The sequence below is a fragment of the Spermophilus citellus genome (genome assembly GCF_964194105.1).
Source record: "Spermophilus citellus genome assembly, chromosome: X".
NCBI lineage: Eukaryota > Metazoa > Chordata > Mammalia > Rodentia > Sciuridae > Spermophilus > Spermophilus citellus.
The window spans coordinates 28,028,771-28,172,949 of NC_138190.1; positions in this window are offsets into that span (position 1 = coordinate 28,028,771).

Below are 144,179 nucleotides of genomic sequence, written 5' to 3' on the forward strand. Positions count from 1 at the left end.
GAGGACTCAATCCTTTGTTCCCTCCATCCCCCACAGGACCTCACATTTCCTGGTCTCTCAGATTCATTCTTTAATCTCAGTCACTCCCACCCCCACCCTTTCAAATACCTGGTTGGGAACTTCCTTCCTAGTCAGTCCTGCAAGCTGCTGGACTCAAGGGCTAGAGGGGAGCCAGATCGGTCTCCACAACCCATATTCCTCTGTGTAAACCCTCTCTGCATCTGATTTTTTTTCTCCACTTAGGCACACTCTATATTGTGCAGTGTGAATTTGCCAGGCCTGTATTTTGGGCCCAGCACAGGTTTGTCTGGAATTAGATCCCTAGCTGCAGGACTCTGCAGCATGGCTGCAAAATGACTCCTTCCTCTGCCCTCTGTGGGAAGCCTGGAAAGATATGCCTTTTTTCCTGCCCAAGAAAATTGGGCACACATTTCTGCTTAGTCTTGCAGTGTCTTTGACCTCTGATCTGTCCATACCCAGACAGCCTCAGGCCTCCTAAAAATGCAGGTTCTTTTAATTCCTTTATCCCTCCAATTTGCTTGTTTGGGAGACCATTCCAGCTGGCTCCAGCTGGTGCAGGCAGTAGTGGTGGTGTGGGGCCTTTTTATATCCAATCTCCTGAGTCCCTAATCTGCTTTGAATGCCCAGTATTAATTCCCAGTAAAGTACCATTTTTTTTCCACCCACCTTACTGAGAATTTGCCTATATGCTTTCCTGGTTTCACACCTAGGAGCAACCAGGAAAGTGACTCCTCTATTCTGTCATCTTCCCATTTCTCTGGTGGTCACTCTTTAGAGGAAATTTAGTGCCAGTCTGGGGGCTGGGTGTCTGAGTCTTCTTTGGTGTGAAGGTTGATGAGAAATCTTGCTGGATTTTTTTGTCTGCCCAGGTTTTTTTTGTTTGTTTGTTTTGTTTTTTTGCCATATGTGACTGCCAGGAAAAAAGCCTGAAGCCATGTAATTCAAATGGATTTTAAGACTAAAGGACTATATCAATTACAGTTTGGTGATTTGGGCTGTGGAGCCCTAGGGATTGTATACAACTAAGCATGTTCTGCTATAGTTTGTCAAATCATTTCAATCATGGAAAATGGGCAAAAATAAGCCCTACTGACAAATGGTAGATATGGGTGGGATCTAGGGGGATTTATGGCACAAGTGTTTTTGTTAGGACTCATGTTTGTTTATCTTTGTGTTGTGGCCAGGGCTTCTACACTGTGATCAGAATCTGCCAAAGACTAGCATTTGTGCAGCAGCACAGACAAGTGGAACCTTCAAGGAGAAATCTTTAGGAGCTCCACTGATAGTAAATCCAGCCTCATACATTTATACATTTCAGACAGGTGCAAGCAGGTGCCACAAAATGGGTAGGTAATTGATGAATGGGCAATAATAAGCAAAGTTGCAAATCTTTTGAAATACTTGAAAAAGGGATCTTGTAAAGGTTAGATATTCTGCTAAATAGACCTTTAAGCAATTGGCCAATTTATTTTAGGTATTTGATATTAATATGACCTTATTTGGAAGTCAGATTTGTTGAGGAATATCCTGTGTTTTAGATTTCTCATCCTGTACTATAGGTCTTTGTCTTATTCTTCTACAAGCCTCATGGTTATAAACCAATCTTAGGAATGTTTAAGAGTGCTCACTCTGGTTCCTGACAGCTTAGATTCTTATCTTGTCTTTTTTTTAACAAAGTATGGTTTTCTGTTTTAGAATCTGAGTATAAAGTAGGAAGCATAATAGTATCTGAAAAATAGTCCTGTTAGATTTAATTGAAATATTAGGGATAATACATTTGGTCTCCTGATAAGTAATAAATTATCAGTTACTGTGATCACTTGTATTATTTTTTATATTGTCCACAATGATAATATAATGTTTTATATATTATATGTATTTAATAAGTATTTGTTTTGAGGAGGACTGTATTCTGATGACATCAATCTGAGACAGATATATGTATGATTTACTAGCTCTAGGGAAGGAATGAATTCTGAAAGAATTCTTTTTAAACTCAAATTCTTTTTATTCTATGAAGAATTTTTCTGGAAATATTTGAGACAACATGATAGAAGAATATATATTAGATGAAAATGCTGATATTTGTAGCTAAAATGCATAAAGCACCTTCAAAATATTCTAAAAATTTATTGTCCTATACATTTAGAACTAAGCTGACCAGCAAGCTGAGACAATATATTTATATGTACTTCCAATATAGGCTCCCCTTGCACCTGAAGCAGATTTTCTTTCTTTCTTTCTTTCTTTCTTTCTTTCTTTCTTTCTTTCTTTCTTTCTTTCTTTCTTTCTGCTCTTAGTCTTTGATAGTTTGAAGGGAAAAGAAAATAACTCTGCAGTGCCATTTTATAGTTTTATTGCTTAGGTATTTCATTCGACTTCTTCAGGCTCAGCTTTCAAAGATTCATTCATCTAAATCAGCCTTAGGCTTCAGTTATCTCTAATCCCCCCAAATCATGTTCAGACCGATGGCATAAAGCAGTGATCTCACTTTAAATTTACTTAACCTTACATTTCAGAAGTTACAATGTGATTTTTTTATTCTGCTCAAGCAATCACAAATTTTAAGTTTCTTTGAGTTTGTTCTTTAGTTGAAGCCTTCAGGATGCACTTAAAAAATCCATTAGGAATAAGAATGGCAAGCAAATAGGACACATTTCCCCAGTGTTCATGTGTTGAGATCCTGGGGCTCACCTGCCTTGCTGAGCCACTCGACATTCAAATTTTTAAAACTTACTCATCACCTGGAATGTGACTCCCATTCACATTTAACATACATTTTCTCTTTTAAATGTGACTATATGACTCATGAATTTTTATCAACTCACATCAATTTTAATTTTTCCATTTATTATAAACTTCTCAATCAGAATTTAGCTGATTAATGATTCAAAGAAATTTCTTTAAATGATTTTATTATTGAATGCTTATTTTGTGAAAATATAAATACTATATAAAGCATTAAGCCATATGCAGCAGAAATTATTTCTTAACAGTACAATGTGGACTTCTATATTTTGTGTTTATATGAAAAGATATTCAAATGCTTATAAGGTCAAAAATGTGACTGAAAAGTCAGATGACACATAATATATGCAGATTCCTTATAAATTATAAATTGCTATAAAATATAAGGCTTTATTTACTTTGCATAGGGGTTTTCCCAGTACTAATCTTTCTTAATTGTCAACTTTGTAAGCTCAGGCAAATAATTAGGCATTTTAAATATGATTTACACTTTCTGACTTTTCTGTAAATACCTAAAATAGGATCCCCATCTTTCAGTTAGCTTCCTTCAAACACCTTGTGGACTAGGCTATATAACTTGCTTTGGCAAATATTATGTGAGTCAGCAAGACAATATCATGAACTTAAAACATTCTTTTTCATTTGTCTTGCCTTCTTGATCTGCCATTGCCTTAATAAAGGTCTAGCTCCCTAGCCCCATAGCCTGCTGGTTTGAGAAGAATTATAGGTATGTCATGCAAACTTCAACCCAATCGGAACCCTGCACGTAAATACAGATGAAACCAGCTTAAATCGCTTAATGCCAAACAATTCACTAATGTGAGTGTGAGAAATAAATACTTGTTATTATAAGGTACCATATGGGATGGCCTGTTGAACACAATTATGGTGAATATAGCTTACTCAAATAGGAATTCATTCTTAAGGAAGCATAGTGCCATAACAGAAACTTAAAATTTGTTTTTGAACCAGGTAGTAAGGAAAAAGAAACCCATTTGGAAGGCTGAAGTACAGGTAACTCATATTATTTACAGGCAATAAATAAGGTAACTGTTATGACATAAGATATAAGATTGGAAATGGACTGAATGACCATTTACACTAAGTGAAGAAATTTCCAGGCAAATATCTGAAAGCATAAACTGACTACAACTACTAGAATATAATAAGACACTACAGCAGAGATGATTTGGGGAAAAACTGGTTGATTTACAAACAAAAAATGTTACAATAAAACACAGCTTCAGGGAACAGATCAAATTCAGAGCAATGCCTTTAAGACATAACACTAAGGTAAAATTTTATGGACTTAAGTTACTTATAATTAAATCTCAAAAGAGACGTAGGTATAGCTTTAGAACACGGCAACCCCATGTTTAAGTGAATATATAGAAAATAAAAATGAGGCACATTCAAAGAGATTTAAAAAAGATCATTGACCATATAAATTTCTACTGGCAGGAGACAGAGAAAAAAATCTTATGTCAAACAGGGCATCTTATTCAATGCCCTCTTTAGAGCAGAGCAAGAAAGATGATAGAAGCAGGCAAATATAGGTGAAGCAAAGAGACACAGACTAAGCCACTCTCTAGAGTAAAACTGGTGCCTAATGAATTAAAGTTGCCTATCCTAAATGGAATGATTTAGCAACATTTGCTCAACAAGATTTCAGAACTCTTATAGACCAGCTATCGTTATATGTCTCCCATTCTTCCCCTTTTGAATGTGAGCTTATCCATGTTTGCCAATCATTTTGTATGGTTTTCTTTTTAGTTTATAGATATTTAGATCAAGACAAAAATGTGTGGAATAGGTCTTAATATTTCTGGAGGCCTAGAACCAAGTATAATCAAGCCCAGCATAGACCAGATGATGTCAAACTGCAAATTTAGGAGTAAGATATAATTTATTCTTAATATCCACTGAGTTTTGTGTTAGTTTCCCTTATGGCAATATTAAAGAAATATTTGCCTGACAGAAGCTTCACAACTAAACCAGATTTTTATAAATCTAAAAAAAGCTGATGGATTTAAAATTATTAGCTCATTAAATGAATTTAAAAATATGTCCACAGTAACAACATATATATCATATGCCAATATGAATCTTGTACCTAAATTATGAGTCAAAAGAATAGGATTCCAGAACACTTTTTAATTGGGCTTTTTTAGTTCCAACTAGTGTCGTATTAGTTTTTATCCTTTCAGTGAAAAAAATATTTTTGGTAATATGAAGTACTGTGTTCTGAACTAATAAAGAAAAAGACATAATAGAGCTATAATTATTGTGTTGAAGGTTTTCCTAGGAAAAAAACAAAATTATTAATTGAAATTCCTACATAATAAGTAGTATCTATTACATGCGGTTAATGGGCTGACATAAAATAGGCATTATAATTATTGAACTAGGTAATTCAAAAATACTTGACTACTATAAGCCCAACTATGATTTTAAGAATGGAGAGATTTTTCAAAGAACTTAAAAATAAATGTAAGTAAAAGAATTATGTTTTTCTTTAGGATATGAAATTAATATAAAAGAAATATTAAAATACTTATTCATAGCCATAAAATCTAGATATTATTTATTTATAAATTTATATTTATTTATATTTATTTATAAATTTTCTTGGCATTAACACTAAGACTGAAGCAAAATAATATTAGTAGCAGCTAAAATTTCATAAATTAATCAAAACATATTAGTTGACTCTTTTAATTTGATTAACAGCAAAGTTAGGAAATTAAATTAGGTAACAAAAGGAATCTCAATTTTTTTCTGTTCAAATTATGACATTATAAACATTTCTATTTGTCTATACTTATTTTTCAAATGTTAATTAAAATAAAATCAATATACTAGACATATTCTCTAAAATTTCATAAGCAAATATATTTTTGCTCATATGGAAAAATAGTAGCTTCTGACTAATTTCAAAATCTCAATCAAATTGCAAATCATGTATTGATATACTTACAAAAAAATAAATAAAAATGAAATATCTCTGCATTCAAGAAATTCCTGCTCTACATTTACTGAAAGATAGATTATATTCATAGCCCCACCAAACATTTTCTGAAATTCAATAGCACACTATATACACATATGGCTAAAAAATTATAATTTAAAATAATATTAATAATAAAAATGCATGTGGCCATTAATCATTTATAGCCAATTTGAGAGAACACTGCTGAGCAAAACTTGGCACAAAGTTGGCTAACTTTGTAAGGTATCCAAAAATGTTATCTCAGGAATCAGTAAGAAGTTGTTTTTTTGAGTTTTTTGTTTTGTTTTGTTTTCTGTTGTTTGTTTGTTTTTGCACTAGAGAGTATCTTGCTATTTTGGCTATTACACAAGCTGATCTTCAACTTGCAGTTCTCCTGCCTCAGCTTTCCAAGTAGTGGGACTATAGGTAAGTGCCACCACACTCAGCCTATTAAAAAAAAAAAACATTTTCAGTTTAAAAAGGATCAGTTTGAATATAAATAAGGAAGTTTATAATGATATTAAGGAATTTAATATGTTATATTACTTTTGTCCAATTATTGACTGTTCATTAGGATACAAATATAATTACAAACAAAATTTTTATTTCTCATCCTTGAACTCCTCAAAGTCCTTTCTAATAAATTATATGATTAGACTTAGTAAATTTTCACTGATGATAATTATCTGTCCATACCCCTGGAGCTGAACTCTAACACCATTGGAGGGATGTAAATGGATCACATCTACATCTAAGACCTGTCTAGACATGAAGAGCAGTAGGGGGTTTCCAGACACATAAAAAGCAGTAGGGGGTTTGCAGACATCACTTCATATGAAAGTTACAGCAACAGGCATCAATCGATGCACTGTGTCATTGAAATGAAGTTTGTTTAACTAAATCACAAGTTATGAAAAAGCTGAAAGAAATAGAATGAATTTTTTTCCTACTTTTTTCTTCTTTTTGTTTTAAAATATTTGATCAAAATTGTATGTGTTTAGGATATAGAGCATGATGATTTCATATGCATACACATAGTGAACTGACTATTACAGTGAAGCTAACTAATGTATCCATATCATCTCATATTTCCATTTTGTGGTACAGTGAGAATAGTTATGATCATACTCTATTAGTAAAACTTTCCCCAAGATGTACAGATGGCCAGTAGGTATATGGAAAGCTGTCTGTCATAATTAAACATTAGGAAATGCAAATGAAAACCACAATAAGATATCACTTAACTCTTAATAGATTGGCCATTATTAAAAAGTCTAAAGATGCTGTTGGTAAGGATATGTAGAAAGGAACACTTGTATACATACTGGTAGGAATGTAAATTGGAATAGTATCCAGAAAAAAACATTCTGGAACTGCCTCAAAAAATTTAGATTGGACTACCAAGATTATAATTTCACACTGATGCTTATCAGTGAAAAATATATAATACATTTATTATATATTCCAATAAGAAGCATTGCTTTATTTTATAAAGAAAAATAAATAATTTATTTAGTTACATGTTCTTTCTAACACATTAGATCTAATAACCTGCTAATAAGAAAACTTGAAATATTAATTTTTGCCCCATTTTTTCTGCTTTTCCAGAAATGAGAATTCCCTTCCTACTAAGAAAATTAAGATCTCAACAAAAATTTTCAACTTTTGCCTTCCAAAATAAACCTAGATTACAGATGACAGTTTTGCAAGCCAAAACTTACATTTTTAACATGGGGTTTGTTTAGATCAAAGATACTTAACAATCAAAAGCCTTTATATAAAAAATAGCACATGACACTTTAGAAAACTAGAGAGATAAACAAAAGCTCAAACTAATTATTCTGGAAGAGATTGGAGAGGAATACTAAGTTGGAAAATAGAGGAGCAAGCAAGGCTAAATAGGACTGCAGAAACTGGCAAGGAAGGAATCATATCTGGTGGAAAAGGGATGGCATAGGAAATTTAGCACAGAAACACTACTGAGCAGTCTTGTTTATAGCACCATAAAATCACACATATGCGCAGTGGAACTTGTAGACAGGTGTGGTAAAATGTGTCTACAAAAATTCATATGTTAAAACTTAACCACCAATGTGACAGTGTAAAAAGATGGTAACTTTAGGACTAGCCATGAGGACAGAATGGAACAACCTAATCCCTTTTTGCCTTTTTCCCCTCTTTCACCTTGTGAGGATATAGTGTTTTTTACCTTTGAATGATTAAATAACATAGTGCCATTTTGGAAGCATGAAGTAAGCCATTAACAGACACAAAATCTGCTAGTGCTTGATCTTGTACCTCCTGTCATCTACAACTATGTGAAACAAATTTTTATTATTTGCAAATTACCCAGCCTGTGGTAATTTGTTATAATAGCATGATTAGAGTAAGACAAAGGCCACATATAATCATGGGACTTTGAGTGAGGCTCATGTATAGTCATACTCAACTGTTGAGAGTCAATTATGACTTCTTTCCTTAAATATGTTCCAGCTGAAATCAGAATCACCTGTGATTGATTTGTTTATTCTATTTCATCTGCCTAGATGACAAATCTCTTTAAGTAACATAAAGTTTTGAAGTTCCCAAAATAGAGGGTGGAATCCTGGATATCCAGGCTAGGAATTATGTTGATGTTTATTACTGTTTAGAAAGGAAAGCACTTCAAAATTTCCCAGTTCCCATTGGGCATGGTGGCACATGCTGCTAATCCCAGTGACTCAAGAGGCTGAGACAGGAGGATCAGAAGGTTGAGGCCAGCTTTAGCAACTTAGTTTGGTCTTAAGCAACTTAGTGAGACCCTGTCTCAAAATAACAAAAATAAAAAGGGTCGGGGATGTAACTCAGTGGTAAATGCCCCTGGATTCAATTCCTAGTAACAAGAAAAAATTCAATCCCCAGCACCCCTCCGCCCAAAAAAAACCTTCCCAGTTTCCATACTTGTTATGAATCCAAAGCATTAAGTCACAATATATTACCTCTCCAATTGCAGTTGTTTGTTTATGTGTTACCATACAAGTGAACAAACAATTCATATCATAATCTGACAGTGTTATAATAAGAATAGACACTCATCTGTGATAATCAGAATGTTTTAAGGTAAAGTCATGAGAACTGAAAGATGAGTAATGATTTCCATTCTTGGGCCAAGATATTGGCATGATTGCGTCCATCTAGCATATTTCTATCTATGCTTAAAGCATAAGCATACTGGAAAATGTAAGAAGTAATTATATATGAATTTAAGAGATTAATGTTAAGGGCTTGCAGAAGGAAGACTTGAGAAATAGGAGCTATCTACATCATCAAGGACCTTGTGTCATATGAAATCTATTAGATTTTATTCTGTAGACCAAGGAATGTCACTGAGGAATTTTAAAGAGCTGAGTGAAATGATAAGATTTGTGTTTTAGAAAGATCACTCTATGTCAGGATCAAGAATGTTTAGACAGAAGACAGACCTTTGAAATATTATAGCACTTGAGCCTTGCTTGAATCATAAGTAGAACTGAGATACATGATCCTTTTAAGTGTACTTGCAAGGAATTATAATTCCTGTAATCAATATTTTAAATATTTTATAATAATTTGTTTTCTATATTTTATTTTTATATGTATCATTTTTTCATTATGGATTTTTTGGTCTCCTTTTAATTCTTGTGAACTGCAAAGTCATATTTTATTTTTAATATATACTGAGCCATAGTGCTGACAGGCAAAGGAAGAAGATAGTATTTATTGACCATTCTCTACTTAATAAATACTATTCACCATAGTGCTCACAGGAAAAAGAAGAATATAGTATTTATTGACCACTGTCTACTTAATAAACACTCTGCTAGGTTCTTTTAATATATAGCTGCCTAAATAATTTAGGTAAGAAATAGTTAAACTGAAACAAAAGTTCAGCTGCTATAGTTAGGCATAGTTACTGGTTTTGTGTGGTGGTGTTTGCTTTTCAACCTAAAGGAATTATATAACTCATGTTGGACAGCAATCAGGAAATAATCTTTTTTTTTTAAAGAGAGAGTGAGAGAGGGGAGAGAGAGAGAGAGAGAGAGAGAGAGAGAGAGAGAGAATTTTTAATATTTATTTTTTAGTTCTCGGTGGACACAACATCTTTGTTGGTATGTGGTGCTGAGGATCGAACCCGGGCCGCACGCATGCCAGTCGAGCGCGCTACCACTTGAGCCACATCCCCAGCCCAGGAAATAATCTTTACCACTAGTTTTCTTTTATGTTCCTTCAGATGGCACAGCACATGAATAATGTTTTTTTTTTTTTCCTAGTGAGCTAGCAAATACAGCACATGTACATAACACACAAAGTTTATTTGTTTATTTTTCTATACCGGGAATTGATCCCAGAGCATGATCTCCTATCTCAGCCTATGGAACTGCTGGGATTACAGGCTTGCACCACCAAGGCTGGCCACACAAAATTTTTAAACTAGTAAAGAAAAACATTTATAGGGGAAAAAGTCACATCAGCACAATAGCACACAGAACAAGAACATCATTGGAGTAGAGTCATCAACAGAATATGCTTTAAAATGTCAAGAAACTTCATGTATACCTATAGAGCACCAATTATAAAAATATAAATCTTATTTTCCAGAAAGTATGGCATCTAAAATATTTGTAGAAGAACCTTGTTACAACTGATTTGAATGTTTATATTTTCCTTTGACTTTGATATTGGCTTGTGATGTCTCTTTCCATCATGTAATATTAGTGGAATATGCAATTTCCCCCAAATCATAAGAATTTATCAATGATTAGTTGTCTGGAGCATTACATAAAATGTTGGATTGGATTTAGCTGGGTGTGGAACTTTTTGGATATCAAGAATTTAAAAGACTATAGATATCTTCCAGAAAACAGGCTAGAATCCTATTCAAGTGCATATTCGTTGTCACAAAGTAAACTAAAATTGGCTGCTATATTTTATATGATTGTTTCTGCAAAAGCCCACTTTTGGATACTATTATTGAACATGGTTAATTCTTATTAATTTGTTGGACTTCTTTATTGTTAATATGCAAATAAATATTTTTTTTAATATTCTACAAGTTACATTTCACTATTAATGGTTTGAAATGTGTGATAAACAAACGAATTTGAAATAAAATATGAACATGTTCCATTGTGTTATAACACTATATACTTTCTTGACAGCTAAAAAAAACTTTGTAACATGTACTGTATATGTTTATAGTATATGTAGTAAATAAAAATATGGTCAAATGTTTGGCTTGGTGATCTTTTGTGGAAAAAAAAAGAACAAGAAATAGAAAGGCCAGTACAGAAGATGAAGGCGAACAGCAGGAGGGAAAAGTGGAGGGAAAGGGAACATATTGGGGATTGAAATGGAGCAAATTATATCCCACTCATATATTATGATGATGATGTCAAAATGATCCTCAGTATTGTGTATAAATGTAGTACACTAATAAAAGCATAAAAAGAATCTCCACTTTTGGTAATATTTAGGTGAAAGATTTTTAATTGCTCCTAAGTGAAGGATAACAGTATACTTCAATGAAAGCTTGACAGTAAGGTGTTCACTCTTGCTATTTATAACTAAGGCTAATTTGAGCTATTAATCATTATTAGAGGTTCTTTTTATCCAAATAATTTCTTTTGTCTTTATAAATCTATTTTTAAACAAACATCCAAATATTGTTTCAAACAGATAACTGGAATGAATGGTCCTTTTAAAGAAGATTTTGAAACCCAGAAGGAAGCCAGGGAAACCGTATTCCTCATGGAGTTTTTTGAATTGAAGAAAGCTAACATAATTCGCTTTATTTACATAGTCAATCTATAAAACAGATTTTTTAACCAAATTTTAAGAACAAAAAATAAGTTCAGAAATAATTTTGCATCTTGAGCAAAGCCACATGTCCTGTAAGTAGTAGAGATAGGACACAAGCATTAAAGTGGTTAATTTATAAATCACACCTCTTTCTGCACTAATTTTATATTGATATGTGTCTGAAAATGTTACTTTACACTCCTTAATGAATTACAAAGTGGTATTTACATGTGAAATGGATATATAAAAAAAGAGATATTAATCATTTAATTTATTCATTCAATGAATAGGTATTTAGTATTAATTGTATGCCAGGTTCAGTTTGAGATTGTTCTGGAGATCATGGACATTTTTTCTGTGTAATAGAGTTGGGGTCTGCCAAAAAGTATAGCAGGGAACATTAAGTGTGTGGAATGGAAGCCTATAGATGAGAATGAGATGTAATGCTTAAAGAGATGTATCTCAGTACATTGGTCTCCTAGAAATTAAATTTGACATATTTGATGGCATAACAAAATGTAATCTTTTGTACATTTCCATTAATGAATATGTTCTCCCTCAGAGAAGTGAAAATAGAGTCCAAAGACTTGAAATATCAACATTTCCCAGATCTGGGTTAGTATATGGTAATATATTCTCAGAGTAATCTTCTTGAGTATTTTTTGTATCAAATAAATTACTCTCAATTAAAAATTCAATACCTACCTAAGAAGACATCATTAAAAAAAAGACATTCCCTGAGCTAATGAAAAAGCATACTTAACAAGCTTGCCATGATTCTTTTATTTTTTCAACATTTTAATAATATATTCTGAGATTTCTAAGCATATAATGGAAGATTTCAGTCATATAGAAAAACCTGAAATGACCTTATGGTTAACCTCTATGTAACTGTCCACCTACAATCTATAATTATATTTTTTCTACATTGTTTAATATATGCCTTTCCATGGTCCCATTCAATATATCAATTTATCTTATTTTTCTGATTGGATTGCAAGGAAGTCTTGGAACATTTTCCCCTAAAATCTTTAACATAAATATTAATTTGAGACACCATTGATAATTTTTACTACCAATTTATTGAAACACACTTCATGTACATATATGACAAAGTGCATTATTTGATGAATCTTCACATAAGTATAGCTACAGCAATCTAACATTACTATCAAGATACTAAAAATTCTCTTCAACACAAAAACTTTTTCATGTCACTTTGAAATCAATCACTCCATTTAGTCCCTAGACAACTATTGATATGTTTTTTGGTCAGAATTTGTTATTTTGCATTTTCTAGAATTTAATGTAAATGGAATCAGTAAATACCATTTTTTCTATCTACTTTTGCTCAGCACAATCCTTTTGAGATTCATCCATTTTGTTATTTTAGTGTTTTTTTTTCATTTTTATTCATGAGTAGTACTTCATTGTACAAGTATACTACAGTTTGTTTATCCATACTCCTCTTGTATGCAATGGAACCATTTCTGGTTTTGAGGCTAAAATTAATAAAGCTACTGTTCTTTTTTGGTACTGGGGATTGAATCCAGAGGGACTTTACCACTGAACTACATCCCTAGCAGGCTCTCGCTAAGTTGCTGAGGCTGGTGTCAAACCTGCTATCTTCCTACCTCAGCCTCCCGAGTCGCTGGGATTCCAAGTACACACACCTAGCAAAGTTACAGTTCTTTATAACCATTCTTGGAATCACTTTTGTAGTAATGTTTTCATTTCCTAGTGGGTCACATAAAGGTGTCCATTTAAATACTTTATGTCTACAAGTAACTCTATTACTATAAAATTTAACTTTATAAACATAAATCATAATGACATGTGCATAAATTTAACTTTACAAACATTAAAACATAAAGCTTTATTAACATAAAGCATAATGAAACAAAACAATATAAAAAGTAACAAAAATTCAGAACATATATCAAAATAGTAATTAATAGTGATAAGTTGCTATTCAAAGTAAATGGACAGGTTCTTATATTTGTCGGATGAGCCAATTAATGAAGAGAAATGGATTATATGAATTATAATGAAGTATAATTTAATTTCTTGCTAATTTGTTTGAAAATACTGACATCAAGAAAAGATCACATAGCCTCAGCATTTTAGCAAGGTGCTAAGCAACTCAGTGAGACCCTGTCTCTATTAAATTCAAATAGGGCTGGGGATGTGGTTCAGTGGTCGAGAGTCTCTGAGTTCAATCCCTGGTACCAAAAGAGAGAGAGAGAGAGAGAGAGAGAGAGAGAGAGAGAGAGAGAGAGAGAGAGAGAGAGATCGATCACATAGGACATAGGCCACCGGAGTGATATAGTGGCAGCAAATTGAGTAATGAGCAACTGTTATTTGAAAGACTATTTAAGATCACTTGTGAAACAGGAAAACATAAAATACTTTGAAATTTCATAGTTCACTTGAAAGAGTTTCCCCAAATTTGTCAAAACCCTAGACATATAAATACTATTTTTAGTATTAGTGGTAAAGCTGAAAAAAAAAACCTCTACATTTATAGCATCCATTAAAAAGCACATCTCACTATGCTAGAGGAAAGACTGAATCCTTAAGTTATTGTCTCTATAAAGTATTAAAAACCCCTGCCTTATAAAGTAGGGTCAGAATATGCAGTAAAAATGATAGGCAAAAGGTATCTCAAGTAATGAATCAAAAAATATAGTTTCTAGAATTTTTTTTTTGGAAATGAATGTCAGGTTTTTCAAATTTGTCATGATTTTTTTCAAATTATAAATAAGCATTCTCTGTATATTTTTGTTCTTTCAACTGATTCATGAAAACACAAATATTGTACATATTAATGGGATACAATGTAATATTCAATACATGTATATATTGTATAATGTTTAAATCAGATTAGACATATTTATCTCCTCAAACATGTATCATTTGTTTGTCGTGAAAACTTTCAAAATCCTTATTTCTAGCTTTTATTTTTTTGCAGCACAAGTTTTCATTTCTCTGGTTGTACACCATGTAACATCACACCATATGTACAATCATACATGTACCTAGGGTAATGATGTCCACTTCATTACACACCATCTCTTCTAGCTTTTTGAAATATATATTACATAATTACTTTCTATAGTCACCATACCTTGCAATAGTACCCCAGACATTCTTGCTTCTAACTATATTTTAGTAACCATCTATCAGTCTTTCCCCATCCCTCCTAGCTAGTGTTAACCACCTATGATCACTACCATTCTTCTCTTAAATTCTATAAGATCAACTTTTTATTGGTTCTTTTTAGTTATACATAATAATAGGATTCATTTTGACATAATTATAAAATCATGGAATATAATTTGTTCTAATTTAGACCCAGTACTTTCCTCTTTCTCTTCCCTCTTCCCTCCCCCTGTTCCTTTCCCTCTCTTATACCAGTGAGATCATGTGGTACTTGTCTTCCTGTGCCTGGCTTCTTTCATTGAACATAATGATCTCCACATTGTCAAATGTGGTAAGGTTTCATTTTCTCTATGACTAAATAGCATTCCATTGTTATGGTTCAATCTGGAATGTCCTCCAAAGTCTCACAGCAAAGTTCAGGGGTACTGCTTTTGGGAAGTGATCATATCAGATTTACTTTTCTAGTCCTGTGAAGAATGCCATTGGTTTTTCTTTTTCTCTTTCCTTACGTTTTTTAGTGCTGTGGATTGGACCTACAGGTACTTTACCATTGAGCTACCTCCCCATCCATTTTTAGTTTTGAATTTTTTATTTTGAGACAGGATATTGCAAAGTTGTTGAGGGTCTTGCTACGTTGCCCAGGCTATCCTAGAACTTAAGATCCTACTGCCTCTATCTCCCGAACTGCTGGGATTACAAGTGTGTACCACCAAGCCCATTTTGCCATTGTATTAATACAGATTGCCCTAAATCTGTAAATCCCTTTGGTTTATAAGGACATTTTAATAATATTGATTCTTTCAATCTGTGAATGCAGTATGTTTTGCCACTTTTCTGCATCCTTTTCAATTTCTTTCATCAGGGTTTTGTGTAATTTTTTTTTTTTTTAGTTGTAGACAGACGTAATATATTTATTTATTTATTTTTATGTGGTGCTGAGGATTGAACCCAGTGTCTCACATGTGTGAGGTAAGCACTCTACCACTGAGCTACATCCCCAGCCCCTCATCAGTGTTTTATATTTTTCTTTGTAAAGATCTTTTACCTGTTTGATTAAATTTTTAAATTTATTCCTAGTTTTGTTGTTATTGTTGTTGTTTTACCAAGGATTGATCCCAGAGGCACTTAATGATTGAGTGACATCCCCTGCCATTTTTATTTTTTTAAATTTTGAAATAGGGTCTTGCTAAGTTATGTAGAGCCTCACTATGTTGATAAGATTGGCTTTGAACTTGAGTCACTGAAATTATAGGCATGTTTCACTATGTCTGGCCCAAGTTTTTTTTTTATCTATTATTAATAGGATTACTTTCTTGATTTCTATTTCAGACAATTCACTGTTGGTATATAGCAACACTACTGATGTTTGTATATTATTTGTATTCTGCAACTGTGATGAATATATTTTTTAGTCCTAATAAGATTTTTGGTGTAATTTTTGAGGTTTTCCACATAGAAGACTATGTCATTTACAAACAGTAACAATTTAATTTATTTTCCAATTTGGATGTCCTTTATTTCTTTCTCTTGCCTAAATATTCTGGATAGGACTTCCAACTCTAGGCATCCTTTTCTTGATCCATATCTTAGAAGGATTTTAGCCTTTCCCCAAGTAAACTGTTGGTTGTTGGCTTATTATAAATGGCCTTTATTATTTCACACATATCCTTTTTATACCTAATTTGTACAGCATTTTAATTGTAAAATGATGTTTAATTTTATCAATGCCTTTTTCATGAAAATTGAAATAACCACATGATTTTGGTACTTTGTTCTGTTACTATAGTATATCAGTTTTTTTTCCATACTAGGGATTGAACCCAAGGGTACTTAACCATTGAGCCACACATCCTTAGTGCTTTTTATTTATTTATTTATTTTAATTTTAGAGACAGGGTCTCGCTAAGTTGCTTAGAGCCTCAACAAGTTGCTGAGGCCAGCTTTGAAACTATCATTCTCTTGCCTCAGCCTCTTAATCTGCGGGGATATATCAGTTTTTTTATTTGCATATATTGAACCATCCTTGCAATCCTGGGATGAATCACACTTAATCATGTGGAATAAGCTTTTTAATTTGATGTTGGATTCAATTTATTAGTATTTTGTTGAGAATTTTTTTCAATCTATGTTCATCATGTGTATTGACTTATAGTTTCCTTCTTTTGTTGTATCCTTGTCTGGTTTTGGTACCAGTATAATGCTGACCTCATAGGAGGTATAATCTCGTATTTGTATCTCACAGCCTTCAAAATTTTATCCTTATTCTGTATGCTCCCTTCACTCCAGTCTGTCCAATCCAAAGTACCTCTATTCTCTGCCCCCCTTATTGTGAATTAACATCTACATTACAGAGAAAACACTTGGCCTTTGGTTCTTTGGGATGGACTTATTTTGCTTAGCATGATATTCTCTAGTTCCATCTATTTACCTGCAAATGCCATAAATTCATATTCCTGTGTGTGTATGTGTGTGTGTGTATCACATTTTCTTTACCCATTCATCTGTTGAAGGGCATCTAGGTTGGTTCTATATCTTGGCTGTTGAGAATTGAGCTGCTATAAATGTTGATGTGGCCATGTTGCTGTAGTATTCTGATTTTAAGTCCTTTGGGTATAAACCAAGGAGTGGGATAGCTGTGTCAAATGGTGGTTTCTTTCCAAGGTTTCTGAGGAATCCCCATACTGCTTTCCATATTGTACCAATTTTCAGTCCCACCAGCAATGTATGAGTCTACTACCTTTCTCTCCACATCCTCACCAACATTTGTTGTTGCTTGTATTCTTGATAAATGCCATTCTGATGGGAGTGAGATGAAATCTTAGAGTAGTTTTGATTTGCATTTCTCTGATTGCTACAGATGTTGAACATGTTTCTTATATTTGTTGATGGATTGTATTTCTTCTTCTGTGAAGTGTCTTTTCATTTTCTTATCCCATTTATTGATTGGGTTATTTGTTATTTTTTTAAGAGTTGATTTTTTTGAGTTTTTATACATCCTGGGGATTAATGCTTTATCTAATGTGATAAAGATTTTCTTCAATTTGGTAGGCTCTCTCTTCACATTATTCATTGTTTTCTTTGCTGTGAAGAGGCTTTTAAGTTTGAATCCATCCCATTTATTTATTCTTGATTTTATTTCTTGCACTTTAGGAGTCTATTGTCAAGGAAGTCAGTTCCTAAGTGTTTTTGTTACTATAGCTCTATAGTATAGTTTAAGTTCTGCTATTTTGATGCCTCCTCCTTCACTTTTCTTGCTAAGGATTGTTTTGGATACTCTAGGTCTCTTATTTTTCCAAATGAACTTCATGATTCCTTTTTCTATTTCTATGAAGAATGTCATTGGGATTTTAATAGGAATTGCATTAAATGCTTTTGGTAATATGGCTACTTTGACAATGTTAATTCTGCCTATCCAAGAACATGGGAGATCTTTCCATATTCTAAGGACTTCTTCAATTTGTTTCTATAGTGTTCTGTACCTTTCATTGTAGAGGTCTTTGACCTCTTTTGTTAGATTGATTCCCAAGTATTTTATTGTTTTCAGTGCTATTGTGAATGGGGTAGTTTTCCTAATTTCTTTTTCAGTGGATTCATCACTGATGTATAGAAATGCATTTCATTTATGGGTATTGATTTTATATCCTGCTACTTTGCTGAATTTATTTATTTGTTCTAAAAGTTTTCTGGTGGAATTTTTCAGGTCTTCTAAATATAGAATTATATCATCAGCAAATAGTGATAGTTTGAGTTCTTCTTTTCCATGTCCATTTAATTTCTTGTTTTGTCTAATTGCTCTGGCTAGAAATTCCAAGACTATCTTAAATAGAAGTGGTGATAGAGGGCATCCTTGTCTTGTTCCAGTTTTTAGAGGGAATGCTTTCATTTTTTTTTCCATTTAGAATGGTGTTTGCCTTTAGTTTATAATAGACATGAACAAGACATAATGATTGTAAATATTTATGCCCCAAACAATGGAGCAGCTATGTACATCAAACAAACCCTTCTCAATTTCAAGAATCAAAGAGACCACACACAATAATACTGGGTGACTTTAACATCTCTCTCTCACTACTGGATAGATCTTCCAAACAAAACCGAAACAACAACAACAACAAAAAAAAAAAAACCCATATAACTAAATAATACAAACAATAGAGTTTGGAGTTAATAGACATATGTAGAATATTTCATCCACTAATGAACAAATACATTTTCTTCTCATTGATCTTATGTATTTGCTATTTTAGTGTCTATTGCACTTGACTTCAGTCTGTATTATTTCTCTCCCTTCTACTAATTTTAGATTTAGTTTATTCTTGTTTTTCTAGTTCCTTGAGATGTAGTGATAGGTTATTTATCTGAGATTTTTCAACATTTTATTTTGGGGAAGGTACTGGAAATTGAATGCAGAGGTTCTTAACCACTGAGCAACATCCTCAGCCCTGTTTTATATTTTATTAGAGACTGGATCTCACTGAGTTGTTAGATGCCTCACTAAGTTGCTGTTATTGGCTTTGAACTGGTGATCCTCCTGCCCCAGCCTCCGAAGCCTTTGAGATAAGAGGCATTTGCTACCACAACTGGCTTGACATTTTTGACGTGGAAATTGATCTCTATTTACTTCTCTCAATAATGCTTTTGTTGTGTCTCTTTTCATTTGTTCAAGAATTGTTTTAATTTCCTTCTTGTTTTCTACCTTGATTTATTGTTTCTTCAAAACTAAGTTGTTTAATTTCAATGTATTTTATCTAGTTTTCAAAGCTTTTTTGTTATTGATTTATAGCTTTATTGCATTGTGATCAGAAAAAAATTTGATGTGATTTAATTTTTTAAAAATATTTTAAGACTGGTTTTGTGGCCTACCATATGATTGATTTATCCTGGAGAATGTTGCAAGAACTGGTAAGCAAAAATATGCATTACTATGGCGGTTGGATGGAATGTTCTGTACATATATTTTAGGTTGATCTGGTCTAGAGTGCAAATTAACTCTGGTATTTCTTTGTTGATTTTCTGTGTAGATGCTCTCTGCGTTGCTGAAAGTGAGGTGTTAAAGTCCCCAACAGTTAATGCATTTGAGTGTGTTTCTCCATTTAGATCTATTAGTACTTGCTTTATATATTTGAATGTTTTAATATTAGGTACATATATATTTATAACTGCTTTTCCCTTGCTTTTTTGACAAATTTTCTCATTATATAACTATGTTCTTTGTCTATTTTTACTGTTTTTAATTTAAAGACTATTGCATCTAATATTAATATGGCTATTTCTGCATTTTTTGGCTTCCATTTTTATGGAATATCTCATTCCATCTGTTCATATTCAATCTGCATGTCCTGAGAAGTGAAGTGAGTTTTTGAAAGCAACATAATTGGGTCTTGCTGTTTTTTTTAATCCATTCAATCATCTTATGTTTTTCAATTTTTTTCACAATACCTTTATTCTGTTTATTTTCATTTTCTTTTTATGTGGTGCTGAGGATTGAACCCAGGACCTCACACATGCTAGGCAAACAGTATACCACTGAACTCCAGCCCCAGCTCTTATTTTATGTTTTCTAATTGAAGAATATATCTCATTTACATTCAAGGTAATTATTTATAGGTAAAGTCTTACTATAGTCATTACAAAACTACTTTATAGTTTTGTTGTAGTTCTTTTTTTCCCCACACTTCTCATCTTTCTTGGTGGTTAAGTGAATTACTCTACTAGTGTGCTTTGATTTCCTGCTTATTAGTCTTGGTATGTGTACTATAGATTTTTGCTTTGTGGTTAACATGAGGCTTACAAAAAATCTTTTTCTTAGAACAATCTATTTTGAAAAGACAGCAACTTAACACTATAAGAATAGAAACAAACAAATGAACAAAAGCACAAGAGAAAATATAATCACAAGAAAACTCTACAATTGTGTTCCATTTCTCCCCACATTTAATAAGCAGGCTGAGCCTATAGTAACTTCTGCTATTATAGCACTAGATGGTACTCAGGCCATTTTCCAGGAATCTGCTGTTGATATGTTGTCACTGTTTCCTTACTAGAGGGCAATCCCTATACAGTTTTGTCCCAAATATTCTTTTGGTGAACTTTTCTGAAAGAAATAGGAGAGTGCCTAGAAAGAGTGTTGTCTTTCCCCTTAGCCTCTCTCTGGTGCCTATGTAGGCCCAGATACCTTGTCTAGTTTCTAGCACGTGGTCAGAAAGAGCAGGATTCTGCCTGATTCTGTGAGTCACTAAGGATAACTTTGGCTCCTATGCAAACCCTTTGGCTACCAAAGTCATCAAGCTATGTCATACCTTAAGCCCATATTCCACCAAGACCAGAAAAATATTAGGTTAGGAATAAGGCCCACAATTCTCTGGGCTGCCTATTGCTGAGGTGAGGCCCAAGTTTGCTGGAATCAGCCACAGCTTGTGATAGAATAGAAGTTTGGAAGATTGTGACTCCATGTCATCCCCCTAGCACTGTAGCTGTTCTGGAGCCTGGAGGCTCCATCTACAGGCAGCCCTGGGATGGGAACCATTAGGATCTGCCCAGTGTTAGGTTTCACAAACCCAGCACGAAGTTCTAGAGCAAAGTCTTCTGTTTAATACTTTGTCTTATCTAGGTTATGTTCCACACTGCTGCCTAACATTGGGATAGTGTTGGTGAAGGCAGACCTTTGTAATGATGCTAAGCTGGGTCATGCATGAGTCTCATAGTTACAAAGACATGCACAGTCTCAAGGGTACACCAGGTCACACTGCAACTGGCACAGTATAGATTTTTTTCTGATCCTATGGAAGCCCTGTTTGTGATAACTGGTCTGGAGATAGATGTACTACCCAAGGTTTGGGGATGTATGGTGAAGATAGTCTGTTGACTACCAAGGCAGATGCTAAGCTGGGTTGCACCTGTGTCTCCCAGCTTTCAGTAGGAGGGCATGTGTTCCCCAGGCTCACTCCAAGGCTGCAACTAATGTGGCTTGAACTCAAGTCTGTCCCACTGGTGCACAAATGTCCACCTGTCCTTGATCTGGGCTAGAGGCTCTATCTGTGAGCCCTGGCCAGAACATGGGGGCTTCTGGTTTCTAGTAGTTGCTTATTCTTACTATGATAGGTCAGGCACTGGGCTCTTAAACAAAGCCTTGCTCTAACTTCATTATCCTGCTTCCCAGCAGGCAGAATCCAGCTCTTTACTCTGCCACCTGAGGTTGGAAAACCACCTAACCTAACATAGATCTAGGGCTCAGTCTGCAGTAATTGGCCTAGCATTAGGTTCGTTGTGGCTGTCCTGATACTGGGTTTCAAGTCTTAATTCTCTCTCCCTCCCCCAAGTAGGAGGTACCTCTCTGCATTGTGGTGCTTAGAGTTGGGGAAGAGTTGGGCAATTCTTTCTTTCCTGAGTTTTTCAAAGCTCTTTTCATTTTGTTATTCCAAAAGCAGACACTATGGAAACTCTCATGGTTTCCTTAGCTCTTGTGCTGGTAATTTGGTGCAAGAAAAGCTGTTTGACTTGGTTTGTCTGTGGGGTGAGATTGTCAGAGAATCCCAGCTGTCATCTTGCTCCACCCTCAGTGTCTGTTGAAGTTTGATAAGAAAATATCATAACTTTTCCCAAAGAAGTAACATAACATAACATAACATAACATCATGTGAAGTTCTGGTTGCTTCACATCCTCACCATAATTTGGCACTGCTAGAATTTTTAGTCCCCTTGATACATCAGAAATATCTAATTTTAATTTAATTCACAATTCCCTAATGTCCAATGATATTGAACACCTTTTAGAATGAATATTGTTTATTCATATACCTCCCCATTTTGTGAAGTATCAGTTCAAATCTCTTGTTCATATTGTAATTTGATTGTTTGCATTTCTATTGATTTATATGGATTCTATATATATTCGGGCTATCAGCACTTTAACAATGACATTTTCCATCAGTTTGAATTGCGTATTCATTTCCTTAACAGTCTTTCAATGAGAAGAAGTTTAATTTTTAAAAGTTTCTAATTTGTAACTGGGTGCAGGGGCCCATGCCGCTAATCCCAGCAGCTCTGGAGGGCTGGGCCCTCTAGCCTCAGCAATTTAGTGAGCCCTAAAATCAACTTCTGGAGACCCTGTCTCTAAATAAAATATAAAAATAAAGCTTGGGATATGGCTCAGTGGTTAGGTGTTCCTGGTACCAAAAATAAAATAAAACAAAATTTCTAATTTGTTAATGTTTTCATTTTATGGTTGTTTCTTTCTATGTTCTGCCCAAGAACCTAGTATTTATCCTTACATTATTAAGATATTGTCTTAGGTTTTCTTTCTCTTTTTTTCTTTCTGTTTGATACCAGGGATCGAACCCAGGGGCACTTAAATACTGAGCCACGTCCTCAGTTTTTTAAATTTTTTTAAATTTTGAGACAGGGTCTCACCAAGTTGCTTAGGGCCTAACTAAATTGCTGAGGCTGGCCTTCAACTTGTGATCTTCCAATCTCAGTTTCACAAGTTGCTGGGATTACAGGTGTGCACTATCATTCCTGACTCTTAAATATTTTTTAGTTTTAACTTACATTGAGGTCCTTGAGCCATTCCAAATTTATTGGGTAAGTGTATAAAGGAGGATCCAAGGTTAATGTTTTTTTACATAATAATATCCTGATGTTCCAGCAAGAGTTCTCTAATTTTTTTTTTCAATATGACATTGCTTTGGCACTTTTTCTTCAGGGAAAACAAGAAATCTTTACATGTGTACCTTTTCCAGTACTTGACTGGTTTTATCCATACACTTTATTCTGAGACTAGTAATTACTTTATTTTGATAAAAGTTTTGAAGTCATTTAATATAAGTTCAACAAATACTTTCAAGATTGCTTTGAATAATATCGTTAGCTGTTCAAAATTTAACCTTCATCATGCAAAACCTTTTATTATAAGTGTTTAGTAACTGACATTTAAATTTTTAAAAAAGTATTGTCTTTATAAGTTATATTTTAAGTCTTAAAACCAAACAACTTCAGAGAATCATCCCTTGATAAGTCCAAGAGGTTTTGTTTTTCTAATAAAGTTCATTTCTGTTTCTTTGTAGTTGGGAAAGGAAACAAAGAATTCGAGGTTGGAACAATAGTCAAAGAATAGTTGAAAGGACAGGAAGGAATGGGTCTATCTCACACTAAGACCCAAGGGATACTTTTTCCCTTCTTTGAAAAGAGATTACAGAAATAAATCTCCAGAATTTACTTTGGATTCTTTAGGATACAATCAAAGCTACTTTAGAGTCAGAAGGAAAATGTTCTCTCTCCATCTTTATTAAGATAATATTTTGTCCAATAGAAAGGCAAATTTTTTGCTTTATTTTTTATTTTTTAAATAACTACACATGACAGTACAATTATCTTGACATATCTAGAAAGGCACATTTTTTAATGAAAAGTGTAAGTGTCATAAATGTGGGGAAATACTGTTGGGCAGATGGTATATTAATGAGTCATTTGGGGAAGACAACTTAGATGAATGTTACAATTTTTTAAGATACATTTTAGTTGACCCAGTAATTCTTATTCAAAGGCTCTATCTAAAGAAATATGCATACATCATTTATGTACACAAAGAAATACAAGTGTTTTCATTGTGTTCATGTGTATAATAGCATAAAAATAAGGAATGAGAGGGAAAGAAAAACACTCTCATGGATTGAATTAGGTCCCCCCAAAAAGGTATGTGGAAGCCCTAGCCTCTGTACTTCAAAAAAGACTTACTGCAAATTAGTTAAAATAAGTTAAAATAATTGTTTAAAATAACTTTACTTGTGTAAAATGGCTCCTGAAACCAATAAGACTTCTCTCCTTTTAGGAAGAGAAAACACCATGTGAGCACAGCCTTGAAAAGTGGGGAGAAGATGTTAATATATACTTGGAAAAGATAACCATGACTAGAATGATACATCTACAAGCCAAAGAGTATTAATAACTATCCACCAACAAAGAGGCAGAAGGATTCTCCCCCAGAGCCATCCGAGATTGTGGTCCAACTAATAGCTTGATTTTTACACTACCATCCTCCAGACTTTGACACAAAAATTTCTGTTAAAATTTTTTGAAAGGAATAATTTGTGCTTTTATTTATTATAATTAATGTGAATGTTCACAGGTGTCATTTCTGACATTCTTGGACATTACTTTCCTATTTATATTTTTCCATTTCTTTTTTTTTTCTTTCCTGAACCTGTTTGCCTAATCCTGATGGAAATTTCACCCTTACTCTTAAATTCATTATCTAGTAATGTCATTGCTCTAACTAGAACTTATTTATTCTTTTTGTGGGGGGAGGGGTGCAGGAGATTGAACTCAGGGGCATTTGACCACTCAGCCACATCCCCAGCCCCTATGTTGTATTTTTAGAGACAGGGTCTCACTGACTTGCTTTTGCTGAGACTGGCTTTAAACTCATAATCCTCCTGCCTCACCTCAGCCTCCCAAGCTGCTGGGATTACAGGTATGCGCCAATGTGCCTGGCCATATTTATTCTTGATGAGAATTATATTTGTTTATTGTCTATCAGCATTTTTGTTCTCAACCTTAATTCTTCCATTTAACCATTATATAGTTGTATTTCCTTTTTATAAGTCATTTCAGCCTGGGCCTTTTGTGCATTACAATATCAGTTAATTTATTTGGGCTTCTTATCTGTTGTTGTCCAAGGACTGTAAACACAAAACATAAAACATACTTTGGAATACTTGGGAAATAGTACATGAAGATATAATAGCTAAAGATGGCATTGATCTTATGGAAACCTGATGAAATCCTTAATCACTCAAGTTTTCTATGAGACTGTCCTATCTCTGCAATTTTTTCTTTACATTATAGATTATTTACTCTCTTTAGTAGTGAGAATTGAAGAACAATGAACAAATTTAATGGCTTATTTCATCCCTCCAAAACATGATTTATGGGATGAATTTTAAAATATTCATTCCTTGAAATTATCCTCACTGTTAATTACTCAATTTCATTCAGATTTATTAAACTTTAAAATTGTTTTCAGTGTTTGTTATACAATAGATTTATTGCAAAGATCCTCTCTTACAAACCCCATACACATCTCCTCCATAATACATACATGCACATGCAGAGAAAAATATCATTGTCCTGAGTTAGGCCAACCCCATCTCTAAAATCATAGACACACATAGCAAAATAAAGCAGTACCTCAGTGCAGCCTCTCTTGACTTCTAGAATCCCTGTAAAAGGAATTTGATTGTGTGGGATGATGTCCTCCAGGATTTATGCCTTATATAAATTGAGTAGCTATTTCCTGCTGTATCATTCAGAAATAAATGAAGAAAATATCCTTAATATGAAATATTAACAGACTTTGGGGACCTGGGACCTTTTTGTTCTCCAGCCAAATTTTGCATCAGCAAGGCTACATTCCCTTGGAAGTGAGAAGAAAGCAAAATGTCCAGATGTACAGTAATAATGCCCAGCAAAATGTCAGGTGATATTGTATAGAAGTTTCCAAACAGTAAATCTCCAGGATTCCAATATTCCCAGGAAGACAGTGCCATCACTAAATATTCAATGATAAAATAATGTAACAGGATATTTCTTTATTGATCTTGGAGATTCATCAAAATATGACATCATATCCTCTTATAAGAGCAGATCTGTGAACGCATATTTATATTATGCATTACAATAAATAAAAGAAGGCACTACATCCAATAGCAAAAATTCATATGAAAAAACTTGAGAACTGTTTTGTTAAAAAAATCATTCATTGCTTCAACTTTGATTATGCAAGTAAAAGCAGTAAAATTTAAATATTATCTCTCTTGAAAATGTATATTTTGGTGGTTTAAAGCGCATCATCATTCTGGAATTCCCTTCTTCAAAAGGTAGAGTTTAATCCCCTTCTTCTTGACTGCAGACTTACCTAGCTACTCAGGATTCTAATGATAAGAAATCCTCAGAAATAATTGCATGTCACTTGCAAGTTCAGCCTTTCAAAGGAACAAGACTTGCATCTGGGGCTCTGTTTCTCTTCTTTTCTCTCTTTCTTATCTATCTTCCCTGGGGAATAGGCTACCACTTATGACTAACATGATAGAAGGGCCACGTAGTAAGAAACTGAGGCCTCTAGGCAACTGCCATTGAAGAACTGAGGCCTGCTAGCATCTAAATAAGTGAGCTTGAAATTTGACTGTACACACATATTGAACCTTGAAATGGTAACAGCCTAGTAAACAACTTGACTAAATCTAAATGCTAAACAAGAAACACCCAGCAAAATCATTCCAAGCTTTATAATCATCAGAAGCTGCATGAAATAATAAGTACTTTTTAATTGATAAATTTGGGGATAAATTGTTATGTAACCATAACTAATGTGTGTGTGTGTGTGTGTGTGTGTGTGTGTGTGTAGGGGGAGTGAGAAAGGGAGAAACACAATGATAGTGAAGATTTCTTTTTTAGCAAGCAAAACTTTTACATGAATGAAAAGAAAGATTGTTTTTATTATATCAATTCTAAAATACACTATATAGTAATAACTGCATCTATTTTATTGCAGTAGATCAGAGATCATTGTGAAAACAAATAGTGCACCTATTACATAAATATCCCTAATAATATACTCACAATTTTATAATAAAATTATTCTATATGGCAACTTCTGAAGGATGTCTTATAGCTGAAATAGCCAGAGAGAAAATGAAATTCACAAAATTATAATACATCCAGCCTTAGAAAGTATATAGTTCAATTTCAGTATTTTAATTTGGTGAATTAACTAAGAGGAATTTATAGTTTCCCATCTAAGCAAATTCACTGCTTACCTAGGCTTGTGCTGGATAACAACTCTCTCATGCACATTCAAAATATAATTTAGTCTATTTTTAGGTTAATGTGTATATAGATGCCAAGGACATTTTCATTCTAAATAAATACTGACCAATATCTTGAATGTAAGATACACTAAAATATACTGTCACTTAATATTGTATAATTTTAACAAAGCCAGATGTATATCATAAACTAAATGACAGAATTTTGCCTAGGTAGAACAAAATTCACATTGAAAACATTTATTATTATTTCATCAGAATAAGTATGGATTGTATAACAAAGTAATAAATTTCAATAAAATCACAATTGGAAAATAAACACTCTGTAAAAGCCAAATTTTTTCTGTTGCCATACCCTTTAAAATGTTTGTAAGGAGTCAGATTCATGTTATTTCTCTGCTTTTGCAGCTCTACCTTGTAAAGACTAGGAACTCTCCTGTTATCACAATTAGATACTCTCAAGTGTCTACCAACAGAAAGACAGAAGACCAGGTGTATATAATTACACTCAAATGTATGTTATGAATCTAAATTACTGAGGATTTCAAATTCCCTTTGTTTAAAAAAAAAAAAACATGTCGGAAATTTCATGGGCTGCTAACTACCTAATTATTGCCAAGACTATTTTACATGGCTGAAGTTGGAGCTCCTTAAATAAACAAATGAATTATTCGGTCAATAATCCAGATAATATTGTTTGGAACATAGCATTGAAAGACTGCTATTACAGATAAGGAAAAATGATACAATTTGCTGATAAAAGTTTTAATACTGTCACAATAACACATCCCATTGCAAATTAGGAATCATCTGTTTTATCAATAGAATTTTTATTCATTGAAGTCTATTTGATAATTAAATTATAAGATTTTAAAGGATGAAATACATACTAGAATATCCTGTCACTTTTAATTCATTTCAAAGTTTTTATGCATGTATGATTAAGGAGTTAATAAACAGATAATCTTTATTTCCATAGAGAAACAAGTGTTATCATCATGGCTCATGGTTTCAATTGACTGTTGCCATTTATTTTGCAACTCATATATTTGATGGACACTAATTTTTCTTAAATAGACTTTATGTCTATCATGTCATTGGGAGTTCAAAATGTTTCTTCAAATGAACTAGATTTCCTGAGAAAAAGCTCATTAATTACATGTGCTGATGACAATGAATCAAAGCATGTATTTGATACTAGTAACTATACAGAATTACAACGGAGACCTAGCAACTTATAAACAAGAAAAATTTTGTTAGTATATTTACTCAAAATATATTTGCCACATTGAAGTAGTGTAGTGTCATTTCATTTGACTAAAAGACAAAATAATGAACTGTTTCAAATATCTGGAAATTCATAAATATGAGGAAACTTTGTTTCTTTAATTTTTTCTTTAATTTGTGTTTATCATTTCATGAATAACTTACTTGAATGTGCCATTTCTCCTACAAGAGGACTTCAGTTACTCTGTCTTTTACCACTAGGTGTACAGGCATCTTATAAAAGGTATTTGTGGTTCTTTCCTGAGATATGTGATAGTCTTCAAAAACAGACTCACATTGTCAAATACCTCTCCCATTTCCATCTTATTGGATTAGCCTAATTTCTATAGATTGCCTTTTAATCTTAATGTTGATATCATAAATGGACTTTCTGCCTGAATTTCCATCATAAGTTGTGTTCCTTAATATTTTTTTGCTCATTCACTCATTCTTTTTTTTTTCAAGATCCCATTATTATTTTCACTCTGTTAATGCTGTGGTTTAAATGTGTCTCCCAACAATCACATATTGGAAAATTAAACTCAGTCCAACATATTGGAAAGTAGGGCTCAGTAGGAATTGTTTAGGCTCCACCCTCATAAAAGAATTATTGCTAATTTAAAAAGTTCTTTGGAACTGCAAGTTTGGTTACTTGTTCTCTCTTGCATTTACTCTTTCTCACCCCTTGATACTGTCATTTGATAAGGCAGCAACAATATTTTGTCAGGTGCAACTCCTTCAACCTTGATCTTTCCAGTCTCTGGAACTAAAATAAATAAATCTTTATTCTTTAAAAATAACAGTCTCAGATAATCTGTTTTAGTGGCACCAAACAGATTAGGACAGTTAACATCTGTTTATTGATTTTCTCATGATGTATCAAATGCAATATAAGCCAAGAAGATAAACATAAATGAATAGAGAAGAAACAATCATTACTTTCATGGCACTTCAGCAAGAAAAAAAATCATCATTATAAGACAGATTCTTTAATCACATTTATACTGTGGGCTATGAAGAAAAACGTCAGAGAAAAATACTATTATAACATGAGAATTATCGTAGTTTACAAGAGCAGAAAATTCTTCACCATATTAGGTTGTGGCTCAGTGGTAGAGTGCTTGCCTAGCATGTGTGAGGCACTGAGTTCAATCCTCATCACCACATAAAAATAAATAAAATAAAGGCATGCTGTCCATCTACAACTAAAAAGTATTTTTAAAAAATCATATCACAGGCAAAGATCATTATAAGTAGTATGAATTAGCTACACGTGGGAATTAAAAAAAAATTTAACCATACTGCTTCACAGTTACTGTTACTTTTCATTTTCTGGGTACTATCAGTGAGTAAGGTAAACTGAAACTGTTGCTCCTGATGCCTGTATATTGCTAAGTTGGGGTGCTAGACTTCTGCTACAGGACAGGTTATTAATTATTAAATGTCCTTCCCTAAAAGTAATATCTATCCCAGAGATGGTAGAAGAAATATTCCAATTTCATAGTGATTATCCTGGGAACTGGCTCCTAATTTTAAATATACAAGTTGAGTATTAGGAAGCTTAGTAGACAGATCAAGTTCAGCAGAGCTTAATTCCTGCTTGCTTTAAGTTTTCTTCAGTATGAATAGATATTACCAAGTGACACTTATTGCTTAAAGGACCTCTGATCCCCAAATCCAATCCTAGAAAGCTTGTAAACAGGCATATGTGAAAACACTGGGGTTTTTTTTACTATTATCTATTGTTAATATTATTTATAATCTGGTTGAAACCCCATGATACCTCTGTGCATAAAAAATTCTGAGCCAGTGACTAAAAACGTCACTTGTGATCTAAGCTTACTCAAACTCCACCTGTTTCTACAAGATTGAAACTAATAATTTTAGTATGGCCATGTTTGTCACCCTGTGATGTTTGGCTGATGTGACAGTGCTATTGCCTGAGCTATACAACGCCTACTTGGATTTACTTTAAGCTATTTGGGAGCTGTCTGTTACCAAGGGCAATTTTGAAGATTAAAAACATTTTTGTGCTTTGTGTATTATAGACTACCCCTAAATTACAATGGTTTAATTTACATTTTTTAACTTTATAGTTGTGTGAAAGATATATTAATTCAGTAGAAACTACTTGAAATTTTGGATTTTTGATCTCCTACTGGGCTACTGATATTTTCTACAATATACTCTGGTGATTTTGAGTAGTGGCAGCAAGCTACAGCTCCCAGTCAGCCATGTGATCATTTATGTTCTACACTATACTATTTTGCTAAGCTATGATGTTAAGTAAGTTAGGTATGTTAAATGTAATTTCAGCTTATGACATTTTCAATTCATGATGGGTTTATCATAACAATGTATGTCAAAGGGCATGAATATATGTACTATATATTATATTATCATATCCTAAGGAAAACTATGGTAAACCTAGAATCTCATTTATATCAGATAAGAGAGACCAAATTCTTTGATAAATTGAGCTTGACAGTGTTCTCTCTGCTGGAGAGTAGATCTAGTATTTGTTTAGCCACTCCATTAAGTGGAAATCTTTACAATTCCCAGTCTATCTTGTCAAATTTAAAAAACTGTATGATAAACTATGTTCATAGTGTAAGGAGCCATGATAAGTCTGGCTGACCTCTTAGCAGAGTCCTTAACCTGATATTATATGAACTTTGGTCTGAATGTTCTTGACCAGGTACTAATAAATGTCCTCTTTAGATAAGCATCTTTAAGAAATAAACATTCACAATAAGTAAGCATCTTTTAAGTCCTAAGGTAGTGATCTTAGGTAAGCTTCAGTTCAGTCAAGATATTTATAAATGAATCAACAATTCTGAATGGAAATGTTCTTGGTAAAATAAAGATCTTCAAAATCTCCTGGTGTTTTCCCACACGCTACAATTGTTATATCCCATTCTTCTTTCAGAAACTTCCTGTTTACCCCAGATATTTAATTTTCTGAATATATACACTTTCCTGGACTTTGTGGCTTGCAAGGAAAGACTTGCCTGGTTAGAAGCCATCTCTCCTCTTCAATATGTGTCTCTCTTCACTTACCCAAGATAAGAGAGAGAAAGGCATTTTTCATGATTTAGCTATTAAATTCTTTATCTCTGCCCATTACCAAGATTGTCAGTGTTATCAAAATATTTAAACATAAGCAGAACTGCAGGAAATCAATAATTCATTTCAATTATTAAGAGTAATTCTTTGCCAAATGACCTATTATCTTTTGTTGATAATGAGAAGTCAACAAATTTAAGGAATGATTAATCTATCTGATTATAAATGTAAATATTTATTCAAATTGCTGAGATTTATCTTTTGTCAGGATTACAAAGCAAGACTGACTTTATAATAGCCTACTATTTTATTAGCATATAAAGTTAGCTTGTTAAACAAAATAGGCTTAAGGGTTTATTTATTTATTTTATTTTTTATATACTGAAATTTGACAACTCTAATGGATGCTTCAAGGGAACATTCTATTCTTGCATAATTTTTTAGCGTATTTCATCAGTTGACACATAGCTCAACGTTGTGTGAAGAGCACTATATGTGGGTGATCTTGGTGCAATTTAAGGCCACAAGAAATCAGTTTATTCTTCTTTTACAAATATATTTAAGAGACAGTACTAAACATTGTATTTGGGTGATTTAAATAAAAGTAAACTGGCTTTAATGATAGCATCAATATTTAAAAAAAAAAACTCACTCAGTCATCTGTGATCTTGATCATCTCTTTTGACCTTAAGTGAGCATAATAAAGAGAATTAAGTTGCTTAATGTATTACAAATAAACAGTTTGGGGGCTTCTATGTATTTTTAAATAACTTATGTATGTAACTTTGCAATGTTGGAGATCAAACCGAGGGCCTTTTGCCTGCTAGGCAAGTGCTCTACCACTGAGATATATCCCAAGCCCAACTTTGAATAAAATTTGAGTTGAAGATGAATTTTTAAGTGCAAAATGTCTCTTAAAGTCATTCAGAAAAAAATTATATGCTATGTATTTATTTGGAAGTTGATTTTTTGATTGTTGTTATTGGAATTATAATGTGATTCCTTAGAACAATGTTATGCAAAACACTTTCAATTTCTTCAAGACCCATAGTGCTTACTACGCACTAGTAGACATAAAATAACTAATGAACTGGAAAAGTCAATACATTGACTTAGAAAAAGAAACAAAAACAAAAGAAAGCAAAACTACTGATACTGAAAACAGTATTAATACCGTGTACTACAGGACTGGGTATATCATCCTATATACCTTGTGATTTTTTTTTTTGAGAGAGAGAGAGAGAGAGAGAGAGAGAGAGAGAGAGAGAATTTTAATCTTTATTTATTTTTTAGTTTTCGACGGACACAACATCTTTGTTTGTATGTGGTGCTGAGGATCGAACCGGAGCCGCATGCATGCCAGGCGAGCGCGCTACCGCTTGAGCCACATCCCCAGCCCCTACCTTGTGATTTTTGAAAGACAATGATAACATAAAGGATATACATATTTTCTAGATTTTAAATCAAGGAAAAATAAGGTATTTTCTTTTCTTTGGTACTGTCATTTTTGTTTTTGTTTTGCACGTTTCAATGTCTTATTTGACAGCAGTACAAGTAATCTGAATAATACAGTTTGCAATACCTAATTGAAAATGTGATTTTATCCATGTTAACATGGTAAAATATTCATTCAATTCAGGAAATTCTTGGGTCTGTTGATCACAAAATATGGAAACACAGGATCATAATTATGTAATTAAACATCATAAAAGGCATCTGGTTTTGATCTCTAGCTTATAAAGTGATTCAATTTGTTAGTTGAAGAGTTGTATTTCTTATTGTTTTGGAGATATCTCATTTAAAAAATTAAAGATAAATAACAAATCCTCTTTGTATAAGCAATCAATTACTTTATTAATAAAACTTTGTAAAAGTAATCCATTCTTTTCTAAATAATTAAAATAAATGAAAATAAAACACTGCTTTAAAAGATCCTCTGTGAAATTCCATTTTTTGATAAATGAAATTTTTCTGGATGTCATATACTATAAGTATATTTGACCATATTAAATTTTTGGAAAGAAATGATTCATTTCACAATCATTATGTATAACATAATTCTTTCAATGTTCTTAAAATAACAATAGAAATTATATTAAAATCTGTTTTTGTATTTTTATACAAAAAATAGAATTAATCCAAAGAGGTCATTTAGAAAATTCATATCACGAATGAAAGAGAAAAGAAAGAAAACAGATTAAATCAACAAAAAGCAATTACATTTTCTTTGATTTTTTTTCATACTGGAGTCTCAGAAAGTATAATCTTAAAGACATTTATGTATTATATGGAACTTTTCTATAAATTTAAATTAATTCGAAAATAATTATTTATTAAAAAAGACATGAGACATTTTTACAAATTACTTTAAAAATGGAATGATTGTTAAAACATGTGCAAAGTTCCACAAAATGATCATTTTAATTCTTAAATATAAAGTTTTGATACATTTAAGAAATAAATTATCTGGGGTTGAATTGTGGCTTGGTGATAGAGCATTTGCCTAGCACATGTGAGGCTCTGGGTTGATTCTCAACATGGCTTAAAAATAAATAAGATAAAAAGGTGTGTCCATCTACAGCTAAAGAAATATATTTTTAATTAAAAAATAAACAAATTATCATTTCAGTTCCATTTCAATTAATTTGACATTGATTATTATTTCACATAAAAAATACAATTTTTTACAATTCATTTTGAGTAGCTTTTAAAGAGGATTTTAGAATTTTTTAAGTAATTAAACAGGATCAGTCTATTTAAATATTTTACTATCTATGATGGCATTCAACATACCATGTTTAAATATAAACTCTTAAGGAACAATCTAAAAATATTTTAGTAATTTTATACTAATGTATAATATTCTACTTTAAGAGTTCAGTGGATTTTATTATGAGGTGATAGCATCCTCCCAGTGCTGCTTCTCCTTAATGGCTGAAGTGGAGTTCAGACATGATGAATCTACATGATGAATCAATTGATAATGTGAGAAATGGTAGTTGTTTTCTGGTAACTCAGGCTTCCTCATCCTTCCCTTACTCTTGAGTTCTCTGCAGCTATAAGACTTTCAGCCCTTACTCTATTTGCTTTATCACAGAGAGTAGCTGAAGAGCAAATAACAATTCACAATCCAAAAACAATGAGACTCATTTGGGAATAAAATTACAAACCAATGAACTGTAAAATGTGTACAGGTCTTCCAAAATTTTTAAATAAGCAAGAAAAAAATGTATTAAAAGAAAACGTAAATATATTAGCAATATAAGATAATAAGAAATTACAGTAAAAGAATGAAGAAAAATATTAATATGAAAACAATACAGTAAATTATATCAGAACTGGGATAGTTAAATACTCAGCTGAAGAAATATTTGTCGGCTTAAAAACCACACCAAGAAATTCCTACAGAAGAAAAGTATAAAAGAATAAAAATTATATATGAAAAGTTAAAAACATGACAATGAAAGAAGTAGAAATTCTAAAAGTCAAATAACAAAAATCCAGAAAAAAAACAAATACAAAGAAGTAGAAATATTTAAAGAAATCCTAGATATATAGTCCATGGAATATAATTCTCAAATAAATGTACAGGCAAAAAGAAAAATAATAAAAAATATTGAGTACCAGAATATATTAAGAAAAATAAAATTTTAGTAATATTTAAGAATATCCAAAGCAAAGAAAATGGTATAAAGATCTCTCAGTGAGAAAGAACAGATCTCTTACCAACATTAGACTTTACGTATACAAAAGAGGCAAAACTTTGTGATTTGAAGGAAAAGGAAGCATATTTCTGATGGTTTGAAGGATAGGAAATTTGAATTTGAAATTTCATTTTCAATGAAAATATCACTGACATTTGGGAGCAAAATCAGTACATTAAGTCCAACATCTTCAAATCTGCAAACATAATAATTAACTCAAAGATATCATAGTGGTATAATTATCGTTAAATTTAAATTATTGCAAATGTTTCACCTCTGGGGCAATGGAAAAATAGGCTAAAATATTTTTAGGAATTTAAATTTTGGAATTTTTAGGAATTTAGGCCACAGAAGATATGGCACATAAAATCCATGCAATGCAAAACAAAACAGAATTTTTGAGTAAATTATTCAAATAAGATGAGAAAAAAAAAATATTTCCAGGTGATACTGTAAGACTTGGGGCAATGGTTTTGAACAAATATGTTGATGAAGTTGCTATTAAAAAATATATACTGGGGCTGGTGTTGTGGCTCAGCGGTAGAGCGCTCACCTAGCACACATGAGGCGCTGGATTCAATCCTCAGCACCATGTGAATGTAAAATGAAGATATTGTGTACACTTAGAACTATAAAATAAATACTTAAAAAAAAATATATATATATATATACTGATGTACATATGTACATATCTAAGCAAAAAAGAAAAGCAAAGCATATATTAATAAGAATCAAGCCTTAACATCAAAAAAATAATATAGTACTACTATAAGTGGTGAGTGACACTAGGACATGAATGTGAAAGTAAAGAAAATTCTGAGTTTTTGAGTAGGATGATATAAGCCACTTTAAAAAGATGTTGTTTAAAAGAGAAAAGCCAAGAGATTGGAATGTTTGAATGTCTAGGGTTTGAATACAGATATAACTCAAAAATTTTGTTTCAGTAGGCTGACTTATTAAAACTAAAACTTGAAGGAAAATATATTGCAGTGGATGTGGGGTTCTGCCACCAGTTCCTTCACTTTCAATAATGAAACGATCATTATCTCCAGCTGCTAGGGATATTAAGAGCTAACAGCTTGCAGGTAAGTCCCACTAATTAGAGTCTTCAACAGACATTTTGCCTAGTCTGAAGCTACACCACATCCAATGACTGGACAATACAAAAGTATAAAGGCATAGCTTTCTTGTTCTACATGGAGTATACTCTGCAGGATTTATCCTGGCTTCAGAACTTCTCCTGAGATTGACTGAGGCCTTACTTGTGACTGCATCACAGCCTATATTTTCCCTGTGCTTCAATCCTCTGCAAGTGAAGATATTGAAAAGTATTCCTGAATGCAAATCTCAGTCTCAAAGTTTCTACTGCAAAGGTAGGTGCCTGGATTGCTGCTTGAAACTCGATGCTAAAATGGTACTTCTCTCCCCTTCCCGCTTTTTCTCTGTTTCATGCCCATCCTAATGGTACTCAGTGGTACCTATTTATTGTTTTGATTTGCTGTTCCCTGAATATGAATTACATTGAGCATGCTTTCCTGGTCATTCGCATATGTTTGGAGAAAGGTCTCTTCAAGTTCTTGTTCATTTTAAAATTGGTTTTTATCATTTGTGGTTGAGTTATAGGAGTTCTTAATATATTCTGGATATCAAATTAGTATCACATATATAATTTGCAAACATTTTCTCCCATTCTTTGTTCTGTTTCTTCATAGTTTCTTCTGATGCATAAATCAAATTTAATGAAGCCCAATTTATATGTTTACTTTTTCCCTTTTGTTTCTTATGTTTTGATATTTAAGAAAGCGTTGCCAAATACATGGTCATAAATAGTTGCTTCTATTTTCAGCTAAGTTTTATAGTTTTATTCTTTGACCCTTTTGTTTTTGATCTTTTTAGTGTGATGGATCAAACCCAGGTCCTCTCAATTTGAGTTAACTTGTTTACATATTGAAAGGGTCCAACTTTTGCATATGGGTGTCTAGCTTCCACAGAACCACATGTTGAATAGATTATTTTTTCCCATTCACACTCTTAGAATATTTGCTTCTGAAGGTATAGAATTCTATGTTAACATTTTCCTCTAACAATTTCCTAATATAATTCTAAATTAATAACGTACTATTTTCATCCATTTTGTGGCTAAGAAGTTTTCTAACTCGTTCATTTGGTAGTAATCTTTCCCTTAAGCTATTCTTCAAGAACTTATCTATGGTTTTTCTCTAGGTTATGTACAATTTTGCTTGAGATTCTTTCCTGTTCTGACGACTAGCATGATTTGCTATTTCTGGAAAATTGTTCAGTGGCATCCCTGAATATTTCTTTTCTTCCATTTTACTTTCTTCCTTTAGAACTTGGGTAGGAGTTCTAATCCCAGTTACTTGGGAGGCTGAGGCAGTAGTATCACACATTTGAGGCCAGCCTCAGTAACCTTGCTATTACTCTGTCTCTAAATAAATAAATAAATAAATAAATAAATAAATAGGGTTGGGAATGTAACTGAGTGGTAGAGCACCTCTGGATTCCATTCCTAGGATGTGTGTGTGTGTGTGTGTGTTACCAGGGATCAAATCCAGGGGCTCTTTCCCACTAAGCTACATCTCCAGTCCTTTTTATTTTAATTTTTTTTGAGACAGCATTTTACCAAGTTACTTAGGGTCTTACTATGTTGCTGAGGCTGGCTTTGTGCTCTTCTTGCCTCAGCCTCCAGAGTGGCTGGAATCACAGGCATGAGCCACCACACCTGGCTGCATCACAGTATCTTCAAACACAAAAACAAAAACACTATCTGATAGAAATAAAATGGTTCTTTGTTGTTCATCAAACAATAAGAACTACATTGATGGTAGTACATGGAGCCCTGAGAGCACCTGGCATATTGTGACATACCAATGGTGAAAGCTTTAACCTATAGTAAACTATGATTTTTGTACCATGGAAGTGCATGAACTTGCTAGGGAAATACATCAGACATAGGATAAATCCAGGAGGGGACAAATATATACAAATATCTCTATCTATCTATATAGATATCGATATCGATATAGATATAGATATAAAATGGATTAGTTGGCTGTTACTGGGGGAAATTGATGTTTCAAGGAGAAACGATGAAAGGCTGAGACTGATTAATCACAATTAAACTGAAAGTTTGGGTTACTGCTCAAGGAAAGTTTACTTTCTTCCTTTATGAAAATATACTTCCTTTCTGACACTTTTTCCCCAAGAACAAGGAAAGCATGAGCAAAATTTTAATGGAAATTTCCTTAAACAAATATTTCATCTATTGTTGTAAGTTATTTCTGTTTAGTGACTCAAGATCTGAGTTAAAGGGAGAAATTGGATAGCAATAATTGATCTTGCCTTGCATTAGCTATGATACCAGCATCTCTGTTACTCTTTTTGGGACTCAGGTGCGCAAGGTAAATTATCCTCAAAATTGTTGCATCTGCTTCTGCCCTAAAGTGCCATTTCACATATGATAAGAATTTGCATCTAAAGAAAATTAAATTGGAAAATTAACATAACCTTTTAATATATGACATTCCTTCCTATCAATCTATAGTGCATCTGATACCCCAAGTCTAAAATATCATGTATTATGCACTGAAATGTTTATTAAGAACTCTGTGCATGTTAACTTAAATTTGATTTCCATGCATCCATTCACAATGAGTTAAAGCAAACATTTATAATTGCTTGTATTTTGTGGAGAGCCAAGTGTCACTCTTTCCCAGCTGTTAACCTCAGGCCAGACCAATATAATTAGTTTTGGTAATTACTTGTGGTTCTTCAGGAACAATTGAAATTATTACATCCTTACTTCAGTCTAGAATTAAATTGATGGGTTCTTCTTATTTGAGAACTTATAACCTGTAAGTCTACCTACTCACAATGTATTAAGTAACTAATTAAATATATTTTTTCAATTCTTCCTTCTGTATAGAAGAAAATAATAATCAAAATGCTCTGGAGCAAACTTAAATCAAAGACTCAAGTGTATTATTTACATTAAAGCCATTAGTTTTAAATATGTCTGTTTTTTTCCTGTTTTTACTTGTCAACTGGGATAATTTCTCTCTACACATGTGAACGTTGGTAAAAGAAATGCAGAGATACTGATGTATGTCCTGAGAGCCTCAAGTTTTGTCAAGGTCTCCCCATGTCAGTAAACACGTGCTCATACAAACAACTGAATTTTCAGTTTCAACTTGATATACTCTCTCAAATAAGTATGTGTGATATCAACAATTATCTATATAGATTTATTAGAATTGTTTTTCTCTCATTTTTATAATTGTATACAAAAGTATTTAATAATATTGACTTTGGTGTCAGACATAACTGAGAATTTTGTTTGTTTCCCACTTATTAGCTGAATTGCTTTAGGCTTGTTGCTTAATCTTGAATCTTCTGATTTTTCATTTGCATAATTGAGATAATGCCTCATTATTGTTTATTGATTAAAGAGGATTCTAAATAAAACTTCATAAGCTAAATATTAAAAGCATCCCCAAAAAACACAAAAGAATTAAAAACAATTATGAATACCTCTTACAGAAAATGACGTGCTATAATAATTGATTGCTTTATTGTTCAGTGCTTGGAAATGGAATTAGAGAGAGAATTTTCAGGTTGGTGATCATATTGAAACAATCTATGTGAGGCAGAAAAGTTGCCAGATCCTAAGAGACAATGATTTTAATGTAACAAAGGTCTGAATGTATCAGGTATGAGTTTCCTTCAATTATCTTTCTTTTTCTACATAATTGTACTCTTAAATGATTAACTCGTGTGTGTGTGTGTGTGTGTGTGTGTGTGTGTGTGTGTGTGTGTGAGAGAGAGAGAGAGAGAGAGAGAGAGAGAGATGCTTTGAAGTTATCACTAACTATCAGAAGGATAGGAAAACTAGGCTCAAATAACTAAGAGTACAGCACTTCTTGTTAATTTGAAAAGTTAAACTGAATAATCTCCAAGCAAGCCATAACTTAGTTATTTGAACTGTAAAAAACCCTTCAAATAATTCATGTACAGTTGTTTTTTCCTACTACTACTACCATTTATGAAGTAGAAATGGAAGACCAGTCTATTATATATCATAGAAAGCTTACATGAAAATTAAAGGTGCTTATTAAATGGAACTATTTTGTCATCTTCATTCTGACATAGCTCAACATTATAAGATGGCCAATTCCTTCCAAGTTAACCTCTACATTTAATGTAATTTCATATATTATTTTTAAATCTTAAAAGAAGGTTTGTAGAACTTGGTGAATTCTAAACTTCATATGGGTAAAATAAATTTTGAAGAATAGACAAGACCTATTCATTAAAATAGAATAAGAAATGAGATTATCCTAGTGTTAGAGTTATTAAAATTTTTCAGTAATTAAAGCGGTGTGTCATTGAAACATGGATTGAAATACTCAGTCAACAGAACAAAAAGATCCTGGAAGCACATCCAACAGCAATGTAGGAACTCAGAAGATGATAAAATTTACATGGAAATCACTGGGAAGAAAATGATCATGACAAAATTGACTTCGTGCATTAAAAAGGAATAAAATTTTACCTGTGAAAATAAATTCCAAAAGTGTTAATGATTTAAATGGGGAAAAATAAAATTTAAAAGTATCAAAAGGTATGCATGGGGCTGGGATGTAGCTCAGCAGCAAAGCATTTGCCTCGAATTCACAAAGCCCTGGGTTCAATCCCCAATTCCAAAATATAAACAAAAGAAAAGGGTATGCAAGAATAGAAACCAAGCTGGGTGAAGTCGTAGATACCTGTAATCCCAGTGGCTCGGAAGGCTGAGAAAGGAAGATCGAATCCAGCCTTAGCAAAAGTGAAGCACTAAGCAACTCAGTGAGACCCAATCTCTAAATAAAATACAAAAGACTGGGGATGTGGCTCAGTGGTTGAATGCTCCTGAGTTCAATCCCTGGTGCACCCAACCCCCAAAATTAAAGAATAGAAACTAAGAAATGTGGGCTAACTTTACCTTGGCAGTTAGTAAATGTGAAATCTTAACAAAGTTTACAACTTATTGAGGCTTGTTTCATCAATGATAAAATATTTACTTAATTTGTCTAGAATTTCAATAGAACATGAACTGTATAATTATATTTGTGAGTTGAAAAATTATAAGCATGTAGTTGTTAATATAGTGAAAGAGATAGTTTATATTTTACAGCCTTAGTCCATTTGTTTTTATTTAGAAAAGTATAACCTGTATCCCAGATGACCAGCACATGTACTCATAGACTAAAGGGCAGAGTTTTCTGCACCTCACTGCAATAGAAAGATCAACTCAAATGGTCAAAAGGAAGGCACAAGTTTTTAGAGTGCAGTGTGTGAAGACAATGTGTCAACAATTACCTATCCCTCAGAATGTTTTAAACTGGTCTTAAGACACCTTTTGTAAAGTGTAGGAATCTTTCTTTAGAATAGTGGTTTCAGTGTTTGCAAATTCCTTTAGATAATAGTTTAACTATGACTGGATCTTGATTTATAAAGTGGATTTAGAATGATAGTCTGTGGGACAATCATGTCTTGAGGTATCATGAGGAAAAGATAGGAAGCCTGTTTCTGCTGTCACAGTCAGTGTCAAATCTTATTACAAAATTTTTCTCCAAGTTTCTTCATGATTATCAGGAGCCTGTTCCTCACAGGTCTATTTTCTCAAAATTGTGACCTCTAAATGAGAATTAAAATAATATAAAAATTTAAGAATTATAACCATATGTTCACATATTTAAAGGCAGCATAAGTGAAGTTCCAGCACAGGTTTATGTGCTCCAATGTGATGTTTCAAAGCCTAGTCTCTTTTCTTTTTGCTATAAAGAATAAACTTACCATTATGGTGCATATGCCATCATTAATCAGATCCAATGATCTCTCAACTATAAACTAGTATCAGGTTCTTCAGTAGTAAAATTATATGTTCTCATGCCATGTTTACCTCAGAATCCATCAAATGATTTTATCAACCAAGATAACCATATGATACATATTCAAAAAGATGAATCATTATCTATAAAAGTACAGGTGATCTGGTTCAAGCTGAAATGAGAATTACCAAGCAATGGACTAACAGCAGTTTTTTGAGTGTATTTTTTCACTCATGGTTGTAAGCATGTTACTAAGGTGATGACTATATAAATTTTTGTTGAGAATACACCCATGATGTGACTTCCATCCCCATTAAAGATAATTTAAAATACATGAAGATATATAAAATGTATATCTCCTGTATTGACTTTTACGTGATCTGCCATATCTAGAATGGAATAATTTCCCTCTCAACCCATAAACACCTGCTTTCTTCTCCATTTTGTTCAGTTCTAATATGTTTATATGAGTTGATATATTAGCATAAAGTCTTGCATTAGATTTGGATATGGCTGTTTTTCTCATCATTCACATTCCTGCCTCAGAAAGTTGTTCTTTGACCACAATTTCTGAAGTAGCTATTTATCCATAGTCACATTCTATTATATCTCATGTTTTAAAGTATTTATTTGAATATTATATAATACATAGATTTAAATAACATAATTGGTACATAATCTATAGTTCATATAAAATTTTTGATTTTATATATATATATATACATATATATATATATATATATATATATATATACACACACACATACATTTGTAGATTGGGTTACGCATTTGCAGAAATATCACAAGAACTATATGAGGACCCACAAAATATTATGTTTTAGATTCACAAATCATTTGCATTTTCTCCGTTTGCCTTATTGTTCTGTCTGTATACACACACAAACACTTTATTATTTCTGAAAACTTTTTAAGTAGTTTTGAAATATTTTACTCTTTATTTCTACTTTAATAAGCTTTCCTAAGGACTAAAGGGACTCTTTTATAATTATTTTTTATGAAAATCAAACAACTATTCTAATGGTGTGTTGAAATTGAATGATTATCTCATGCTTAGAAAATTGCAACTCCTTTTTAAATGGTTAAAAGTTAAAACCAGTTTTGGGAATTGACATTGATAAACTATAAAATTTAGGGTTTCTGTTTTAAAGTGTCCATTGAGCAGCACACCAATAACGTTATCGAGCTTGAAGCCCACATTCACATTTTGTCAAGTTTCCCAATAGTGTCCTTTTCGCTATCTATTTTTCTCCATGCTTTTTCAATTCAGGATTACACATTGCATTTATTGCTTTATTACCTGCTCAGTTCTAATCTGGAAATTTTTTTCAATCGTTCCTTGACCTTTACATTTTGAAGAATGTAGGGGATTTTTGTCTCTTTTTTTGTCTTTTTTGGTTGTTTGTTTTGTACAATGTACTCAGTTTGTCAAATGTTTCCAAATGATTAGGTTGGGTTCTTCACTTTTTGCAAGAATATCACAGATACAATGTTGTGTCCTTTTTAGCACATCATTTAAGAGTTACCTAGGAATCAACAATTGGTAATGGTAGCTTTAAATATTTGGTTAAAATGCTATCTGCTGAATCTCTTCCCCTGTAAAGTCATTATTTTCTTCTTATATTTAATAAAAATATGTGCAGGTACTTTGAGACTACATAAATATCCTCTTACTCTTCTTTACATTCATTGATGAGATTTTCTATTTTCATAATTTGGGGACACTTAGAATTGAAAAGCCATATTTAATGAGGAAGAACTTCTCTTTCTACCATTTATGTATTTACTTATTTATTCATTATTGTGTGCATATGTATGTGTATCAAAATGATTTTTTTATTTTCTTCAACTTGTTATCAATTTTACAGTTGTAATTCAGTTTGTGCATGTTTTACCCTAGATTTGGACAATGGGATTCCCATTTAGGCTGTTTTCTCATAGCTTTGGACAATTCCTTACTTTTTGGGAAAAATAAATTTCCAGGTTTATTCGTTTCCTTACCCCAGAAAGTCAACAATTTCTCTAAGTAAACCTACTAACTTTGGGAACAGGAAAATTATTATTTAAGATATTGAATTTAAGTATGCTCATTTCTCACAGGGTATCATTATTTGGGACCTTCTTAGTGAACAGATATAAGAAAATTATATATAGGTATTTGCTATGGTTTGGATACTGAATGTCCCCAGGGGCCCACTTGTTAAAGGCTTGGTCCCAGTCTGGAACTACCAGGAGGTCTAGTGGAACATTTAGGAGGTGGGGCCTAGCAAGAGGTTCTTAGGTCACTTGCTCTCTATATTTCTGAATCTCCCCTCCAACATATAACCATTTGCTCCTCTGTACACTCCAGTCATGATATGCCACCTTCACTGCTCTCACAAGAGGCTAAATAAATGCCAACACACAGTATTTTAGATTTTGACCCTCTCTAGCTCTGAGGTAAATAAACCTCTTTATGAAGTTAGTTTTCCCAGGTATTCTGTTATAGTAATACAAATCTCAGTAATACACTGTATGTGTATATATGTGTATGCATATATATGTGGGTGTGTATGTATGTGTATATAGAATATCTAGTATATAGTATTATATATAGTATATTATACTATATATTGTATATGTATACTGTATATAATACTATATACTTTATATATGCACACTATAAATAATACAATATACCATATATAATGTATTTCCCTATGTATATATCCATTTCCACATCTATACACAATAAAAATTTGTCCATACTAATCCCTCCAAATTCAGTCTAACAGCACAGGGAATTCTAGTCTTTCCCCTTTTCATATGTGTATACCCCTTTCCTAACAAGGGGAATATTAGTTCCCCATTGTGTTCTATCTATTCATGGATTCCTTAAATATATAATACATAAAAAAGTAGTTTAAGAATAGGTAATTAGCACATCAATGAGCAAAACAACTACTAACTAAAGTTTGATATGACTTTATAGCAATTTCTTGGAGGTGAAATTTATATGGATTTCAGTGCATATATAATCTATACACAATTTGAGGGTTTTATTTTTGAAATTTTTGAAGGTATTAATTATCCATGTAAGTTTATTCTACCCTCTTACTAATGATTGCCTCAAGAACAAAAATCACTCTTTTAATTTTGATTATTCTAAAATATAATTGAAAAAATGCACCTCTATTTTGTTCTCCACTTCATTTTCACAGAATAACATCTGCTAGTTGTTTGCATGCTAGTATATATGTATTTATAGTTCACTAAAATTTTACTGCTGAGTAGAATTTACAAAATTTCCAGATATTGGCCATTTGTGTTTTTTCCAGGATGGAGTCATTATGAATAAAGCTGTTATGAGCACTTATGTGTCAATTTTTAATGGATATATGTTTTGGTGCCTTTTGGAAAAATATGTAGGTGCAGAATTATGGATCATAATGAAGGTGGTTGCTTAATTTTTTGTTAAAGATAAAAAATCATATTTCATAGAAGTCATTTTAATCACCTTGAAATATACAATTCAGTAGTTTTTTTAAATAAATTGACAATTCTGTGCTATTATCACCAACATTTAATTGAGAACAGTTTTTTTTTTTTGAACCTGAAAAGAAACCTCATAGCCATCAACCTGTCACTGCCCATACACCATTTCCCATATAGCCAGAAACCCTCATCTATTCTCTGCCTGTATGGATTCATTGATTCTGGAAATTTAATATAAATAGAATCATACATCATGTTGCATTTTTGTAGCTAGTTTTTTTTTCACTTAGCATATTGTAGTATGTGTTAGAACTTCATTCATCTATATAATCATGTAATATCCCATTGTATTAATAATCACATTTTTGTTAATTCAATAGTTGATAGGAATTTAGATTGTTTTTCCCTTTATCATCTCTATAAATAGGGCTGCAATGAACATTCCTCTGCAATATTATTTTTTGTTACATAAATAGTAGTGGAAATTCTGGGTTGTATATCTACATATGACTTTTTGAGGAATTATAAAACTATTTCCAGAGTAGCTGCTCCATATTATATTTCAATAAGAAGAGTAGAAAGAAATTCAATTTTTCCAAATTCTAATCTATAATTATATTCTGTTTCAGTATCCCTGTTATTTTATGTAACATCTTAGCAGTTATGAAATAGTGTCTGGAAGACAGGATTTACATTTTTCTGAAGAATAATGGTAGTGAACTCTTTTTCATGTACATTTTGCTCATTTGTACATTTTTCAGAAAATATCTATTGAAGTTCATTGTTCATCTTTTAATTGCCTGTATTTCTCTATTCAATGTTTACTTGTGTTCTTTAATTATTCTGGATACTAGACCCTTATCAATGAGATAATTTGAAAATATTTTCTATCATAATATAAGCTGTTCTTTCACTTTCATTATAATCTCCTTTGGAGTGCAAAAGTTTATAATTTTGATGAATCTCAATTTATATATTTTTATTTGGTTGCTGGTGACTTGTATGGCATCTAAAAATCCACTACCAAATCCAGGATCATTAAATCTGGATATACTCCTCTCATTTCTTGTTAGTATTTTACAGTTTTTAACTTTTGCTTTCATGTCTTTGATCTATTTAAGTTAATGTGTTCTGTATAGGGTGTGAGGTAAGGGTCCATTTTTTTCGTATACTTATGGATAATTAGAATATTTTTATTTGTATTATACATGTACATCTTTGCCCATTTTCTGTAATTAGTGTATTTGTAACAGTTCTTTATCTATTCTTGGTACAATAACTTTGTCATATATATATATTTTGTTAATGTTTTCTTCTCAGTTTGTGGCATGCCTATTCATTTTAACACTGTCTTTTGACTAGAAGGGAAATAATTATGGGTAATTTATATTTTTTCTGATTAGTCTGTCCTGTCTGAGAAATATTTGCCTCTCTTAGGATAGCAAAAGTATTCTTATTATTAGTTTTAAAGTTTTAATGTTAATACCTATGGTTCTTATTCATCTCAAATTATTATTATTATTATTTTGCATAATTGATTTTATTTTTCCCATGTGAATATCTAGTTGTTTAAGCAACAATTTTTGGAAAGACTTTGCCTTCCCCATTTTATTGCTTCAGTGCCTGTGTTTAAAATCAGTTAACTATATGACAGTGGTACTATTTCTGTACTTTTCTAATCTATAGATTTATTTTTCTACTTTTACGCTAGTACTGCATTATCTTGATTTTGGTAGCTCTAATGACACATACTCTAAGTTGTACATTATTGTTATCATATTAAAAGACATTTGAGGGCAATTATAGGTCATTTAAATTTCCATGTAAACTTGAAATTCAGTTTCTCAATTTTATATTCATAAAAATGTTTCTCTCTTTGATTCCTGGCAACCAATAATCTGTCAATATTTTTTATAAAGAAATATAAATGTAATCATACAGTACATAGCTTTCAAGATCAGACTTCTTTTTCCTGTTAACTTTTTGTTCTTTTTGCTATACACAAGAGTAGAATCTATTTTGATATATTTATACAAACATGGAATACATCTTATTATAATTAGGATCCCAGTCTTGTGCATGTACACGATGTTAAGATTCCCTATGGTGTATTCATATATGTATATAGGAAAGTTATATCAGATTCATTCTGTTGTCTTTTGTATTCCTATCCCTGATCTTAGATTAAGCCTCCAGAACTGTGAGGAAATAAATTTTATATTGTTTAAGATACCCAGTCCATGGTATTTCGTTAAAATTATTAGAACATTAGGAAGGAAAAACTCAAAGAAGAAAACAATGTTTATCACATAGTATTTTCTTCCTCTTGAGTTTTCTTAAAATATGTTTGTGGGTGTAGCAAAAAGAATAACAGTGTCTAATATCCTCACTTTATGTAAGGAAATATTGAAGACAATTATATTATGACTGAGAAATAAAAATAATATATTGTAGACCTCATTTTTAAAATTACAGTTTTATTAGGATATGATTCACATACCATACATTTTGAAAATATAAATACAGTTATCTTTTGCTAACACGGAAAAGAAACTCTCCACAAAAGTACAACAGAGGGAAAAAAAAATTTACTGTTTAATAAGCATTAAGCCAGAATGTTATGTACATTATGAACAGTCTTCTAAGTAGATATAAAATCAGAAGTAAAATTTATCATTTTATGTATTTCAGTATATACAACCCATTAAATACATTTCTCAACATAAATGATAACTGTTTCTCAAGTAAAAGAAGTTGACATCACCATTTGTCATGTATGATTTAACCTAAGTTCACCTTGAAATTGAGGTAGACACTGGCATTTGTTAACTGTCTTTGAAAACAAAAAATGTCGTACTCATATAATTATGATAGGTAGGTTTGTGACTTAGAGCTAAGCACCAGCTATAGTTAGGTTGTATCCTCCCACAGTAACTTGGGTAATAGAGGTGCTGTCCTCTTCTATTCCCACATTTCAAAGGAATGACTCCTAGGTTCTTGAAAAAAATTCTAGGTTTTAAATCTAGCAAAAGGGTTTTTTTTTTCTTTAAAAAGTTTTCCATACATATTTAAGAGACAGAAAGTATCCTGAGCAGTAAAGTTGTTTTTTTTTTAATTTGTACTTTTTATATATACATAACAGTAGCATATACTTTGAAAAATTATATATACATGGAGTATAAGTTATTCTAATTAGGATCCCATTCTTGTGATTGTACATGATGTGGAGATTTACTGTTGTGTATTCATATGTGAACATAGGAAAGTTATGTCCCATTCATTCCACTGTCTTCCTATTCCCATCCCCCGCTCTCTTCCCTTCATTCCCCTTTGCTCCACTGAACTTCTATTCCCTCCCCACTTATTGTGGGTTAGCTTCCATATATCAGAGAGAAAATTTGACCTTAGTCTTTTGAGGATTGACTTATTTCACTTAGAAGGATAGTCTCCAAATCCATCCATTTACTGGCAAATGCCATAAAGTCATTCTTCTTTATGGTTGAATGATAATCCATTGTGTACATAGACCATATTTTCTTTATCCATTCATCTCTTGATGGGCACCTAGGTTGTTGGTTCCATAGCTTATCTATTACGAATTGAGCTGCTATAAACATTCATGTGGCTGCATCACAGTAGTATGCTGATTTTAAGTCCTTTGAGTATAAACTAAGGAGTGGATTCCAACTGGGTCAAACAGTGATTCCATTCCAATCTTCTGAGGAATATATTTTCAATATTCAAAAAGCAAGGGAGGAGGGTCTCTTCCTGTTGTACAAGGGAGAATTAAATTTTACATTTGTTCTTGATTTTAATTTGCATTTGGTTTCATATATATTATTTATTCTTTTACTCATTTACTCTTTTAAAGCACATAATTGACAATTTTTAGTACATAGTTTAACTATAACCATAATTTAGAGTATTTTCACCACTTCTTAAAAGAACATTTTCCATTAACCCTCTAAATTTTCTTCAACATTTTTCTTTCCAGATCTAGATGACCACTAACCTTTTTTGTCTCTATAGATTTCCATATTATAGACAGTTACATAAAAGGAATCATATAATATGTGGTCTTCTGCCACTGGTTTTATTCATTTATCATAATTTTTCATGGTTAACCCCAGTAGTAACATATTAATATTTCATTTCCTTTCGTTGCTGAATGATATTTCTGGCATAGGTATACATGTTGCTCATTCATTCACCAGTTGATGACTTTAGTTATTTGTTCTTTTTTTCTTTTGGTTAATATAACTAGGGCTGCTAAGAACATTCATTGACAAGTTTTCATGTGGGCATGTTTTCATTTTGGGGGGTATTCCTAGAGTTGAAATTTCTGATTCATATAGTATTTCAGAATTTATCCTTCTGAGGAAATACTATGCTATTTTCCCAAATAGGTATATCATTATTTATTCTTATCAGAAATATATTAAAATTTAATTTCTCCATATCCTTAGCAATACTTATTATCTATGTTTTCTTTATTTTCTCCAATTTAGTGGGTGAAATTTACTATTTCATTGTGGCATTTATTTTCATTTGTTGTTGAAATATTTATAAATGATATTTGAGATTTTCCATGTTTTTTTGGCCATTTATATATATTCTTTGAAATATTCCACATTTGGATCACTTGTCCATTTTAATTATTTATTTCTATATACTTTATATATAAGATTTTCTTTTATATTCTAGATACAAATCCTTTATCGGGACTTATTAGGAGAAAATATTTAATCATTTTAGTGGAAATAAACTGGTACACTAAATATATTTATTTAATACCCAAGAAGGTAATAAAAGAAAAATAGTGAAAAACTACCATGAAATATATAGAAAACAAAAGCAAAGTGACTAATGTGAATGTAACAGTATAAATAATAGATTTAAACTTCAATGGACAAAACAATTCAATTAATATACAATGATTGTTCAAACTGAGTGAAAGATAAAAAACAAGATCCAGCTTTATGTTATATATGGAAGATATACTATACATTCAAGTTTACAAATGTGTTGAAAAGCAACTGTAAAATAGCTTGACTGGAAAGTTTCAGTGTTATGGCTAATCTTTTGAAGCAAATACATTAATAGAGTAGACCGAGGTTAAGTAACTTCATATATATTCTCTTCCCTTTGGAATTCGAGTCTCATTTGTATTGTGTTTGTACTTTCATCTTCAGTTACTATCAGGAGCTTTACAAATTACAAAGGAAATACTTTGGTGCCTTTAGAAGGACAGATATCTAAAGAGTATAAAAGGTACAGCAAGTTGGCAAGAAACGTTTAAATGAGAGTACTTTGAAATTATACTAAAGCTCTGAAATTTGAAGAAGATATGTTTAATTATAAAACAAGATGTACCTAGGATGGAGCTGGATGTTTATCAAGGGATCAGGATCACTCTAATAGAAATTTGGAAGACTGCTTTTGTGTAAAAGTACTTGAATTATTACTATGGCATAAATCCATAAAAGTGCCACATATTTCTCTCACAAATCATAAATGAAGTACTATTTTTAGAAAATTCTAATAACATCTACTTTAAACAGCATGATATTGTTCAAGTCTGTGTACTCCTAGGAACTTACTCTTCTCTAACTATACATGTTTATTTTATTCTGATTTTGTCAAGATACAGGATTATGAGATTTTAAATAACATTGGAAAGTGAATTTTTAAAATATTAACTTGCCAAGATCTCAGATTGCCTACCATATAACATTATAATGTTCTATTTTCATTGGATCCATGTGTATATGGAAAACATTAGGGAGATTGGGAAGTAAAATGTTTAGTCTCTCTGAATGGAGAAATGTAAATATACTCAAGGCCTGTTTATCAATGATCCCTTCTCTGCCCCATATTCAGTGCTGATGGTTGGCATGGGAAATATCTATTTTATTTTTTTCCCAAGTCTTCTTCTTTTATTCCTATCAGAAAAAAAACCTATAATATATGCTACTTCTATATTCAAATACCACTCCTTGTTTCCTGATACAACTGAATATAAATTAGAAAGCAATTTTTCTTTGCTTAAATGCCAAGTAAATATGCCTTGTATTTGATTCTGTTTCTGATGATTCTTGGCCGTTCCTCTTTTAAATTATTGCTTGCATTATAGTACAAATGAAAAGTCAGATTATTTTCAGTCTACCATTAGATCATAGTAATTTAATAATCTGTTTCTCAAAGTTCTGAGTATTGACACACCAAAATTTATCATTCCTCTCTTCCGTGCATCTATGAGGAAAAATCTTACTAGTTATATTAGATTCAATGAAATCACCATGCCTTTTGGGCAGATTGAATTGTTACTGCCAAGATTTTTACTGGACTAGTTGACCTAGTGTTTGTCATCATATTCTAAAGAGTAAGTATAATAAATCTTCCACTTATTCTATCAATGGACAGAGTGAAAATAGGGATATGCAAATTTTTGAAACTATTACCTAAGTATAATATTCCTTAAGAGTATAAAAGGCAAACATCATAGAGGAGGCTTTTTGATTTATTTGGATTTCTTCTTTAAATTTTGAAAATTTCTGCCTGCACAATTCCAACAAATACAGTCAACAGTTCTTAGAAATTATGGCACTTTGTATGACAGAAATAAATAAACATAGAAGCAAATAAATACATAGTTTTCACTTATATCATAGTGTAAAATGAATTACATACTGATTTTGAAATTAGATTTGGGGGACATTATATTAATTTCTCTACATCATATGTGAACAAAACTAGCATCTTTTTCATTAATAATATTCTCATACTTGTCTATAATTCTTATTGGCAATGCTTACATACCTCAATTTCTCACAGCTGTGATTCTTTCTTTAAATCAATGTTATTTCAATCCATTTGTTGTTTGCTTAAGCTAGTTTTCTAATATGAGCTATAAAATTATATTGTCCATCTACACCCAAATCATTCATTTCTTTCTCAGCCAGATCCATACTTTTTTTTGGGGGGGATGAGAAGCAAATAAGCGTAGTTATCAGATTATTTTAATACACATGCACACAAACACACACACACACTCTCACACACACACACACCAGTTAGTTCTTCTCCTTGAGTTAATTTTTCCTGCTTAGTCTAATGATAAGTTGAAAGCCATTTTTACTCACGTAATTATCTATCTATCCATAATAATTATAAGTTGGAAATATTTAAACATATACTGAACAATCATTGATGTGCGTATAGTGCTCATTAATTATGGGTTCATATTTATGAATTTGTTTACTCACATATTTAAGTATAACATCAAAATTGGTGTCTGTCATTAGTGGTAATTTGTGGCTCTGCATAGAACAGTGAAAAATTTATCATTCAATGTGTGTGTTCCCAGCTGAGGTTGGACAAGGAGTCACTCTGGATTTTTGTTTTTGTTTTCCAACTATACCAAGTATCCTTTTTATGATCTATCTAGTTCTATCTTATTCACACTTTTGTGGTTTTTCTTGGTGATTTGTTGTTTAAAATAGCACTGAAGCATAGTACTGAAATTTTAAGTTAAGGAAGCCTCTTGGTACGTCCTATATAAAATTGTGTATTAATTGGATAAGCTTTGTTCAGGAATAAGCTATAGTACTGTTTGTTGTGAGTTCATTGTTAACTATATGTATTGTATAAGTTATATTTAAACAGAAATACACATGAAATAAGGTTTATGTATTGATGGATTGATGAAAATGTGGACACGGGACTCTAATTCTGTATTTTGCCTAGGAGCAATCTTTCATTATTCCCTAATTTCATTTGTTTAGACACTTTATAGAACATAACAACCATGAATAATATGAATTGACTGGATATGCAGAGACAATGAAGCAACTAACCCTGCCTTAGATCATATCAGATGCTATGGATTCACCAGCTGAAAACAAAGAATATCTGTTTTCCACCTACATGCCAAAAAAGAAAATGGAAATCTTAGCATTCTGTAAAACTTCACACTTCTACTCTGCAATGACCAGTGATAAGATTTTATGTTTTAGAATCATTCCGAAAGAATAAATTCTGTCCTAAGGTGGAGGAGAAGGGCTCAAGCTTGGGTATGAATTCAGTGATGCATATTTGGAAGAGACCTGTGGTGGCAGTGGACTCAGATCCAGATTACATACAACAACCCATGATATGGCCAGGTAACTAATGTGATAGTGCATAATGACTGGAATATGAATAGCAAGCATGAATCAACCCAGAGGAAAAAATTCCCAGGTTCAAGCTTGGCAAAGACAGAGAGGAGCTACTTGATATTGAGCAGATAGCTAATAAAACCTCAGACAAATCATTCAGGGAGACTACCTCTCCTTTCAAACTTTGAACTTTTATTATTTCATATGTTGGTCAAGCCCTTCAAACTTTCTGTGTGATATTAGTAAGTTCTAAATTTATACCGGAAAATGAAGAATGAATCTATACATGTATGTACTTTTCTCTATTTGTAATTTAGCCCCTTGTTTTGTAAGCTTATTTTAGGCACATTGGTTCTAGTTTGATCTACTTTGAAACCAATAAACAGGGAGCTTTTCTTGTTGAAATAATAGGAAGGAGAACATCTAACTAAGCCTGCACAACTATCACAACTCTTGAGTGAACACAGCACAGTTTTAATGTTCCAGGTAGACCAGTTTAAAATCAAGCACTTTAAGTAGATCACATCTCCTACAGTTTTTTTTTTAAAGATATATATTTCCTGTGATTTCTCCCCTGAATTGGAACCAGCCAATTTCCTAATTTATTTTTTCATAGGTTTCTGTTCAGTTTCTTTAGTAACAAAGAGATGCTGAACAGTTTTAACTAACATACTCTTACTACCTCTTAAATGTAAATAATTAATGTATAGTTTTTAAGAATATTAAAACATACAGAAGCAATAATTATTGAAAAATTATAAAGCATGCTTTATTCTGGTAGAATGTATTAAAAATTAAAACAAACTTACCTAATACTCTAATAAGCTCTTCAAATTCATAAGTAACAAGTCAGACACAAGTACCAGGTATGGATTCTAAGTGTAGCAAAGGATTTAGCAAAATTTTTTGCTCATTTTAGTATATTCGTACAATTCATCCAAGTGATGATACTACTGTGACTAGTTACTTTATATCAAAATTCTTTTGAAATGAGTCTGTTTCTCTTTTAGATTTTTTGGGGGGTCAGGAATTTGGAAGTGAGAATCCAACAGGAATTAGTGGTTATTTAGAATTATAATTTCCCAAGAGACCTTTTCATTTCCCAAGTTTTTTTAATTTGTTTTTTATTGGTGTTATCTAAACATCAAACATAGGAAACAAGATACTAGTTGTTCAATGGAGAAATTTTTGTTGTTTTTGTTTGCTTGCTTGGTGTTTCTGTTTTTGTTATTGTTGTTGTTGTTATGCTGAGGATCAAACCCAGGGCCTTACACATTAGGTAAGCACTCTACCACTGAGCCATACACCCAGCCCTGAAAAGGTAAGTTTTGCATGGTCTTCATAACTTGCTTGACTTTAAAAATCCTTTAAAATATCCTGAAGAATCTTAGAATTGATACATGATAGTAGATTTCCTTAGTTTAATTGTTTCATTCATTGTCAGCTCACATCATTCTATTTTAAAATGTAATTTAATCCTTTTTTAATGCCAGCTGTGAGTATTTAATGTCATGATAATCTTAAAACATCCAGTATATCCATTTTATTTTAATTATTTTACTTACGGGAACATAGGCAATAGGGCATTCATCAAAAATGAGACAAGCAAAACCACAGGAGTTAATGTCATTTTTTTCCAGAGATTCATTTCTCATGATATGTTAAAGTAAACATTATGCTTTTCTGTTCAGAAACAAATATTATATTAAGCAATCCATCAAGCTGACCACAATCTTCATTTGTAATAAAAGTTTAGTCTTTTAATGCATGTCAGGTATTTACAAATATTTTGCATGAACATATTTTGATATAACTATACTATATAAATCATGGTATATCAACAAAGTTAAACTTATATGAACAAACTTAATCCATGTATATCAGGTTGTCATAATTGTACTTGCTCTTAATTTTTGAAGATAATATTAATTGGTGAGCAATTGTTAGTGCTCATTAAGACAGCTAATATATAATATTAAAGGCAAATTGTATATTTTTAATGATAGAGATTTATTTCCATTTTAGTTATATAAAAAGTATCAATTTTATTTCACAATTATTGGTTTATCATATTAAGAGGAAGTTTACAAATAAATGACCACAGAATTTGTATTGCTGGAAAATGCTTGCATGACTAATTTGTAGTACAATTATTACTATTAGCTATCATTTTATCAAATTTATCTTCTATTTATTTTGTATCTCTGCCAGTACAATTTAGGCTGCAAAGAACAGTTAGAATTCAGTTTGTGAAATTGCCAACTTTTTGAGCAAATTTCTTCTGTGTAGCATTCTCAAGAGTAGGTAAATGCTGGTGTATGGGTTAAGATGCAAAAGTAATTACTTTATCCAACAGAATGTAAAAAAGTTTTCCTGGCTCCACAGAATTCCACTTTAACAGCACCCAAAGGTCTTTGCTTTGGAAAATAAAAAGAACTTCTCCCAAATAACTAAAGTTTTTGAACCTAGCACTATTACCAAATATCCCAATATAAATTTTATGTACTTTTATTAAAATTTATTTACCATGTAGGAAATGCTCTTTAACCAAATAATCAATTTAAATCTTCAAAAGGGACCTCTGCAGACTCTTCAAAATATTATAGATAATTAAATTGGTCAGGTTTCAGAAATATACACAATAAAGTTTGTATAATGAGGCTGGCAAACAGTTAAGGCTGTCTAACAATGAAATAGGTTGTTTTGGGAGATAGTAAACCAGTAATCTCCTTCTCATTTGTATTCAATAAGAGCTTGGGTGTTTGTCTACCAGGGATCCATTGATAGGCCATTAAATGATATAATTTCCAATTACATTATTGTATAATTACATGGTAAGGCAGATTGTAGAGATGGCTGACTGTCTCTAATTAAAATATAAACCTAAGCTTATACATAGATACTAGTCTTTATGACAGTGCTAAACAGGCACAGTGTAGTCACTATTATCATCCCTTTTGGGGGAGAAAGTAGGCTTTACTTATTTTAGGAGGAATGTGGCTTATTCCTCTTTCTTAGAATAATCAAAAGAAGCTACACAAAGAGAGGTATTTATTCCTACTTGTTACAGGTTTCTCTGCTGGTAACTTAAACCCTATGTGTTTCTGTTCGTTACTGTATGAACCACATTCCTTTTGAAAGAATTTAGATTAAGGTGAACATCGATTCTTACAATAGGACACATCTTTACTCCATGCTTTGATAGTTACTTTGACCTATGGAGAAAACAATTATGTCAGAGGGGTTTGAATTTGACAAGATACACAAACGAGAGCTACATGATTAAACTAAATGTTATATAGTGTGTTAATATTATTTAAGCTAGATAATTTTGGTCACACAGTTTGACCAGATGAAAGGAGTGAAAATTTAAAGCAAAAGTCCAAAATAGTTATTGTTAAAGCATAAATATGAGCTCATAACCAAGAAATGGCGATGAGTGATTTATTATCTCTTTAAAAATACACTTAATTTAATATATAGATTTATTTTTGTCTAATTTGATTTAAATGGCACATGTCTATAATTAAAACAAAAGTACAAGAATGAATCATAGGCCAATACACACCCTATGAAAAGAAAAATGATAAATGTGAGTATTAGCATGTTAAATATTTATAGTAAGCTTATACAACCAAATCTTTTAACTAGGTACATTGAGTAAACAATAGCTCAGTGAATGCAGAAAGATGGTTGAATGGAGCTATGCAGTGATCTCTGATCTCTCCACAGAACAGAATTAACCTAATGAAGTAGGTAAAGTATCTCTGCAATGGAAACTATAGAACACTGAAGAAGGAAATTGAAGAAAACCCTAGAAGATGGAAAGACCTCCCATGTTCTTTAATAGACAGAATTAATATCATCAAAATGGCATACTACCCAAAGAGCTACAGGTTCAGTGCAATCCCCATCAAAATACCAAAGACATTCTTCATAGAATTAGGAAAAAAACAGTCCTAAAATTCATTTGGAAGAAGAAGAGACCCAGAATACCAAAGAAGTGCTAATCACGAAGTCGAATGCTAGAAACATCGCAATATAAGAACTCAAATTACTGGTAACAAAAACAGTATGGTATTGGTAGCAAAACAGATATGAATACCAATGGAATAGAATAGAAATACGGAGATAAATCCACATAGACACAATCAACTGATACTCTACAAAGGTTCCAGAAATATACATTGGAAAAAATATCTTTTTAGAAAATGGTGCAAGGATAACTGGGATATCCATATGTACAATAATGCAACTTGATCCCTCTCTCTCACTCGTCACGAACGTCAACTCAAAGTAGATTCAAGATCTAGTAATTAGACTAGAACTCTGAAACTGCTAAGAAAAACCAAGGCTCAACACTCCAACATATTGTCAGAGGAAATGACTTCCTTAACAAGTATCCTAAAGCATAAGAAATAAAACCAAGAATCAATAAGTGGGATGGCATCAAATTTATTTTATTTATTTTTTATTTTATTTTATTTTATCTTTTTAATTGATTATTTAAAACATTACATAGCTCATGATATATCATCTTTCATACATTTGACTCAAATTGGGTTTTGAACTCCCATTTTCACCCCAAATACAGATTGCAGAATCACATCTGTTACATATTCACATTTTTACATAATGCCATATTAGTGACTGTTGTATTCTGTTATCTTTCCTATCCCCTACTATCCCCCCTCCCCTCCCCTCCCCTCCCATCTTCCCTCTCTACCTCCTCTGCTGTTGTTCAATTCTCTCCCTTTTTTTCCCTCCCCCTTGCCCCTCATAACCTCTTATAATTTTATGTATCATTGAAGGTCTCCTACCATTTCCATATGCTTTCCCTTCTCTCTCCCTTTCTCTCCCCCCATTCGTCTTTGTTTACTATTAGTCTTTTCCTCATGCTCTTCCTTCCTGTTCTGTTCTTAGTTGCTCTATATCAAAGCAGACATTTGGCATTTGTTTTTTAGGGCTTGGCTAGCTTCGCTTAGCATAATCTGCTCTAATGCCATCCATTTCCCTGCAAATTCTATGATTTTGTCATTTCTTAGTGCTGCATAATACTCCATTGTGTATAGATGCCACATTTTTTTTTATCCATTCATCTATTGAGGGGCATCTAGGTTGGTTCCACAGTCTAGCTATTGTGAATTGTGCCGCTATAATCATTGATGCAGCCGTATCCCTATAGTGCGCTCTTTTAAGGTCCTCAGGGAATAGTCCGAGAAGTGCGATAGCTGGGTCAAATGGTGGATCCATTCCCAGCTTTCCCAGGAATCTCCATACTGCTTTCCAAATTGGCCTCACCATTTTGCAGCCCCACCAGCAGTGTACAAGTGTACCCTTTTCCCCACATCCCTGCCAACACTTATTGTTGTTTGACTTCATAATGGCTGCCAATCTTACTGGAGTGAGATGGTATCTTAGGGTGGTTTTGATTTGCATTTCTCTGAATGCTAGAGATGGTGAGCATTTTTTCATGTACTTGTTGATTGATTGTATGTCCTCCTCTGAGAAGTGTCTGTTCAGGTCCTTGGCCCATTTGTTGATTGGGTTATTTGTTATCTTATTGTTTAATTTTTTGAGTTCTTTGTACATTCTGGATATTAGGGCTCTATCTGAGGTGTGGGGGGTAAAAATTTGTTCCGAGGATGTAGGCTCTCTATTTACCTCTTTTATTGTTTCTCTTGCTGAGAAAAAACTTTTTAGTTTAAGTAAGTCCCATTTGTTTATTCTTGTTATTAACTCTTGGGCTATGGGTGTCCTATTAAGGAATTTGGAGCCCGACCCCACAATATGTAGATCGGAGCCAACTTTTTCTTCTATCAGACGCAGTGTCTTTGATTTGATATCTAGCTCCCTGATCCATTTTGAGTTAATTTTTGTGGATGGCGAGAGAAAGGGATTCAATTTCATTTTGTTGCATATGGATTTCCAATTTTCCCAGCACCATTTGTTGAAGATGCTATCCTTCCTCCATTGCATGCTTTTAGCCCCTTTATCAAATATAAGATAGTTGTAACTTTGTGGATTAGTCTCTGTGTCCTCTATTCTGTACCATTGGTCCACCTGCCTGTTTTGGTACCAGTACCATGCTGTTTTTGTCACTATTGCTCTGTAGTATAGTTTGAAGTCTGGTATCGCTATACCTCCAGATTCACACTTCCTGCTTAGAATTGCTTTTGCTATTCTGGGTCTTTTGTTTTTCCATATGAATTTCATGATTGCTTTATCTATGTCTACAAGAAATGCCGTTGGGATTTTGATTGGCATCGCATTAAACCTGTAGAGAACTTTGGGTAATATCGCCATTTTGATGATGTTAGTTCTGTCTATCCATGAACAGGGTACATTTTTCCATCTTCTAAGATCTTCTTCTATCCCAACGGCATTTCTTGTAGAAATAGACAAAGCAATCATGAAATTCATATGGATGGCATCAAATTTAAAAGATTTTGCACAACAAAGAAAATAAAGAGCATGAGGAGAGAGCCTAAAGAATGGGAGGTCTTTGCCACATGCTTCTAAGTTAGGGAATTAATCCAGAATATATGTGTATTCCATGCTTATACAATTATGTCAAAATGAACACTAATATTATATATAACTAAAATGAACTAATAAAATATATAAAACAAAAATTAGCTAAGGAAGAAATACATGTCCTCATTTCAATTATCATTTGCTTTCTGCTCACATGATGTTTCCAGGAGTCTGAAAATTAAGATATTATTGTATTGGATTTGGCATAAAGATGTAGAGCTCATAATTTTCTCATAATAATGAAAATATAAAAGCCAAAACAGAGCAAGGAGAATATAATCATTTTGATGGTTCATCATTTCAAATTTAGAACCTCATAAAATTATTTGTGATATGCTCCTATTCTAATGCAATGGTTCCAATGGTTTGTCCCAGATCAGAAGCATTAGAATAACCCAGGAACTTCTAAGAATCACAAATTATCATAGCCATACACTTTAGCCATACACTTGCTGAATCCAAATATCTGAGAGAGAAGTCTAGCAATCTGTGTTTTAACAATCCATACAAGGGATTGTGGTGCACATTTAAATTTGAGAGCCACCATTAATGTAACCATGCCATGCTTCATAAGTATGTAGAATTTCAAGGCATTACAAACTAGTATCAAACTAAGAATTTGTACCCTTTGCTCTCATATTGGATCTCCATGACCATCTCCATGTAATTACACAATCTACATTCTATTTAAGAAGTAGTGATAAAATTGTTTCTTCAACCTCACCAAAAAGTCTCCAGAGTGTATGAGCGAAGTATTGTTAACTTCAAACTTTACCATCAACATAATTACTTTAAAAAGTTTTTGGCTATTTAATGACAAGAGTTGTATTTTTAAGGCACAAGCATAAAGAAATCTTTTCCATGTGATATGAACTTGGATTTATTCCAGAAGGATCAAACATCCAGTTAGTACCAATAGAGAACCACCTTGAGAAGGAGATCCAGATGATAGGACATCATAGAGGATTCATTATTTTTACCCTTCATCTTTATTTTTTTCTAAAAAAAGACATATACTTAACCAAAAGGGTGAGGAATTTAGTACTCATCATAAGCTCTACAGAAACCATATACAAAAATATTCTTAGTTCTGGTAAAGAAATGTGTACATTAATACATTAGCTGTTTTTTTTCCTTATCTTTAGTTGGTAATATAACATACTTATTCCTAACCTGTGTGCAATATGTATTTATAATGTATGTCTTTTCTGTGAACTACATACCTAGCATCAAGTGTAACCAAGCATGGAAACTTATTAATTGTTAAGCTTGTTTGAAATTAATCATTTCTTTGTATCCTGTTTACATTTTCAGAAGTGTTCATATACTTCTTTCAACCCTAAAAAATAAATCCACACAATTTTTTAAAAGTGAGGGATTAAACCCAGGATGCTTAACTACTGAGCAACATCCACAGCCATTTTTATATTTATTTTATTTTGAGACAGGGTCTGGCTAAATTGTTTAGGGCCTCATTGAATTACTGAAGTTGGCTTTGAATTTACTATCCTCCTGCCTCAGCCTCCTAAACTGCTGGTATTACAGGTGTGTGCCACCAATCCTGGCTCCAATTTTTCTTTTTACTTTTTTCTTTTTTAATTTTTTATATTGCATTCTAGAATAATTTGACAGTTTATTACAAGTGTGATTATTAGGTTGAAATACAACACAATGAGCACATCACACTTAGGAAAAATCAGAGTGAGAAAAATATGTGTTAATTCCATCTTCATGTAACTGAAAAAAAGAAAAATAAGGTGATACAATTGTTACCCCTAGTATCTTACCCCAATGAAAGACATTCTGTAGAAATTATTTTCCAGCACAGAGAATAAACCCTTGTGTAAAAATTATTCTCTGGAGTTGAAAACTTTAGGATAATTTCTGCCAGATCTCTGATATTCACATCCCTTGGCTTCTTAGAGTTGTTTTCATTTTTTTCTTCTTTCTAAGGTACGTTAGGACATCAACTTGATTTTTGACCTTTGTTTTCACTTTTCTTCTCCCAGAGTAACCTGTGTAGCTCAATTTGTTTTGGTTCTGAATGCTGTTCTTGCTATTGGCACTCTGGTTAACTTTTAAACTTCAGAGTGTCCCTTTTGGGGGTTTCATTTTTGTTGCTTTTTAAGAGTAGAAAGAGAAGAAATTCAACAGAGAAGTCTGTTCACTAGTTTTAACAGGTTTCTTTCCCTTGAGCTTGCTTAATGTAAGCTCAGCACTCCTGTCTTCCTGCCTCATTTATTTTACTCTTTGGTTAAATGAAAACAAAACAAAAGAAAACGCGTACATATTTTTTCTATCTTCTCCATCATACATTCTCATTTTAACAAGTGAAATAAGTAATACAATTGTATTAAATCCCTAAGAAAGAAAACTGTAGTTACTATGGTCTCTATTAAATTCAAAATCTTTGTCTTGAAAAATGAATGGGATAAATGACTTGCAAGTGAAATTAAATATGTCATCTATGCAAAATAAAATAGATTTTTGCTTGATAGCCTTTAGGCAGACTGAGTCTATACTGAAGGCACTTCCAAAGCAAAGACACATCCATATTAATAAAATGATACAGTATTTGATATGGTTTAAATGTTCAAATTAGTCATTATAGGAAAGGTTAGATATTTTTAGATAGTTGTAAATTTATTTTACGATGTAATTTTAAAAATTGCATAACATGTTGGCAGTGTGGGCTTGGAGCAGTTGGCAAATGATAGCTTTAATTTCATATACACTCAAATACATTAATCCACCTCTGAACAACATTGAACCAGGTATTACTCTGATTTAACTCTCTATATTCCATGAACTTATTTTCCAGATAAAAATAGAGTAAATAAATGAAGTATTCTACATTTAGAAACTAAAAATGGAAATACATTTTGTGGGGAGCCATTCTGACACGTGATTGGGTGACTCCCGTTAAGGGCCTGAGGCACTCTGGCTGTGTCGGAGTTATCCCGACCCTTTCCTGATGAGAGAGCCCATCCGTGTGGGGGTGTGCGTAACCACTGACCCTGGAGACCCAATCACTGACCCTGACCTTGGAGTACAGCCCCCCCTCAACCTTCATTGGATGGAATTCTCCCCTGAATCTCTTGTTTCCCCCAAATAAAAGGCTGATCCCCGGCGTGTTCGCTCTCTCTCTCTCCTGCTAGCCCAGAGTAATCCTCGCTGCCCTGCTGAGCGGCTGGAGGCAGGGAAACAGGGAGACCGAGCCGTCTCGGACCTAGCATTAAAATAAGGTACTGTCTGTGTGTTTTATTTTGATCTCTTCTAACTAACTGAATGCCAGAACCTCATTAATGAAACCACTGCGCAGGCCGCGTGGTAGAACATTTTACATTTTTCATAATGAATTTATACTTCTCAAAAACTGTGTTGATACAAAGGTATTTTACCATCACAGATTATTATTTTTAAAACACACCAGTATATGAATATGTTGCTTAATGTTTTGCCAAGTTTTTGAAATTTCCAGTTTGTGGGTTCATTTATTTATAGCTTTATTGTAATAATTGGATACACAGAGTTCTTGGAGACTGAAGTAATTAATTTACCTCAGACAAATTTCCAATAAAATAGTGACAGTCATAATAGTTAATATTTATTGATTGCTTTCTATGGGCTAGTTATAGAAGTAAACATTTTACTACAGCATCTTATTTGGCCCTCAATGTAGTCCTATAGACTCAAGAAACCAGCATAAAGTGTTTACATAATGTATATAGTTAATATTTATATAATCTACATTTTTACCCATGTAAACTAAACTCAAGAGTCACGAATTTTAAGTATAGAATTTCTTTCAATGGATACTTTTTTAAACACTCTATACTCAACATCCAAATACAAATATATTTGGTTGTCTGCTATTTTATTTGGCATTAACATCATAAAGGGGATTCCACAAGATAGTACTGTACATTCCTCAGAGTGCAAGGTGACCTCAATCCAGAAAGAAATTTAAGAAATCACCTCTATATAATCCTATAATATCTAATTCAAATATAACCTTAATGGTATATTGTATTGTTCAAAGAAAATTGGCAGTAATAAATATCTTGTTCTATGTACTATTCTTAAAATGTGAAGTTGACACTGTTTCATCAAAGGATGGAGCTTGTATTTCTCCCCATGAATCTAGGCAAGTATTATAACTGCTTTGACCAACAGAATTTGTGAGAAATTGATGATATGTGCCACCCTTAACTCCATTCCTTGGAAGCACTGAACCAATATGTGAAAATTTCAGCTAACCTGAAACCACTATACTACTAAGATCACCAGGAGAAATCACATACAGATGGGTTCTGTCAGAATTCATTTTTTGTTCCCAAGGTAACCAAGGGAAACAATTCTGGCCTAACATCAGTGTGAGAAACATAAATAGAAACAATTACACAAACTTGAATCCTTTGATAACTTTTTTCTGTAAAATATTTTGTTTATTTTTTTTAATTTATTCTAATTAATTATACACGATAGTAGAATGGATTTTGACATATCATACATATATGGAGTATAACTTCTCATTCTTCTGGTTGTACATGATGTATGCCAATTACATTGTTTGTGTATTCTTATATGAACATAGGAAAGTTATGTCTGATTCATTCTACTATCTTTCCTATTCCCTCTCCATTCCCTTCATTCCACTTTGTCTAATCCAAACTACTTCTATTCTTCCCTAACCCCCCTTATTGTGATTAACATCTGCATATTAGAGAAAACATTTGGCATTTGATTTTTGGGATTGGTTTATTTCACTTAGCATGGTATTCTCCAGATCCATCCATTTACTGGCAAATGACATAATTTCACTATTTTATGTGGCAGAGTAATAACCCATTGTGTATATATATACCATGTTTTCTTTATCCATTTATCTGTTGAAGGGCACCAAAGTTGTTTCCATAGTTTAACTACTGTGAATACAATGAATTTAGCTGTTATAAACACTGTTGTGGCTGTGTCACTGTAGTTTGCTGATTTTAATTCCTTTGGGTATAAACTGAGAGTGGGGTAACTGGGTCAAATGGTGGTTCAATTCCAAGATTTTTTGATAATTTTTTTTAACATTTTTTTAAAGAGAGAGAGAGGGAGAGAGAGAGAGGGAGAGAGAGAGAGAGAGAGAGAGAGAATTTTAATATTTTATTTTTTAGTTATCGGCAGACACAACATCTTTGTTTGTATGTGGTGCTGAGGATCGAACCCGGGTCGCACGCATGCCAGGCGAATGCGCTACCGCTGAGCCACATCTCCAGCCCTTTTGATAATTTTTAATGCAAAATAATAAATTAATAGTAACTAAGTAGACTCTACACACATTAGGAAATTGAAATCCAGAGATATTTAACTAAATTTGTTTGAGATGAAGTAGATCTGAACCCATATATCACAATTGGTTTTAAATTTCTGGGTTCTGACTCATAGCCTTAGAATTACCTTTGACAGACTAGTTTAGTAGGTTGCCTTCCCAAGTTAAACTGAATACAGATTTAGGAATGAATCAAGCTAAATTTTTGAGTATAAACTTAAAATGTTAGAAGCCAACTTAACAGGTGCAATGTCAAATCTGGATGGAAGACAGAGAATAATGTTTTTTTGGAAAAACATACCTAAGATTCAGAAACTGAAACAGAGTAGAAATAGAGGATTGTACCATAATGACTTCATGGGTGTCGAGTTGAGGCAAAATTGAGACGTATGCAGTCAAGGAGGAGAAATAAAGAATGTCCACATGCTTCTGCCCTTTCTAATGCTTTATTCACTCAAATTACTCAGTACAATTTCACTCTATAGGTTCTTAATCAAGAAAATGACAATCCTTAATGCTAGGCACTTATAATCAATTCACAGCAAACAATTCTAGATTAATTCTAAGCATGGCAAACACACTTAATCATGATAGGATAATGACAGACATTTCCTCTGCATGCTAAGCTCAAAAGTCTTAAGCCTTAGGCTTTATGTCCAGCAGATGCATCCTCACTCAGACTGTGGTGATCAGGTCTGGAACCAAGGCAGGCTTCTCCTGGTGTGGTGTGAACGACCCATTGAGGAGAAGGTCATAGGGAGAAGTTGTAGATCTCACCAGGGTCCAGATGAGGCGGTAGAGTTTGAGAGCAGTGAGGTGCACATAGAGGATCAGGAAAATGATGACAAGTGATGGGATGTCAGTCCAGGTTCTCATCAGGCTCTCCAGCTCGAGTGCATCCTTGTTTTTGCTGGCTGAATCCCCGTTCATTAGTTCTATTATTTATACTAAATTTTGGGGGTTTTGACCCCCCTTTTCAATCCTTATCAGCTACCACAGATTTCTCCATGACATCATTTACCCTGGGATCAGAAACATCTGGTCTGTGGTCTCCACCCTTATCTTCTTGCCTTTCCCTTTTATCAGGCGAGGACAGCCTGCCAGAGGCTTGACTCTGTTTATCAGGGTGAGGGGAAGTGACTTGTCTGAGGCCATACTGGAGGGTTCCATTAGATGTGCCTGCTGAGACTGCAGGTTTCAAACTGGAGTTTTTAAAATGGAGTTGCTTAGGCTCAGGCCTAAGGCCATCCTCACAATGGAATATACTGAGTTTATGTATACCTAAGGATAAATATATCATTGTTTTTTTCAATCAAGATGGTCAACCAAAGAGATAGGGGCTGGCTAGAGACCACCTTTCATAAATTGGAATTTGGACTAATCTTAAAATTCAGGACATAGAGGGTAGACTTTTTATTTTCAAATATTGTAGCACAGCTCTTTATATTTTATTATTTTCCATGTGTCTGAGTTAAAGTATCTCCCATGCATAGCTTAACCTTGAATAAGAAAGGATTTATATAGAACTACATGGCAATAATGGCAAGAACTTGAGAATAAACATTAAAATTCAGAATATGCATTTAGTATATGACCCAACAATTATATCCCTGAGCATTCATCTTACAGAAATGATAAAACTGCTACATGACTGTTCATATAAGCTAGTTTGCAATTATAAAAATATAGGAATAATCAAAATGTACTAAAATAGATACATTTTTAACCAACTATGGTATATCTATGTTATGCTCGATTTCGGGACCCCCAAAAGAGACCAAGATCAATGTAAGCCGCAAAGAGGCATTTATTGCAAGCTATCTCAGTCCTCCATGCACACAGCAACTGGTGATGCTGAGAGGCCCCGAGCCCAGGGTTTGCAGCAGTTTCTTTGGGGAAGGCAGGGACTTCACATACATCATAGCATCTCTTAGCAAATCATCACACACTACGGGGAAATCAAACAACAACTCTTAACATTGATTAGTACATTCACTGGTGGGAACAAGTTGGGTAAGGGTGATTGGTTAGTACAAGAGGGGGATTCATTTGAATTGATTGGTTTAAGCCATGAGGGGTGTATCTGCTGAACTACAGGGTTTCCCAACATGCTATCAATCACCATAAACTACTGGGAGGGTCATCTGGCATCCCAGGTATTTTCCCTGTCTCATGCTGATTGCTAGTTGCTAGGGGGTTGCTATGGTTCCTCTCCTAGCCTGACTGAGTCAGGGACACCTGGCACAGCAGATCTCTCCTGTTATTTGTAGATAAACAACTCAGTAGGGTGGGTATATGCCTAGGAGTGCTCTGTGGGTCTTCCCAAGGACAAGGGTCATGCCCCCTTCCTTGGACAGGCTTGGCTCTGAGGTAGAGGCTGGTTTTTCATCTACACCATAGGATACTAGTAAGTAACAAAAAGAAATTAAATATTTACATACACACTTGGTTGGATTTCAAGTGAGTTATACTGAATAGGAAAAACAATCTTTAAAGGCCATATACTATATGAATTGTTTACATAACAGTTTAGAAGTGGCATAATTATGGAGATGGAAAACAGATTAGAGGTTTCCAATCTGTTGATAGATTAGAGTTTGTTGTAGGGTCTTCCTTAAATAAAAGTGGCAATGACAGGAGAGAGAAACATAATTGTTTTTTCTTCCCTGAAATCAGTAATTATGGATGATGGAGTGGAGGGTGAAAGAGGTGATTATAAAGGGATAGCATGATGGTGTTGCTTGGTGTGATGGAATCATTCTGTATCTTGATCATGGTGGTATTTACAAATTTTACCCATAACAAAACAGTGTAGAACTATACACACACATTGTACCAAGTTGACTTCCTGGCTTTCATTTTGTTCTATAGTTAAGAAAGATGAAACCATTTAGTGGCAACTAGGTGGATGGTATATAAGAATTTCTCTGCATTTGCAACTTCCTGTGACTATAATTATTTCAAATAAAATGTTTAGAAGCACTTGTGACAAATACAACATGGATTATGTAAGAGTGCAGAGTTGCTAATGTAAAGTTAATTCTTTAGAGGACTAAAGGCAGATGACTATAAGGCAGTATGATTGTGTATGTTTATAGCTATTTCTTAATATACTGAGTTTCAGAAGAATAATACTAAGTGATAATAAATAGCTGGATAGAAAAGTAACAGAAATATAAGAAATAAGGGACTAGAATACCATTTTCATCTTTCATAAGTAGTGATATCAACTTTGCAAGTGTGACTAACACATTAGTGTGTTTAAAACCTGGAATTAGATGAAGAACCACACAAAATAAACACTGTCTTGTTTTGAAAACAGGATTGTTTAGTGTTAGAGTGACTGCACACGAATGGAGAGGAATGGAAGTGGAACTTGGGGGAAAAGCTATAAATAACAAGGTAAAATAATAGACCATGCAAAGAAAGATGATGTTGAGATAAAAACAAAAGGACAGGCAGTCAGTATAGATAGATATCCAGGTTGGGAAGATGGAGACCGATTCAAAAGGAAATAAAATATTAATACCCCCAGAACACTTACCTTTCTCCACCACCTGCTGCCAAAGTTACCTACCTCCAGGAAATTGTGCCTCACAGCAAGGAGTTATTAATGAGTACCCTGGGTGGCTCCTTTTGGGGCCTTTGGTTAGCACTAAGTAGAATGGGAGGAGGAGGCACAAGAAGAAAGGAAACCTGAAATCTATAAAAGGGGCAAAACAAGACCCCCTCCTCTCCCTAGGTGGCTCAGTGTCCCGTCCTGACCCATGCCCTTCTCTGTTCAGTTTCTTAAATAAAATTTACATTTGCTATTGCCTCAGTAAGACTGATTTCAATGTTTTATAAACAACAGAAATATATATTAAGTCAATGGTGAAAAAGAAATTCAAATGAAAAGAAAATCAGTTAAGTATTCAACAAACGTGTGGTGTTTTCTTTGTTTTTTGTTTTTTAATAAATCTATGATGAAGTAAAAGTTAACCTCTTTCAGTTGTCTAAATCCAAAGGTGTTAGTATTATTGAAGACATTTATTTATATCTTAGGGTCTTCCTTAAAGAAAATAAAAGGGATAATGACAGTACAGGGTAGCAGAATGAAGTAATTTTTGATAAGTAAATATGTATTTTATAAAAATGGGGAAACCTTAAAATGAATTCATCAGTGTCGGAGACCAGCTCCAACAGGGGGTCTCAGGATATGAATGGATGGTGAGGAGTCGGTGAAAGGGGGATGGAGAAACAACACAGACACCAAAGTGAAGGTGCTGAATCCCAATCTTTACTCTTGAAGTTGATCATATGTACTTTTCATTTTGGCAGGCTCACAGTACTTTGTGGTTACAAAACAGGAATCATTATTCAAAGAAACAAAATATTACGTAGCTACAATTAGAATACAAGAATGTATCTTGGCTTATGCATAAGCAAGCATTTTTCCTTTCAGTTCGCATTTTGCTTTGAGCTGTTTCTGTTAACTTTTAATAATAGTTAGAAATGTCCCAACTATTGGCCTATACCTTGACTATTCTTTCTTGACTTACTGACTGGAACTGGTGCCATGGTTACGGCAAGCGGTTAACTTGTTATTAATTTTAATCAAACAAGAGTAAGAGCACAAACATTGTGCACAGGAACAAGAACAAGTTGCCCAGTACCAAGCGCTAATCTGTCTTCTTAACATTAATTCTTCTTCTCTAGATTTTAATTTAATTTCTCAAAAACTTCCTTGACAGGAATACAGGGAGTTTTTCATTAGACATTAACAAATTACACTCCACAGCTGAATCACTGTATTTAGAGCAAACAGATCCATTCTTTAGAAGTAGTTGCATTAATTGGAAAAGTCATGTTTTTTCCTTCATACTTAATGGTCATATGACAAATCACAACTATACTTATTAAAGGAACACAAAAACAAACCAGTCCATTCCCAGAAACATACTGCACTCCTCCAGAGGATGGACGCCTTGCACCATCCACCTCAGTAGGGCCTTGCCATTGCCTGGGTCAGGGGAGGGGCACAGCACATCAGATCTTTTGAAGGCTTTTTATGTCAATATGCAACAGAAGGAAAACAAATGGAAAACAGACACCTACAACAAACTTGTTTCAGCAGGCTCCTTTTGCAAACTCAATTCTATTGCTCCTTTCATTTTCTTCATTCAAATACAAACACATCAGTTTGTCCTTTATAGTGGCTTTGTCTCTGTGACATCAAAACACTACTTGATTTAGTGAAAATCAATCAGTACAACAGCAGATGATCATGAAGTGTTTATGGTCATCTCCCTGAATGTATAAATGTGTAAGTGTGTGTGTGTGTGTGTGTGTGTGTGTGAGAGAGAGAGAGAGAGAGAGAGAGAGAGAGAGAGAGAGAGAGAGAGAGAGAGAGACTTTAACTGGAGTTTTGAAGTTGACAATCCAATGCCAAAATAATTGTTATTTTCATTAGATACACATAATGCCCACAAGGAATCTCAATAGCTTGTAACTTTTGTGGATACAGTTTTAAATTAATTTTTAAAAAATCAGTCTTTCATAAGCATTGATTTAAACTTTCATTCTCCTCTAAGTTTACCATCAAAAGCATCAATTTGTAAAAACTTATTCACTTATTATTTTTATTGATGATAGAAGATCAAAAATCTCAATGAATCAAAACCTTTTATGCTTTTAGGATTACTTTTTACCTTTGGGATTTTTGTTTGTTTGTTTGTTTTTCTTTTGTCTGAAGCAGCTGAGAAATAAAAATGCTCTTCAATCAATTTACCAATAAATACAAAGAGGTGAGTTTGAAGCAAAAAGATTTCCACACTAACATTGCAACTAGGATTCCTCAAACATCCAGACACCTGTTATGATTCTTAACAGAGTGCTGTAAATATAATCAATTTTGATGTTACACGTGGTTAGACATAGATTGGCAAAGTTATATAGACAGAGTACATGGCTTAGTTATATTAAAATTCTAATAATTATTTATGTTGAATTGGATTAATTATATTTATTAGTTCTACTCCAGGCTTTTCTATAATTTTTATTCACATTTTTCTTCTACTTAAATTTATACTACCATTTTGTCTTTCTAGTCTACACCCAACCCATAGATAGCATATGTTTGAATAGTCATGTATCACAGAAGAATATATAAGGTTTATTGCTTCATTTAACAATAATGTTTAATGTGACCTAATGTAATTTTTTCACTATATCTAACTTCAATTAATTTTTTGTGCTTCCCTAAAGGGAACATTTAACTTTCATAATATACCTTCAATGTAGTATAATGAACATAGCACATGTCTCTATATTGACACTTGCTCTAATTTTTGATACATTTAGGATGCGATTGATGTGATGTATTTGGTGACAATGTCTCCTGGTTTATCCAGAACAGTCCCAATTTATGCCAATTATCCTAGGATATTTATGAAGTATCAGGTTGTATGACAAATTTCAACATCATTCTAGATAGGGGGTGAGTGTATGTTTAATTTAACTAAGTACTTCCAAAATGTTCTACATATTATATCTAACACTGCATACTTCTTGCAGAACATGAAGATTTCTATTTAAACACATTCTATCAAGATTTAGCATTAGCTGACTTTCAGATTTTTCCAACTCTGATGGCTATAACTGGTCCCTCTGCTATTTTAATTTGCATTTTTCTAATTGCTACTGAGATTTGATTGCACTTTTATTTATTTAGTTTAAGCATTTTAGGATTCTCTAGGTTGAATTAACTGTTTATTGCCTATGCCCTTTTAATATTGGTGTTTTTTTAAATACCCAAATAATTCATTAACCATCTGTCTACCAGGGATAGTATAAATATAATTTCTTAGTCTGCTATACATTTATTAATATTGTGTATGATGTTCTTTGTTGAATAAAAATCTATAATTTTTGATGCATTAGACCTGTCAAAACTTTGATCTGTTTTCTCCTTTTTGAAATATTATTTAAATTGAAGATGCATACAGGACACCGAGCACACAAAATCACAGTAGACCAACGCCAAGACACATTGTTATGAAGATATCCAATATACAGAACAAAGAGAAAATATTAAAAGCTACAAGAGAAAGGAGGCAGATTACATTCAGGGGTAAACCAATAAGGTTAACAACAGATTTTTCATCACAGACACTGAAAGCAAGAAGGTCATGGAACAATGTATTTCAAACACTGAAAGACAATGGATGCCAACCAAGAATTCTGTATCCAGCAAAATTAAGCTTCAGGTATGACAACGAAATAAAAATCTTTCATGATAAACAAAAGTTAAAAGAATTTGCAGCCAGAAAACCAGCATTGCAAAGCATTTTGAGCAAAACACTACACGAGGAAGAAATGAAAAACAATAACCAAAACCATCAGTAGGAAGTGCCTCGGTAAAGACAGAGGGCGAGGGGAAATATAATCATGCAGAAACAAACTATTTTTTTTAAAAGGATAAATAATCAAACATGGATGGAAGTACAAACCATATATCAATAGTAACTCTGAATGTTAATGGCTTAAACTCTCCAATAAAGTGACATAGGCTGGTATCATGGATTAAAAAAACAAATCCAACAATATGCTGCCTCCAGGAGACACATATAATTGGAAAAGACATACACAGGCTGAAGGTGAAAGGATGGGAAAAAATATACCATGCACACAGTCCTCAAAAGCAAGCAGGGGTGGCCATCCTCATATCGAATAAAATCGACTTCATGACTAAGTTAATCAAAAGGGATAAAGAAGGACATTATATACTGTTAAAAGGAACCATTCACCAACAAGACATAACAATTATCAATATTTATGCACCAAATAATGGTGCTGCGACATTCATAAAACAAATTCTCCTCAAGTTCAAGAATCAAATAGACCACAACACAATAATTATGGGTAACTTCAACACACCTCTCTCACCATTGGACAGATCCTCCAAACAAAAGTTGAATAAAGAAACTATAGAACTCAATATCACAATCAATAACCTAGACTTAACTGACATATATAGAATATATCAACCATCATCAAATGGATATACTTTTTTCTCAGCAGCACATGGATCATTCTCAAAAATAGACCATATATTATGCCATAGGGCAACCCTCAGTAAATATAAAGGGGTGGAGATAATACCTTGCATTTTATCTGATCATAATGGAATGAAACTGGAAATCAATGATAAAAGAAGGAAGGAAAAATCCTACATCACATGGAAAATGAACAATATGTTACTGAATGATCAATGGGTTACAGAAGACATAAAGGAGGAAATCAAAAAATTCTTAGAGATAAATGAAAATACAGACACAACATATCAGAATCTATGGGACACAATGAAAGCAGTTTTAAGAGGAAAATTCATCGCCTGGTGGTCATTCCTCAAAAAAAGAAAAAACCAACAAATGAGCTCACACTTCATCTCAAAGCCCTAGAAAAGGAAGAGCAAAACAACAGCAAATGTAGCAGAAGGCAAGAAATAATTAAAATCAGAGTGGAAATAAATGAAATTGAAACAAAAGAAACTATTGAAAAAATTAACAAAACTAAAAGTTGGTTCTTCGAAAAAATAAATAAGATCGACAGACCTTTAGCCATGCTAACGAAGAGAAGAAGAGAGAGAACTCAAATTACTAACATACGGGATGAAAAAGGCAATATCACAACAGATGCTACAGAAATACAGAAGACAATTAGAAATTATTTTGAAAACCTATATTCCAATAAAATAGAAGATAGTGAAGACATCGATAAATTTCTCAAGTCATATGGTTTGCCCAGACTGAGTCAGGAGGATACACACAATTTGATCAGACCAATATCAATGGATGAAATTGAAGAAGCCATCAAAAGACTACCAACCAAGAAAAGCCCAGGACCGGATGGGTATACAGCGGAGTTTTACAAAACCTTTAAAGAAGAATTAATACCAATACTTTTCAAGTTATTTCAGGAAATAGAAAAAGAGGAAGCTCTTCCAAATTCATTCTATGAGGCCAACATCACCCTGATTCCAGAACCAGACAAAGACACCTCAAAAAAGAAAACTACAGACCAATATCTCTAATGAACCTAGATGCAAAAATCCTCAATAAAATTCTGGCGAATCGAATACAAAAACACATCAAAAAAATTGTGCACCATGATCAAGTAGGATTCATCCCTGGGATGCAAGGATAGTTCAACATACGGAAATCAATAAATGTTATTCACCACATCAATAGACTTAAAGATAAGAACCATATGATCATCTCGATAGACGCAGAGAAAGCATTCGACAAAGTACAGCATCCCTTTATGTTCAAAACATTAGAAAAACTGGGGATAACAGGAACTTACCTTGACATTGTAAAAGCTATCTATGCTAAGCCTCAGGCTAGCATCATTCTGAATGGACAAAAGTTAAAGGCATTCCCTCTAAAATCTGGAACAAGACAGGGATGCCCTCTATCACCACTTCTATTCAATATAGTTCTCGAAACAGTGGCCAGAGCAATTAGACAGACGAAAGAAATTAAAGGCATAAGAATAGGAAAAGAAGAACTTAAATTATCACTATTTGCAGATGACATGATTCTATACCTAGAAGACCCAAAAGGGTCTACAAAGAAACTACTAGAACTAATAAATGAATTCAGCAAAGTGGCAGGATATAAAATCAACACGCATAAATCAAAGGCATTTCTGTATATCAGCGACAAAACTTCTGAAACGGAAATGAGGAAAAACACTCCATTCACAATATCCTCAAAAAAAAAAAATACTTGGGAATCAACCTAACAAAAGAGGTGAAAGATTTATACAATGAAAACTACAGAACCCTAAAGAGAGAAGTAGAAGAAGATCTTAGAAGATGGAAAAATATACCCTGTTCATGGATAAGCAGAACTAACATTATCAAAAGGACGATATTACCAAAAGTTCTATATAGGTTTAATGCAATGCCAATCAAAATCCCAATGGCATTTCTTGTAGAAATAGATAAAGCAATCATGAAATTCATATGGAAAAATAAAAGACCCAGAATAGCAAAAACAATTCTAAGCAGGAAGTGTGAATCAGGCGGTATAACGATACCAGATTTCAAACTATATTACAGAGCAATAGTGACAAAAACAGCATGGTACTGGTACCAAAACAGGCGGGTGGACCAATGGTATAGAATAGAGGACACAGAGACTAATCCACAAAGTTACAACTATCTTATATTTGATAAAGGGGCTAAAAGCATGCAATGGAGGAAGGATAGCATCTTCAACAAATGGTGTTGGGAAAACTGGAAATCCATATGCAACAAAATGAAACTGAATCCCTTTCTCTCGCCATGCACAAAAGTTAACTCAAAATGGATCAAGGAGCCTGATATCAAATCAGAGACTCTGCACCTGATAGAAGAAAAAGTTGGCTCCGATCTACAGATTGTGGGGTCGGGCTCCAAATTCTTTAATAGGACACCCATAGCACAAGAGTTAATAACAAGAATCAACAAATGGGACTTAATTAAACTTAACAGTTTTTTTCTCAGCAAAAGAAACAATAAGAGAGGTAAATAGGGAGCCTACATCCTTGGAACAAATTTTTACTCCTCACACTTCAGATAGAGCCCTAATATCCAGAGTATACAAAGAACTCAAAAAATTAAACAATAAGAAAACAAATAACCCAATCAACAAATGGGCCAAAGACCTGAACAGACACTTCTCAGAGGAGGACATACAATCAATCAACAAGTACATGAAAAAATGCTCACCATCTCTAGCAGTCAGAGAAATGCAAATCAAAACCACCCTAAAATACCAACTCACTACAGTAAGATTGGCAGCCACTATGAAGTCAAACAACAACAAGTGCTGGCGAGGATGTGGAGAAAAGGGTACTCTTGTACATTGCTGGTGGGACTGCAAATTGGTGCAGCCAATTTGGAAAGCAGTTTGGAGATTCCTGGGAAAGATGGGAATGGAACCACCATTTGACCCTGCTATTGCCCTTCTTGGACTATTCCCTGAAGACCTTAAAAGAGCATGCTACAGGGATACTGCCACATCGATGTTCATAGCAGCACAATTCACAATAGCTAGACTGTGGAACCAACCCAGATGCCCTTCAATAGATGAATGGATAAAAAAAATGTGGCATCTATACAAAATGGAGTACTATGCAGCAATAAAAAATGACAAAATCATAGAATTTGCAGGGAAATGGATGGCACTAGAGCAGATTATGCTTAGTGAAGCTAGCCAATCCCTAAAAAACAAATACCAAATGTCTTCTTTGATATAATGAGAGCAACTATGAACAGAGCAGGGAGGAAGAGCAGGAAGAAAAGATTAACATTAAACAGAGACATGAGATGGGAGGGAAAGGGAGAGAAAAGGGAAATTGCATGGAAATGAAGGGAGACCCTCATTGCTATACAAAATTACATATAAGAGGTTGTGAGGGGAATGGGAAAATAAACAAGGAGATAAATGAATTACAGTAGATGGGGTAGAGAGAGAAGATGGGAGGGGAGGGGAGAGGGGATAGTAGGGGATAGGAAAGGTAGCAGAATACAACAATTACAAATAGGGCATTATGTAAAATTGTGGATGTGTAACTGACGTGATTCTGCAATCTGCATTTGGGGTAAAATTGGGAGTTCATAACCCACTTCAATCTAATGTATGAAATATGATATGTCAAGAGCTTTGTAATGTTGTGAACAACTAATAAAAAAAAGAAATATTATTTAAGAAGTTCATTCATATTCCAAGTTTGTAAAGTCGTTTTCCCATAATTTAGCTATTATTAATCTTAATATTTCTGTAATTCACATCAATATCACATTGTTTTGTGTTTATAACTTTTTAGATTGTTGAAATGTATGTTGTGGAGAGCCTTTGCTAATGGAAACTTTTTATTATTTCCAGACCAAGTATTTATGTACACTTAGTTTTCCATTTAAGTTCTATGTGACTTATAAATGTGCTGAAACTCCAGCTGTTGGTATAAACTTGGAATTGAAATTAGTCTTGTTTAATTTAGTCAAACTCTCATTTTAGACCCAATAGTCTGGTCACCGATTTTCTTCAGTTTTCTAGGTAGATAATCATATCATTGAATTACATCATTGAAAATGTAACAATTTTTTTTTATTTCTTCAAATTCTTTCTTGTGTTTCTTGCATTGACTAGGACCTGCAATTTTATGTCAAACGAGAAAAGTAACAGCAAGAATTATTTTCATACTTGAAATAAATTTTAATATTTATTTTTTAGTTGTAGTTGGACACAATACCTTTATTTATTTATTGTTATGTGGTGCTGAGGATTGAACCCAGGCCCTCACACGGGCTAGGCGAGCACTCTACCACTGAGCCACAACCCCAGCCTGCTTGAAATTTTTTTTTTAATTTTTTTAGTTATAGTTGGGCACAATACCTTTATTTTATTTGTTTATTTTTATGTGGTGCTGAGGATCAAACCCAGTGCTCGCACATGCTAGGCAAGCACTCTACTGCTGAGCCACAACCCCAGCTGTTGGGAAAAGTATAACGGCAGCCGCATCCCAGAAAAAAACCCAACACGGCACCTAAGGACCTTTTCTTTCTACTTTCCCCTTTTTCCACTGCCGCCAGCGCCAATATTTCAAATCTCGCTGGCGGGGAAACTTAGCCCCAGTAAGAACTAATTCCTGGGCTCCGGAACTGATATCTGGAAGAACTTCCCAATAAACGAGTGGCCCACCATTTATCTAAGCCCTACCATCTCTCCTTAGATCTATATAAGCACACAGCCTTTTGCAATAAAGTGGAACTCTCCCCGGCGAATTGTCTTGCGTGGAGGATTCTTTCACCAGCCCCTCATATTTGAAATCTTTTATATATATATATAATATATTTATTTTTTAGGTGTAGATGGACACAACACAATGCCTTTATTTTTATGTGGTTCTGAGGATCAAACCCAGGTCCCACCCGTCCTAGGCGAGTGCTCCACTGCTGAGCCACAACCCCAGCCCCATATTTGACATCTTAATGTGATTAGGCTTAAGGATTTTTAACCACTTAATTTATTTTAATATAGTTTTGAATGTATAAAAGAGTTTTGTGTTATGAAAATTTTTATGGTAGTGAGTAAATTTCCCTTTGGACATAGTACTCATTAAAGGATTGAACACCAGATCTCTATTTAATGTAATTATATCTATAGGTTTGAACATATGAATTTGTTTTCTTACATGTATCTTTTTCTAGGAAATATATGAAAAAATTTTTAACTATAATTGTTGACATACTCATTCTCTCCATATTCTCCCCTTCATTGCTTTATGTTATTAGATAGTGTTTTCTACATATTTGTGATTTATCTTTCTCATGTTTACTATCATTTTGTTGTTGTCAAAGAATCCTTCCCAACTTTCAGTTCCTTAAATGCCCAACAATGATAGTTTTTGAGGATTTATATGTGTATGTCAGACTAGTTATCACTGTACCAAAACTGATTCAACACACATCCATCTACTTCTCAGCTTTCAAAATTATATTATTCTTTTTGTTTTGTCCTGTCTTCCTAGTTTGTTTATATCTATGAAAAATATTTCATGTTTTTAATTTTAGCAGCATGTCAGAAGGAAGAATAATTATATACATACATTTGCTCAATATGTCATTTTACCAAGAATCCTTCATCATTACTTTTTTCAAAAAGTTCTTTCTACTTCCTGTTACCTATATATTATTTTTTCTCTTTCTTGGGTTTCAAATATATTGTTATTAAAATTTTATTCTCTATAGCATTTAAATTTTCTGTAATTTTCTCTTTATGCCTCGTGGGAAATGTCATTGAATCATTCTTCCATTTCCTGAAATAATTATCCAGTCTGTTATGTCTTTGGTTTTTTAAATTTCAATTTTAATTGCTGATTATCTCTGATAGATTGTTTTTAATGCTATATCTGCTTCAGGTTTTACATATATTTAATGTCTCTTTAAACTTATTTGTTACAATTTAACACATTTTCTCTCTAGTCTATTGAATCTGATATTTCTATTTAATTGTTGTCTTTAATGATTTCTGGTTTTATCTTGTGATTGTTTTGTTTTATTTATTTTTTCCCTGTGGGTCTATATATTTTAAGGCATTGCTACCTTGTCTGGTAATACATACTAATGAGAAAGTTGAATAGTACTGGGCCCCAATTTGAGGCCCTTCTGGTAAGTTAACATTACAATGTGAGATCTTTTATGACTCAAATGGCATGATCAACAAATGTTTGGAAGAAATGAAAAAATTATAAAATAAATTATATTATTTCCCTTTGGGAAAGATTCTTATGACCACAGATGCTCTATATAGGTAGGTTTCTGTGGACTGGGGGTTAATTATTTAAAGGAATTTTGGAATACTATGCCATGGTATGTAATTTTTGTAAGAGTATCTATTCTTTAGTGTCTGCCTTACCTTGAGATGTTGCATGCCAGGATGGAGCTACCTATGGTTATAAAAACCCGGAATCTCATAAACTCAGGAGACTAAGTCAGGAAGATCACAAATTGAAGGCCAACCTCTGCAAATTAGTGAGACCCTATCTCAAAATGAAAAAGAAAAAGGGCTGTGGATGTAGTTCTTTGTTAAAGTGCCCCTGGGTTCAATCTCCAATATAGGGAAAAAAAACACCAGGATAATATTTTTTTACTGTTTTAATAATGTTTTAATGAAAATCAAAGGAGGGAATAATCATTATTGAGAACTTAGAAGTTTTGGAATGCTTAAAGAAAACACAAGATGCTATGAAGTCCAAGTCCAAATATATTATAACTGAATAAAATACTAAATTCTATTTTTATGTACAGATACATTTGAACATTTCTGTCTTCATAGTTCTTCAAAATCACATATATATGTCAATATATGATTCATAACTTCAGAGCAGTATATGTAATTTAGCAATTATTTATTTGTGTAAATGTAGTCTGTTTCTATTATGCTGTTGCAAATAATGTTGAGATAGATGACTTTATACATAAATCCTTGGCACTGGTTTTATTATTTTCTTAGGAGATGTTTTTAAAGATAAAAGTAGTATTAAAGTGTATGTGTTGTTTTGTAGGCTTTTGATAAATCAAAACAAGAAACTCTTTGCTCTTGTATGTAAATTATAGGAAATAATAATCAAATATAGCATTTAAGGTTTATTCAACCTAGATATCTACTAAGAATTCTGCTTAACACGTAGCCCCTTATGAAACTATTCTGGTAGGGAAGTTGCCACTGTTGGGTAGATGTGAAAGTTCATCATTCATACCCCAAGCATTTGTGCATGAACTGGGGAACAATATTTTCTCAAAGAATGGGTTGTCCAGAGACGAAAGTCCAAAACACTTTTATCAGTAGAGTATTTTTGTAAAATTGATAGCTTAAAGTGAAAATGCTGATAATGATTTTTCATCTCATTTTCCCTCCCCCCCATTTTTATTGGTGAATTGTATTTGTACATAATGATGGGCTTCGTTGTTGTATATTCTTACATCCACACAATATAACAATATAATTTGGCCAATATCATTCCTCCACACTTCCCCTTCCTCTCCTATGTCCCACCCCTTAGTTCCTTTCCTTTACTGATCTCCCTTTGATTTTCATAAGATTCTCCTGCACCTTTCTTTTCCTTTTCTCTGTCTAGCTTCCACATATGAGAGAAAACAAACAATCCTTGACCTTCTGAGTTTGACTTATATTACTCAACATAATGGTCTCTGGTTGCATCAATTTTCCTGAAAATAACATAATTTCCTTTTTATTATGTCCAAATAAAACTCCATTGTGTATATACACCACATTTTCTTTATCTATTCATCTGTTGATGGGCACCTAGGCTGGTTCCATAGTTTGGCTATTGTGAATTGTGCTGCTATATACATGGATATGTATGTATCACTATAGTATGATGGCTTTAATTCTTCAGGATAAATAAGAAGTGGTATAGCTGGGTTCTATAGTGATTCCAGGTCTAGTCTTTTGAGGCATTCCATACTGATTTCCATAGTGGAAATGTATAAATTTACAATTCTACAAACAGGATAAAGGTGTTACTTTTTTGCCACATCCTGTACAGCATTTATTATTATTTGTATTCTTGGCGACTGTCATTTTGATTGGTGTGAGATGAAATTTCATTGTAGCTTTTATTTGCATTTCCCTAATTTCTAGTAATGTTGAGCTTTTTTTTCAGATGTTTGTTGTTAATTTGTATTTTTTCTTTAAGAAATATATGTTTAATTCATTTCCCCATTTGTTAATTATGGTTATTTTAGTATAAAGTTTTCTGAGTTCATTATATATTCTAGATATTAATCCTAGATTAGCAAAGATTTTCTACCATTCTATAGATTCTCTCTTCACATCCTGTGCAGAAGCTTTTTAATTTTCATCTCAAAATTTGATAGATTCTTTAAATTTGTATCCCCCTAAATGCTTTATCCATTTATTTATATCTCAATCAATAATGTGAAAGAGTTTATGCTACTCCATACCCTTTATGTGCATGCTTAATCCTTAAAATTGTGCCAATCTATTGGATAAAATCAATATGGTTTTGTTGTTTAAATTTTAATTTTTCTGATTACACATAATATTAAACATAGGGTTATACTTTTTTACTTCTGTATAATTTTAATTTTGCTATTTATATTTTTATGCCTGCAATAATTATTTTATAAAGAATTTATCAAAGATCCCAAACAGAGTTTTTTAAAAATTCACTTCATTCACTTTAGAAAAATAATTTTAGTGATATGATCTTCATCTAAATCTTATAGAAAACGTTAATTTCTCTGTGACTTTGTTAGTTTTTTTTTTCCCTTTTCTTTGTTCATCCTTGAGTAAGGAGATGTTTTTGAAGACCTACTATACCCTGCAATGTTTTGCTTATAAAACCTTACTCCTAGGTCTAAAACTGAGCAGTTAATTACCAGTATTGAATAAATATACAGATAATGATGTTTTACTGGATTATTGAAGGCTTGTTTCCTCTCCCACATAGTTGGTTCTCTGATTCTTTAAGAGAGAGAATATATAAAAGAAAATTGTCTGGATACACAAATCAGAAAATTTCCTGCTTTTTCTGTAGCCTCCAATGATTTACATGTTGGAAATATATCTCCTGGGATGCAGTGAGTGGTGAATAATTCTTATTCTGATTCTTTATTTATGAAAGGAAGGAAGGAAGGAAGAAGGAAGGAAGAAGGAAGGAAGAAGGAAGGAAGAAGGAAGGTAAGAAAGAAGGAAAGAAAGAAGGAAAGAAAGAAAGAAAGAGAAAGAAAAAAAGAAGAAAGGAAGTAAGGAAAGTTTATATAAAACACTTTTTCTAAACATTTTGGTAATACTTTGCAAGACTTGTCTTGTATGTTTTACCTCCTTCTAACATGTCTTCCATACTATTAAAATAATTTAACAAGAATAGCCAATATAAATGAAACCATGTTGAAATAATACCTACATCTAAATATATTCTCATATATACTCAATATTAATATATATTTTAACATGGATTTAGAGGCAAGTCTTAGCACTGTGGAACAGATAAGAGAAGAACATGGAAGCATAATTCAGCCTCTCCTCTAGTGTCTTCAGGAATTCTTTCCAATCCCCCAAATTTCAATGTCCCCTCATCCAAAGAAAATCCAGTAGTTGACTGCAATTAGCTTTCCCACAAACCAATTTATTAACTTGCAGCTTGAAGAGGACTTACTCCTTCTTAACATATATCTTAAATATACTGTCAAAATATTCCTCCTAACAGAGTCAAAGAAAATAAAGGTTTATAGTAAGTAAAACAAATAAACAGTTGTTATTCAGGTCTATTTAGTAAGGGAAAAAATCTTAGTATAGAACTGAGCTCAATTCTGAATACAGTGTGGTCAAGTGGGAATTCACAGCCAGTGATCATGGTAGGGGTTTAGTGAATGGAAAATTATTGAAAGAAAACATCAGGGGAGAGGAGAATTTCTAACTAAATTAAGAGGGATTTTGTTGAAGTTGGGCCGGGGTGATCTGAAATCTCCTGAGGGATTGTGAAAGATAAAGAACCTGCTTAGATATTGAGGGGGGGTTCTTTAACTTAGCAAGTGTCTTTCCAATATTGAAGTTTACAAGGAAATGCACGTATGGAGTAGGACATGGTAGAGGAGCCTGATTAAAGTCTGGTCATGCAAAGAGTTTTTGTAAGACTTCTCCATATCTTTATATTTCCATCAGAATTTGAGAAATACCAAAGTACTGTCATCACAGAAACCTATTTAGGTATCTTTATCACTTAGTTAATTTTTAATTTAGTCAGTTTCCAATCACTATTACAAATATGTGAGACAATCAACTTATAAGGAGAAAAGTTTATTTGGGCTCACAGTTTTGGAGGTTTTAATCCATGATCCATTGTCCTTGCATTTGGGCCTGTTCCATGGGCAGCACATCATGCAGGAGAGCATAGAGGAGAAAAACTGATTACTTTATGATCAGAAAGCAAAAGTGAGGGGGAGGGAGCCTAGGATACCATAGTTGCCTCAAGAGTATATCCCCAATGACATGGAGAGTTTCTAGCAGGTCTTTCCTCTTAAAGGCTCCACCAGCCATCAATAGCATCACTCTGGGGATCAAGTTGTTTAACACATGGACCATTGGCAGATGTTCAATACCCAAACTGTTGTAGTAAACATCTCTATAAGAGGCAACTAAAAAGTTAAACCAATATAAGTACTTAGGGGACTGAGGCTGTGGCTCAGTGGTACAGTGCTCACCTAGTACGTGTGACGTGCTGGGTTCAATCCTCAGCACCATGTAAAAAAAAATAAAAACAAATAAAAATATAGGTATTGTGTCCAACTAAAATAATATTTCTTAAAAAAGATACTTATTATATACAATGTCTGATGTGTCTTTTAAGGCTTACGTTAAATGTTATAGATTCTCTGAATTCTTTCTTCATTTCTTTCCTTCCTAAATTGAACATATTCTTTTTTTATCAAATCCCCTCTAATGAATGCCTACTCTCCACGATAGCCATACTTTTTTTTCTCCTTCTTAGGTTCATGCATAATTAAATTTTATATTTTGCTGAGTCCACTTTTTTTTTTCTTTTGGTTTTCAGTCAGAAAGTGGTAGAATAAGTACTGAATGATTTCCCATACAGCTTTTATTTTTTTTATTTCTTGGTATCCTAATCTAATTTTAATGTGCTTATTTTAATACAGTTAGATCTGCATTTATTTCCTTTTCTATCCTCTAATTCTATCCTCTCACTTGAATCTCCCTTAATTTATATGCATTTTGTAAGAAACTTCTCATAAGACATTACTTGTATTTTCTCTATTAAATCTTATAAATATTCTAAAGCATATAAGATAATATATTTCTAAATTAAAATAAAATTTTAGATAATCCATATGTTCCAGAGTATATGAAAGTAGACTAAAATAGCAACTCTGCTTTTGAAGTGTTTTCATTAGAGTAAAATATATATTGATACCATGAGTCCCATTTTTCTTCAAGTTTTCCATGCAAAGAAGAAAAATTTATTGTTTCTGGAACCATGATATTTAATTTAATTTGATAATTTTAAAGAGTTGTCTGAAAACTGATATCAAATAGATTCAACTTTATAGTTATGATCTGGTAGAAAATTCTCCCAGTCCTCTAGGTTTCATGTATGGTCATTTAGGAGTCAACAGTGTTCTGGAAGGCTGAAGCAGAAGGATTGCAAGTTCAAAGCCAGCTTGAGAAATTTAGCAAGGCCCTTAGCAACTTAGTGAGTAGCAAGACCCTGTCTCTAAATAAAATATTAAAAAGGGCTGTGGATGTTGCTCAGTGGTTAAGGGCCCCCGGGTTCAACCCCCCATGCCAAAAAAAAAAAAAATACCCAGGATGAGGAATTTCTGGCCAAAGTATCCTAAACTAGTTCTTGCTACAAACAGGCCAGGGTTACTAAAGGTTACTAAATGTCACCTGGGAGATGTTGGAAGATGAAGAACCCAATCAGCTACCAAGTGAATCTAATTTAGCAAAATTCTTGATAAAACTGAGTATTCACTTATGGTCATTAAAATAGCCAATTCTCTACTGGTGGAATCAGGGAAAACATAAACATTTTCTATTAGAGAAGAAGAGAATTAATCATACTTTGTCTTCTTGTCTTTCTACTGTCTGGAACATCAAAAGCAATTAAGAAAGAATAATTTAATACACTACATCTTGAAAAAAAAGGCAATAACTTATTCTTTTTAGTGCAAGGTTAATGAGGTCCTGGTACTTCATTTGTGAAAAAATAATAAGCTTTGTATGTTGAAAAAAATAACTCTCTGTAGCTTGTGGTAGTGCAATGATTCTACTAGCTATGTATTTTTTAAAAATACATATGTCTGTATGCATGTGATCTGTGTTGTTAATAAATAATATAAATAATACAAACCTTAGAGAAGAAAGCAAGGATGTAATATTTAACTCCACGGTTATGATATTTGAAGTGGATTCCATTCAAATGTATTAAATAGCACAGCAGAACTAAACAAAATAAAATGGTAAACAAAGAGAGATTTAGCATTTTATTCTCTCTAGCCATTCTTTTTTGTTAACTCCACACTTCACAAGGCATGTGATTTTCTTTCAAACAGAAGGGAACTATAAAGAAATTAGCCAACCAGAAAGTGTCTATAAAAGTACAGGAGGAAATTCTTTACCTTGCAAACCATAGGGAAATAATCTTTTATAAAATTATGCCAAGAATTTGACAGAAAACATTTTTATATTGACAATTTAGTTGGAATAACTTTGTTACAGTAACTCTGATATTACATTTATACTATTATCTCTTATTATAAATTCTGGAATACACATGAAAATGCAGGCTAAAATCTCATAATAAAGAACCTACTAGATACTCATATTATTTTCATTTAATAGTTCATTGGGATGGGAACATTAATGCTAGTTCAAAAGCTAGAGTATGTTAAATGCAAATCAACACTATTCTAAGATTCCATCTCATTCCAGTCAGAACAGCAGCTATTAAGAATACAAACAACAGGCTGGGGATGTGGCTCAAGCGGTAGCGCGCTCACCTGGCATGCGTGCGGCCCGAGTTCGATCCTCAGCACCACGTACCAACAAAGATGTTGTGTCCACTGAGAACTAAAAAATAAATATTTAAAAAATTCTCTCTCTCTCTCTCTCTCTCTCTCTCTCTCTCTCTCTCCTCTCTCACTCTCTCTTTAAAAAAAAAAGAATACAAACAACAATAAGTGTTGGTGAGGGGGGAAGGCACACTTATACATACTGCAAATTGGTGCAACCAATATGGAAAGCAGTATGGAAATTCCTTAGAATATTTGGAATAGAACCACCATTTTCTCCAGCTATCCCACTCCTTGGTCTATACCCAAAGGACTTAAAATCAGCATACTACAGTAATAAAGTCACATCAAGGTTTAAAGCAGCTCAATTCACAATAGCTAAACTTGGGAAACAACCTAGATGCTCTTCAACAGATGAATGGATAAAGAAACTGTGGTATATATACACAATGGAATATTACTCAGCATTAAAAGAGAATAAAATCATGGCATTTGCAGGTAAATAGAGGGAGCTGAAGAATGTCATGCTAAGCAAAGTAAGCTAATCCCCAAAACCAAAGGCTAAATGTTCTCTCTAATAAGTAAATACTGATCCATAATGGGGGGGGGGTAAATGCATGGGTAAAATGGAGGAACTTTGATTGGTCAAAGGGGAGAGAGGTGTAGGGACATGGGGGCAAGAAAAATAGTGGAATGAGATGGACATCATTACCCTAGGTACATGTATGACTGCACATAGGGTAAAACACTACATTCTATACAACCAGAGAAATCAAAAGTTGTGCTACAATTGTGTACAGTGAATCAAATTGCATTCTGTTGTCCTATATACCTAATTAGAATAAATACATAAAATTTTTAAAAAGATTGCAAAAGAGAAAAACAAACTTGAAGAATAGTTGCTGAAATTAAATCAATTACTTTTCGCACATGAAAAAAAAAGCTAGAGTATATCAGTTCAACTTTTTGCTGATTAGAACTGATAGAAATAAAGTATCAACATTTTATTTTTGGGGGCAAAAAACACTTGACCTATAAAAGTTCCTAATGTTATGAATTGATAATGTATTCATGAATTTTCGCTTGAAATGATCATATAATGTTAGTTGAATTGAGAAAGGAATGCCAATGCAATACTTTGAGGATTAGTTCTAGGAAACTGGAGAAATAGGTTTATAAGGTTGTCTATTAGGAGTCATTTATTATGCCATACGTCGCACCAGTCTACAGCTTAATTTAAATAAACTTGGAAAACTTCAACTTTGACCCCAAAGACTTTTATATTTAACATTCTGTAATGAATATTTGTTTCTTGAGGCCAAGTTTCCAAAATCCAAATCCATAGAAAAACTTGCAATAAATAGTAGATTTCAATTTCATTGCTAGACTTTCGTCAGTCAGACTCAGGAATTTTAATAACCATAGGTTTTGAAAGCTTCTTGTTACTTAGAAATGAAATTTATTATTCTGTCAGTGACAAACAAAAGAGCCTTATTAAAATTCAGCATCAAAAAACACTTTTAGAGTTTAGAATAGGAATGTATGATATATAAAAATCACATTTTGTAACTCTGGATAAAGTGGAATACTTTTTTCACAATCAAGTGTATTCCATATATAATTGCACACAAATATATGTAAATACATAATATATAATACATGTATCACATGTTTAGTAAATGTCAAAATCTATATACTCATGAATTAAACTTTCACATCCTTAAGGTAAGTATGATACATCAGCATGTAAACTTCTGATTAATTCTTTTTTTAAAAAAAAATTTTAGTTGTAGACGGACAAAATGCCTTTATTTTATTTGTTTATTTTCATGTAGTGCTGAGGATTAAACCCAATGCCTCATGCATGCTAGGCAAGTGTTCTGCTGCTGAGCTACAGCCCCAGCCCCTGATTAATTCTTTTTGTTGCATTCTAATTTCCTACTCAAAAATTTCATGTTTATGTATTATTTAATGAATATCTGTAGAAGATTCTCTAACTTAGAAGAATCTTCTAAATGACACTTTGAAGATTGATGTATGAAAATAGTTATTTGAAATTTATCCAAAATTTCTGATGATTAAAAGAATGCCAAATTTCCTTACTTCTTGAGTAAACAGAGCTCTCCTTGTGAATTTTAGATTACTTTGTTATAGACAAAATTATAAATTTGAAATTTTTCTTTCAGGAGAAAACATTCTTCTTTTTATTTAATTTGTGAGAAGATTGGTACAAAATTTAAAATTGGAGAAAAATAGCCTGGTGTATGTTATCACCTTGGTAACAAGCAGGATAGATCTATGAAGATGATTTCAGCCTTTGAAAGAATCAAAAATTAGATTTAGTAAGCATGCCAAATTATGAAAACTGTATCTATACAAAATCTGTGAAATATTACCATCCTTTAATTTAAAAATAGTGTATGGAAGGGGCAAAAGTGGAAAAAATATCTGAAGATTGCATATTTAACTAAGAAAATTACTATTAGAGAAAGGAGAATCCATCAAACCCAAGACAAGCTTGAATATTTAATTTCCTTTTCCAAAAGGCCTCCACAAGTATCAGAAGATCATGAATTAAGTATGAGTAAATTTAAGGATATTGTAAACTATCTCATAGATCATTAAACTCTAATTTTGTACATTACTGGTACAATATTCTTTCTTATATTAAGTCAATATCAGGATACTATGTTTCTGGTCACTGCTTTCACTTCCACCCTTAATAAACATATTACTTTATTTCCAGTCACTATATAGGTAGCTCACATTGACATGTCCTCAAATTGTGCATTTTCCTCTAAAAATGTGGCACACAGTTTTAGCTCAGGAAATAATTGGGTTGATGTGGGAAAAATCCTCTGTGAGTTCAGTTTTTATTTTATTTTTTTTAAAGAGAGAGTGAGAGAGGGGAGAGAGAGAGAGAGACAGAGAGAATTTTTAATATTTTTATTTTTTAGTTCTCGGCGGACACAACATCTTTGTTGGTATGTGGTGCTGAGGATCGAACCCGGGCCACACGCATGCCAGGCGAGCGCGCTACCGCTTGAGCCACATCCCCAGCCCAGTTTTTATTTTTTAATGATAGTACAAAATATATCTGTAAAAGTTTTGTGGCTGTTTTCATTTTTTCATGTTTACCTAAACAAAAACTTGATGAAAAAAGAACACACCCTTATTATATATAATTTTTTGAGGAATGAACTAAAATAAATTTTGAAATTAGAAGTTAGATTTACTGAATGACTATGAATATTCAAGGTAGCCATTTGCATATTCTTAAAATTTGTTTCATGTTTTAAAAAATGTTCTAGATTAAAATTTCTGTAAGTATCTTTCCAGGATAATTTGCTAATATGAAGGAACTTTGACATGTTGCAAGGAATGGTACAATTACAAAACATAAGTGTTAATAATGAAGAGTTACTGGAAATTATTATCAAATATTAGCAGCACATTTAAACATTACATTAGATTATGATTAAGCTCAGTGAAAAATTGTCATTTAAATGATTGGAAAATTTTATAAACATATCAATATTTATGATCTTTCAGAAAATACAGCACATTATTATTAGCATGAATGAACTCTTATTGTACTGCACTGAATAATCATCACTGACTTTATCCTTTTCTTCCTTTTTTTTTTTTTTTTTGCAAAAAAGTGGGATGGAGGGCTGGGGATGTGGCTCAAGCGGTAGCGCGCTCGCCTGGCATGCGTGTGGCCCGGGTTCGATCCTCAGCACCACATACAAACAAAGATGTTGTGTCCGCCGAGAACTAAAAAATAAATATTAAAATTCTCTCTCTCTCTCTCTCTCTCTCTCTCTCTCTCTCTCTCTCTCTCTCTCTCAAAAAAAAAAGTGGGATGGAACCATTATGTGAAATTTAAAAATAAATCCTGCCAGTATTGCTTAAAAATCATTTATTACTAAACCTTCTTTGGTACAAGACTAGGATGCATGGAATACTCATGAATATGGGTGAGATTTGAATAGTTCAAATAGATGCAAATCATTTCTTTTTGACGGCAGACATTTTTTCCAGTCTGACATATAGTTAACACATTACTTACTATTGATTTGTGCATTATTGTTGAAATATAACACTGGAGATAATTTACATAGTGTTGCAAAGTATAGACTTAAAAAAAATTAATCTTCTGTGTCCAAGGATTCTGCACTTCTATCATTGGTTTGTTTTCTGACACGCCATCCTCAGTACCACTCTACTTTTTATTTTTAAATTTTTGTTGTTTTTAATTATGCGTGATAATAGAGTATAATTTGACATATTCATACAAACATGGAGTACATCTTATTTTATTAGGATCCCAGACTTGTTATTGTACATGATGTAGAGATTCACTGGGGTGTATTTATATAGAAAAGTTATGTCAGATTAATTCCACTGTCTTTCCTATTCCTGTCCCCCTCCTTTCCCTTCATTCCCTTTTGTCTGATCAACTGAACATCTATTTTCCCCCGTCCCCATCCTTGTTTTGTGTTAGCATTTGCATATCTGAACATTCAACCTTTGGTTTTGGGAGATTGGCTTATTTTACTTAGCATAATAATCTCCAGATCCATCCATTTTCCAGCAAATATCATAAAGTCATTCTTTCTTATGGCTAATATTTCATTGTGTATATATACCACATTTTCAGTACCACTCTAATAAGATTTGTTTACCATTACTACTGCAGCACTCTAACCAAATCAGTTTAAGTGCACTGAGAATTCTGGTCTGCAATTGGCAATACATGAAAAGACAATTGCACATCCACATGCTACTGGTGAATACACTGCTGCTCTGTTTACATTTTAAGTTGTGGGATGAACAGAATTATACAATGCAAAAATTATGCAATGAAAGGTTACAAATCAAATTTTGGACTGACAAAAAAACAGGGTGCCATGATTATGCATTGGTGATAATTATGTGGTGAATTATGGTAAATTGAAAGTAATCTATTTTAAAAAAATCTTATTTGAGATTTTATTTTATTTAGATTATTTTAGAGGCGGAAGTTTATTTTGGCTCATGGTTTCAGAGATGCAGCCCATGATAGTCTGACTCCATTGCTCTGCCCTGAAGTGAGGCAGAACATCATGGTGGAAGGGTGGCAAAGAAAAGCTGGAAGGCTGCACTCCTAGTTGCTCTGTGACTTGGGATTCAAGCAGCTGAAGTACTGCTTCCCAGCAAGGATATAATTGTAAAAATTGGCATATTTGCACAGAAAGCCTGTCTTTAAGGTTTCCAGAATTACAATAAATGAATGAGAACAAGGAGCCTCAGGGTTCTGTACTGCAGTTTTCTCCCGAGGAATAAATAAGAACAGGGGCTGATCTTTCCTAAAGCTCTATAAGCTGAAGCTATGTGTCTAGATACAAACTTTGAGGGACAAACTTTATGTCTGAAACTTGACCAAACTCTCCAATGCCATAGCCAGAGAAATTTGAACTAATTAGAGATTTTAAAGGAAAACCAATTTTACTAGCTGCTGATTTTACCTCCCCCCCCAAAAAAAGTTACTATACAATTTGTATAATTTCTTATTTTAGAACCATGAAGTCTGTTCAATTTGTCAGTGCTGATTTTGTAGTATTTTGTAAGTCCTTTCCTTCTTTTTAAATCTTATGACTCTCTTAAACTGCAGCAATGTTTATCGATGTATAAAATCATTATGTATACTTAGGTCTAACAGGCAAAATGACAAATGGCCCAAAGTGAAGGATCAGTTGAAGTATCATAATAGACCTAATATCCAAAATGGAAACAGAGAAAGTCACAAAACATGATTTCTGAAAGAGAAACTCAATAATATCTTACGACATTCCCATTTTAGTAAGGGATATTGACACAGAGAAATGAATGTGATTAAAGAAATTTTATATCAAAAAAAGCATAGATATCTGATGTTTGGGAAAACACTAATAAATATTACCTGGCAATTATAAACACACACACACACACACACACACACACACACACACACACACACACATTTGATATTCACCTGATAATTTAAACTTGTTTCTTATTTTATTTTGTTTAAACATTTTCCTTAAAAATTTTCCCTTAAATTTTATCTGCAAAATGTCTATGTGGTGTGTGCGTGTAAATATACATACATACAAACATACATACAAACGCATTCTTTGTTTCTCTCACACATTTTTTTTCAGGTGAAATTTTTCAATTTGTATGTTTTTATTAGTACATTATAGCTATACATAATATTGAGGTTCATTTTGACCTGATCACATGTGCATGAAATTAATTTGCAGCAGTTCAGTCTTCAATATTTTCTTTGCCTCCTCTTCTCCCTCTTATAACTCCCCGTCCTCTGCTCTTCTTATCTTCCTTCTATTCATTTATAGTTTTTTTTAATTGGTGTTTTATAGATATACATAAAGGCAAAATTCACTGTGGTGTATTCGTATATGTACATAGCATAATTCGGTAAAATTTCATTCCACCATTTGCCTCATTTCCTGTTCCTGCTCCATCCCCCTGTATCACCTCCCTCTACTCTATGAATCTTCCTTCTAATTTCATGGGATTCCTCCCCTTCCATTTTTTCCTTATTTTGGTCTAGCTTCTACATATGAGAGAAAACATTTGTCCATTAACTTTCTGAATTTGGCTTGTTTCATTTTTCCTGATGTTCTCCATTTCCATCCACTTATCACCAAATGCCATAATTTCAATCTTCTTCATGGCTGAGTAAAACTTCATTGTCTATATCCATTTATCTGTCTATGGGCAGTTGGGCTGGTTCCATAACTTGGCTATTGCGAATTGCACTACTATAAACATTGATGTGCCTGTATTACTATAGTATGCTGATTTTAGATTTTTAGTGTAAATGCCAAGGAATGGGATAGCTGGGCCATATTATGGTTCCATTCCTAGCTTTTGAGGAATTTCCATACTGCCTTCCAAAGCAGTTGTACTAATTTGCAGTTCCACCCGCAATGTATGAGTATACTTTTCTACCTGCATCCTCACAAGCATTTATTATTATTTGATTCTTTATGATTGCAATTCTAACTGGAGTGAGGTAAAATCTCATTTTAGTTTTGATTTACATTTCACTAATTACTAGGGATATTGAACATTTTTTCATTTGTGTCTGTTTATTTCTTTTGCCTATTTATTGATTAGGTTATGTTTTAGTGGGGTTTTTTTTTTGTGTGTGTGTGTGTGTGTTTTCAGTTCTTTGTATAATCTGGATGACAATCCCCTGTTGGATCACAATACCTGATCTCAAATTATAGTACAGAGCTACAGTTACAAAAATAGCATGTTATTAGCATCAAAACAGATATGATGACCAACTGAATAGAATAGGCACAGAGACAAACTCACACAGATACAGTCATTTGATAGTTGACAAAGATACCAAAAACGTAAGTTAGAGAAAAGAGATCCTTACCAACAAATGGTGCAGGGAAAACTGGATATCTACATGTAGAAGAATAAAACTAGATCCGTGTATTTCATCCTGCACAAAAATCAATTCACAGTGGATCAAAGACCTATGAATTAGACCAGAAACTTTACAACTGCTGAAAGAAAACATAGACTTAATACTCCAACATATTGGCACAGAAACCAACTTTCTTACCAAGACCCCTACAGCTCAGGAAATAAAACCAAGAATCAATAAGTGGAACAGCATCAATTTTAAAAGCTTTTGTACTGCAAAGGAAACAAGAAGGTAAAGAGAGAGCATGGGTGATCTTTCAAACACATTTCTTTAAAGTCTCAACTTTATAAGCTAATTTTCAACATATAGAGCTGGCCAGGAAAACCTAGCATCTAGACCAGCACTTTTCAGTAGAATTTTCTATTACATACACATCAGAATTGCTAAAATAAAAACATAACACCTACAAATGTAGGAAAGAATTTACTGCAAGCTGAACTCTTATATATGGTTGGTAGGTATATAAAATGGTAAAGCAATTTGAAAAATCACTCTAGCAGTTTGTCATAAGATTAAAAATGCACCTATATTATGATGGAGAAATTCCACATTTACATGTTTATCCAAGAGAAATTTAAGCATATGTCTACAAAAATATATGGTTAAGAATGTTCAGATCTATTTTCAAAATCTGTATTGTCTTTTTAGACACAGGATTGATAAAATTCTCAAAAAAACATTGTTTGTCAATTTAATAAGAGGAGTAATCAAAGTTTACATCTTTATTGTTTTTTACTGCCCATGAGATTATAATTACCTCTTTTTCTTATAATAGGATGTCTAATGATAAGGTTCCCTAGCACTAATTATATAAAGAAATAAAGTACTGGTGTATGACTAACTGACATTGATTCTGTCTCATTACATGATGACTATCTCCCTGGAAAGTTGTAGCTGTATTGATGCCTAAGTTAATAATCAGTAACACAGGAAATTTGCACAGGGGAAACCCAGGAGTAAAAAAAAAATCAGGAAACAAAAATAAGTAAATAAAACTTTAGATTCATGTGAGTAGTATATAGTATGCCCTTATATACCAAAAAGCACTAATTTGTTAGAAATAGACTGTTTAATAGGCCTTTTTGGCAATAACATTTAGTGTTTAAAATAGAAATGCATTGGTTTTACATTGTTTCACTTGGAGTAGTTTTAATGTAAAGTGTGAAGAGTATTCATTCCTTGCCAAAGTTTTATGTGACCATTATTATGACACATGAATTCACAAAACAATTCTATTGTATGCACAAAACCGTTCTAATATTGTATACTGTTCATTATTTCATTTGTATTCCAAGACTCTAGGAAAGTATCATGAAATGCCATATTAGACTTGGTAACATATCTGTGCCTCTGATACTTGAGAAAGCAGCAATCATTTAACAATCATTAAGAGTATGAAGGTGATTAATGATAGGCAGAGAAGCTCATTGTATAGAGATAAAAAATGCTTACTATACTAACAGCTGTTAAAGAATAAATATAAATTGGGGGCCAAAGAGAAGTCTTTATGTAGATGTCATAAATTCTAGTGTTTTACACCACAGTAGAAGGATTATATTTCACAATCAACTAATACAATTTCATGAATAGCAGTAGGAGAGGGACTTGAAGGAAATAGCAACATTAATTTTTCAGATTTGATCAGTACATATCCCATGCACATATTGAATATCACACTATAATCCATAAAAAATACAAAATTATTATTTTTTAAAAAGTTTTAAAAGTGTTTAGGAATGTGGAAATATTAACTACCCTGACTTGGTCATTACTCACTAGATACTATAATTTTTAAATAATAATTTAAATATGTAAATGTAGGGCTGGGGTTGTGGCTCAATGGTAGAGCTCTTGCCTAGCATATGTGAGGCACTGGGTTAGATTCTCAGCACCATATATAAAAAAAATAAAAAAATAAAGATCCATTGACAACTAAAAATATTTTTAAAAATTAAATGTAATTTGTAATTGTCTTTACAGATTAAGGCTGTTTATTTGTTATTAAAATAATTACACAAATCTGGATGTTAATGAAGAAATACTTTTTTGGGAGAATTATTACTATAGAGAAATATTCAAAGGAAAGTCAGAAATTTCTGAGAGAAGGATTGCATCAGCACAACTTTTATAACCAGATACTGAGTGTGAAAGAGGAAAGAGTGGGGGCTACTAAAAACTACTGGGGGTATGTCTTAAAAATTAACAAACTGTGTCAGTTATTGTAGTAAAGAGAAAGTTTAGGTTCATGGGATAGGAGTTTGGACCTTAAATGGAACAAACAAATTATAGTGCAGGAAGTTCACATGAAAAGATTGAGGACAAGATGTCCTAGTGAATCCAGGCACCCTAAATTTATCTCAACACAGCATTTTATCAACCTTATAAATATCTTCTCATGTTCAAAACATGCTCAGAGACATATTCCTTGAAAAATCCAGGGATAAGGGAAATCTGAAGTAGAGGATGATTGAAATAGTCATCAGGGTCAGAATTTTCTTGGTAGTGTTATTCCTGGAGAACCAGTTGTACCCTCTTTTGGGGCATGCTTCTTGACTGATAGTTGTCAGGTGATTCCATTAAGGAGAATTTTTTTTGAGAACAAAAAGTTTATTTTGGCTTACAGCTTCAGAGAAAGCAGTTCATGGTCAACTGTTTCCACTGCTTTGGGTCGGAGGTGAAGTAGAAAATCATGGTGGAAAGACAGAACAGGAAATTTGCCTCCTAGTTGCAGCTAGGAAGTAATGTTGGGAGAAGGGAGAGGGGTATGTGTAGTCCATAAGGCCACATCCTCAGTGACTTACTTCCTCCATCCATGGGCCACCCTTCTATAGCTTTCACCACCTCTCATCTCAGTAAGTCCATTTAAATTGTTAATCCATTAAGTTGATTAATCCACTGATGTCAGAACCCTCATGATCCAATCATTTCACCTCTGAACATTGTTGCATTGTTCAACACATGAGCTCTTTGGAGAGATTCCAGATGAAAGCCTAATAATTTCCTACTTGCTCCAGCATTTAAAATTGTCCTTTTCTAACATTTGCCTATTTGGTGATTGCACAATTATATTACACCGTGGTCTTAACTTGCATTTTAACTTCCTTTTCAACAATGTTGAACATGTTTTCTTATGTTTTTGGCCAATACTTTTTCTTTTCTGTAAAATTCTTGTTTAAGTCCTTTGGTAGTTCTAATATGATTGTCCTTTTCTTATTGTTTTATAGTCATTTTAAAAAATACATTCTGTGCCCTATTTTATTTTTTTTAAATTTTAATTTGTTATATATGATGGTAGAATGCATTACAATTAATATTACACATAGAGATCACAATTATTCATATCTCTAATTGTACATAAAGTAGAGCCACACCATCATTAAGGAGATTTTGATCATGGGAATGCCTAAAAAATAAATAGAAGAGGAAAGATCAGCAGATGGCTGAGCAATTAAAACTAGGACTTCATGTTAAGAGGACATCAGTCAAATAGATTCCAAACATAGATGCAGAAGAATCTTTTATGTAATTCTGAGAACAGCTGTGGTGATGTGATAAATTTCCCAGTTACCCATGCCAAACTCCCATTCCTGCAACTATAGCAACTTTGTTCATGAGACAATTAGGCAACAAATGGGTGGCTGGATAAATAAACCAGTATCCATAGAACTGGTCAATCTAATTGATTATTAAAATTTTTATCTACTGAGGTAATCCTTTGTTGAGTGTTCACAGGAGTCACAATTATTTCCATGGATTTTGTCCACTCAGAAGGTCTGTCTACATAACTCTTATAGATGTCCATGTCACCAATTTTCCAAACATGTTCCTTCAAAGTCCCTGACAATCTAGTCAAACTTCTGACCACAATACATAATCTCATTTCTGTACCAGAGTGAATAAGCAGATTCAATGCTCAAATTTTGGCTAAATGGGTTTTCCTTCACTATTCTCCTTCAGTGATGTCCCAGAGAGGAGCTATAGTGATGCAGCCGTCCACTTTCAGTTGTTGTGGGAAAACCAGGCATGAGTCTTCTCTCCTGTGAACTTATCACAGAGTATTCTCCATGTTGCAGAATTGGAGAAAGAAGACAATGAACCAAGAGTTGAGGACCATGAGCATTTGTGCCATTTCTTCATGTAACTTGTGCTTTAATGGCCTGTTTGGGCTTGATCTTGTGTATACCACCTCCATTTGATGATGGAATACTGCTGTGCACATCTAACTGTATGGCTTGGTAAATCATATAACGCCTAGTTTATGATGGTCAGCTCAAGCCCCAAAGTAATTTGGTGGTCCAGGGCCAAATGTTCAGTCTCCATTAAAGCTTAGTAATTAGTCAAAATCCTTTTTTTCTTTTTTAAGTGAGTAGTTATATGCAGAGGATTACATGCCTTTGCATCAAAATTCTAAGAGCATGAACTATAACTCACCAACAGGGGCCTTCCAGAGGCTCCATTAACATCCCTATTCTCTATGGACAGTTTGAATACCATCAGGCCTGTTGAGTCACAAGACCCAATTACTACAGCAACTTTCAGTGCACCTGGATTTATTGCATAACCTTTTTTTTATTCTGGGACCCACTCAAAACTATCAGCTTTTAGAGTCATTCAGTAAATGTGCCAGATTAACACACCCGAATGAGAACTATGCTGCCTCCCAAATCTAAGAGGAGGTATAATGGGCTTTAGGCCTCTTTTTTTCTATTTAAGGAGGGAGTAACACAACAACTTGAACTTTACCTCAGAAGGAACGTATTAACCTGCCCTGTGCCACTAGATCCATAGCAATCCACGGAGGTAGAAGGCACTAGAATTTTGTCAGAGTTACTTTCCACTCTCTGATACAAAAATATCTTTACAGTAAGTCTGAAGTAAGTCCAATTTACATAATGTCATCAATGCAATGTTCTAGTGTATTATCTTGTATATGGGAAAGGCAATTTAAATTTTTATATCACCTGTCAGCCTGATGGAACAATATAAAGTTTCCTTTACAAAAAAATCCTGGAGAGTTTATAATTATGGATATGTGATCATGTGCCAAGAGCTGCAAACATAGATACAGGAGTACAAAGTCTTGACAGCATAGTAACCTGATTCTTGTATGGCATTAGTAAGAGGGGATTCATATTATAATCTCTCTTTCTTCCTTTCTCTTGTCTTCTGCCAGTATAATATCAAGAGAAAAATTAGAAGGCAAGAGAACACAGATAATCCACAGAACTCATCTTCACAGGAAATAGAATAGGACAGAGAAGACTGGATCTGAAGATGTAAATAAAGAATAACATGCTAAGAAACTTATTTTCCAATTATGTGGAAGAGGCGTTCTCTGAGCTCCAGCTTTGGAGGCTGCAGAGGGTAGATGGTATCACTTATTGTCCATGTACAGAATTGTTTTTACACGATTCCTAAATACTAATATATTATGACTTAGAAGTCATAACAATTATTGCATTTGTCAGAACTGTGGATACTCAAATATTTTTGAAACTGGGAAGAGTGTGACAAATATCCAAGGGGCTGAAATGTAGACTCATTAGTCAATAAAGTGGACTTCTAGGCCCATCTAATAAGTGCTCTTTGAATCCTTAGTGTACATATGTAACATACTACTTAACATTTTTATTTTTTTTTATTTTTTTAAATTTTTTTAAGTTTCAGAAATCTATGATGCTATTTATTGACTCAAAGTGTGATGTCAGTTACTAATATATGAAAATTTTTGCTTGTAAATCATTAGAAGCAGCATCATCTTAACAAATATAACCAGATATATGGCTAGAAATAACTAAACGTCAATTTCTCCCCCTACCACAAAAGTTTGACTAATTCATTTTTTCTAGGTTTTTTGAATTATTATTTTTTCTTTTTTTATTGTTGGTCATTCAAAACATTACATAGTTCTTGATATATCATATTTCACAGTTTGATTCAAGTGGGTTATGAACTCCCATTTTTACCCCGTATACAGATTGCTGAATCACATCATTTACACTTCCATTGATTTACACATTGACATTCTAGTGTCTGTTGTATTCTGCTGCCTTTCCTATCCTCTACTATCCCCCCTCCCCTCCCATCCCCTCCCCTCCCCTCCCCTCCCCTCCCCTCCCCTCTACTCTCTCTACCCCCTCTACTGTAAATCATTTCTTCCACTTGTATTATTCTTCCCTTACCCCTCACTTCCTCTTGTATGTAATTTTGTATAACCCTGAGGATCACCTTCCATTTCCATGCAATTTCCCTTCTCTCTCCCTTTCCCTTCCACCTCTCATCCCTGTTTAATGTTAATCTTCTTCTCATGCTCTTTGTCCCTACTCTGTCCTTAGTTACTCCCCTTATATCAAAGAAGACATTTGGCATTTGTTTTTTAGGGATTGGCTAGCTTCACTTAGCATAATCTACTCTAATGCCATCCATTTCCCTCCAAATTCTATGATTTTGTCATTTTTTAATGCAGGTAATACTCCATTGTGTATAAATGCCACACTTTTTTATCCATTCATCTATTGAAGGGCATCTAGGTTGGTTCCACAATCTTGCTATCGTGAATTGTGCTGCTATGAACATCGATGTAGCAGTGTCCCTGTAGCATGCTCTTATTAGGTCTTTAGGGAATAGACCGAGAAGGGGAATAGCTGGGTCAAATGGTGGTTCCATTCCCAGCTTTCCAAGAAATCTCCATACTGCTTTCCAAATTGGCTGCACCAATTTGCAGTCCCACCAACAATGAACAAGTGTACCCTTTTCCCCACATCCTCGCCAGCACTTGTTGTTGTTTGACTTCGTAATGGCTGCCAATCTTACTGGAGTGAGATGGTATCTTAGGGTGGTTTTGATTTGAATTTCTCTGACTGCTAGCGATGGTGAGCATTTTTTCATGTACTTGTTGATTGATTGTATGTCCTCCTCTGAGAAGTGTCTGTTCAGGTCCTTGGCCCATTTGTTGATTGGGTTATTTGTTATCTTATTGTCTAATTTTTTGAGTTCTTTGTATATTCTAGATATTAGGGCTCTATCTGAAGTGTGAGGAGTAAAGATTTGTTCCCAGGATGTAGGCTCCCTATTTACCTCTCTTATTGTTTCTTTTGCTGAGAAAAAACTTTTTAGTTTGAGTAAGTCCCATTTGTTGATTCTAGTTATTAACTCTTGTACTATGGGTGTCCTATTGAGGAATTTGGAGCCCGACCCCACAGTATGTAGATCATAGCCAACTTTTTCTTCTATCAGACGCCGTGTCTCTGATTTGATATCAAGCTCCTTGATCCATTTTGAGTTAACTTTTGTGCATGGTGAGAGAAAGGGATTCAGTTTCATTTTGATGAAAATGGATTTCCAGTTTTCCCAACACCATTTGCTGAAGATGGTATCCTTTTGCTCTTCTTTTTCTAGGATTTTGAGATGAAGTATGAGATCATTTATTTGTTGGTTTTTTTCTTTTTTTAAGGAATGAACTCCAAGCAATGAATTTTCCTCTTAGAACTGCTTTCAATGTGTCCCATAGATTCCGATATGTTGTGTCTGTGTTTTCATTTAACTCTAAGAAGTTTTTAATTTCCTCCTTGATGTCTTCTAAAAACCATTGATCATTCACTAACCTATTGTTCATTCTCCAAGTGATGCATGATTTTTCCTTCCTTCTTTTATTGTTGATTTTCAGTTTCATTCCATTATGTTCAGATAAGATGCATGGTATTATCTCTACTCCTTTATATTGTCTAAGAGTTGCCCTGTGACATAATATATGATCTATTTCTGAGAAGGATCCATGTGCTGCTGAGAAGAAAGTGTAACTGCTTGATGTTGGGTGGTATATTCTATATATGTCAATTAAGTCTAGGTTGTTAATTGTGTTATTGAGTTCTATAGTTTCCTTATTTAACTTTTGTTTGGAAGATCTGTCCAGTGGTGAGAGAGGTGTGTTGAAGTCTCCCATGATTATTGTATGGTGGTCTATTAGACTCTTGAACTTGAGAAGAGTTTGCTTGATGAACATAGCTGCACCATTGTTTGTGGCATATATATTTATGATTGTTATGTCTTGTTGGTGTATGGTTCCCTTGAGCAGTATGTAGTGTCCCTCTTTATCCCTTTTGATTAACTTTGGCTTGAAATCTATTTTATTAGATATGAGTATGGACACTCCTGCTTGTTTCTGCAGTCCATATGAGTGGTATGATTTTTCCCAATCTTTCACCTTCAGTCTATGTATATCTTTTCCTATCAAATGCGTCTCCTGTAGGCAGCATATTGTTGGGTCTTGTTTTGTGATCCATTCAACTAGCCTGTGTCTCTAATTGGTGAGTTTAAGCCATTAACATTTAGGGTTATTATTGAGATATGGTTTGTTCTTACAGCCATATTTGTTTATTAATGTTACTAAACCTGATTTGTTTTCTTCTTTGATTATTTCCCCCCTTTACTGTCCTACCTCCCACTGTTGGTTTTCATTGTTATTTTCCATTTCCTCTTCCTGTAATGTTTTGCCAAGGATTTTTTGAAGAGATGATTTTCTAGCTGCGAATTCTTTTAACTTTTGTTTATCGTGGAAGGTTTTAATTTCATCTTCCATCCTGAAGCTTAATTTTGCTGGATACACGATTCTTGGTTGGAACCCATTTTCTTTCAGTGTTTGAAATATGTTATTCCAGGATCTTCTAGCTTTCAGAGTCTGTGTTGAAAGATCAGCTGTTATCCTGATTGGTTTACCCCTAAATGTAATCTGCTTCCTTTCTCTTGTAGCTTTTAAAATTCTCTCCTTATTCTGTATGTTGGGCATCTTCATTATAATGTGTCTAGGTGTGGATCTCTTATGATTTTGCACATTCGGCCTCCTGTAGGCTTCTAGGATTTGGGATTCTGTCTCATTCTTCAAATCTGGGAAGTTTTCTCGTATTATTTCATTGAATAGATTGTTTATTCCTTTGGTTTGGACCTCTATGCCTTACTGTATCCCAATGACTCTTAAGTTTGGTCTGTTTATGTTATCCCATATCTCTTGGATGTTCTGCTCATGGTTTCTTAACAGTCTTGCTGAGCTGTCTATGTTCTTTTCAAGTTGAAATACTTTGTCTTCATTGTCTGATGTTCTATCTTCTAAGTGTTCTACTCTGCTGGTAGTATTCTCAATTGAGTTTTTAAGTTGGTTTATTGCTTCCTGCATTTCTAGGATTTCTATTTGTTTGTTTTTTATTACCTCTATCTCCCTGTATAATTGATCCTTTGCTTCTTGGATTTGTTTGTGTAATTCCTTGTCAAAGTGATCTTTCAGTGTTTGATTTTGCTGTCTCATGTCTTCCTTGAGACTCCAGATCATCTGAAGCATGTATATCCTGAATTCTTTATCTGACATTCCATCTGTTGCAGCTATTACCTCTTCTAAAGTTGAGTTGACCTGCATTGCTTGTGGTCCTTTCTTGCCTTGTCTTTTCATACTGCTCACGTTTCTTTCTGCTTGGTAAAACTGTTGTGTTTTTGAAATTTTCCCCCTATTTATTTATATTGCTCTTGTATAGTTGAAAAATCTCCCTTGCAGGGCGGGTAGTGGCTGTGCTCCTCCTCCAATTGGGGTGATCTGTCTACCACACTTGCGGGCCACTAGGCCTGCTCTGCCTTTCGGTCGCAGGTCTGCCCACCCTGCGGGCGTGGGTGGCGGCTCTGCTCTGCCCCCACTCCAATTGTTGTGACTTGACTACCACGCCCTCGGGTCGTTGGGCCTGATCCGGATGCGGGCGGCGGCTCTGCTCAGCCCCTACTCCTATTGGTGTGACGTGTCTACCACGCTGGCAGGCCTCTGGGCCTGTTCTGCCAGTGGCTCGCAGGTCTGCCTACCTTGCGGCTCGGGCAGCAGCTCTGCTCGGCCCCCACTCCAAATGTGGCTACCTGACTGCCACTCCGGCGGGTCGCTGGGCCTTTTCCGGACACGGGCGGCGGCTCTGCTCCGCCCCCACTCCAACCAGTGTGACGTGTCTGCCTCACCAGCCGGCCGCTGGACCCGTTCTGCCGGTGGGCCGCCGGTCTGCCTACCTTGCAAGCTCGGGCGGCGGCTCTGCTCGGCCCTCACTCCAAATGGGGTGACTTGACTGCCACGCCGGTGGGTCGCTGGGCCTTTTCCGGGCACAGGCAGTGGCCCCGCTCAGCCCCCACTCCAATCATTGCGACGTGTCCACCACGCTGGCAGGCCACCGGGCCTGTCCTGCTGGTGGGTCGCAGTTCTGCCTACCTTGCAGGCTCTGGCAGCGGCTCTGCTCGGCCCCTACTCCAAATGGGGTGACTTGACTACCACGCCATCGGGTCGCTGGTCCTGTTCCAGGCGTGGGCAGCTGCTCTCTTCGGCCCCAGCTCCAGTTGAGGTGACGTGATACCTCGCCAGCAGGTCGCTTGGCCTGTTCCGGGCGCAGGCGGCAGCTCCACTCTGCCCCTCTGGCCCCCACAGCACCCAGCAGGACCCGGACCGAGAAGCAGTCTCCGCGGGTTCCCCAGCCCTGGGCCAAAGCAGCTCCGGGAGCCAGAACCCGGCTGCCCCGAGCTCGGTGCACGCTCTGCTAGGAGCAGGCTCCAAGAAGCAGTCCCCGCAGGTTCCCCAGCCCTGGGCCAAAGCAGCTCCGGGAGCCAGAACCCGGCCACTCTGAGCCCGGTGCACGCTCCGCTAGGAGCAGGCTCCAAGAAGTAGTCTCCGTGGGTTCCCCAGCCCTGGGCCAAAGCAGCTCCGGGAGCCAGAACCCGGCCGCTCCGAGCTCGGTGCACGCTCTGTTGGGAGCAGGCTCCAAGAAGCAGTCTCCGCGGGTTCCCCAGCCCTGGGCCAAAACAGTTCCGGGAGTCAGCACCCGGCCGCTCCGAGCTTGGTGCACGGTCCGCTAGGAGCAGGCTCCAAGAAGCAGTCTCCGCGGGTTCCCCAGCCCTGGGCCAAAGCAGCTCCGGGATCCAGAACCCGGCCGCTCAGAGCTCGGTGCACGGTCCGCTAGGAGCAAGCTCCAAGAAGCAGTCTCCACAGATTCTCTAGCCCTGAGCCTGAGCAATCTGTCTGCAAGACGCAGGCAAATAACAGCCTTAAATCACCTGTTCTGTAGCTGAATGAGCTGAGATCAGTAGAAAACGGATGATTACGTCAGCTCCTACTTAACATTTTTAAATAACTCATGGATACATAGGTAGATGCCCAGTTAAAGATAATTACATATATATGCATTATATATATGCATACAGCATAACAGTTTGTCTTGTCATTTTTGTTCACATTTTTAAACCAAATGGAATTATATTCTCCAAAAGTAGTTCCTCAAATACCTGAAATTATGTATAGAATTCAAGTGATTGTTAATACCAGAAGGAAATTAATAAATATTGACCAAGAATGGTGCATTTTAAAGTTGGAAGCACTCTTCCGACCAGCAGCCTACCAGAGGAGGTCAAATCTAGTGGTCCAGTTCCACACACACTTGCCTCTGTGGGGGCCCAGGCACACAGCAGGCCTGGTCCACCCCTTCCCCAGTGGGGCAGACATTTGCCAGAGCCTATCCTTTGGTGCAGGACTGCCCCTTCTGACCAGTGGACTACCACGGGTGGTTAAGCCTAGCAGCCCAGACCAACCCATTCCAACTTATGCAGGTTCCAGATCCAGGATGCAGTAGCATTCATTGAGGGACACCAGCAGGGTCTGGAAGCCCAACATCAAGAAATACCTGATATACCTCTATTAAAGATTTGAGAAGTGACGACCCAAGATTTTCAAGGAAGGAGAAAAAGGTGGATGTGAGAGGGTCAGAAACAGACTTTGACAAATGAAAGGGAAAAATATATTAGAACTAAGAAATTGACATAGGATGTAAAAACAAGGGTGAGATAAAAGGAATTTCAATTTCTCAATGTAAAAGAACTCCAGAAGGAAGAAAATAATTTTGATTCAGACAGATATATACTTTTCCCTCAATATAAAGTAGTATTACAGAAACTTACTTCAAAAAATTATGCCAAATATAAAAATATATAAAATGATTATATGTGCATGTCTAACTGGTTACATCTGAAAAAGCTTGCAGACTGACCCTTTCCTGTTTTGATATTGTACTATGTTTGTATATGATGTTAACATTGGGCAGGTGGGAAAAGAATTCACAGTCCCTGCCTATATACTTCTTTGAAAGAAATGAAAATGGATAATTGTTTCAAAATAACACATTTTTAAAAGTAGGATGCTTAGTGCTAGAAGCATAAGGATTCATAGAAAGTCTAATTCCTGGAGACAAATAGAGTAGTATAACTTTAAAATTAAGTCATTCAACTTTATTTAATAGTTGTACTGACAAGTCTTTTCTTACTACATTGGGATGTAGTGCTATTACAATTTTATTTCTTTCAAAAGAATTTCTGACTGTATAGGTACATGATTCTATCTTTGCCTCTTGGGTCATTTTCAGAGAGTCCAAGTGTCATATTGAGACAGAAAGGTATAAGTATAGGTAAATAAAATCATTGCCTACTGGAAAAATAAGGAGAATTATTTTCCCAAGTTTAGCACTAGAGGCAGTAGTAAGAGACATGATAGCAGAAATTATATGGAGAGAGATTTTACCTCTATATAACATTCATTTAACATTTGAATTACTAAGGAAATGTACAAATATTTGATATGGTGAATATCCACCACTAAACTTTTTCAAACAGAATTTAGACCATTCCCTTTTCTTTTTAATTTTTTTTTATTTATTCTTTTTAGTCATACATGATAATGTGTTTTGACATATTATGCATACATGGAGTATAACTTCCCATTCTTCTGGTTGTACATCATATGGAGTTTCACTGGTTGTGTATTTATATATGAACATAAGAAAGTTATGTCTGATACATTCTACTGTCTTTCCTATTCTCATTCTCCCTCTCTTCCCTTCATTCCCCTTTGTATAATCCAAAGTACTTCTATTCTGCCCTCAACCCCTTTTTGTGTGTTAGCATCCACGTATTAGAGAGAACATTTGGCCTTTGGTTTTTTTGGGATTGGCTTATTTAACTTAGCATGACAGTCTCTAGTTCCATTCATTTACCAGAAAATGCCATAATTTCATTTTTCTTTATGGCTGGTTTGTGTGTGTGTGTCTGTGTGTGTATTTTTATTTATTTATTCATCTGTTAAAGGGTACCTAGGTTGGTTCTATATCTTACATCTTGTGAATTGAACTGCTATAAACATTGATGTGACTACATCCCTATAGTATGCTGATTTTAAGTCCTTTGGGTATATACTGAGGAGTGAGATAACTGGGTCAAATGGTGCATACCCTTTTTTGTTCACTATTTTATCCCTATCACCTTGAAAATTGCCTAGCTCTTAGAAAGGAACAACATTTTTATAATGAAAGAATTAATGATTAAGAGCATGAATTTGTAGAAGTCACTCCTGTAAAGAGAAAAAAGTAGCCAAGAAGCAGTTTCTTTAATCCCATACAGCTGTGAGGTACTAGAAGTCAATACATAGGTGTTGGAAATCCATGTGTGAAATGTGGAACTAGGAATGTGGAATCTTAAAGCATTAATGCTTGTAATGAGATTTATCAAGTTAGTCCCACACTAAGTTTCAAATACAGAAAATGTAGGAAGAGAAATAGACTTTTGTGACAAGGATAGAAATGCAACTGTCATATATGTAACAAAAATTAGACAACTTACCCGAGATCATTACTTTTACATCCTTTGTCAGCTGCAAGATTTCCAAAGTTGTGCTGGGAAATGAAGCTAAAAGCATTACAGGAACAATGGCAGTGAAGCCTGTAGAGCATTTTCCCTTATGTAAGGATTACTCGGTTGGGTCTGGCTGAATACTGCTTTCTGTCCCATACAGAAAATTAATTCTAACAGGAAACTAAAGTTTAAAGTAAGATTGAACATTAGAAATTGGAAGATTCTTTTTCCAGGTCCTCATTTGTCAAAAAAGAAGGACTTCACCTGAGGATATGAACAAGGAAGGAACTCCACCACTGTCTGAAATGAACATTATATAAGTTGTCACTCCCTAATCGTAGGTGTTGATGGACCTAAAAAATAACTGTGAGAAATAAACTTGCAACATCCAATGTCACTTAGATAATCAGTCTTACACTCAAATATTTCCTGCCTAAAGAGATCTAGGAGCAAATCTGTTCACAGTATCACTAAATGTCTTAGCAAATAATACTTACTCCATAATAAAACTGAGACTCCTTTTATATTATAATAAATTATAAATATGTTGTATATGGACAGCCATTATTATTGTCAATACATTTTTTCCTCTAGAAAACCACAGGTAGTACAGAGAATGTTCTATGACATTTAAATTATTTTCCATAATTAGGCTAATCTCTAGTTTCTGGATTGTTTCAATTTTTAGTATACCTAGTTATTTTATCTATGTCTCTCAGTTAAATTCTATATTTTTATTCATGATACTCCAGTGATAAACATGATATATTACTTAACATTTATAATAAATCCATAAAGTCATTACTTTCATATATATGTATATATAATATTTGGTTCAGAACAAGTTGATAATACATAAAATAACTTTCACTTCTGGCCATGCAGTATTATCAGAGATCAGCTTTATTTTTTGGCTAAAACTTAAACAAAATAGGCAAAACCCATGAATCAACAATTTTCATAACACTGTTCATCAGGCAAGGAAAAACAGTGATTTCACTGAGATGAGAATGAACACAGTGAGCCCTGATTGCCCTACATTATTAACTTGAGAGAATTTTCTGGGCACAGTGTGCGAGGTAGGATGCAAGCAGAGCTCAGCAGACTTCCTGAGGTGAGAAGATGGAGATAAATGACTGAGAAAAACCAAAGCAGATATTGTTCACAGGACAGAATAAGAGAGAAGAGAGAGCTAACCAGAAGAAAGAATTCCACACATTTTCAGTATTCCTTTGAGACAAGAATTTGGGAGTGAATGCTCAAGTATTAGTATCTGAGTACTGATTAACACATGTGTCTAAGGAAACAATTGGAAATTAGATAAAATATACCCAAAAGTATTGGCAGAAACAATACCTGAATCCCACACAGGGCTGAGAATAGTGGGTTTTATTATTATTATTTTTCTACAAGCAACACCAGAAGATATTATGATTCATGGAACATTTTGTAAAGTGTACAGCAGGGTCTTATCTTAAGGTTGCCATAAAAATAATCACAGATTTACAGCTTAAGCAACACACATTTATTTTCTCACAGTTTTGGGAACAAAACATCCATAATCAAGTTATTACCAAACTTGCTTTTGAGTTAGGATAATCTTCATGGCTATTAGAAGGTCACATTCTTGCTTGGTCTTCACATGATCTTTTTTCTTTGATTGCATCAAGACATAAATCATCATGTGGATGATTATGGTTTAGCTATGGGGTGTCCCCCAAAAGATAATGTGTGAGAGAGTACAAGAAGGTTTAGAGGAAAAATGATTAGATTATGAGAGCTTTCACCTAATTGGTTGATTAATCTACTGATATGGAATAACTGGGTGGCACATAGAGTGTGGCTAGAGGAGGTATGTCACTGGGGGCATGCCCTTGGGGTTTATATTTTGTCCCTTGTGAGTGGAACTCTTTCCCTTCTTTCTAGTGACTATGTCCAGGAGCTACTTTCCTCCACTGTGCCATTCCACTATGATGTTCTGTGTTACCTTGGGTCCAGAACAATGAAGTTGGCCATCTAGGGATTAAACTTCTGAAACCATGAGCCAAGATAAACTTTTAATCCTGTGATTGTTCTTTGTCAGGTATTTGGGCCACAATGATGAAAAAGCTGACTAATACAATATTAGTGTTCTTATAGGGACACCAATACAACTAGCTTAGGAATCTACCCTATGACCTCATTTAACCTTAATTATCTCCCTCAAGGCCCTATCACCAAATACAGTTACAATTGGTATTTATGGTTTTGCTATAGATCAAATGTTTATGTCCTCTCAAAATTCATATATCAAAACCCAATTCTCAATGTGATTGTGTTTGGAGGTGAGGCCTTTGGGAATCAATTATTCATGAAGATAAAGCCTCAATTAATGCATCATCACCCTTGTAATGGCAGTACCAGACAGCTCCCTCACCCCTTCTGCCATGTGTAGACACAAAAGAAAACAGCTATGTATGGACAAGATAATTTGCCTTCACCTGGATACAAAATGTACTGGCAACTTGACCTTGTACTTGACCAGCTTTTAGAAGTGTGATTTTTAAAAATTCTGATATTTACAAGTCACCTACTTTATAGTATTTCTTTTATAGAAGATTGAATAATTTAGACTTCAAGATATGAATTTTAGGGGTCATTCAGTCCTTCACAGTGGGAAATATTTAACCCCCAAACTGAGAAATGCTCTAAATACTCCCAGAATTCTTTAAAGTAAAATCTGAACAGATCAAACCATTTTGAAGTAACTTAGTAGAACCAAAGAATATATTCAAAAATATTATTATTGGTAAAAATATTCTAAGACCCAACAAGATAAAATTTTATCTTATTGAATTCACAGCAGGCATGCAAGGACAAAGGAAAATGCAACACATAATGGAAAGATTACTCAATCAAAACAATCTATTACTGAGTGACATCAATCAAACAGTGGAGTAAAGAAATCCAAGTGTCCATTTCTTCACAGAAACTAACAATGAAACAATTTTGTTTAAATTCTGGAAGTATATTCAAGATGCTCAATTAGACAATTTCCAAATATGATAAACACAAGCAAGTTCACACTATGAAGCATTATAATTAAATTCTTGAAAGACAAAGACATGAAGAGAATCTTGAAAACAGTAAAAGAAAAGTGACATTTTCAAATATAAAGCATCCCCGCTCAGATTAAGAACTGATTCCCAATAGAAAATTCTAAATAACCTCTCAAAAAAATTATTAATAAGCAAAGTCAGCAGAGTAACAAGATATAAGATTGACATGCAACAACCAGTCACATTTCTATACATAATCAATGAATAATCTGAAAAGGAAATAAAATGGTTCCAAATCCAATGGAATCAAAATAAATAAAATACTTAAAATTAACTAAGGAAGTACAAAATTTGTTCACTGGCAACTGTAAAATACAGCCAAAAGTAATTAAATAAAATCTTAAAAACAAAAAGGCATTCCATCATGTTCATGGACTAGAAGATTTAATAGTGTTCAGATTGACAATGCTCCCCAAAGCCATCTATAGATTCAGTGAAACCTCTAGTCAAATTAAAATGACTCTTTAAAAGAAATTGGCAAGCTTTTCCTAAAATTTCTATTGAACTCCAAGAAACTGAAAATAGCTAAATTAATCATGAAAAAGAATGAAATTAGAGAACAATTTCAAATTTCAAAACTTGTTACAAGGATATTGTAAGATAAAAAGTTTACTCTAGACATAAGAGCCATGTAGATTAATTAAAAAGGTTTGAAAATCCAGAAAGAAATTTATATTGGGCAAAGGTGAATGAATTAGCTTTGCATCACTATAATGAGACACCTGAGACAGTTAACTTATAAAATGTTTATTTTGACTCATCCTTCTGGAGATTTCTAAGATCAGTTGAGACTCTTGCTTTGGGCCTCTGGTGAGAATAGCACATCATGGCAAACTATTTTTATCATAAGCCAGGAAGCAAAGAGAGACTAGAAGACTAGAATGTCACAATCCACTTCAAAAGCACATCCCTAATAACTTAAGAACCTCTCAGTAGGCCCTACCTTCTAAAGGCTCACCACTTCTCAATAGTGTAATCCCCTGGACCAAGACTTTACCACCAGGATCTTTGGGAGGCACTGTATTCAAAGGATAATTCTAACAAAAACATTCAGTTGGGAAAAGCAGTCTTTTCAATAAATATTGCTGGGGCCAATAGATATCCACATGCAAAGTTTTATGGTGGCCCTTCTTCTACCTCACACCAGAGATAGAATTAGATTAAAAAATAATTAAAAACAAATATTTTAAAAAACACTTATACACAAATTTTATAATAGCCCCATGTCTAAAGATTGAAACAACCCAAATGTCTATCAGATTTATGGCTAAGCAAAAGATGGTATATCTATACAATGAAATATTATCCACTCACAACTAGGAATGAAATACACATATATATTACATCATAGATGAATATAAAAATCATTATGGTGACTGAAAGAATCAAGTCAGGAAACATCACATATTGTATGATTACTTTTATGAAATATTCCAGAGGTAAATCCATAAAGACAGAAATCAGGGAAAATATGTAGTGACTACTTAATGGGTACATGGTTTGGGAGGCATAATGAAATATTTTGGAACCAGATAAAGGTTACAGTTGCACAATATTGTGAATGTATTAAATGCCACTGGACTTTGCACTATAATGTAGTTAATTTTAAGATATATGAATTTCAGCTCAATAAAATTTATTAGTAGTATAGATGTTAGTGGTATTACAGTATTAAAGTAATACATATATTTGAAAAGTTAAGTAGAGGTTTGCATGATATAAAAGGGTACAAATAAGAATTTTAGAGATGAAAATAAAGAAGTATGAGATTTAAAAATATACTGATTAAAAACAAATTAGAGCCAGATATGGTGGCACACATCTGTAATCTCAGTGTGCAGGAGGCTAAGGCAGGAGGATCACAAGTTCAAAGCCAGCATCAGCAAAAATGGGGTGCTAAGAAACTATCTGACTCCAAATAAAATACAAAATAGGGTTGGGGATGTGGCTCAGTGGTTAAGTGCCCCTGAGTTCAATTCCTGGTCCGCCCCCCCCGGGAAAAAACAAATTAGATATTGATATCAAAATATTAGTAAATGGAATGTTTAGGAATAAAAACCTGAAATGAAACACAAAGCGAAAATATAATCAAAATACATGAACAGAGAAATTAGTGAACTGCAGTAAAAGTTTCATAAATGTGATCAGAGATTCTGAAGGAGAGAAGGGAAGCTGAAAAAAATTAAATTAATAATGTTTGAAAATTCACCAAATCTGAGACTCTGTGAATCCCAAGTACAAAAAAAGTTCACAGTTGCATATTATTATTAAATTGCTCAAATCCAGTAAATATAAAATAGGTATATCCTGAAAAGGGGAATAAAAACATAGATGATTGATTTCCTTTTAGAAGAGAGTGGATCACCATCTTTAAAGTATTGAATAAAAAGAAGCTATATGTCAATGTAAAATGGTATTGCTATAAAAAATTCTTTAAAAATGAAGGTGAATAAAAACTTTTCCAGGCATACAGAAACATCACAAGCGAATATACACTAAAAGAAATTTTAAAAGCTGTCATTTAGGCAGAGGTAAAATAATGCAAAAAAAGAATGAAGAATATTGGAAATAGTAATTATGATGGTTGTCACATATCTGTCTAGATACTCAGTAGGGAATAGAGTTTCTTTGTGTCTTAATGTGGGGTGAGGTCTAAATGACTATTTCTCATTGTTTAAAACTAATAAAAGTTATACAAATAAATACATTCCCCACAAAGACCAGATTCAGACTACATTGTGTAAGTAGGAAAGGAGAAAAATGCCATAACCCATTTCACCCAGGAAAATAGTATAATGACATGTGATGCACCTCAGGGAGTTTTTGCCTTTTATTCAAAGGAACAACTCTTTAGTACCAGAATGTTTGGTTGATACCAGGAAATAGTAGAGACAGCTAGTATTTTTTTTAATACCAGGTTATTCATACTACTCTTCTAACCTCCCATTTTTATAGCATATGCTGAATGTTACTAACTCTGGAGCAGCAGAACAAGAAATTCAAAAATGTATTTTCAGTATATCCTCACCTTCACTTTACAGTACTACACATAAGTTTTCCCTTATAGGCCTGAAAGCACAACAATGAGTTCAAATTGTAAAAGTGTGTATATATATATTCAGATTGAAGTTCCACATTTAGCCTGTGTCCCCTAATTTATTTCTGTACTTGTTTTTCTTTGTTCATTTCTTTATTTGGAAAACTTTCCCTATTAGACTACAGCTTAGCTGCAAAATTAATGAAACACAGTCACTAGATATATGCTTAAATGTCTGTACATACTTGTTATTCTGAAAAGATTAATAGCATCTATTGATTCTGGTTTCTAACTCAACCTTGACAGTTTTAAGGATGAGATAAATGATTGCTTTCCAGAGATCTTTTTTTTTTTTCAATGTGCTTGACTATAAAAGCTTTTGTTTTCTTCAATAATAGAGAAGTATATCTACATTAAATAGCTGTTTAGAGAGTTAGCAAGAGTTTTCAGCCCAGGAAATATAGATGAGTTGTACTGCAGTTAGTATGAAAGCAGATGAAATCAAAACATGAAATAACTTTAATTGCTTCTAAATGACAACTATAGGATGGGTAAAACCAAGAAACATTAATATCTGCTAATAAATTAAATATATGGCTCTAAGCTTAGATAGTGTAGAAATTGGCAATCAAGACATGGGTTCAGAGGCAGGTGGCAAAGATTTTCTCCCAGTATGTAGACTCTCTCTTCATGTTCTTGATTGTTTCCTTTGCTAAGCTCTTAAGTTTAATTCCATTGCATTTGTTGATTCCTGATTTTACTTTTTTGCGTTTTTAGGAAGAAAACTTCCTTGTTAAGGAAGTCAGTTTCTAAGAGACATGATAGAGAGTTGCGCCTAATTTTTCTTATAGTAGGTTCAGGGTCTCTGGTCTAATGTCTAAGTCCTTGATCTACTTTGAGTTGAATTTTTTGCAGGATGAAAGATAGGGGTTTAGTTTCATTTTTCTGCATATGGATTCCCAGTTTCCCCAACATCATTTGTTGAAGAGGCAATCTTTTCTCCAATGTATGTTCAAGCCACCTTTGTCTAGTATGAGATAACTGTATTTATGTGGGTTTGTCTCTATGTCTTCTGTTCTGTTCCATTGGTCTTCACCTCTATTTTGGAGCCAATACCATGCCATTTTTGTTACTGTAGCTCTGTACTATCATTTAAGTAAGGTCTGGTATTGTGATGCTTCCTGCTTCACTTTTCTTGCTTAGGATTGCTTTGGCCATTCTGGATCTATTATTGTTCTGAATGAATTTCATAACTGCTTTTTCTATTTCCATGAAGAATGTCATTGGAATTTTAACAAGAATTACATTGAATCTGTATAACACTTTTGGTAGTATGGCCATTTTGACAATGTTAATTCTGCCTATCCAAGAGCATGGGAAACCTTTCCATCTTCTGAGGACTTCTTCAAATTCTTTAGAGTTCCGTAGTTTTCATTGTAGAGGTCTTTCACCTCTTTTGGCTAGATTGATTTCCAAATATTTAATTTTTTGAGGGTATTGTGAATGGGTAGTTTTCCTAATTTCTCTCTTAATAGATTCATCGTGGAGTTCTAGAAGTTTTCTGGTGGATTTTTTTTTTTTTTTGCCTTTTAAATATAGAATTGTGTCATCAACAAATAGAGACAGTTTGAGTTCTTCTTTTCCTATTTATATTGTTTTAATTTCCTTCTGCTGTCTAATTGCTCTGGCTGGAGTTTTAATGATATGTTGAAAAAAACTGGTGAAAGAGGGCATCTTTGTCTTGTTCATTTTTAGAGAGAATGCTTTCAATTTTTCTCCATTTCGAATGATATTGGCCTTGGGTTTCATCTATATAGCTTTTATAATGTTGAGGTATGTTCCTACTATCCCTAGTTTTCCTAGTGTTTTGTACATGAACATGTGCTGTATTTTTTCATTAATCTTGAGGATATGTAAAAAAATTAATACCAAAAAAAGAAAAAGAATCAAGGAGCTAGGGTTGTGGCTCAGCACTTGCCTAGCATGTGCAAGGCACTAGGTTTGATCCTCAGCATCGCATATAAATAAATAAAAAATAAAGGTACATCAACAACTAAAAGATAAAAACATTCAATAAATGGGCAAAGGAGCTAAACAGATAGTTCACAGAAGAACATCACTAGCAATTAGAAAAACACAAATTAAAACTACACTGATATTTCATCTCACTCCAGTCCAAATAACAATTATAAAGAATACAAGCCATAATAAATGTTGCCAAGGATATGGGGGAAAAATTTCACTCATACATTGCTGGTGGAACTACAAAGTGGTGCAACCACTATGGAAAGCAGTATGGAGATTCCTCAGAACTTAGAATGGAACTGCCATTTGACCACCATTTATCCCACTCCTTGGTTTATACTCAAAGGACCTAAAATCAGCATACTATAGTGACATAGCCACACCAATGTTTATAGCAGCTCAATTCACAATAGCTAAACTATGAATCCAACCTAGGTGCCCTTCGACAGATGAAAGGATAAAGAAAATATGATATATATACACAGTGGACTATTATTCAGCCATAAAGAAGAATGAAATTATGTCATTTGCTGGAAAATGGATGAAGGTGGAGAATATCATGCTAAGTGAAATAAGCCAAACCCCAAAACCAAATGCCAAATGTTTTCTATGATATGCAAATGCTAACTCACAAAAAGGGGGATTAGGGAAGAAAAGAAGTAGTTTAGATTAGACAAAGAGGGATAAAGGAAGGGCGGGGTAATGGGAATAGGAAAGATAGTAGAATGAATTGGATATTACTATCCTATGTGCACATATGATTACATGACCAATGTAATTCTACATCATGTACAACCAGAAGAATACTCCACATATGTATAATATGTCAAAACACATTCTGCTATCATGTATAACTAATAAAAACAAATAAAAAATAAGGAAAACGTGGGTGGAATAAACATGAGAATGCTATGGTACCAAGGTATTAACACATTGATATCTCAACTGAATATATCTCAATTGAATATATCTTTGTGTGAGTGAAAAGTATTGGATAGTTGAAATTTATCCATCATTCTATATTTTATGCACCAATTCCACTCTTTTTATACTTTATCTGTTGAATATTATTGATCATTCATTACAATATCTTTGTATGTTATCATGTTTTAATACAAATGGTAGCAAGTCCTCCTCATTCTTCTGCCTTTTTCACAGCTCAGAGCTTTAAATGTGAATCAATATGAAATCTAACTTGAAACTTTTAGCTTTCTTCTTATTCTTTTCAAATAAAATATTGGTTTAAATTAGGATATCCACTACAAAACTCATTAAGAGGTAAACTTAGTATACAACTGATGTTGTTGATTTCATAGTGAATGCTATATGAAATGTTAAATTCCATAGCATATGCATTCTGAATTATAATCCTTTTGTATTTTTAATATTGAAATTTTACAATTTAAAAATATCAACATGTCACTTTCAACAAATTTTATTATATCCATACAAAATATTATTGTGGATGATGGATAAAAAAAGTGGCATATATATACAATGGAAAACTACTCAACAATAAAAGAGAATAAAATCATGGCATTTGCAGGTAACTGCATGGTGTTGGAGAATATAATACTAAGTGAAATAAGCCAATCCCCAAAAAAACAAATGCTGAATGTTTTCTCTGATATAAGGAGGCTGACTCATAGTGGGATAGGGAGGGGGAGCATGGGAGGAATAGATGAATTCTAAATAGGGAAGAGGGGGAGAAGATGGCCGCTGCGTAAGGGGGTGGCTGAAGTGCTGAGCCTGGTGCTCAGAACAGCGGCTTTAATAGAGACTTCGCCCAGCTTGTTAGAGCTCCTTTCACCATTAATCTGTAGTGGACCACCCGGCCAAGCAGCAGAAAACACAAAGAGATTGAAAAAGAGACGCTTGGCTCCCGGGCGCTTTCCTGCTCAAAACCGCGGGCGCTTTGCGCCCATCTGCTTCCTCTTTCACTTCGCTCCCGGCAGAGAAGCTGAATGGGTAATCAGCAGTGGATTGTAAGTACCTGAGGCAAAGAAAGCTCAGTACACCCCGCCCTTTTTTTTTTTTGAATATCGTCTACACAGGGAGAGTTAGTGGATTGGAATTGTTGGCGGGGCTGTAGTTTCGGGGCCGAAAATCCACTCCGTGGGAGCCGCCATTTGCTTTCTGCATGCTTTCTTGATGGCCCTGTCTACATGGTCCAGCTGCCGCATCTAGAGACTCGAACTAGGCTGCGTGCCAAGCCCTGTCCTCCGAAGGCTGGACCACGGCCTCAAGTGCCTCAGTCGCCTGTTCCCTGCTGCACCTTGGGGCAGAGCCTGCTCTGGGGTCATTCGGCATCCCTCTGCGAGGGGACAGGCGCGGCGGCAGCCGCTTGGGCCCCCCGCGGCGCCAGCCGCTTGGGCCCTCCGCGGCGGCCCTGCTAAGGTCGCAGACAAGCGCGGCGCCCAAGAGCATGGACCAGAGGTGGAGGCGACGGCAGCAGGGTTTCAGTTCTAGAAAACTGGACTGGAAACAGAAGCAGCAGTTTGTATAACCCCAAGATCTTGCTTATGCCAGGAAACTGTAAGGGTAACATGAATATCATTGAGGAGGTCTAACATGACGGCAGGCGCGGAGAGATCAAGTCTCTGACCTCTTCAACTGTGCAGGCATAGGGAGCTGTAAATTATCTAAAGCCTATTTGCTCAGGATTACTAGGCAATGCTGAGCTGACGTGGAGCTAGGGCGTACACTTTGGGCCCCTCAGAAAACACACACTGAGCACGAATTTGTTGCATTTAAGCCCCGGATCGCCTGCTTCTCGTGACTCAGCACTAACGATCCTGCTGAAATAACTAGTCGGCCCACCTTATCTCACAGAGGTAAAAGCCAACTGAGCACCATAGCCAGACCCAGGGAATCAGGAGTGACGTGGGACTAGCGGCGAAGAACCCCCGGCTATCGCTCCCACCAGGGCTGACAACAGAGGTCCTTTGCACCAGCTACCAGGGGAGTTGCTACCTAAGGGCAAACAAATTCGCTGGGGGTCCTCAGCCCCAAGCCCTACAAACTTAGGGTCTGAGGGAGGCAAACAGAAAGGGTGTGCCCAGGCATCCGTGAAAAAAGGGCTCCCAGGAGCATCAGACCCGGCATGTAGCCAGTAATGTGGTAAGCATCACAGGTGAGTGGGGCCTGGATTGAGGAACCACAAGAGAAGGACCTAGGCACTCAGGACTGGAGACTCGCACAGTCTGGGAAGAAGAGCTGAGGCACAGTGATTGGTTCCCACCTATCACGAGGAGAAGCCTGGCCCAGTGGGCATAGCTCCACCTACTGGAAGAGAAGTTAATCGAGCTCTATGACTGCATTTATTATTATTACTATTTTTTAATGATTATTATTAGTATTTTTTTTCTTTCTTTCTTTTTTTTTATTCTCACTTTTTGTGGTTGATGTTGTTGTTGTTCTTTAACTTTCTTATTAATGGTTTCAATTTTTTTTAATTCTTTTTATTCTATTATTATTATTATTTTTTAAACTTCAATTTCCATTTTTCTATTATCATTATAATTTTTTTTGTTTGTTTTAAAATTTTTATTTTTTCGTTTTTTCTTTCTTTCTTTTCACTTTCTTTTCTTTTGTCTTTTCATTTCTTTTCAATTTTCTTATTCCCCCTCTCTTGAATTCCACCTGCCTACACTCACTCTATTTAGTCACTTCTTCCCTTCCCTTCTAATACCTCTCCTCCCAAGCATCAAATAAATTTATAAGAGTAAACAGTAACTCAGCAGTCAAACAGAACAAGAAGTATCATGAGCATAAAAAAGCAAGGAAGAAAAGGAGTACAAACAATGAAAGACAGCCTAAATATTCAGGAGGACCTGGAGTCATCAGAAAAATGGCCATATAAAGAACTCAAGGAACACCTTAGACAGATGGAAAGGAACCTTAAAGAGCACATTGAAAATGAATTACATAAACAGATAAAAGAAGAGTTAAGCATATTTATCAGGAGATAGAGATTATAAAAAAAATCAAACAATAATTCTAGAAATGAAGGAAACGATAAACAAAATTAAAAACTCAATCGAGAGTATCACTAACAGAGTGGAGCAAGTAGAAGCCAGAATGTCAGATAATGAAGACAAAATATATCATCTTGAAAAGAGTCTAGCCAACTCAGATAGACTGGTAAAAAATCACGAGAAAAACATCCAAGAGATTTGGGATAATTTAAAAAAATCAAACTTATGAGTCATCAGGATAGAGGAAGGCACAGAGATTCATGCCAAGGGAATGAGTAACTTGCTGAAGGAAATAATTACAGAAAACTTCCCAGAAATAAAAAAGGAAACAGATATACAAATTGTAGATGCATACAGGACACCGAGCACACAAAATCACAGTAGACCAATGCCAAGACACATTGTTATGAAGCTATCCAATATACAGAACAAAGAGAAAATATTAAAAGCTACAAGAGAAAAGAGGCAGATTACATTTAGGGGTAAACCAATAAGGTTGACAACGGATTTTTCATCACAGACGCTGAAAGCGAGAAGATCCTGGAACAACGTATTTCAAACACTGAAAGACAATGGATGCCAACCAAGAATTCTGTATCCAGCAAAATTAAGCTTCAGGTATGACAACAAAATAAAAATCTTTCATGACAAACAAAAGCTAAAAGAATTTTTAGCCAGAAAACCAGCATTGCAAAGCGTCTTGAGCAAAACTCTACACGAGGAAGAAATGGAAAACGATAACCAAAACCATCAGCGGGAAGTGCCTTGGTAAAGACAGAGGATGGGGGGAAAGCTAATCATGGAGAAACAATCTAAATTAGGGGGAAAAAAAAGAGATAAATAATCAAACATGGCAGGAAGTACAAACAATATATCAATAGTAACTCTAAACGTTAATGGCTTAAACTCTCCAATAAAGCAACATAGGCTGGTAACATGGATTAAAAAAAACAAATCCAACAATATGCTGCCTCCAGGAGACACATCTGATTGGAAAAGACATACACAGGCTCAAGGTAAAAGGTTGGGAAAAAATATACCGCGCACACGCTCCTCGTAAGCAAGCAGGGGTGGCCATTCTCATATCGAATAAAATTGACTTCAAGACTAAGTTAATCAAAAGGGATAAGGAAGGACATTATATACTGTTAAAAGGAACCATTGACCAACAAGACATAACAATTATCCATATTTATGCACCAAAAAATGGCGCTGCGACGTTCATAAAACAAACTCTCCTCAAGTTCAAGAATTGAATAGACCACAACACAATAAGCATGGGTGACTTCAACACACCTCTCTCACCATTGGACAGATCCTCCAAGCAAAAGTTGAATAAAGAAACTATTGACCTCAATATCACAATCAATAACCTAGACTTAACTGACATATATAGAATATATCAACCATCATCAAGTGGATATACTTTTTTCTCAGCAGCACATGGAACCTTCTCAAAAATAGACCATATATTATACCATAGGGCAACCCTCAGTAAATATAAAGGGGTTGAGATAATACCATGCACTTTATCAGATCATAATGGAATGAAACTGGAAATCAATGATAAAAGAAGGAAGGAAAAATCCTACATCACATGGACAATGAACAATACGTTACTGAATGATCAATGGGTTACAGAAGACATAAAGGAGGAAATCAAAAAATTCTTAGAGATAAATGAAAATACACACACAACATATCGGAATCTATGGGACACAATGAAAGCAGTTTTGAGAGGGAAATTCATCTCCTGGAGGTCATTCCTCAAAAAAAGGAAAACCAACAAATAAATGAGCTCACACTTCATCTCAAAGCCCTAGAAAAGGAAGAGCAAAACAATAGCAAATGTAGCAGAAGGCAAGAATTAATTAAAATCAGAGCAGAAATCAATGAAATTGAAACAAAAGAAACTATTGAAAAAATTAACAAAACTAAAAGTTGGTTCTTTGAAAAAATAAATAAGATCGACAGACCCCTAGGCATACTAACGAAGAGAAGAAGAGAGAGAACTCAAATTACTAACATACGGGATGAAAAAGGCAATATTACAACAGACGCTTCAGAAATACAGAAAACAATTAGAAATTATTTTGAAAACCTATATTCCAATAAAATAGAAGATAGTGAAGACATCGATAAATTCCTTAAGTCATATGATTTGCCCAGACTGAGTCAGGAGGAAACTCACAACTTAAACAGACCAATATCAAGAGATGAAATAGAAGAAGCAATCAAAAGACTTCCAACCAAGAAAAGCCCAGGACCGGATGGGTATACAGCGGAGTTCTACAAAACCTTTAAAGAAGAATTAATACCAATACATTTCAAGTTATTTCAGGAAATAGAAAAAGAGGGAGCTCTTCCAAATTCATTCTATGAGGCCAACATCACCCTGATTCCGAAACCAGACAAAGACACCTCAAAGAAAGAAAACTACAGACCAATATCTCTAATGAACCTAGATGCAAAAATCCTCAATAAAATTCTGGCGAATCGAATACAAAAACACATCAAAAATATTGTGCACAATGATCAAGTAGGATTCATCATTCATCCCTGGGATGCAAGGATAGTTCAACATACGGAAATCAATAAATGTTATTCACCACATCAATAGACTTAAAGATAAGAACCATATGATCATCTCGATAGACGCAGAGAAAGGAGCTAGATATCAAATCAGAGACTCTCCGTCTGATAGAAGAAAAAGTTGGCTCCGGTCTACAGATTGTGGGGACGGGCTCAAAATTCCTTAACAGGACACCCATAGCACAAGAGTTAATAACAAGAATCAACAAATGGGACTTTCTTAAACTGAAAAGTTTTTTCTCAGCAAGAGAAACAATAAGAGAGGTAAATAGGGAGCCCACATCATGGGAACAAATTTTTACTCCTCACACTTCAGATAGAGCCCTAATATCCAGAGTATACAAAGAACTCAAAAAATTAGACAATAAGAAAACAAGCAACCCAATCAACAAATGGGCCAAGGACATGAACAAACACTTCACAGAGGAGGACATACAATCAATCAACAAGTACATGAAAAAATGCTCACCATCTCTAGCAGTCAAGGAAATGCAAATCAAAACCACCCTAAGATACCACCTCACCCCAGTAAGATTGGCAGCCATGACGAAGTCAAACAACAACGAGTGCTGGCGAGGATGTGGGGAAAAGGGTACTCTTGTACACTGCTGGTGGGACTGCAAACGGGTGCGGCCAATTTGGAAAGCAGTATGGATATTCCTGGGAAAGCTGGGAATGGAACCACCATTTGACCCAGCTATTGCCCTTCTTGGACTATTTCCTGAAAACCTTAAAAGAGCACACTACAGGGATACTGCCACATCGATGTTCGTAGCAGCACAATTCATAATTGCTAGACTGTGGAATCAACCCAGATGCCCTTCAATAGATGAATGGATAAAAAAATGTGGCATTTATACACCATGGAGTATTACGCAGCACTAAAATATGACAAAATCACGGAATTTGCAGGGAAATGGATGGCACTAGAGCAGATTATGCTTAGTGAAGCTAGCCAATCCCTAAAAAACAAATACCAAATGTCTTCTTTGATATAATGAGAGCAACTAAGAACAGAACAGGGAGGAAGAGCAGGAAGAAAAGTTTAACATTAAACAGAGACATGAGGCGGGAGGGAAAGGGAGAAAAAAAGGGAAATCTCATGGAAATGGAGGGAGACCCTCATTGTTATACAAAATTATATATAAGAGGTTATGAGGGGAATGGGATAACAAACATGGAGGGAAATGAATTACAGTAGATGGGGTAGAGAGAGAAGATGGGAGGGGAGGGGAGGGGGGATAGTAGAGGATAGGAAAGGTAGCAGAATACAACAGTCACTAATATGGCAGTATGTAAAAATGTGATGTGTAACCGATGTGATTCTGCAATCTGTATTTGGGGTAAAAATGGGAGTTCATAACCCACTTGATTCTAATGTATGAAATATGATTTGTCAAGAGCTTTGTAATGTTGTGAACAACCAATTAAAAAAATAAATAAATAAATAAATAAATAGGGAAGAGGGGTAGGAGGGAAAGGGAAATATTGAAATATTGAATATAACTTTCTGATAATTCTCAACCCAGCCACTAACTCGGATTTATTCCTGGACATGGGGTTCCATGGTATTATAGAAAGAGAAAATAGCCAAATATTTCACATCTTCGTCAAACCAAATTGTTCTAGTACAATTTTCCTATCAATGACATTAAATAATTATACAAACTTGTAATAGAACTCTTTAAAATATCCTTGGTTTATTCTCAAGTCACTAAGAAATTGAGTCCATTTCAATGGAGTATGCTTTTGACTATATTCCATAACAGTTGGTGAATCAATGAATAAAGGGAGTGGATTTTTATCAGTTAATTAGTGAGAGTACATAAAATTTCCTTTATTGAAGATAAACATTTGTCTACATAAATTTCTTTCCCTAGTTCATTGTGTTCATCTGTCTTATTTTAAATAGAATTATTTTTAAATGAGATTTTCAACTAGTACCAGTTAGTGTGTTCTGATAACTAATTTAGTGAGTCAGAACAAGCATATTTTAAGTTAAGATGAAGTAGAAAATGATGAAATAAGAGTAGAATAGAAAGCAATATCCATGTTCTTAGCCAAAGTAAGGGAATCATCTATAATTTTTTTTTCATTTAGTGAAATTTATGTATATGCATGCATGTGGAAATCCATAATATATTTCTTACTCTTAGTCATGTGCAGATTGTGTAACATAATATTTTGGTTTTTTTATTGATTAAAAAAATAAATATATGACAGTGGAATGCATTACAATTCTTATTACTCATGTGCTTGTAGTTTACAACAGCTATAGGTTCAAATGCTAGTTCTGCAATTGCCTAACTGTGACTACAGTTGTGTTTTTCAAACAATTGATTGTGACTCTTATACTTGGGGAAATCAGTGCAGTGATTCAAAATAAACTAAGAAAATAAAAGGCCATAGAAGAAGACAGAATATAAAATATCAGATTTCCTTGCATGCAGCAAAAGTTAACTGACATTCTAGAACTTTTGTTTCATATAGATGTACATTCATATTGGATAGTTATAACATGTATTTTATACTCTGCATCACAACTAAAATGTTGAAAAACTGAAAAACTAATGATTAGAACTATTCATTTACCCCCTCAGAGGTTCAGATATCCTTTGTATAAAATAGCAGTAAACAATATGCAAGTGCCTCCCATGTCAAGCAGTTTTGTAGAATAATTATGTAATCCTCACAAAAGTAGAAAATATACACATTTTACATGAGTTCTATAATTCCCCAGTGCTAAAATCAAAAATTGATGTACTCAAGATGGAAACCCATGTTGTCGGGCTGGGATTGTAGCTCAGTGGTAGAGTGCTTGCCTCCTTCGTGTGAGGCCCTGGGTTCAATCCTCAGCACCACATAAAAATAAATATATGAAAATAAATATATAAAAAATATAATCCTTTAAAAAAAAAGAAACCTATGTTGTCTACTTAAATGGAGGACATGATTAACAAAACTAATCAAATTACATTTTTACAAATATATGAATATGCCACAATAAAACCACCATCCTGCATAATTAACGTGCAACAGTTGTTTTATAAAATGCATAAAAGATATGAAAAGTGTAAGATACCATGCAAGTGTAGATATTATTTAGGTAAGAAAAGTACAAATATAATTTGAGTTCAAGAATAAAGTTAACATGATTTAACTATAAGAATAATTTTGGTACTTATATACTTCATTAAGAAAGAAATCAATGTGCTGCATGTGATTATAATTTTAGTAAATCTTTGTTTATTTCCTTGGTCAAACTACAACTTACTGATAATATTATTTCAATTAGTTGAGAAATTTTGCATGTATCTAAAATTTTCATTATACTCTCCTCCTTCTAAACTAGTCTCCATAATTCCCAGCATTCCTTGGCTTTTAAATTATATGTGATCTTTTAAAAAAATCATCTTTATTTTATATATTACAGGCAAATATTAAAAATGAAATTTTAATGAGTAGCAAATCTTTTTTAACTTAATTTAATTCTTTTTAGTTATACATGAAAGTAGAATTCATTTTGATGTAATTATACAAGCATGGAATATATCTTATTCTAATTGGGATCCAAGTCTTATGAATGTACATGATTTTGAGGTTCACTATGGTGTATTCATATATGCATATAGAAAAATTATTTCAGATTCATTTCACTATCTTTCCTTTTCAAAATTTGTTCTTTTTAGATCTACATGACAGTGGATTGAATTTTGACATATTATACACACATGGAGAATAACTTATTATAATTAGAATCCCATTCTTGTGATGTTACAACATGTAGAGTTTCACTGGTATTATATTCATATATGAACATAGGAAAATTATGTTTGATTCATTATACTGTCATTCCTATTCCTATCTCCACTCTCTTCCATTCATTCCCCTTTGTGTAATACACTGAATGTCTATTCTTCCGCTCTCTCCTGAATCTTGACATATAACTACACTTTCATTTTGAAGTCATAGAATAAACTAATTGAAAAATATTATAACTTAATATTATAATTATAAATAATATAATTTAATATTATAATAAATTTTTAGAGTATTATTTAATCATAAAATGATATATGATTGATCTTTTATCAAAAATTATTCTGACAAGTAATTTTGATATATATTTTTAAATTATCTGTATTTATCTTATTCAAACTCAAAGGTACATGTCAAAAGTGAAAAATAAAATCATTTTGATTCCTAAACTGATTTATAGTAATAAGAAACCACAGTGGACTCAGAGGTTGATATTTAATAACACATTTTACATTTAGACAAATATGTCTGAAAATAGGAATTGATACCAATTTCTCTAGGATGAGCAAAAACATAAGGAAATATTAAAAATATTTTATGCTCCCCTAAGAAGGATAAAAAATATAATTTTGGAATCACAAATATTAAAACAATAAAATTATTTATACAGTGAGTTTTCTTTTAAGTAGTTGATCATTTCAGTTTCTTGTCCTGCAATTGTTTAAACACATAGTCATAGGTTCTTTTTAAAAAAATATATTTATTTTTTAGGTGCAGATGGACACAACCCAATATCTTTATTTTTATGTGGTGCTGAGGATCAAACACAGGTCCCACCAGTGCTAGGCGAGCGCTCTACCGCTGAGCCACAATCCCAGCCCAGTCATGGCTTCTTAACAGCTTTCCTCAGGTTGTTAAATAAACTTGCCATATTCCTTATCATTTTTTTCCAGGAAGTTCCGGGGGTTCCGAGAGTGAGTGCACAGCCCGATGGTGTTCCGGGAGACCCGGGGAATTCCAGTTGGTGTGGTGTGCCGAGAGAAGCCGGTGGGGGAGTGTGCGTGGAGTGCTGTTGGAGTTCAGGCAATAAAGTTTCCTGTTTGAACATACAAGTGCTTTGTGGCGGCTCAGTGATTTGTGCCCAGCCAGACTGGCAGAATATGAAGGTGAGGATAAATAATCTATAACTATTATAAAATCCTGGGATTAAATTTATGAATAGAAGTCTGAGAATCTTGGATTTTTATCCCAGAACAGAATCAGAACTAGTAAAAGGTTTATTTGGAACAGGGTTCTGAAATCTGGAGATTGTTTGGAGAATTTTCAGTAAAGCTTTTGGGTAAAAGATTAAGGTATGCTAGTGGTATTGAGTCCAGAAATGCTAGATGCACTGCTTTTTACAGGACAGCTCTTCACTCTGCAGAACTGGTCCACATCATGCACAATTTTAGAATATTGGGATTACCATACATGAAAATGAAAACTAGACAATAATTTGAAAACAGAGCCCATCTCTTTTTGCATACAATTTTCTTGAATGTTTTAATACACCTAATTTTCTTTGAATCTCCACTATATAAAGAAGGCTGTACATTTGTTTTAAGTTTTATCAAGCTGTCTGCTATTTCAGATAATTCCATCAGTCATAGTAATACTGCTCACATATTGCCAATACCACATTCCCTTTTAAGTTTACAATTGTTTAAATGTTGCATTTATGGTAATTTCATGTATAGGTGAAAGAATATAACTGGTTCATTATATCTTTTGGTATAATCAAGCCTGAGCATCAACATATGAAAACATGTTATTTCATACTGTAAATTACTTTTTTCTTATTTACTATTAGTATGAGAGTTTTGAGGGTTTTTTTTGTTGTTGTTTATAAACAATTCTAACATTGAATTGCAGATAGAACTGGCCCCATTATAAAATGTTTTCCCCCAGAAAAGATTGTATTGAATCTGATAAAGCTGAGAAACATTGTGAAAAAATTATCTCAGACCAGTTGAGACCAGAACTGTTTTACAAGATGAATTTCATAACTTTCTTCTATGGAGGAATTTGAATTCTCTATAAAATGCTTGAACAGTTTTCTGTCACCTCAAAATGAAGCTAAGAACTTCTGGGATTTCAGATTAACTAACCGGCTGGCTAATGTAAATGTTTGTTTTTCTCATATAAATCCAGTAGTTAGAGCACCTCAACAAGGGGCAATTTTGTCCATCAAGTTAAATCTGAAAATATATAGAAATATTTTTTGTTGTCACATTTCAAAGTGTTACTGGCACTTAAGAGACTAGACCTGCTTGTAAACTTAGCACAAAAACAGAATATCCTCCCAAAACAAAGAATTACTCAGATCCAAATGTCAAAGTGCCAAAACTGAACAATTCTCCTTTATCCTCTTTTTCTTTAAAATGTTCACCCCAAAAGGGATTTTTTTATGGCAGGGATTGAAGTCAGGGGTGCTTAACCACTGAGCTACATCACCAGCCTTCCCCAAAAAAGAAATTTTTGAAATGATCTACTCTAAGATCTCTTCCCTTAATGCAAGCCAAATAAATTTGACATGCACTTAAACATGATTTAGTTGAACAAAAACTTATTTTCTCAAAGTATTTAAAATAACTAGACCTAAGAAAGGTAAATAAGAACATGATATGAAAGAGGTTGTACAATTGTAATGTTTCCAAATATTCCTATGGTCTCATTTATTTTATTTTCAGGATAAATAGGGAATTGTTTTTTCAAATATTTGTTGTTATTGCTAGAATTATCAAAAAGTTAGTAAAAAAGAAATTATACTAATCTAGGAAAGAGAAAATAAAGCATGGGAAGTGATGGAAATCAAGAAATACAATTTAGAAGATACTGAGGAAGAAAAATTGTGTACATTTTTAATCAAGTGTACATGGGAAGATTTGAAAACAAATGCCACAATTTCACATTTTCTGTTGATAAAAACAATGCTAAAAAATAGCATTATTACACCATATTTTGATTAAATTTAAGTGATGATTAGTTATCAAAAGAATGTATAAAATAATGCATTTCCCCATATTTTAAATATCTAGGCTAAAATCTCATCCTTGGTGCCAACTAAGATCAAATTTCTGTGTAAAGATTTTTTTTGGAGGGTGGTGGAGGTAGACTAGCATTACACAAATCAACTGAAGTGTGAAGATATAAAGAAAGAAAAACACAGTAGACTTTTGTTGGAGTTATGAAAATATGCCTATGCTGCTCAGTTATAAAAGAAAACAAAGTTGGTCAAGTCTAAAAATAAAAAGAGGACAGCAAAGTATAAATTGGGAAATTGCTTAGACACTTATATGAGAAGAAAATTACCTTCTTAGAACTACTTCCACTTTAGCTTACTCAGACATATAAGTATTCTCTTTAATCGCAAATGAACATGGTATAATAGTTCCCAAGCTGCACACTAAATTTATTTTGAATCTTCAATGATTTCATATGGCACTAATAGTGTGCAGTTAGCATTTATGTTAACATTTACTGGACCATAAGCCTGGTGTTTTTCAATAGTGAGAGACAAATAATGTAGTTCAAATAATAAATATTCTTAATACACAGAGAGTGCATGCACATACACACAAATATGTTATAATAGCCTTAATTCTTCCTTGGTCATTGTGAAGTGTATTCTAATATCAGTTTTAAAGTAGCACAGGGGATATATACAAATATTGAAATTTTCTAGGGCTTCCAATTTAGAACTTTCATGCCAGATAATGTAATTTGTTTCCTTCTTAGAGTCCATACCAAATTTATTTTGAATCTTTATACAGAGAATCATGATACCTTAATCCAGGCAATTTCACCATTTAATTTCAGGGTAGTTTAGAAGCAGATATTTTAGCAAGCTAAAGTAGATACAGAAATGATTATTGAATGTAATGAATGATCCTGAATTCAATTCTGGTTTGCAACATGATTGCTATTTTAATATAAGGGAAATTTGTATGATTTGAACAAGGACTGAGCATTTGATAATAATCAATAATTTTATCATTACTGTAGTTGTTTTAACTATATACTACATTAAAAATAGCATATGCAATAGATACTGTGGTACTTCACATAGGTGGTATTCTCTGAGTCAAGACATCTTTTCCCCAGCTATTAGGAACATTGGGTGACAATTCAAGTATGTAATTCACTGGGAATTGTACTCAGTTGCAGCGAAATGCCATGTTGTGTTCAAGATTGGACACCCTCTCAGGAAACATCCCTTGTCCAATTACTAGTTAATATGGTAGTAAAAATGTCTTGGCATCCATTCTTCAATTTATGACAATACTGAAGGTCCATCTAGCTCCAGAGGTATAGGATGGACACTTTAGTTGCAGTGATAATATGTGTCACTTTGTCTCTTTAACCAGTCTTTTCTTCTCCATTTTCTCACAGAAACATTGTCCCAAAAAGGCCTTATAATCTTAAATACCTTATAATGTCTCAAGAAATCTTCTATCCATAATTATCCTTATGAGATTCTATTTCCTAAGAACAATTTCAAAGACAAATCATACCAGGCGTGGTCCTTGGAATCAAAGAAAGATTTGTGGGATATATTATTTGCTGTCCATCAGGTAAAAACTACTCAAACACTATTTATAGGTAGAATATAGTTCTCTCTTGACACACTGACTGGATGTTATGATTGTATACAATTGTTTAAATTTTAATTATATACATGCACACACACATAAGGAAAACAACACTCTGGCAGGTGAACTATCTCTGATGTTTATCAGGTATTAGGGAAAATATCATAAATATAGACTTGTGTGGCTGCTTCTGTGTGCTAATGATTTCTGGATAAGACATCATAACTATCTTAGAAATATTAATCACTAAAATTCAAGGGGAAAATGTGAAAGTCAGATCTTCATTTGTTTTCCCCAAAACAGAGCAAAGAACCAACCTCTGAACATATTTCTATGAGTCATGTAACTTCAGAGGAGGTTGCATTTTTAGCTTCATCAGATTTAATGTATGAGTTCTTAATATAAAATATATAGGTACTAGGTGAGCCTAGAAATTATTCTACTTCCTCATGTTAAAAATTACCATATACTTACCCTGTGTAGTTTAATACCACACAGAGAACTTAAATGTATGCCTCCCTCAGCCTCTTTCATCATTACCTACTGAAAATACACAGTAGCAAGAGTCAAATTCAAATAAACTTGTTTGAGGATATGTGAGGCTTTCTAAGAGAAGAGATGAACTACATGTGGAAGGTACTGGCTACTATATACTGAATGAGCAAGGAAGATGTTTGTGTCACTAAATTCTGAGGTTTCTAGATTAAGGGGACAGAGCATAATGTTAGTTAATAGATACTTTGTACATATATAACCAGTCATATTATGGGTTTTAAAACCCCTATCAAGAATTCCAAGTGGAAGTATTAACATAATGCTGAGTTAGCTTTTAGGATCTTGGAAAAAAGTTAAGAACACCAATCAATGAAGTAGTCATGACTAAAGTACTCTTACAGACAGTGGTTTAAAGGATTAAAAGACTCAGAAGTGGGTATGATAGACAGATATCCTTAATGCTGAAAAACTCTTCAGATGACTATGTTTCTAAGGAAAGCCTAGAGTGTACTCCATTGACCAAAGTAATAGGAACAAGAACATTGCGGAGAAATTCATTACTGGTCATCTTCTGTAGGGCAAGGCTAAAGGTAGATTATATTACAGAATTCAGCAATCTGGGTGGAGCATGTCTGTAGTCTCGGTGGCCTGGGGGGGCTGAGGTAGGAGGATTGTGAATTCAAAGCTAGCCTCAGCAACTTAGTGATGCCCTAAGCAACTCAGTAGGACTCTGTCTCTAAATAAAATACAAAAAAGGTGGGGGCCTGTGGATGTGGCTCAGTGGTTAAGTGCCCCTGGGTTCAGTTCCCAATACTGAAAAAAAATTCAGCTATTTGATAGCAATTAAGATGGGAACCTTTTAGTTTGATGTCCTCAACTGTTATCAGTGGACACAGTTATTGCAAAGAATGTCTATATGAAAGAGACAGCAGTATCAAAGGTAACTAAAGAGATATTTAGTGGAAAATGATAGTCCTGAAAAGAAGTATATCAATAGACAATGAAATTAATGGTTCATATATACAATAAAAGGAAATCCAGAATAAATTATCAGGGAGTTGAAGGCAGTTGTCTTTCCCCCAAAATCATAGTTTTTTTTGTAAAAATTTAGTTCTAGAGATCTAAACCAATTACCAAGTTTGGTACTCACTGCTGAGGGAGATACTGCATCCTTATGTAAAATGGTTCTCCATTACATTAGTAAGTATATTCATTAGCAATTTCTTCACTCTTTCTCTAATGCTTTCTATGAATATGTAGTAAAGCAATTATACTTTGGAAAAAAGTATATCAAGATCATTCATGAATGGTTGAATATATTATGATAGTACGGATAATAATGATGACTCAAAGTGCTACTCCTGGACACCCCTGTATTATCTATTTTTGCCCAGCAAACCACCCCAAAACTCAATGACTTAAATCTAAAATTATAATTTATTATTTCATGATTTATGCTAGTGAAGTATTTTCAAGTAGCTTTGGTGGATACTTTTAAGGATTCTTATGAGGTTTCTGTTATTTCAAGGTATAACTGGATCTAGAGGATCCAATTCTAAGGTAAATGTCTTAGTTCATTTGATATTCTATAAAAAAAACATACCATATACTAGGTAGGTCAAACAACAAATATTTACCTCTTCCAGTTCTGGAGGCTGGGAAGTCTAAGATCAAGTTACTGGCACATCACGGGGAGGGAGATCACTCTTATATGCCTCTTCTTATATGGGCACTAATTCTATCCTGAAGACTCTACCTTCATTTTCCACTTACTTCCAAATGCCCCACTTTCAAATACTATACCACTAGAGGTTATGGTTTCAATATATGCATGGTGGTGCACACCAAACATGCAGTCCATGATAGTTACTAACACATATAACTAGCACATTGATACTAGAAGTTTGGGCAGGGGGGAGGGCTCAAATATTCCCCAGGTAGACCTAATCCAGTACTACTAGTGTCCTTATTACATCTTGACAGACTTTACCCAGGAAGAGTCATCTAAATGAGCAAGGTGGAAGTGGTAATGCCTTTTACGATGTAATCTCAGAAGCTACACAACATCACTTCTACCACATTGTATTTGTTACAAGCAATTTCCTAAACAGAGCCCACATTCAAAGGAGGGAAAACTAGACTGTGACTTTTGAAGAGGGGTGTCAAATAATATTGGGACATATTTTTAAGCTTTCATAGCCCTTTTAGGATGGGATGCTATGATATCTGGGTGAAGTCCATCTACTCACTGAGTGATCATGTCCTCTGTCTAAAAATATATATAATTAAAATGTATGTGTTTAGTTATACATAAAATGTATAACTAAAATAAACTTACTTGATAAATGGGAGAACACTCATGTTGATTCTTTGATGTGTGAGCCAAAACCTACAGTAGTGAAAACAATCAAATGGGTAGCTCTGATATGATCAACCTCATCAGCCAATATGATCAATCAAATGTAATAACCCATCCCTGGGAAATGATAAACATCAGTTGCACATTCTAAAACAACTTATTCAGGATAGGCACTACAACATTGGACTAATCATGAATTTAAGCAAGAAAGAAACCCGTTTGTAAGCTGTTGAGCTAAACATAAAGTCTTCACAGATAAAAAAGGTAAAACCATTATTAGTTTGAAGGTCCGGTTTCCCAGAGTGTGAGTATTTCTGACCATAGTTAAGTCTCAACTTTTAGCTCTGATCCTTGCTTGATCACTTATGGCTCCTGTGGCTAAAAGACCAGCAGTCAAGGAAAGTAGTTACCATGCTAGCAAGGATAATTATCCTGAATTCAGGAGACAGGGTTGTTCCTACAGCAGTGCTTGCAGGGAATAATAATAGACAGTTGGGGGACTCACTGGAAGTCTCTGAGATATTTCCATGCACTGTAGAAAATTGTAGCGGCCATGGTGTAAGAATATCATAATATCATGAATATCTAAAAAGGACATATAATTTTAAAAAATGGCATAATAACCAGTGGCTTGCCCCTCTCCCATAGGATGTGAGGTTACCAAATCAGGAGAATTACCAATTGAGGATGAGGAAAATCTAGAATGAGTGGTGGAAAGGAAAATGTGTATTAACTATGGGCTCAGGAACATTTATAACAATAATGTATATATTTTATCCCACTAATATTTCTTTTATAAATAAATATATCCAGTAATTTTGAATCTAACAGATATACCTAGATGGAGCAAATTAAAATTGAAAAACAGATGGACTGTGTAGTATCAGTGGCAAAAGGTGGGCTACAGTGGATACCATTTGGTGCTTTTCTTCAGAAAAAGTGTAACTACACTAGTACATCTCAGCTGCTGTCAGTGTTGGATGCTAATTGATGTCTTATATCTGTACCTTTTGTTAGAGCATTTTCCTGGGTTGGTGGTAGCTTAAATTTTATTGGAGCGTATATGTCTCTTCCCTACTCATTCTCCTTTGTAAATAGCTGATGATAAACTGATATAAAAATATATAAAACTGGCCTACCTTGTCTCAAGTTAGGATAGAACTGTGGTATGACTTATGTACCAGATGCACCTGATCTACTTCAGCAGATTAGGATAACCCTAGATTTTAGATGATGCTCCATCCTTGATGTACTGTTTCCTCTTTATTATGCTGCTTCTTTAACTCTTCTTACAAGTCTTTTCCCAAGAGTGCATCCTCAGTAAAACATACACCCGAATCTCTGCATCAACTGATGCTTCTGGGGAACACAGACTAAGCTCCTGATATGTGGTAAACATTCAATATTCTTGTTTCTTGATTTGCTTCTTTGTCTGTTTTGGAAAAACCCATGAATGAATAAGTATACAAATTTAACATGCCGCTATTTTTTGAAAGTATAAAGGGAAGCAGTGAATATAAGTAGGGAGTATTTCTTTTTAGCTCTAGAAAAATGCAAGTTAGGACCAGTTCATTAGGTAATATCCTCAGGAAAAGTGTAAAGATTTTTTAATCTTATTTAAAGAGTCAGGGTAAGAATAGGAATGGCAAATTTGAGAGACTCTAAGAAATAAACTTCTATTTAATTAGTGTGGAATAAGGGCATACGTGTTTTATTCTTCAATAGCAGTCTTGAGGCAATATGATTGCTTTATAAATATTAATCATTAGTCAGAATAACCAAAATCATTTTAAATAATTTATAATAAAGTAATAAATTTCATGAATGTTTGATCACATTATTAAGTTTAAAGAATCAGATGTAAAATTTGCATTTCCTTAATGTTTTGGATTTCTCCCTTACTTTTCTCTTAACTTTTCTTTCAGAATTATTTTAGAGCTTGAAAAAACCTTAACATACATCAAAATCTACCACTTGATTTTTCAGAAAAAAACTTAGATAATATACTATTGAAATAAGTCCACATAAATGCCTTGTAACCCATAATCATGCTGTCCATATTATTTTTGAACAATTTGTCTCACATGATACATATATAAAAATAGTTTTAATAACCAGTTCTCCAAACTACACATTTCCTGTCACATGGTCATTCATTATTTAATCTACGATCTTTCAGACTCTCTTTCAATAACAAGTATATTGACTTCTTAAGATTGAATTATACAAGAATATAAATTCAGTCAGTTGTTTCCTTACTCAAGATTAGGCCAAAAGTAGTAAGACACATGGATTTTCTTTAAAGAAAGAATATGCGTATACTATAGTGTTATTTTGTTTCAAAATGGTAAATAAAAGAAATTGCTTGTTGAATGTTTTATCAAATACTCTATAAAGCATAAAATAAAAAAAATAAACAACTGCTGGAAATCTTAACTTGTAAATATTAGAAACCATTTCCCCTCAGCCATGTTGCATTGCTGAGTGCTGGCATTATGCTAATTAACCAATGATGTTTACTAAACATATGCTCTGAATTATCACATAATAAATAATTTATATGTTTAGATTACTGTGCTATACTGTTGATCTACAGAGATAATTAAAAATTGATGTTTATTTGGAAGGAAATAAATTCTTCTCTTTCTAAATTCTTTACATATATCAAGGATTCAGAAAATGATGTAAAAACATTGTTTTATAAATTAAGGATATAATGTATTTTACAGTACATCTGGCAAAACAGATTTGAACATATTCAAAGCAGTGGAAAAGGTAAAGGAATTCACCTATACTAAACATATAAAGTAATTTTTAAAAATAAGATAAATAAAGAGAATTAATCCATGTTTACATAATCTCTTCAAGACCAACAACTAGGTTAGGATTGAATTGAATAAACTGAAAATGGAAATTGTGTGGGAAACATTTTTGAATTCAATAATTTCAACCTATAGAGTGGGAAAAATATTTTGGAACATATAACTTATAAGGGATTAATATCATAAAATATAAAATAACTCTTCCAAATAATAGCAAAATATACAAATAACTTGATTTTAAAATGGTCAGTTGACTAGAATAAGCATTTTTTTCAAAGAAGACATATAAATGGTCAACAGGAATAGAAAAGGGTGCTCAATATCACTAATCATCAGGGAAATTCAAGTCTGAACCAAAATGGATATGACTTTTCAACAGAAAATATGTGTTTGAATAGTTTTCCCTCCCTCAAACTCTGAGTATTAAATGCAACTTCTTGTTAACAGCTAATAAATGACTTGAAGAACACATAAGTTTAATGAGATCATAAGTATGTTTATTAGTATTAAAATGAAAATATTTAAATCAGTATTCTCATCTGTGAAATAAAGTAACCTAATCTGTAACTCAGATACATTTTGACATGTAATAGTTTTATTGACAAACTACAGTAGAATAACACAGAATTCTAGTTGAAAAACCTTTAGAGCAATCATTCTGGTTGAGTAATGTGTATGTGCACAAGTTTATGTGTTTCCATTCAATGGATAGTCCATGTAAGTGACATCTTCTAGATTTTTGTAGGACATGTCTTGCATAATTGTATATGGTAGCCTAGTGAGCCAGGTCACTTTGACATTTTTCAGACAAGGCAACTAAAATTACAAATGAAATAGAGGAGTTTTCCTAATGAGAAAAAGCAATTCTAGAAAGCTAATCTGAGAATAATTTGATTTGATCTAGAATGTCATTTGAATTATGTTTAGAATAACCAAATTCAGATGATGCATTTAGGAACATTTAAAATGTCTATCTAAAGGATCACTGTAGTTTCAAAGAGTAAAAATATGTACTTATTTAATATTATATATTTTATTTACTGTTATATACTTTTAATAAAATATATATTTAATTGAGATGGTGATAATTGGGGGAAAAATTTTAAAATCACATGTTGATATAAAGCTATCATTTTTAAAGTCTCTTGATGTTGAATTTCAACTAATCTTTCATGTTATCAAAGCACACAAAAAATCCTTTATATATAGGTAAATCAGCAATACTATTATATGTCATGAAAATGAATTGTTAGATGACTCTTACTGATTATATTAAAGACATTTTCTTTGAACCATATTGTATGTTCAATGAAAGAAAATCTGGAGGCTGAACCAAGAATCAAATGAAGTAACAGTGGAAACTAACTATCCTTCTTTATGGATGAGTAATAGTCCATTCATTGTCATGCTAAGTGAAATAAACCAGTCCCAAAGAACCAAAGGCCAAATGTTCTCTCTGATATGTGGATGCTAATCCACAACAAGGGAGAATAGGAAGAGCAAAAATACAAGTTCACTGGAGTAGACAAAGGGGAATGAAGGGACGGGAGGGGGATGGGAATAGGAAAGACAGTAAAATTAATCAGAAAGAACTTTCCTATGTTCATATATGAATACATGACTAGTGAAACTCCACATCATGTACAACCACAAGAATGGGATCCTAATTGGAATGAGTTGTACTCCAAGTACATATAATATGTCAAAATACACTCTACTGTAAAGTATATCTGAAAACAACAAATAAAAAGAAATAAACTGTCCTAATTTTCCAAGCTGATAGATTAACAACACAGTTAACTCTGACTCAAATGTTTGCAGGCTTTTGAAAGGAGGGGATGGAATCTACATAAGACCCCTGGAATGGAGCTGGCAAGGGTCTAATCACCCCACAAGGACACTCAGGAAAGAAAGTCATAAGGAAGTGAATCACCCATGCACTATATCTTCTAGCTAGGAGCAGAATTCATGGAAAGTAATATCCCTTGAGAACAATAGCAGTTACTTTCATTGCACTACATGGAATTCAGGAATCTAAGTTTAGTGCAGCATGAGGAGAAGAGGTTATATTCAATAATAGAGGCAAGTGATTTAGTCCTCCTATCTGCTCAACTGTACCCCTTTGTTTATCACACAAATACTAAAAGTAGTTTTATATTATGAGGACAGGGATACTTGCACTTGAAAGAATCAGTTTTAGGGTAAAAAAACACCATCAATGAGAATTTACTTTGAGGAAGACTTGAGGGATGCTTTGATGGGGAATAATATTTCATTTATACAAATGTATGTCATTTAATGGATTCTGAAAATCTAGGCAACAGAATCTACTATTCAGCACAATAATAGGTAGTAATTCTCAAATTTCATGTAAATGAGAATTATATGGGTAATTTATTTAAAAATACTGACACTCTGAAACATTACATGGGGATTTAGACCAGACATTTGAATTAAGAAGGGAGGGGAGGACTAAACAATACACCCAGCACTGGTGATTAAAAAGTAGAATTTTATCTTTATTTAAAATGAAATTTTTATAAGACCTTGAAATGTGTTTCCATTTTGAAAAATAAATTACATTTTTCCCTTTGTAACTCTAAAATTTGGACTGAAAACTTTTATATCATGTGGATGAAGAAAATGTCTTATACAGTTTTGTGTCAAATAACATTAAGATTAGAAAGACATATATGTCGAGGTTCTTGCCCTATATATAGAGGAAGGAGTCATACTTTGTATACAGTTTTCACTTTTTCTGTTGTTTGTGGTGAGAGTGACGTGTTGATATCCCCACAACACCACTAAGATTTTAGAGATTGTTATATTTTGTGGATCTCCTGTGTGGAATAAAAATATGAACTTGAGTCCATGGATTTGTAAAATCAATAGGAGAGGAATGAACACCAGGAAAGAATAGTACCAGGAGAAGTGGTCTGAAAAGTAGAGAAGTAGGGGTGAAAAAAACTAGCTGAAGTGGCAATCCAAAATTTTTTTTTTTAGGTTTTTTGTGAAACATGTAACAACTTGACATGCCTTGAATACTATTGCAAAGATGATCTGTTACAACCTGGAATTCCATAGTAAGTGTCATGAGGACTCACATTACTCTGTGAGCTACATAACATTTATTTTTAAAAGTTTTAATTAGTTCAATATAGTTACACATGATGTTAATGTTCATTTTGACATATAATTTTATGCATTTTTAAAATTTCTATTTATTGAGTTATCTATTTCACACATGAAACTAGTGGAATGCATTACACTCATTATTACCTATTTACTGCACATGTTTTTGTAACTCTGTATATAAAGTATATTCATGCCAAATTATGCCATTATACATGTACTCTTTTTTCCATTACTTTTTTTTTTAAAGAGAGAGTGAGAGAGGGGAGAGAGAGAGAGAGAGAGAGAGAGAGAGAGAGAGAGAGAGAAGAGAGAGAATTTTTTTAAATATTTATTTTTTAATTCTCGGCAGACACAACATCTTTGTTTGTATGTGGTGCTGAGGATCGAACCCGGGCCGCATGCATGCCAGGCGAGCGCGCTACCGCTTGAGCCACATCCCCAGACCCATTACAATTCTTAATACACATATATACCACAATTTTTTGTATCTCTGTTTGTATATAAAGTATGTTGACACCAACTTCAAATCTTCTTACATATATTTTGTATGATGACCATCACATTCCTCCATCTTTGCTATTCCCCTTTCCCCTTCCTTTCCATCCCACCCCTCTTCCCTATCTAGAAGTAATTTTCCTCCCATACTCTCTCTCCATACCCCACTTTGGGTCCCCCCCTTATATCAGAGAAAACATTTGGCATTTGTTTTTGGGGGATTGGCTAACTTCACTTAGCATAATCTTCTCTAATGCCATCCATTTACCTGAAAATGCCATTATTTTGTTCTTTTTTAGTGCTGAGTAATATTCCATTGTGTATAAATGACACTTTTTTCATATTTTTGTCATTTTATTTTTTTTATTGGTTGTTCACAACATTACAAAGCTCTTGACATATCATATTTCATACATTAGATTGAAGTGGGTTATGAACCCCCAATTTTACCCCAAATGCAGATTGCAGAATCACGTCGGTTATACATCCACAATTTTACATAATGCCCTATTGGTAATTGTTGTATTCTGCTACCTTTCCTATCCCCTACTATCCCCCCTCCCCTCCCCTCCCATCTTCTCTCTCTACCCCATCTACTGTAGTTCATTTCTCTCCTTGTTTATTTTCCCATTCCCCTCACAACCTCTTATATGTAATTTTGTATAACAATGAGGGTCTCCCTTCATTTCCATGCAATTTCCCTTTTCTCTCCCTTTCCCTCCCATCTCATGTCTCTGTTTAATGTTACTCTTTTCTTCCTACTCTTCCTCCCTGCTCTGTTCATAGTTGCTCTCATTATATCAAAGAAGACATTTAGTATTTGTTTTTTAGGGATTGGCTAGCTTCACTAAGCATAATCTGCTCTAGTGCCATCCATTTCCCTGCAAATTCTATGATTTTGTCATTTTTTATTGCTGCATAGTACTCCATTGTGTATAGATGCCACATTTTTTTATCCATTCATCTATTGAAGGGCATCTGGGTTGGTTCCACAGTCTAGCTATTGTGAATTGTGCTGCTAGGAACATCAATGTGGCAGTATCCCTGTAGCATGCTCTTTTAAGGTCTTCAGGGAATAGTCCGAGAAGGGCAATAGCAGGGTCAAATGGTGGTTCCATTCCCATCTTTCCCAGGAATCTCCAAACTGCTTTCCAAATTGGCTGCACCAATTTGCAGTCCCACCAGCAATATACAAGTGTACCCTTTTCCCCACATCCTCGCCAGCACTTGTTGTTGTTTGACTTCATACTGGCTGCCAATCTTACTGGAGTGAGATGGTATCTTAGGGTGGTTTTGATTTGCATTTCTCTGACTGCTAGAGATGGTGAGCATTTTTTCATGTACTTGTTGATTGATTGTATATCCTCCTCTGAGAAGTGTCTGTTCAGGTCCTTGGCCCATTTGTTGATTAGGTTATTTGTTATCTTATTGTCTAATTTTTTGAGTTCTTTGTATACTCTGGATATTAGGGCTCTATCTGAAGTGTGAGGAGTAAAAATTTGTTCCCAGGATGTAGGCTCCCTATTTACTTCTCTTATTGTTTCTCTTGCTGAGAAAAAACTTTTAAGTTTAATTAAGTCCCATTTGTTGATTCTTGTTATTAACTCTTGTGCTATGGGTGTCCTATTAAAGAATTTGGAGCCCGACCCCACAATCTGTAGATCGGAGCCAACTTTTTCTTCTATCAGATGCAGAGTCTCTGATTTGATATCAGGCTCCTTGATCCATTTTGAGTTAACTTTTGTGCATGGCGAGAGAAAGGGATTCAGTTTCATTTTGTTGCATATGGATTTCCAGTTTTCCCAACACCATTTGTTGAAGATGCTATCCTTCCTCCATTGCATGCTTTTAGCCCCTTTATCAAATATAAGATAGTTGTAACTTTGTGGATTAGTCTCTGTGTCCTCTATTCTATACCATTGGTCCACCCGCCTGTTTTGGTACCAGTACCATGCTGTTTTTGTCACTATTGCTCTGTAATATAGTTTGAAATCTGGTATCGCTATACCGCCTGATTCACACTTCCTGCTTAGAATTGCTTTTGCTATTCTGGGTCTTTTATTTTTCCATATGAATTTCATGATTGCTTTATCTATTTCTACAAGAAATGCCGTTGGAGTGAGGTGGTATCTTAGAGTAGTTTTGATTTGCATTTCTCTAATGGCTAGAGATGATGAGCGTTTTTTCATATATTTGTTGATTGACTGTATATCCTCTTATGAGAAGTGTCTGTTCAGGTCCTTGGCCCATTTGTTGATTGGATTTTTTTGGTGTGTGTGTGCGCGCGCTCTTATCTTGTTGAGCTCTTTATATACCCTAGAGATTAGAGCTCTATCTGATATGTGAGGGGTAAAAATTTGTTCCCAAGATGTAGGCTCCCTGTTCATCTCACAGATTATTTCTTTTGCTGAGAAAAAACTTTTTAGTTTGAATCCGTTCCATTTGTTGATTCTTGGTTTTAATTCTTGTGCTATAGGTGTCTTATTAAGGAAATTGGGGCCTAGCCCCACGTGATGAAGATTAGGACCTACTTTATCTTCTATTAGACACAGAGTCTCTGGTTTAATTCCTAGATCCTTGATCCATTTTGAGTTAACTTTTGTGCATGGGGAGAGATAAGGATTCAATTTCATTATTGTTGCATATGAATTTCCAGTTTTCCCAGCACCATTTGTTGAAGAAGCTATCTTTTCTCCAGTGCATGCTTTTGGCACCTTTGTCCAATATAAGGTAGTTGTAATTTTGTGTGTTAGTCTCTGTGTCCTCTATTCTGTATCATTGGTCTACCAGCCTGTTTTGGTGCCAATACCATGCTGTTTTTGTCACTATTGCTCTGTAGTATAGTTTAAGGTCTGGTATAGCGATACCACCTGTTTCACTCTTCCTGCTTAGAATTGCTTTAGCTATTCTGGGTCTCCTATTTTTCCAGATGAATTTCATGTTTGCTTTTTCTATTTCTATGAGGAATTTCATTAGGATTTTATCAGAATTGCATTGAACCTGTATAGTGCTTTTGGTAGTATGGTCATTTTGATAATATTAATTCTGCCTATCCATGAGCAAGGTAGATCTTTCCATCTTCTATGGTCTTTTTTGATTTCTCTCTTTAGGGTTCTGTAGTTTTCATTGTATAGATCTTTCACCTCTTTTGTTAAGTTGATTCCCAAGTATCTTATTTTTTTAAGGCTATTGTGAACGGGATTGCCCATCCCAGCTGTCAGCCACACCCACCAAAAGTTGAGGAGATAGATTTTCCAAGATGGAGCCCATCCATTTCCCCCACTGGGGCGTCCAGTGAGGTGGAGGAAGCTGGGATGTTCCCAGACTGCATCCAGCTCTCAGTCCAGTGTCCTGTGCTGAAGCGGATCAAAGCATGGCGCCCTGCAGCCCTGTATGGGCATATTGGCAATGACCTAGCGTCACCGCTGAGCTACCAGAGAGCCACATGGAAGCACTCAGACATCTGGTGCTGCTTTCCTTGTGT